At 44.7% G+C, this 133,150-nt stretch overlaps 9 protein-coding genes and 1 non-coding gene across 11 annotated transcripts in view; 8 read left to right on the forward strand and 2 right to left on the reverse strand.

Moving 5' to 3' along the window:
- The window catches only part of tsc1b (TSC complex subunit 1b), a 14,046-nt gene extending 10,065 nt beyond the window's left edge, over positions 1-3,981 (reverse strand). The window contains exons 1-8 of the mRNA XM_068752609.1: positions 3,873-3,981; positions 3,533-3,636; positions 2,791-2,943; positions 2,374-2,518; positions 2,015-2,169; positions 1,844-1,917; positions 1,575-1,753; positions 1,099-1,217 (exon numbers count right to left, since the gene is read on the reverse strand). Of these exons, the coding sequence (XP_068608710.1) occupies positions 1,099-1,217; positions 1,575-1,753; positions 1,844-1,917; positions 2,015-2,169; positions 2,374-2,518; positions 2,791-2,943; positions 3,533-3,636; positions 3,873-3,981 (1,038 nt within the window). The remainder of the gene's footprint in view (positions 1-1,098; positions 1,218-1,574; positions 1,754-1,843; positions 1,918-2,014; positions 2,170-2,373; positions 2,519-2,790; positions 2,944-3,532; positions 3,637-3,872) is intronic.
- Positions 3,982-12,499: 8,518 nt separating this feature from the next.
- Positions 12,500-15,083, forward strand: gfi1b (growth factor independent 1B transcription repressor). The gene is made up of 6 exons (XM_068753203.1): positions 12,500-12,593; positions 12,861-13,040; positions 13,135-13,364; positions 13,443-13,580; positions 14,345-14,510; positions 14,905-15,083. Exons 1-6 carry the CDS (start codon positions 12,500-12,502, stop codon positions 15,081-15,083), a joined length of 987 nt encoding a protein of 328 aa, XP_068609304.1.
- Positions 15,084-25,216: 10,133 nt separating this feature from the next.
- Positions 25,217-33,269, forward strand: gtf3c5 (general transcription factor IIIC, polypeptide 5). The gene is made up of 11 exons (XM_068752956.1): positions 25,217-25,420; positions 27,665-27,863; positions 27,985-28,192; positions 28,276-28,459; positions 29,791-29,895; positions 30,181-30,295; positions 30,387-30,467; positions 30,951-31,036; positions 31,125-31,207; positions 31,883-32,028; positions 32,979-33,269. The coding sequence occupies exons 1-11, from the start codon at positions 25,217-25,219 to the stop codon at positions 33,170-33,172; spliced, it is 1,605 nt and encodes a 534-aa protein (XP_068609057.1). The 3' UTR covers positions 33,173-33,269.
- A 1,640-nt stretch (positions 33,270-34,909) lies between these two features.
- LOC137908356 (bile salt-activated lipase-like) lies at positions 34,910-38,726 on the forward strand. Its single transcript, XM_068752754.1, has 11 exons — positions 34,910-34,981; positions 35,206-35,353; positions 35,548-35,667; positions 35,747-35,944; positions 36,041-36,171; positions 36,265-36,372; positions 36,454-36,568; positions 36,809-36,995; positions 37,105-37,308; positions 38,234-38,443; positions 38,558-38,726. The coding sequence occupies exons 1-11, from the start codon at positions 34,910-34,912 to the stop codon at positions 38,724-38,726; spliced, it is 1,662 nt and encodes a 553-aa protein (XP_068608855.1).
- Positions 38,727-41,603: 2,877 nt separating this feature from the next.
- Positions 41,604-41,675, reverse strand: trnae-cuc (transfer RNA glutamic acid (anticodon CUC)). Its single transcript has one exon. It is a non-coding gene; the product is annotated as a tRNA-Glu (tRNA).
- A 472-nt stretch (positions 41,676-42,147) lies between these two features.
- On the forward strand, positions 42,148-52,364 carry zgc:92275 (cholesterol 7-desaturase nvd). The gene is made up of 7 exons (XM_068753329.1): positions 42,148-42,544; positions 47,189-47,377; positions 48,375-48,553; positions 48,686-48,811; positions 49,841-49,960; positions 50,314-50,490; positions 52,203-52,364. The coding sequence occupies exons 1-7, from the start codon at positions 42,148-42,150 to the stop codon at positions 52,362-52,364; spliced, it is 1,350 nt and encodes a 449-aa protein (XP_068609430.1).
- A 7,996-nt stretch (positions 52,365-60,360) lies between these two features.
- Positions 60,361-86,468, forward strand: grin1a (glutamate receptor, ionotropic, N-methyl D-aspartate 1a). 2 transcript variants are annotated; one of them, XM_068752654.1, is made up of 21 exons: positions 60,361-60,609; positions 63,362-63,496; positions 64,100-64,276; positions 68,379-68,441; positions 69,270-69,367; positions 70,160-70,281; positions 70,995-71,169; positions 71,541-71,685; positions 72,772-72,858; positions 73,187-73,322; positions 73,443-73,570; positions 74,025-74,189; positions 75,225-75,343; positions 75,686-75,798; positions 76,327-76,475; positions 76,595-76,752; positions 77,292-77,453; positions 77,737-77,846; positions 78,192-78,337; positions 83,220-83,330; positions 86,400-86,468. In XM_068752654.1, the coding sequence occupies exons 1-21, from the start codon at positions 60,361-60,363 to the stop codon at positions 86,466-86,468; spliced, it is 2,817 nt and encodes a 938-aa protein (XP_068608755.1). The 2 variants fall into 2 exon arrangements, with proteins under 2 accessions (XP_068608755.1, XP_068608756.1); XM_068752655.1 differs by lacking the exon at positions 83,220-83,330.
- Positions 86,469-91,199: 4,731 nt separating this feature from the next.
- On the forward strand, positions 91,200-101,824 carry entpd2b (ectonucleoside triphosphate diphosphohydrolase 2b). The gene is made up of 9 exons (XM_068752785.1): positions 91,200-91,316; positions 94,917-95,034; positions 95,907-96,057; positions 97,924-98,083; positions 98,517-98,744; positions 98,831-99,100; positions 100,171-100,290; positions 100,659-100,793; positions 100,881-101,824. Exons 1-9 carry the CDS (start codon positions 91,200-91,202, stop codon positions 101,094-101,096), a joined length of 1,515 nt encoding a protein of 504 aa, XP_068608886.1. The 3' UTR covers positions 101,097-101,824.
- Positions 101,825-109,132: 7,308 nt separating this feature from the next.
- On the forward strand, positions 109,133-111,807 carry phpt1 (phosphohistidine phosphatase 1). The gene is made up of 3 exons (XM_068752953.1): positions 109,133-109,976; positions 111,222-111,349; positions 111,433-111,807. Exons 1-3 carry the CDS (start codon positions 109,811-109,813, stop codon positions 111,523-111,525), a joined length of 387 nt encoding a protein of 128 aa, XP_068609054.1. The 5' UTR covers positions 109,133-109,810; the 3' UTR covers positions 111,526-111,807.
- A 2,085-nt stretch (positions 111,808-113,892) lies between these two features.
- On the forward strand, positions 113,893-128,726 carry mamdc4 (MAM domain containing 4). Its single transcript, XM_068753247.1, has 28 exons — positions 113,893-113,944; positions 115,026-115,115; positions 115,203-115,367; positions 116,589-116,714; positions 116,975-117,208; positions 117,297-117,422; positions 118,401-118,556; positions 118,675-118,778; positions 118,930-119,085; positions 120,467-120,557; positions 120,647-120,760; positions 121,005-121,097; positions 121,184-121,321; positions 121,404-121,546; positions 121,645-121,753; positions 121,971-122,075; positions 122,227-122,361; positions 122,824-122,951; positions 123,249-123,465; positions 123,552-123,689; positions 123,769-123,896; positions 124,153-124,243; positions 124,799-124,948; positions 125,320-125,445; positions 125,569-125,690; positions 125,773-125,875; positions 126,063-126,259; positions 128,649-128,726. Exons 1-28 carry the CDS (start codon positions 113,893-113,895, stop codon positions 128,724-128,726), a joined length of 3,615 nt encoding a protein of 1,204 aa, XP_068609348.1.
- Positions 128,727-133,150: the final 4,424 nt, after the last annotated feature.

A 133,150-nucleotide genomic window follows, 5' to 3' on the forward strand; every position in this document is an offset into this window, starting at 1 on the left:
GCTGGATGGATCGATAAAAATAAAAAAATAAAAAATCACGATGGGTCTTGGCCTAATTTGGAGCCCATCTTAGATTTGACAACGATCTGGATACAAAGATATTCCCATTCACTTATACCTCTAATGAAGACATCTGGTCAAATCTGCATCCAATTCGCTCACCAAAAATCAGTCATAAAGGGGTCTGATATGAACCAAGATGAAAAATGTCTTCTGGATCGGATCCAGAATGAGGTCAGGAAAACTTATTACATTTTAACATGGGATTCAAAAATCAGTTAAAAATACACATTAGCTCTGATTCACTTCTACTTTCCATGGGTGGTGTATAAAGGTACCAAGAACAATCTAGAACCTTTTGGCGATGATCCAGATCACCATGTGGACGGCGTAGATCCAGTTATGATCTGGGTGGAGGTCTGCGCTCTCAGAGCGCTTTTCTAGTTTAGACTAAAAACAAATATTTAGGGGTGCTTCACAAACTCAACAGACCGTTTCCACATGACACGACCTTTAAGCTCAGTTCAGAGGTCAAGGCTTTAAGAATGGCCGTGGGATCAAATGGATCCGTTGCTGCAACGGCCCTAATGAGGATCGCTGGAAACCCTTTCTGCCGGACATGCAGGATTCTCATGTACCAGGAGTCAAGTGCTGAGTTTGAAATACCAACAAAACGTTTTAGAGATTCGTAATAAGTCAACAAGATCAAGATATTTCTTCAGTCTGGGTCAGAGGGAGTGTCGAGACAAATATTCAGACACGCCCCAGGGGGCAGAAAAACAGCCAGGCCCCTCCCTTGTGAGCCTAACAAAAGAAAAGAGATGGCATCTCCGTGGTGACCAACAATATGGAGGGTCATGAAGCTTGATCCAACCAGTCGCTATCCTCCCGGCTCCGGTAACTCAAAACATGTTGTCTTCTCACCCCCCCCTTTGACTTTAAACAGTATGGAGGGCTGACTGAGGGTGCTGCGGGGCTTTTAGAGGAAAGCCATCTCCTCACGGCATTAGACAGGTGATGTTTGGAGCGTAAACACGCCTGCTCTGGTGCGACCCTCCGATCGGTGACTGGCTCGACCCGTATTATGGGTGACCTTACCTGCCGTCTGGAGGTCTTCGGGCTGCGGGAGGAGGAATGTGTCCCTGAGAAGGGGGGCAAGGACAGGGGTGGGGGTAGCGGCTGCCGTGGAGTCGAGAAAGGGGTCGAAGAGGAGCTTCCTGTTGTCATAAAGACAAACAGTTTGGATCAATCTCTCCAAATGGAAACAGCCTTTGTGAGCGCCGTTTACCGTTTAAAACTACCGGCACGTAAAAAACGCGATACCAGAATGACAACAGGTTACTGGAGAAAGACTTAAGAGCTCCATATAACAATGATTATATTTAAATCACTCACAGATCAGTTACCGCTAGCTGAGGCCAGCTTGACCAAACAGAAAGTGACAGATTGACCGAGACGTGTCCATGTTTTATAACGCATGCAACGCGTACAACGGAAATAAGACGTCCCCTCAAAGGCAATCCAGCCCCTGCCTGGGTATAATTAGTTTCATATGTACTAAAGGGACTTCTGACCGCAGCTGCTGTGGGGGTCTGCGTAGGGGCTGGAAGTGCAGTCTTGTGGTCGCAGGTGGAATTGGGGGTAAAAGTTCTCAGGCATGGTGGTGCAGCCCTCCTCACAGGAGGCCTCTTTAGGGTCCAGGGCCACTTTGGCACATTCAATGACGATATCATGGATTTCATACTTTTTCCACCTGCAGCAAAGCAGAGCGACATCAGTCAGAGAGACACGGTGAAGTCAGACACCGGACCCGGACCCCCCCGAGCCCGAGACCGAGACGTACCTGGCGGGGTCCAGTTCGTGGTCCTTGGTTCCCGTCACTAGTTCTGGGTGAATACGCACATGTTCAAGCATTGGCTGGAAGAATGACAACATTTATGTCAGGAATCATTTGGCTACCTAATAAGGAACCAGGAACACCACAGACACACCCCCACAGGTTTGACATCCTCACCTTCACTACCTCTTCGAATGTTTCCATGTTCTCCTTCATGCTGTAATGGGAGCGCAGGTAGGACACAAAGTTGCACGGGTACATGCCGTAGAGGCGGTGGAAGAGGGAATAGACACTGGCGTGCAGGTGGATGATGTAAACTTCTGAAACGTGTCCTGAATGTGTGAAAATATCACACAAAGAAAAGAACAAAGCTGAACACCAACAACAAGCTGTAATTGTAATCGTCCTCTCCCTTGGCTCAACACAGAGAGTTACTGGTCACATGGCTGCCAGTGCAAACATCCTGTCAGAGGCCACAGAGCCAACTAATGTTTGCACAACATTTGGGCTTGTAAGGCCCAGCAGGAAGCTCCTACCGGGATTCTTCAGGTTCCAAGACGCCAGGCGGCCAAAGATGTCAAAGTATTGCCACAGGTGTTGTTTCCCAGCCTGAGGGATCATGGGTAGCAGAGTGATCAACACCAGCACTCCAGTGATCAGCACCACGACGTCTGTATCCGTCTGACACGAGACACAAGCGGTGGAAGCCATGACCGACGAGCGAGAGGACGAGAACAAAGTCCTCTTCTAAAAGGCTTCAAAATACCTCCATTCTGATCATTCTGTACGTTCAATTTGCAACTTGTACAAAAACGGCACAGATTGCACTGCAGGCATCACAACGTCCATCACAGGTGGCTAAACGAGCCCCCCCAACGGTCATCCATCGGAACACGCCTGTGTGGGCCAACCAGGACATTTCTCTCGTCACGGACTCCCGACCGGATCGTTACCTTTAGGCATTTGAGCAGAGACAGCAGCAGAGGGTATCGAGCGATCTTGTGGATCCAGGGTGGCTGTTTGCGGACGACGTGGCCGAGCAGGATGAGGGTGGGCAGTCGACACGCCTGTTTGGCCATGCACTCGTTCATCTTATCCAGAAGGTGCTGTGAGGGAGACAACGCATATTCCACGTAGGAATCAACTTAGCCTGTTGGCTAACAAGCCAACGCTAAGAAGCGTGCCGACTGATGATTCGCCAGCTGCTGCAGAACTCTGTCAGAACGGACCCGTCTCAATGGGAGTCCACAGTAATCTAGCACTTCGACCCAGACCTCCACGGCAGACGGCAACAGAAGAGGAAGGTAAGACAGGAAATCTAACGCGAACACAATCATCGGATTGAATAGTTCTGCTATTAAAAGCAACACAATCTACCGCTGCCATTTAAACTACAGTCCTCCAGATCACTCTCTCAATAGTCATCCGATTTCACTTGGAAAACATCTGAAGAATCCAGAAATCCCGGATAAACGACTTCAAATGTGCGAAACGGAAGCAGAAGAGATACAGAGGGAGCCGTCTCCGTCCACCTTTAGACAGAGCATGACCTAGCCTTGACTTAGTTCTGGAGGAATTTTAACAATGACAACAGCCAGGAAGATGAAAGGATCCTCTGGTCACACCGATTCCACCGTAGCATGTTGAATCCAGGCGTGAGCGGCCGCGGAGCCTCGGCGTCAGGGCGTCGCTCACCTTATCGTGTGGCTCTCTGACTGAACAGAGGATATGCGTGGCCTGGGAAGAGCTCGTCTCCAGAAAGTAGTCCACCAGCCCGTTCAGCAGCATGGACCCCCGCTCTGCAAGGAAAAGTTAAAAAAAGGACATTTCCGAAGGAGTTCTTCAAAGAAACAGTCGGCTAATCAGCTAAGTCACAATTCATGAAGCAGGAAGTGGAGCTATGTTGAAAAAATAAAAAATAACTAAAAAACATGTTTGATCAAACAGATAAGTGTTTGAAACTCATATTAAAAACAGGATTGTTGGTCTCTACTGGCTGAATGCTTCAGGACAGCACAGAGAAGAACGACCGTACCAGTGCTGAGCTGCTCGTTGATCAGGCTCCTGATCTCCTCTAGCTGGTGGAGGTCAGAGGTTTCCAGGAGTGGGAGGAGGTCCCCCACGTTGGGCTGCTCCCTGGCCATGGTGGTGGCAGTGCTGGGGGAGGGGCTGGGGTGGGGGGGGTGAGGGTGGTGGCAGCGCCTCCCTCCCTGCCTGCCTGCCAACGCAGTCTCCAGGCACCTCGACATCACCAGTTCAGAAACACAGAATTAGAGCCCTGATCCAGGATTAGCAGTCACATAACACGAAACCAGCATGCAGGGTTTGTGCTAAAAGACTCGCAAAAACACACAAAAAATATATAAACGCTTCCAGATAACTTACTGTACTCAGACATTAAGAATTGTGGCTCTACATGAAAAAGTGAAATACTTTTTGGTGACAGGCTGGATGTTATTTCAAGGATTCAGCTTTAGTTCCTATGAAATCTCCCCATTGGAAAAAACAACCGTGTAATACCAGAGACAGAAGTCCTTATTCTTCAGTCTGGTTGCGACAAACACAAGAGTAAAACTGTTGGGTGGCGATTACGAGCATCATGCTGGAATGATGCTGTATAATAATCCCAAACAGACCTTTACGTTTCTGTTAAATCACCTTTGACCTTGAGCGAAGTCAAGGTTTCTCACTGGATGAGAAGATGTTTGGCAGCAGGAACTAGAAGTAGCGTTGACAAATCCCCTTTTATCATCTAAAATAGTGCCGTCGCTCATAAACGACTCGTTTCCGCCGCCCTGCCGTTACTCTTTCGCCGCGCGGTCGGATCGTGTCTCTTCTCCGAGTGAACTTTACGTGCACTCGATGGAGCACATTCCTCCGCCAAGACCCAACAGTCTCTTCAGATCAAATTAAAACCCAACCCAAATAGGGGACAGTAAAATACCTTCCCTCAAGGTCTCATGAAGGTCAGAAACATATTTCTAAGATTCATGAAAATCCATCAGTTTTGTTTTTCTAGTTTTTTTTCTAGTCTAGCTTAAACATTCATAAAAATATTTCCGGAACATTTGGTGTTCCAGAAGAGTCGGCCTTGCCTGTTCTGGTGGTTGGAGTCTTCCAAGTTTCTAATTACCTCTCGCTCCTAGGCAGAGTTTGGCATTGAACACAGATCCGTCTTGAACTTTGAATTAAAAACCATGAACCGGCAGTGAATGGGTCTGCTTCTGAGCGTTTAGCTGTCCAATAAGGGAAGTCCTAACTGCTCTGCTAGCAGGCGTGGTGGAATCTGAACCGGTTAAAGAGCCAATTATTTTCCTCTGCCAGGCAAGCAAGGAGATTATTTTAGTTTGTGCGTCTGTCCATCAGTTAAACCATTCCTGCTGATGTTTTACTGCAATCACAAGCTTCCCGTTTGAAATGCCAAAACTACGGTACATCGTCAATCACATAAAGTTAGCGACTGGCTGGTGAACACGACGGTGCATTTATCCGCTACAGAGATAGATCTTTCTTTCACGAGCGCAAAACACCAAGAGGATAATTAATAATGGAATTACATACAACAGGTGGTAAAACAGGACTAACTGTGCACAAACAATGCTTTTCCAGACACACGATGGCGTTAATATCGGGTTTCAACCTTGCAGCGCTGCCCCGAGAAGGAAGCCTGTACACTTTAACAGTGATCTCACAGCATACGGGTTCCTACGACCCGTCTGTCTTCGTCTGGTTTTTGTCTTCCGTATTCATCGAGTCAACATGTTGTTTTTAACATCGATCTGAACGTACAACGGTCACATTGTCAGACACAGATTAGCGAAGCCAAGTCCACAGCAGCCGTGGAAAACATCAAGACCGAATTAAGATGGTGCGATTCAGCCAAACATGTGACCAGCGCCTTTATCTGACAACTTATTTCAGGCAAGTTTGTTAGAGACTGAGAAAGAAAGATTCATTAAACTGATTAAACCCCGAGCATAAATTAGCTATTCTCGGTTCATGCTATTAAGCAATGGCTCCATCAATACTGTTGCGCCAGATGCTGAGTAAGTCATTCGACTTGAAGGAAACCACAGGGTGCCTTCAAATCTCCTCCTTAATAATAATTAATTAATAATCCTCACGGGCAGGTCATCGTGGTCGGGGCGTCTGACCAGCGGCTTAGTCGCTAACCGGAGGAACGAATCAGCTCCAGATAAATCAGCTCTTAATATCTCTTTTCAACACAGGCACTCAAGTCGACGCCACAAACTTGTTTTTTTTAACATGCTGCCAACTCTTCCATGAGTCAGGAGTAATAAATCATCCAAGAGTCACACGACAAAAACAAAATAACTACGGTTAGAAAGGAGAGAAATGGATCAATGATCGCGTCAGGTAAAAACACCGATAATCTCATTCATCACAGATCAGAAGCCGTGTGCGCTGAACCGTTTGTCGATTTACAGAAGTTCTAGTTCAAAAGTCTCCCTGATCTCCATTAAATACCGAGTCATGGATGTTGAGTTGGGGAAATTGGATTAAATGCGTGTCTTTCAGAGTCCGATGGAGTCTTGGAAAGACAAGGTCAGTGAGCAGCCCTCCGTGTGCAACTTGGGAAAGCTCGCAAAGACACAAGAAACTTCCATGCAGTGTGACCGTCGTGCTCCTGTGTGTACGACAACACACACACAACACACACACACACACACACACCATTGCCAATGACCTCCTTTTCTACAGTGAATGTTTGACCGCAGTTTTAGGAAAGGAACAGCCATCTTTGTCCACTTCATGGACTGATTTTCATTCTCCCAACAGTTAAACTCAGGAAGCAGAAAAAGACGTCGTCCAGCGACATGGTCATATTAGTGTGAGAAAACAAAAAAAAGTCCAATGTGAAATCCTCATATGCAGCTCAAAATCCAAAGAATATTCACAACGGACTCGGAGGGAACAATAAAAAAACTTATTTTAACAATTATCAATGTTATCGTTTAGGCTGCATGATGCTTATATATTTTAAGCTTCAAAGTAATTGAAAGAAATGCCAGAAAACAGACGAGGACTTTCAATATCCCTGAAATCAGCTTGTATTTATCTCATTAGGATGACATAATAGGTCAAGTTGCTCTTTTCTTAAATAGTAGATATCCCTCTGCCATATTTTGGCAAAGTTCTTGCAAGACATTAAATGCCAAGACACGAAGCGCTCATATCCACAGGCCACGGGCATTATGGATTTGTGGGAGTTGGTTTGTTTGACGTGTTCTTAGTAGACGTATTAAAAAAAGTAATTAACTGATTTTGATTACTTTATTTGTAGGAGTACGGTATCGCCAACAGAGCAGTCAATTAGGTATTTAGCTTCTATCTGGATTCAGAATTTTTAAATGCATCCTTATCAAAAGAATTTAAAGAAATAGGTGCAAGTTTAATGTCATGATTTATATTGATCCCCATTAGACACCGCAAATCAAGTTTGTTTTATTGTGGATGGAAATTAAATGAATGGAGATGAGCGCTCCAAAGATATTTTAGGGTCATTAGTTAGATACATAATGGGGCATTAAACACGCAAATAAAACCTGTTACACCGGCGTGCGCTGTGGGAGCCGCACGGAGCCGGACAGGCTGCTGTCTGCGCACTGACCACCGGCTGCCGCCTGTCGTAAACAACTCGCAGAGAACAATGGGCAGGGTCGGGTTTATTTGATCCGATTACACAAACACGCACGAACGTCTTCTCGAGAAAGCAGAGAATATTCCCCCTTCCCTCGGAGTGCCGCAGAGAAACGCACGCATAAATGTTGAAACCATCAACGTCTCCAAAAATCCATCGCCGGGTCTCTCCAAAAACAAGTCAGTCCCACCGCCGAGAGCTAACGCTAGCTGGAAGCAGCGACCCACGCTCATCCGTGGACCCGCCTCGCCTGTCACGCGTGCACGAACGGCCGGGAGACGAGCCGAGACGTGCCCGCTGAGCAAAGCAAACCACACGCCGTGAAACGCGCAGTGAGGAAAGCGCATTAGATGGAAATAATGGAAGCTGTTTACCTGCTAGAGTCGCTGCACTCCACAGGGCGCCGCCATCTTGAACACCTCACAGCCCAACCCACCGCTGTAAGCCTCCGCGGTCGGGATGAGTGCGAACTAATCCCACAAGTGCCCCGCGCGCCTCAGCAGCGACTTCCAGCACGCCCATTTAACCGTAACAATTCTAAATGTTACTTTATTACACCAAATCTCTGACGTAACACTTTCACGTGCGTGAAACGTGATTGGCTACTCTTTTTCAGAGCTGAGATTGTTTTTGCTATCGCCTCATTGGCGGAACGGTGGAGTCCGGAGTGTACTGTTATGCGGTTTCACGTGACCCACGTGTCCACCCCAGAGCGCACGCGCAATTTTTATTATTTTGCTCGATCTCGTATAGTTACTTAAACCAACTTCTACCGGAAACAAACAGAAACAAAGATTACATCGGCAAAGAAAAAAAAAAAAGTATGGCAGTTTCAAATATATGGCAAGCCTAATTGGATGTACAGTACAGTACTGTGGTAATGTAGGCCTGATAATTATATTTATTTAGCTTATTCATTCAAGATCTAAAGATATGTGCGAAACAGTCAAAGTTTAATCAGTCAAGTCATGCAAACAATTACAAGTCAGTGACGCCAGCCTCTCTCGCCAGCCTCTCTCACCAGCCTCTCTCGCCCACCCTGACCCGTCTCACCTCTTCCCTGAAAGCCACACAACACTTCTTTATCCGAGACCACCGTCCTCCGCTCTGCCTTCGTCCTTTCCAAACTTGTCCATCTCTTCTTCATCTCCCATTTCCTTCACCAACACGCCCATTGAGGTCTGCTCCAATCACAACTCTCACTGCTAGGATGCTCTGAAGCACTTCATCTAGGAGTCCAGAACTTCTCCTCCTCTAACTCGCCTCCTACCTGTGGAGCGTAAGAACTTCTCCTTCTCCTCTAACTCACCTCCTACCTGTGGAGCGCACCCACTAACAATATTCAGAATGACACCCTCAATCTCCAGCTTCAAACTCATCAGTCTCTCCGACACTCGATTCTCCTCTAGAACACTCTGCACCAACTCCTCCTCCTCCTCCTCCAGTCCTCTTTCCTCTCCTCCATTAAACAACTTGAATCCTGCTCCCCAGCTTCGAGCCTTGCTTCCTGTCCTCCTGGACACACAACACGTCCACCTTCCTCCTCTTCATCACGTCCACCTCCCTCCTCCTCATCATCATGTCCACCAGCTCTCTAGCTTTTCCCGTCATGGTCCCAACATTCAAAGTCTCTACTCTCAGTCCTAAACTCTTCCATTCCTGCTTCGCTTGCTGTTGAAGCGGGCACAAAAAGGAATACACATTTCTTCTGTTTTGCATATGTAATATGCATATGCCATTTATTCTGTATACATATACGCATACTCACTCACAACTCTGCTGTTAGGAACCTGGCTGGGGCTTCCTGCTCTAGGCAGCTCCACTCTCCTGCTCAGGCCACCCTGCCCTGCCTGCCACACCTGCAATCAGCTCATCCACGTCACCTGTGCTGCTCAGGACACCTGCTGCTCGTCTCCTCGTCAGCCTCTCAGCACGCGTTACTCAGCGCCCGCCTCCGCCTCCGCCTCTGTCAGCTTATTAGTGACGTGTCCTACTTTCCAGTGTTCCAGCTTCTTGGATTCTGTTTCTTATCGGTATTGATGGCCAGGTGAAGCTTCATGAAGCACTGAAGCCTTTAATCAAGTTAGTTCACGCTTCTTGAAGCTTCTTTTGCTCTACGAGGTCCTCTTCTGGACAAATGATGCATAACAGGCAGATGTATCAGTTGATTTGAAGTGGGGTGTTTTGCTAAAAGTCTGTGAATGAGACTGTCAGCTAAATAAAGTATGTAATGCGTGTATTATTATATTGCGTCTATGTTGGTGAGCAGTATTACTGTATTTGAATGAAAAAAGTAAAATACTTTTTGACAGTGGGGAATGCATGGACAGTGAATGTGCTTGTGTAACTTTTGGGTAGGGGCAGTGAATGTAGCCGGTAGAACATCGCGACGATTGAATGATTTCACACATCTTTTAAAGCCTTTATCCTCGACAGTGATGAATGGCCTCCAATCACCATGACAACCAGGTCTTCATGTATTTGACATCTTTATCCGGAATAAAGAAAAAATTAAAACAAAACAGAAATCTAAATGATCACACACCTTAAGTTTTTACATTTGTAAAATTCCTGCAGGCTATTTGATAGCATTTTGGATGGGTCTTGGTCCACATTCATCGTATAGTCCTGCAGCATGGTTGAGGTGTTGTTGTTGTACCCCAACTCTCTGGCACACAACAGACTCTAGACTAGAGAGATAAATATAAATTGCATTGTACAATCAATATGAATTACAAAAAAATATTCTGCAATAATTATTATATGTCTACTTTCAAATGCCGAAAACCCGTTGCAACTCTGAGTCATCGCTCTATCGCAGGCCCACGCATAAACAGACAGTCATTCTAGAAATAGAATAGAAGAAAGCCTTTATCGTCATTGCATAGTGGATATACAATGAGTTTGTGCACACATTCACACTTTGAGTGATCGATGGACCTAAGTTGCATGTTTTTGGTGGCGGGAGGAAGACAGAAAACCTGGAGAGAACAGGTAGTAACATTTGAGTACCGGTAACCATTTTCCATCCTGAAGAAGGCTCTCTGATTCCAGCACAGGTTCTTGATGAATGTGAGATATCTTCCTCTTAGTCTAATGGTGATCAGACAGTCAACAAATTTTCAGGATTGACTCTATCAAGTGACTTTTGATATATTTGCTCACATCGTTATATCGTTCTATGATAGTTCTTAAATAGTTATATTATAGTTCTCTTGCGTACATTTACTTTTCTATTATGCTTTTGTTCCTGTTGAGTATTATGTGCAGTATGATCTTCCATGTGTGACTCATTAGACTCAGTGCTCGATATTCAGAGCATTCGTTGGCCTTTCGTTTCTTCGCCAGTCCTCGGCTGGAGGTGTCTGGGAAGAGGGAAGTCTGGAAATCCCTCCTCAGACTGTTGCCTCCGCCACCCGGCTCCGGATAATGTATGGAAGGATGGTTGGGTACTAATTATTAGCTTACCCTAATAAGCAGTGCATAATAATAGTAAAATAACATTCAGATTTTGGTTTTACTTTGTGTCAATGACATTTAGAATGACCAAGAGATTCATTATTACCGTCCATCTCTCAAGTAAGTTAAATTGATTTATTCATGATTATTTTTAGTTAATTGTATACAGATAAATAATGTAATAAATGTACATACGATAAGATAAGGAATCGCACTAATAGATGAATTAACACTTCTTGTCCACTAGATGTCCTCCTTGCACGTCTGCCTGCGTGGAAGCGCTCCCCTCCCCGCAGAACATCACTTCAACGAGTTGTTTCTGAAGACAAGGGGAAATGTAATGGTTCTCTGAAAACTATATCTAAACTGCTGAATGTTATCGTTTCACCTGCTTTTGTTTCGTGCCCCCCCCCCCCCCGACACTGAACCAGTGCAGAATTCTGTCGTGTCTAATTATCAAAGGGTTTTAATAAATAGTGTCACGCACGGCGCTGATCTACCGGGATGGTCCGGTGTGTGTTTTGGTGTGTTGTCCAGGTGCAACACTCCCATAAGGTCTTATAGGCTTTTAAATCAACACAGTCACACACAGAAGCTACAATGAGTAAATCCCTTTAATCAAATATTATAAGGATGAAAATATTCGGTCAGATTTTTTGTGATTTTTTAAAAGGTATTTATGTTTTTGAAACTTTTTAAATTAGACAAATGTTTGTTATAATTTAAATGGTTTCGTAAGTTCCGCGAAAATAGACTGCTGAATTGAAAATAAATCTTCGTTTGAGGCAAAAAATAAATACAATAAATAAAAATAACGTGACAAGTATATGTCTTTGACATTAACTTCATTCTCGGAGCTCTGTTTTTTTGTAACTGTTCCAGCTACAGTGAAGGCCCCGTGTTATTCTACGCAAATTTCCACCTGCAGGTCGGCCTTTCCATTGGCTGAAACCACAGTCAGATTCTCCTGCGAAATTATCTGATTGAAAATCAGGGAGGGGAGAAAAAGAACGCAACAAGTGTGATGCTTTTACGATGCTTTGCTTTCCTGACTTTTAAGAACGGATTTTGCGACGCATTTTTCCTCCTCCAAAGAAGAAGGAAATTAATATTTTTATTTTAGTGCAACGTCTATTTCGACAGGATATTTTTTTTTCTCTTAGGAAACAGTGAGTATATATTTCGGCTGTTAAATGAAACCGAGCTGACCGAACTTCTCCGACTTTTATTAGTTTTGAACCGAAAATATCTCAAATGCGCCAATTAAACTCGTATAGGCATGATAATTACCTTCTATTATATTATAATCAAATGGCGTGCGCGTTTGGAATAAGATTGTAATACAATTGTAATAAAATAGATAACCCATCCGACTATTACAGACTGACGGAGTGTAAAATAAATATGAAACTATCTTTAAAATTCACATTTACACATTTTTGCTGTCGAAATCGACCCAACGCTTATTTTATTGATGTCCATGCTTAATCTAAGAGACGGTTTGTCGTGTCGCTAACGACCTTTCTGGGCGCAGGTCCAACATGCCTCGGTCATTTCTGGTGAAAAACAAAAGGTGCACGTCCTATAATATTCACCGATCATATGAAGATGAGTCAAAGGATCCCGTGAACGCAAGTAAGTTCAAACGTTTAAATTGCTGCTGTCGATTCGACTGCCATATCTCTTTACAACAGCTGTTTGCATGTTTTCCCATTTAGGCAGAATAAAAAGGCCAATAATCATTAAATACATTTTTGACTAAGTATTTCCTGTTTAAAGAAAAAGATTATCCCAGAAACTGCAGTTTTGAATGTGATAGACTATATTTATTTGCTTCATTGTCACAGAGCGAAGAGTCATATGTTATAATGAATAGCACTTGTGTTTGTTGTGGGTTTGTAGACATCCCACCAGAGGTTCACAGCACAGACTCCTCAGACAGGCCTCCATCAGATGGACATTCTTCTGCTCTGGACCATTGCTCCTTTAAAAAGGAGGAGGAGGAGGGAGAACTTGAACGCCCCTTACCTGAGCACCCAGATCCATCCATACCGGCTCCCACACAGCCTTACTTCCTAAATGGTGAGTTTCAGTGTGTCTATCTTCACCTTTTCTGCTCGTATCATTTTACATTTAAACATGATGGTTTTGTGTGTGTGTGTGTGTGCGCCTCCAGAGTCTCACGTGGCGGGATTCCCCCCATACTTCAAGCCGCCGTATGCCTGGGAGTCAGTGCCGTCCTCCTTCAAGCTTCATCAGAATAGTTTCAGCCCCACAGTGCTGCAGCACGCCGGCAGTCTGTACAGCAGCCACATCAGCCGGAGCGCGCAGCCTCAGCAGCCTCTGGACTGCAGCACCCACTACTCCCCCACCTCCAACACCTACCACTGCATCACCTGCGAGAAGGTGGGCGCAGCGTGTTAGCCAGGGTCCCCATCACCTCCTCGTCGATGAGGCAAACGTTCACCCGGCCGTCTGTTTCAGGTGTTCTCCACGTCCCACGGACTGGAGGTCCACGTCAGGAGGTCGCACAGTGGGACGAGACCTTTCGGCTGCAACGTCTGTCGGAAAACCTTCGGTCATGCTGTCAGCCTGGAGCAACACATGAATGTCCATTCTCAGGTGAAAAATGAAGTTCCTACACTTCCCATAATGCAGCTGTTTCATGCAGACTGCTGAGAAGCCTTATGTGTTTAGATTGAAGATGTTAGGAACACGATGCGCTGTGTTCATTTGTCTTCCTTATGCCCGTGACAATGTGACATCACTATGACATCATCAGGTCATCGTCTGTCTACGGAGCTTTTTATAGCAGGTTTTCACAGTGTTAGCAACTTAGCAGTACTCCTCACGATGAGTAAACCAGTCGTGATGCATGAAGTGTATGGACCCGTCTGGGACCCAGTTCAAAGTAGTTTGTTTATCAGCTGTAAAATCTACTTTATTGATCAAGAAAGAAATTCTAAAAAAAAGTTCAAACACGGAGTTCAGTAAAGCATTTTCCAGGCTTAACAATTGATTTTTTTTTATTTCAGGTTGATTAAATGATCAGTTGAGTTATTAAATATCATTGTGTTTAACCTCATAAAAAACATTCCCCATCATTTTCTTCAATAGCAGAGTTGTAAAGCTCTTGCTTGAATGTGATCACATTGAGGCTGCTAAAGCGTCACAAATTAGATTTCATTTTTATGTGAGCAACTTCTTTTCCTTGCTATGTAAAAAATAATCATCTTTAAATGAGAACATTTGATGAAGATCACATAATATGTGGTAAAATCATTTTGCCAAACATTTTATTTTGTGCCCAGAAATAAACCTTGAGGCTCAGACTTTTGTGTGAAACTTTATTTATTTTTTGTTCGTTTTTGTTCAAAAAAATTTAGGAAAAAAGCTTTGAGTGCAAGATGTGCGGGAAAACCTTCAAGCGGTCCTCCACCCTCTCCACGCACCTGCTCATCCACTCGGACACAAGGCCTTACCCCTGCCAGTACTGCGGCAAAAGGTTTCACCAGAAGTCGGACATGAAGAAACACACCTACATTCACACAGGTAAGCCATACGGGTTGCTAAAGAGGTTTAAGTTAAAGAAAGCAATACAAGCCCTTTATGGGTCCTGTTCCTCGCGGCTTTTCAGGTGCGGCATGCTGGAATTGTTTCCAGGGGTTACTGATAAATCAGAAAAAGAAGTTTAAACAAATGTCATGTGGATTTGCATATCTGGTTTTCCTGCTTCATGCAGACATCCGTAAAGGAACTTCATGCTGTCAATGTTATGTAGTGTAACCGTATCCCTGCTGGTAAAAGCACACCATTCATATGATCCGGATGACAACTCTGATTCTCCAAAGGGAAAGAAGACCGACCTCTGTATGCAAATTATTTGAAATCATTCCAATGAGTTGTTGTGCCTTCGCACACTATTTTTTCTTTTTTTTTTTTGCAGGAGAAAAGCCCCACAAATGTCAAGTGTGCGGTAAAGCGTTCAGCCAAAGCTCCAACCTGATCACCCACAGCAGGAAACACACAGGCTTCAAACCGTTCGGGTGCAACATCTGCTCCAAGGGCTTCCAGCGTAAGGTGGACCTCCGCCGGCACCACGAGAGCCAGCACAGCATGAAATGAAGGCCAAGCGTGACGGCCTCCGCGTGTTTTTACGTGTGCATTTACCTCCTATCCAAACAAAATGCCGACACTGATGCCATCTGCATGTGTTGTGTGTTTTTAAATACAGTGTGATAATGAGGAAGCTCTGAAATCAAATTTTAATTTCCATTAAAATGAAGAAATTACGCAGCTGATTAAAATGTATTGGCTCATCCTGAAAGGAATCTTTTGAAAATGTGTTTGCATGTGAATGAATAGATATGTTTATGTCTTTAAATAAATAAAAACAAAGTGTTTGGTTTTTGTTAAATGAAAGCAGAACATTATTTTTGTGTCATGTAATTTATTTATTCTCGAGTAAGGCTGGAATTTGTGTGTGAATTTCTAAATGCTTTGGCTAAAATAAAGGAAGAATCCAGCAGGAAAATCCCTGGTTGTGTAAATGTTTTGTGTGTGTGTGTGTACCCAGAATCAGAACAATAGATATAATTGTTGTATAATAATGTGAAGAGAGCGTGGAAAAATTATGAAAAGAAAGTTATCCAAAACATCAAAAATAAAAACAACATATATAGTTTGACCATGTTCCACAAAAATATGTTATTTGAATGAAAAACACTCCTTTTAATGAACGGATCGTGTCACATTAACGCAGGCCTTTTCAGCAGAGCGCTTGTCCTGTATTGGTGACGTTATTAAAAGCAGAGCTCTAAAAACATTTTATAAGAAGTATCCAGGAAGAGTTTTTTTGATCGGACAGCGGCTCGTCTCTGGATGACCTAGTTTTTGAGGGTCGGACTCGGAGGCAAAGAGTCTGGAGACATTTAGTCATTTTCTTAGCGAGATTAAATTTGCACACCTTTGTACCTGGAAGGCAAAATACATGTGCACTGTTTGTCTAAGATGACACACAATGAGCACTGTAAACACTTCTTTTTTCTTTTTTTTTAACCCGGTTCGTCTTTTTTTGTGTGTGTTTGTGTGTGTGTGTCTTCTGACTCACTTTCCTGCCAGAGCAGGATGTAGAATTATGTGACTCCATAGCCTCGGGTGAAAATCTCTTGTGAGACTCGAGATAGTGTGTAAGGAAGTAATTCTGAATTCTAATACCTGTCCTGGAACACCATGCAAATCCAAAGCCGGAGAACTGTTCTTTCCAAGAGTCAATGAGAAAGCAGAAGGTTCAGGGACACGCTAACATGCTATCATTCAGTTTGACACGGGTCCCTTGTTTATTTCACGAAAACAAACTCAACTCGAACACAAATGAACTTTAGTTACAGAGCACTTTAAAGCAACCTCAGCTGACACAAAGTGCTGCACATACAGCATAAATAAGTGGCGCATAAGAACATGAGGTGGAAAAAGGAAAGATACATATGCAACGAATAAAGCTTGCAGCTCAGGCCACAGTGCACGCCACCTCGAACGGCAACGAATAAACCGAGAGCTGTATAATCTCAGACAAGAAATCACAATTCAACTCGATCCTGATGAAGTTTGTCCACACGTCTTTGCATAGCCTTTGCAGTTCCTTGACTTTTACAGTGCTTTGAGTGAAATGGGATACAGGGATTAAGAAGCTTGAGAAAAAGGGATTGATTGCTTAGTCAACCGTCGCCACACCCATCCAGCATGTTGGATTTACTTCAACAAACAAATGATATTTTTTAATGACGACTCACCACCTTCCTCAAACAGAAAAACCTGTTAGGACATTAAGCTGCTCGGGGCAAATCAGATCATCACCTGGGCCTCTTAAATCTGACGAGAACTGGATTGGAGACATAGACAAGTTAGTATCGCTTGACAACTCAATTTGATCTATTTTGAGGAACACGTCACACAAAAATGATCATTCATCTAACGACTTGCTTCCCCTACCGATGCCATGTTGGACTCCTCAGTGCATGAATTGTTTCCGGAGCTGTACTGTGACATGCTGTTGAAAACATTCTGCTAAACAACGGAGGAAGATGGAAACTTTTACAGAATAAAAAAAATAAAAAAATAAAGTAGAGGACTCCATACAATTGATCTGAAAAGACAATATTTGAATCCTTTGATGAGCTGGACTATTGACTGTAGCTTTTCTCAGAGTGTCATCTGATGCACACGCTCAAAGGTGTGTACATAGTGGAGATCAGTGGGGGAAAAAAATCTAAATATCTTTGTACTCGCACAGAAAACATTCAAATCCTGACTTGAGTATGAAATCGAGTTTCAGAGTCTCCACAGATTTTAGAGTTATGGGTCATCCTAGTCTTTGTGTTGCCAAGTCTCTCTTTATAGGGCGGTAATCTCACGTGACCTCTGCAGAAGCTGCTCTTCAAACAGTGAACCTGCCAACGCGATCGACCTACTTTACAGTGAGTGAATAAGAAAGCTACGCGCAAGCGCTGTCTATTCGTCACTGAGAACTGGAGGTGAGATTTAGACGTGTGTCAGCAGTAGAATGCTATCAGTCAGCCTGATAGGTCAAAATGCTCCTTGTTTCTTGGCAGCATGTGAATACCCTCGCCGAAGGGGAGGCGAGGGTATTGCAATTGTGTCCGTTTGTTTGTCTGTTTGTCTGTTTGTCTGTTTGTTTGTCTGTCCGCGCGTATAACTCAAAAACTAGTAACCCAATCAACTTGAAAATTTTACACAAGCAAGGTTCTGTCCGTGGCTCGGTCCTCCCCGAGAATGCCGTTGATCCGGACCTGGATCCAGATTCTAGAATTATTTTTACATCTGGAATTGTGCCTGTGCTGTAAACTGCCACTTTAAGAGGGAGGGACACGAATGGCATGATGGGAAAAAGAGTCCAGAAGGAGTCTTGTAGTACGTTCCGGAGCAGCAAGCTAGAGCAGGTTTGGCCCCTCTGATCCGGAAGCCCTGTTTACTGTCTCACAAGATCCAATAGTCTTTTGGAGGTGGGGTCTGCAGTCTCTGATTGTCTTTCTAGTTTCTCTTGCAATCCAAGACAGACCAACCCTGTGAAGCTTCAGAATTGAGCTAGAAAAACTTCAGCCAAGTCCTAATCAACATAGGGCCCCCCTGAAATACATCAGTGGGGCCCCTTATATCGTCTGCAGAAATCAGTGTATGTGCAACGACGCCAGGTGACATGAAAGCTTACGGTCTGACAAACAAATCAGAGGTCTTTATGCAAAATATGTGTGTGTTACCACGACAACAAGGTCCGTTGCAATCTTTCAAAACAGCCAGACCTGCTGCGGCAGCCGCGGCGTCAGGGTGTGAGGACACAGCAAATCAAATTCCCGCACAGGTAGCCAAGTGTGTGGAGAAACAGACGATCATTTTGGGTGGGACAAAAGAAACAGGACATGGGTCCTGAAAGGGGAGGGGCAGTGCTGCTGGTGTGGCCCCGGGGGGGAAACTGCATGCACCTTAAACACTCTCTCACCGGTGCACAGGTGAAGAAAATGCTTGGTGCAGTGGAGTAATTTAGATTAACACAGAGGTCAGAGGCACCAAACAGCAGAGGGCTGTCCTCGATGCTGTGAGCTTATTGGTCGTTTGGATAAACATGTGTCCGGATGTCCTGGAGTATGTTTCGTTGAACATTGAACACATTTTCTTCCCAAATGCTCGCCTCTGACTGAGTTTCATCTGGGAACAAAAGATGTGCAAGACACATGGAGCTGACAGTTGGAACATTCTTGAATACACTTTCGTATCCACCAATGAGGTTGCCTTTTCATTGGCATGTGCTTGGCTTCTTTGTTGGTCTGTCTCTCCGTTAGCGAGATTACAAATAAACTACGTGACTGATTTTTAACCGACTTGTTCGGTAAGTCATTGAAATTCAGATCAGGTTTTAATTTGGGCGAGTTTTGCCTTGGCAGAGTTTCGTGCTCTTCTTATTGCTCAGCGTGTGGAACTATCGATGGCTGAGCAGTCCAGCAACAGCAGACCGAACCTCTTTGAACAATTACAAAATCAGAACTCAAACATTTAGTACTGTCTGCAACTCAACACACCATAAAAGCCCTCTTTTTTATTTTGCACACACACACACACACACTGAGTTAAAAAAAATAAATAGAGGGCCTAGCTACATTTGCCTTGCAAATAGTTTCTATGCAAATGAACCCTGGTTCTGTAGGACGGATGGGTGAAACCTGCCTGAGGCATCAGTGACACATTCATGGAGGATTGAGTGGGAGATCCCCAAGAAGGGCCACTGAGATTAAAATCTGTTGTTAGATATCTGTTAGTAACAGAACCTTTGTCTCAGCTTGTGTCTCCAACTGGCTTTGTGGACATAAATGTCACTTTTGCGAGATGCAATTAAGTTAATTGTCTGTTCCATTTGTTTCCGCCTAATTTCGTGGCGGCGGTTTCAAATCTTTTGTCTTTAAATGATTAATCTTTCATGTTTCTCAGTGATTTGACAACCCTCTGACTGTGGAGCGCACCCACTAACAATATTCAGGTAGACACCCTCAATCTCCAGCTTCAAACTCAACAGCCTATCCGACACTCGATTCTCCTCTAGAACACTCTGCACCAACGCTTCCTCTTCCTCCTCCTCCATTCCTCTTTCCTCTCCTCCGTTATAAACAACTTGAATCCTGCTCCTCAGCTTCTAGCCTTGCTTCCTTTCCTCCTGGTCTCCTGGACACACAACACGTCCACCTTTCTCCTCTTCATCATGTCCACCAGCTCTCTAGCTTTTCCCGTCATCGTTTCAACATTCAAAGTCTCTACTCTCAGTCTCTTCCATTCCTGCTTCTCTTGCTGTTGATGCACCCGTCCTCCTCCTCTTCATCGTCTCTCTCTTCGACCCACAGTAATCCAATTTCCAGCAGTGTACTGTTGGTTGAAAGTGCTGATGGTGGTTGTTGCTAAATCAAACTGGAAGAATGTTTAAGTTTAAGGTAATTTATACTAACCATTCAAACCTTCCAAATTACCCACACTCAAAGATACCTAATTATGCTGTATTGTTTCCGTCATGATACATACAGTATTGCCTTACATATACAAATGAAAAAATATATAAATTCCCTCAGAATTTCTAAAGAAAGATTTTAAAATTCCTTCATCATCCACTTTATATGATCAAAGCAAAGCTTAATATATGCAACAGTTTTTGAACAATCCTGGGTGGGATTTTCAATATAGTGAAATTATTATCACTAACAAACAAAATCAAACATTTAAAAAAAAATTTGTTTTTAAATAACTGAGTCATGGTTGTCAAGATGCAGAATGTTAAATATGTTACATTACCGAACATTTGTTTGACGAGAGGGATACAGGATAATTTGTATTTATTAAAAAATGAAATAAAAGGGAGGCTTTTAAATCCAAATTCAAGAAAGCTATCGGGCTGTTTTTTGTAATGTCTGTACGAGATGACAAGCGATGCATCACTTAACACAGATGGAATAATCCAAACTGGAAAATAAACTGACCGCAGATTTCCTCTGTTCGACCGGACCCAGGATGATACTGCATGATCGCATCCGCCGCTGTCACACAGCGGGAGGGCTTCACGCTTCCTGGTTGCCAGTGACATTGTGCTGTGGTTCGGTGCTTCCTGCCATCCTATTGATAAGTGAGGCGATGACGTTGAGGCCACGGCTTCAAAGAGCGATACTATTTCAAAAATAGTTAAATGAATAAAATGTAGCATAAATACTGATATTGAACACAAAACCTATTATTTGGTTAATTTACTTTGTTAAATAGCATTAAATGTTACTAAATCTTTGACATTTAACATGACGTTTCTTTTAAAGATTTTAACGCATCGTAAGTGATATGACAGGTAGCTTTATTGCACCAGCTACGAACTAAAGAACGGTTTGGAACCCCTGACTTCTGTTTGTGTAGCTTTTACCAGTTTGAAAGCTGCATGGACTGTGATTATAAATGTAAAGGAGATGTTTGGGCATTAAAGTGGAAAAATCTTCCTTTCAAAAGTAAAAAATAAAATAACAAAAAGTAAAAAGCAACCCTGAAGTTATTAAAGTGTGCAATGAAAGTCATCATTGAGGATAGTTTTGCTTGCAGAACTCTTTGGAGGCATGGCCTCCATACTTTACGATGGTGGACTGCATCATATGCCTAAATATGGATGTGCATGCAGAAAGCCAGCTCTCGGTCCGGACACCAGAATCTGAGAGTTGAGATGACAGGAGAGGGGTTACTGAGAGAGGGGGGAGAAGGGTCTGCGCTGTGCACACTGATAACCTTATCACGGCCTCCCCATGCTGTAACGGCTGCAGCATGCCAGCGGAGCCTCAGGGAGGAGTGGACAGGCCGTCGACTGAGATAGTACCGAGAGCTCGATGAATAAACCATGGATGAGGAGGCTGTAGACCGAACGGAGAAAATAGAGAACGAGAAAGATTGCAATTCTTACTTCACCACAGCACAGAACAGATTGTCAGTCTTCTGTCTCCTCCTCCTCTTCCTCTGGCTCCTCCCACAGAACAGCTAGCTTCACAACATGTTGACGTGCCAGGCAACGTGCGTGTAACGTGCGCTATTAGACGAGATACTGTGAGCGCAGGATTCTCAGAAATACAGAGGAAAGAGGAGAGAGTTTGAAGTTGCCTTCAACATCCTCCACGACTGTGTCACATTCCATCAACATCAATCAATAATCCACGAGAAATTGAGGAAATAAGTTTGAAGCTACATTGACTGCAATGTTACCGGAGATTTCAAACTGATCCAGAATCCAGGATCTCTTCTGGATCATAGCCAAAATGTAATCATCTGTTCCCAACATTTCCTGACAATTTCATGAAGCTCCATCCGTAATGTTTTGAGTTATCTTGCTGGCAGACAGACAGACAGACAGGCCGATTACATAACCCCCCGCCTCGGCGGAGGTAATAACCCTTTATCACAGCAGACATATTAGCCATGATATCTAAAGGTATCCCGAATAAAAGTGCTCCCGATATCATTCACAGAAAATCTATTCTGTTCATACATGACATTCAAAGGTCCATCATTACTATCATCAATTACAAAGTGACTGCTGCAGTCAAGCCATTCGTGTGATTCCTAAGTCAGAACAAGTCTGCTCCGAGAAAGGTCTGACACGTCACCAGGAGTCTCACTACAAAATCATAACCAGTTTCATCTCCTTGCACACACTACGGAGACTGATCCAGGAACTGTTTGATGTAGTTTGGCACAAAGACTGGAAGCGGGGAATTTCTTTTTTTTAATTAGAACCACAAAGAAGCAAACACACACAAAAAACGATTTGAAGTGACCGAAAGCTCTCTTACATAATTCAAGATTTAAGCATGACGGCCGTCCCACCGTGACCATGACCTTCGACTGGTCGCACTGGTTATTGATTAAGGATGAAGTCATACCTTAAAAAATGATATGTGCTCGTAATATCTGTTTCTTGTCTTAAATGTTTTTGGCCACTTTCACTCTGTATATTTCTCACGTCGCAGCAAAATCATGAAATCATGAACAGTGTGTGACTTTTCACAAAATTCTTTCAACGCTTTCATAGTTAAATAATGCAAATCTATCACAAACATGTTTTAATTTTATTCCAAACTCCCATTGCTCCCACCCAAATGAAGGCCATTCAAGGCCTGCAAGATTGTGAGGAGCGACTGTATTGTTACAAAACCAGTGTTGCGCCTCATGATCCCTTAAAGGCAGGAGAAAAGAAGGCAAACGAGAATCTAAGTCAACAGAGTGTCAGGATCAGGCTGTAATGGCCTATACAACAGAATCTTAAATAACTCGACAAACACAGAGCCACGACTGTTTCTTCAGTCTTCTTTCTTCTCTGAGGGGATGAGAGTCTGTTGACAGTTTATGGGAGGGACAGCACACAAATCATCTTTGCCAAGGTCCTTCTGACAACACTGGATGTCTCCGACATCGACTGGAAAAACAAAAATACTTTAAGAGGGTGTTACAATAATCAGGCCCTAATATGAAAGTACAACACGCACAGACATACTCAAAGACAGCGAGCCATCGTGAAGTTTGATTAACTCTTATCTTTGCTGGAGGGAACGCCCACAGAGAACTGCTCGTCTGCTTCGGTTCTACGCTGCCACCCCGTGGCTCCATGCGCACCTTCAGCTCGCTGTGACGTAGGAAGGAAGGATCATGCTGTATTATAATCAGTTATTTGTACTTAATAAACAGTGTAACGCAAAAACAATTACATTAAATCAATTATTGAATGAGAATACAATTAAGTACAATCTACAGGAAGAGCGATGCATTCTGAATTTAGTCTCAGATTGCATCGTGTTAATATACTACAAATAAATAAAGATACTTCATGTAGCATTAGGACGTAAGTAACGCAGTACATTTACTCAAGTACAAAATTCAAGAGCAGCTTCGAAACACTTGAACTCTATTTAGTCCACGACGTCGACCATCCTTGAATTGTTACTTTACGCATTTTGACATAAGACTCGTTTTTATTATCATTCGGGATTTTAAGATCACGTCGCGAATATAGAACGAAATTGCAGTGCGCGCATAAAAACACAGAATAAAAACTCAGAATATATAAAGATATTGTGCCGTATTAATCAACAGAAAATAGGGGCTATTGCACTTGTTCAATGAAATACTACAGGGATTTCCTAATTATTTATTTACTTATTTAGTTATTTAAAAAATACAAATACAAATAGGAGCGATTGCACTTGTGGAATGATAATCTTTTACACAGTGAATGTCCACAGTAAATAACGGATGCGCCTGTATGAAGATGTTTAGCTGTCTTATGGCGGCTGGATAAAAGCTGTCCCTCAATCTGCCAGTTTTGTCCCTGAGGCTGCGGCACCGTCTACCTGATGGCAGGTGGGAAACCAGTTTGGGTGTGAGGTGTCCCTGATTATTGTCCTGGACAGGCCCCAATGATCCTATCAGTTACCATAGCGAATGTGTGCAAAGTCTGTCGGTGAGAAAGTCTTCAGAGACATGAACGAACCCCCAGGAAGTTTGACTGCTGCACAATCTCCACCGCAGTGTCCCTGATGTAGATGTGTGTGTGTGTATGTGTGTGTGTGTGTGTGTGGGGAGGGGGGGTCTGTGAAGAAACTCACCTCCTCCCTGTAGTTTTTCTTTTACATGCCCCCCCCCCCCCCACGGTTGTTTCGTCAGCATATTTGTGTTTTTCTTTCTCGAATTTGCGCTCTTATGGAGAGCCTGTACTCAAAGTGATGTTGACGCACAAACTGAGGCCTATTTGACAGGAAGCACAGTATTTACAATATTGGTAATACAATACTATAAGTAAGTATCTCATACAAGCAATGCAATAGTTAAACTAGAAAGACCGAGCCACGGACAGGACCTTGCTTGTGTAAAAATATAAAGTCGATTGGGTTACTAGTTTTTGAGTTATGCGCGTGGACACACAAACAGACAAACCCAATTGCAATACCCTCGCCTCCCCTTCGGCGAGGGTAAATACAATATTTGCAGTACATGATGTACCATAATTGAATACATAAGTTGACACAGATCAACAGCAAATGGTTCAATAGCACGATATTTATTTTGCGTGTACACGCACAGACTAAGAACAGATCTTTCCCTTTCAGGTGTTGGTCAAGCCCAGACCTTCACACGAGAGCAGAGCATTACCTCAACTGCCACTCACCCTAACAAATAAATTACGATTTAATATCTAAGATTAAATACTGATCCCTCAAGGCAAAGTTCAAGCACTACCCGGAAAATAAACAGGAAAGTCGACCTAGTTCATCAACCTTTACCAGCTGCAGTGATAAAAAGAAGCGACATTACTATATGCGTCAATTATTCAAATTAAGTAAAAATAAATATTCCAAAATGTGGTATTTTATTGTTTATTATTTTCTATTGTGTTGATATCGCATATTGTAGTTTCATTTTAACAAAATGTATTTCATTTTTCGCGTATTGTCGTTGTAGACGAGACGATTCATCTTAAAAAGATGAATGAATGAATGAATGAATGAATGAATATCCTTCACTTCACAGATATTACTTCGTTCCCACCACCTTTTGTTCTTCTCACAGGAGAGTCGGCTGCGTCTGCGGAACTATACATCTCTGCGGAACAACAAATCTGAGCCCAAGCTTTCCAGCCGGACGGTATTTGCAGCTGGACACATTGTCGGAACGGCCAACTCGAGTCAATGGCGGACACTAGGCAGCTGAAGCTGGATTTTACCCTGACGGAATTGACTGGCTCCAGCGGTTCTGAGGATGTGGGTCTGCCCGGTAGCTCGTCCACGGTGGGGCTGCGCACCGACAGACTGGTGTGCGTGGAATATCCCGCGGTGGTCGCCAGCGTGGACAAGATGCTGGAGACGCTGGGAGGAGAACGCCTGGTGTCCAAAGTAAGCGGGCTCGATGATGATGATGAATATATTTATTAGATAGAATGTTAGAGTACAAGTACAGTCAAACAGTAGCATGTATTACAGTACAAGTGCAGTCAAACAGTAGCATGTATTACAGTACAAGTACAGTCAAACAGTAGCATGTATTACAGTACAAGTGCAGTCAAACAGTAGCATGTATTACAGTACAAGTACAGTCAAACAGTAGCATGTATTACAGTACAAGTACAGTCAAACAGTAGCATGTATTACAGTAGTACAAGTACAGTCACACAGTAGCATGTATTACAGTACAAGTACAGTCAAACAGTAGCATGTATTACAGTACAAGTACAGTCAAACAGTAGCATGTATTACAGTAGTACAAGTACAGTCACACAGTAGCATGTATTACAGTAGTACAAGTACAGTCACACAGTAGCATGTATTACAGTACAAGTACAGTCAAACAGTAGCATGTATTACAGTACAAGTACAGTCAAACAGTAGCATGTATTACAGTAGTACAAGTACAGTCACACAGTAGCATGTATTACAGTACAAGTACAGTCAAACAGTAGCATGTATTACAGTACAAGTACAGTCAAACAGTAGCATGTATTACAGTAGTACAAGTACAGTCACACAGTAGCATGTATTACAGTAGTACAAGTACAGTCACACAGTAGCATGTATTACAGTACAAGTACAGTCAAACAGTAGCATGTATTACAGTACAAGTACAGTCAAACAGTAGCATGTATTACAGTAGTACAAGTACAGTCACACAGTAGCATGTATTACAGTACAAGTACAGTCAAACAGTAGCATGTATTACAGTACAAGTACAGTCAAACAGTAGCATGTATTACAGTAGTACAAGTACAGTCACACAGTAGCATGTATTATAGTAGTACAAGTACAGTCACACAGTAGCATGTATTACAGTACAAGTGCAGTCAAACAGTAGCATGTATTACAGTACAAGTACAGTCAAACAGTAGCATGTATTATAGTAGTACAAGTACAGTCAAACAGTAGCATGTATTATAGTAGTACAAGTACAGTCAAACAATAGTATGTATTACAGTACAAGTACAGTCAAACAATAGTATGTATTGCAGTACAAGTACAGTCAAACAGTAGCATGTGTTATAGTAGTACAAGTACAGTCAAACAATAGTATGTATTACAGTACAAGTACGGTCAAACAGTAGCATGTATTATAGTAGTACAAGTACAGTCAAACAATAGTATGTATTACAGTACAAGTACAGTCAAACAGTAGCATGTATTACAGTACAAGTACAGTCAAACAATAGTATGTATTACAGTACAAGCACAGTCAAACAATAGTATGTATTACAGTACAAGTACAGTCAAACAGTAGCATGTGTTATAGTAGTACAAGTACAGTCAAACAATAGTATGTATTACAGTACAAGCACAGTCAAACAATAGTATGTATTACAGTACAAGTACAGTCAAACAGTAGCATGTATTACAGTACAAGTACAGTCAAACAATAGTATGTATTACAGTACAAGCACAGTCAAACAATAGTATGTATTACAGTACAAGTACAGTCAAACAATAGTATGTATTGCAGTACAAGTACAGTCAAACAATAGTATGTATTACAGTACAAGTACAGTCAAACAATAGTATGTATTGCAGTACAAGTACAGTAACATCCTGTCTACGAGGAGCATTTCTAAAAAGCCCTTGCGGTCTTGTTTCCGTTGAAAGTTATTAGTACATAAATCATCGACATTTAACAATACAAATAAAACTAATATTAAATTACTCCATTGATGCAGAATAACAATAAATTAAAAAGACACATAATATGTACAACGTAGGTGAACAAAAAAGGGGGTGGGGGGGGGTTGATCCGGAGAGAGTCGTGATGACTATCTCCGTTTCTGCCCCCCTGAAAGGTGTATTTTTAGGGCCGTTTTGAAGGAGGCCAAAGAGGTGCATGTTTTGAGAGCAGTAGTCAAACAGTTCTACCCTTGGGGGGCAGTATTGTGTTGTTTGTCTTATAGCTCGACACACCTTCTGTACCGTAGTTCGGGTCGTTCAGTCGATAGTGCCTTTTTTACTCTATTTTAATGTGGACTCAAAAGGCGAGAAGCGAATTATGGTGCGTTTGGATTTCAGTGAGTTGTCTGACGTCTATCGTCGTGTCGCCTGCGAGGAGATTCTCGGCAGCGTCTTCGCTGTGATCACAGCTTTGTCTTGCGTTATTGATCCACATAGATCTTCGCCAACCCGAGCAGACGACTCGAGTTGCGTTACCGACCGAAGGACCCTTTCTGCCACCCTCTCTTCGGAAACCGCTTTTCCTCCAACAACCTCCTCCTCCGAGTGCGGCGAAGGGTGCGGAAGAAGAACCCGAAGGACGCTGAGATCCGCATGGATGTGCTCGGAGTCATAGCAACGACATACAAATTCCAAGGTCAGCACTTTTTGGAATATTTCAAAAAAGCAATGTGCATGAAGCACTTTTTGTCGTGTACCGGTAAAGGAAAATCTATGCTTGCTGAATTTATTTCTTTGTTTTTTTTATATATATATAGGAATGGCAGACTTTCAGTACCTCGCTGTGCATTCAGAGGATGGGAACGACACGTCTTTATATGACAAAATCATTCTTCGCAAAGTAGAGAGTCAAGAGTACTTTGAGCAGCCCCTGCCTCATTTTCTTCCTCCGGCAATTTTTTCCCGTCTCGACAATCCTGTGGATTATTTCTACCGACCTGACATCCATCAGAAAATAGCCACTGGGTGATCCTTCCGAATTCTTTTAACTCCTTGTTTGATGTAAAGAACAGTTTTGGAGACTCTGTCTGCATCTTCTTGTTTTACAGTCAGCAGCCTATTAACAAGAAGAACAGAATCGGGTTGAACCGTGCGCGGCGGCCGCACAACGCCATTTTTGTGAGCTTTGCTGATCCCACTGTCCCCACCCACTGCCTCGAGGCCGCCAGGGCCAACTGGAACCGAGTGTGCCAGAAGGAGCATGACAAAGAGGTTGAAGAGGAATTGAGAAAGGTGCGTGTTGAGCTGTAATCTGAATGGACCAACACGCCCCCTGATTCTTCGGTTCACCAGTGTGATGCAAACGGGAATCCGGACGGTCGCATTTTAGGCTTCATTAGACGAAAATAAAATCTAGCTCTTTAACTGAATCGGACATATTTGAGAAATGACAACCTGCAAAGGAAAGATAATGTCTTATTAAAAAAATCTTCATAATGGAAAACACAATTGAAGACTGAAAAGTCCCTTTTTGTATTTTTTATAGTATGTATTTATACTAGAAGTGAAACAAAATAATTAGTAAATCAAAAAAAGTCAAAATAAGTTCTCCCATTGTGAAGATTCACTTCCTTCCTCTGTTTAATCGTGTTCTAATATATATTATCTTTGGTTTTCAGCTCCTATTTGGGAGAATTATACAGCTTAATGACTTAAATCTGTTTTCTGAAATATTAATACATTCATTTTCTTAACCGCTTTGTCCTTTACCGGGGGTCACGGGTCGTGCTGGAGCCTATCCCAGCAGTCAATGGGCAAGAGGCGGGGCACACCCTGGACAAGCCGCCCGATCGTTGCATGACCACAGACAGACAATCGTTCACACCTATAGACACACTATTGGAACCAATTTGCCTAATTTGCATGTTTTTGGTGGTGGGAGGAACCCGGAGAACCCGGAGAGAACCCTCGCAGACACCCTGCCCCCCTGAAAGGAGTATTTTTAGGGCCGTTTTGAAGGAGGCCAAAGAGGTGCATGTTTTGAGGGCAGGAGTCAAACAGTTCCACCCTTGGGGGGCAGTATTATAAAAAGGTGATTTACCCATGTTAGTCCTGTAGGAGGGGGTAATCAGGGTGTTGTTTGAGCTCCCTCTAGTGTTGTGGCTGTGGGTGTCACTAAATCTGTGGAGGTGTTCCGTCAGGTATGCAGGGATTGAGGGGACTGAGGGCAGAGCTGCGTTGACTATTTTAAATGCCAATCCCATTTTGAGCTGTTTAACCCTGTCTGCTACCCTGAGCCATTTTAGGCTAGCAAAATGTCCAGGAAGAAGGTGGGTCATGGGCCCCAGATTGAGGAGTACGTTTGCTAACTCGCCCTCTTCTTTACTGTATTTTATATCGTGGCTGTCAACATGCAGCGCCTGTAAGTGAAAGCCTCTCCCTCTTTCCATCTGGCTGTTTTTGGAAGTTGCTTTATTTACCAATGGTTTTGCCAGCATCGCTTTTCACTCCAGAAGTGGCACCAGGTTGAAGTCAGATCATGATTTCATGCTCTCTGGGACTAGGTATGATTCAGATTTTTGGGGTTTTTAAATCTTATCTCCAACACGAATCTTTCTTCCTAGATGTTTGAGAACCGGCCCATCTGGTCTCGGAATGCCGTCAAAGCCAACATCAACATTCAGCCTGATAAGTTGAAGCTGCTGCTGCCCGTCTTTGCCTATTACACGGTGAGCTGAGGGGACATGGGTAAAGGATGTGAGCATGCAAGACAAAGGCCAAGTGAATGCTATTTTACCTGCTATTCCGATTTTGATGTGGTCAAAATTAAAATGGAGCATTATTGTCATTTTACAAATGTGCAGCGAGCTGACTTGGTGCATTTTTAAAACGAGTCTTACATTCATTCTGTTCTCGCTTTGACAAAATGATCAAATTCGGATGAAATCACAGCAGAAATGGGAGAAAATGAAATTCCCCCCAAACGGTAATTTGACATCAGATTTATTTCGTAGGTGACTGGACCTTGGAGAAGCCTGTGGGTGAGGCTGGGTTATGACCCCCGAAGGACCGTGGAGTCCAAAACATACCAGTTGCTGGACTTCAGGATCCGCTGTAGCAGCAAACATGGTTAGAAGCTGAGACAGGACGGGACAGCGGCTGCTGCATATTTCTAATTCTCATTCCTATTATATTCGTTCCTCTTTCTTTCCACTCTTAGGGTATTCATTATCAGACATCCCAGTGAAACCAAAACGAAGCGCTTTTAACTACAATTTGCCTATCACGTTCAACAAAGCAGGTGAGTTGGTGAGTGTAGTTTAATAGGTGGATTAATTTGACCTAGTGGATGGAGATAAATGGGAGTTAGCCATCCGTCATTGTATTATTTTCACCCGTGATTTTCTCATAGCATCAATTCAGAAAGGCTACTGTAAAAAAATAAGAAGAAGAATTGATATTTAAAGAATCTCGACTTGGTCCAGAGAACAGAGCAGCATCGAGAAAAATATTACAGACAAGCAAGTGGCGATGAGGAAAGTCAATCCATGTCATCTCGTTACCCGGTTGGGTAACTGCATAAAAGAGATTTACATCGTTTGTCTCTGAGTTTGTGTTTTTCAGATGTTTTAAATATGGTGGTGGGGGGGGGGGGGGATCTCATAAACAGTCTGTGTTCCTCAAATGAAAAGCACAATCCTAAATGCAGGCTACTGCTGCTGTCTCTCTGCTGTTGCCAAGGTAACCTGACAGCTTGTTTTGATCGATTTTTTCTTTTGTCCAGGTCCGCAGCCAGCTAGTCTGAATGAGCTTCCAGGTCAGGACGGCCCAAGCACCAGCCGAGACCCAGTCCCTAGCTCGTCCCAGCAGGTCGGTGAACTGCTCCCTTAAATATTACCGTTATCTGCCCAGTATTACGATAATATTTTAGTCACTAATAGTTGCTTTGTCTCTGCAGGAGTCGTCTTACATTTTCAGAGAAGGCATGCTCCCGCCCCACAGACAGATGTTTTACCAGCTCTGTGATTTGCATGTGGACAGGTACTTAAAAGCGCAGTACAAACATGACTTCTAGGCACGTTTTCAATATACAAAGATATATAACGCACCATTCCTGTATATAAATGTCGTGATAATAGTGCACCATATCTTTAGTTCACAACGTAGCTCCAACCAGAGAAACCAAGTGAAAGACAAAGATGGCAAATACGACTAAAGTTCACATGGATGACCTTAAACGTTTAGTCACACGTTAACACAGACGACTGTGTGCGGCTCTTTAGTGATTTGACAAAGACCTCTGTAATGATCCCATGCTATATGGAGAGATGTGTTCAATTTTACTTTGTCTCCCAGAAAATACTGCGTCTGTGTTGCTATGGTTACGGCAAACTGACCACGCTGAACAGTTTTTTTTGGACCAAACGTATTTCTCGGGGAATGATAAATTAAAGGTAGATGCTGATGCTACATCTGTATTTATTGCTGGTAGCTTCTAGTCCTGGAACATTAGCCTATACACAATGTTTATGAGTACAGTTTGTATTACCAAGTTGAATCTGCAACATCTAAAAGATATCAACTGAATGCAGCGTAGTAAAAGTGCATTACTGTACTTGCCTTTAAAATATAGTACTGTGTAACATAAAGTCATAGAAGAAAAGTACATTTCTGTATCGTCGTTTGGGTGCAGTGAAGCATCTTGTGTGTCTCTAGCATCAAACGGTTGGTTGAGGTGAACACCGGCCAGGAGCCGCAGGTTTGTGAGGAGCGGGACGGCTGGTGCGTTCTTGGTACCAAAGCCAAGCTGAGGGACATAATCTCAGCGATGATCAAGAAGGTCGTCCGAGAGCAGCAGCCCAGTAAGGAAAATATTCACATCATGAACCGTATGTCCTCTGTGCTTACACGTAAAGAGCCAAATCACGACAACAACACACAATCTGTCTGTATTGTAGCACGGCAACACGGTTAGTTGCATGCACATACAGCCACATCCATTTCCATCACGCACACAACTGGAATTAAAGTGCATATGAGTTTAGTTTATCCCAAATAAACCTAGACGGTTTGGATAAGGTATAGCGTGGACTTAAAATTAAAATCTTCTGATTGCTCTGATGGATTCTAATTTCAACACCAATGCCTGCTTTGTTCTAAATGTTGCTGTAAATGTTTGCGCCACTCTCTCTGTTTTACATACAGACTGAATAAGAGTCTGACACGCAGTCGTCTGCAGACAGCTAAAGGACACATCTGATGTTTCTGTATACGTTCAGTGGCATTAATGCTTCCCACTTTCCCGAGTCACATTCTAAGCTGCATTTTGATGGATAATTGCATCTTACAGAAAAATGGAAGTTGGTTGGCGAAGTCAGAACTCAGAGCACACATTCTTTGTGAACCGGTCTCTGTGCAGAAAGGAAGTCGCTGGATGTGACTGTAGAAATGACTTCACTGTTCCTATCCATCTCATTAAAGACAGCGTTGTGGCCCCCCCTCTGATATATCACAGTAACCTTGGCTCTGTTGCCTAAAAACAGCAGCTCTGAGGAGTAGAAATATAGAGATGAAGAAAAGTCCCTCTCCAGTTGTTTAAAGAATATTTGAAGGACCTTTTTTTTCTTTCCACAAGATACAAAACATCTTCTTGTTGCTAATTTTCAAACGTTGCATCAGCTTGTATGAAAACCGTTGTTTTTGTTTTGTTTCATCCTAATAGGATTAATAAAGTACAGAAGAATAAAATACTGTATCTTCAACAACGTAATGTGTTGAAAGCATGTCAACTGCTCTTACTCCTCTCCATCAGCATTACCAGAGACCTCAAAGAAACACAGACGCAAAGGCCTGATGTCAGAATCTCCCCAGAATGATGCGGACACAGAAGAAGAGGCTCAGGATGACGGGAACAAGGACGATGAAGAGGAAGATGAGGACGAGGATTTCCAGCTGTCGGAGGGAAGTGAAAATGAGATGGAGACTGAAATGCTGGATTACATGTAACAACCGCTTTTGGTGACCTTAAACTTAACTATCATCATTTTTCCATTATTGTAAGAAGTGATGTTTGAATTGTATTTAAAAAAATATGTATTACATTAAAATTAATTAAATAAAAATATAAATCTGTGTGACTCTGTTTTTTTTCTAGGCCCATGCACTGACAGGATCACAGGTACAAGGCAGAGATTGTTCAATTCAACGCTAGACTAACACTACTTTCTTCTCCTTTGGCATTGCCCTTTCTCTGTTGCGCTAGGTATTGCTAAAGTTAGCACGTTTTGTCTACTAGAATAGTTTGTCTGCGCCTGCTGGACAGTGAACGAGAAGACGGACACTATTTCTATCTCTCTCTCTTCATGATTACTACATAAGCTCTGTTTTCCCGCTTACATGCTTTGTATTCTCAGACACTAAGACTTCAAATAAAACACTAAAATGACCATTCTGTGATAGACTTAAATCTATTGAAAGATTTTATTCTCAGTTCTGCTGTGACTTCAAAACCACCACAACAGAAGTTAACATATCATCAGCAGAAAACAAAAAACCTTCAAGAGCCAAGTACAACATGTAAAACTTGAGTGGTCCAAAAACTAACTTTTGTGGAACTCCCATCAGCAATCTCTCAAAGACGTGATAGAACAATATCATTGTGCTGCACCATGCTGGATACAGATGAAGATGCTTCAAGTAAATATAGGCTCTATGTAGAGAGAGAGGGAGGGAGGTGGCAAAGTCAATATATGCTAATGCTGGAAGTATTTTGAGTCATTGCTACTTTAGGCGAAAGATTATCCTTGAAACAAGGACACGTTTTGGCTGCAGCAGTGTGACTTTGAGTCAAGTGGGACAGCTGTGTTAGCAAAGGTGTCGAGGACAGATAACTGCCTAAAGGCCAGTAGATTAGGGTTCACGTTACTTTTAATACAGAGGGGGAAGCCTGATTGAATAAAGTTTTACTGTGTTGAAAAGTGATGCATTTACTCGAGCATACTGAAAGTGCAATTGTGAGGCGGTGCGCCTTTATATAATTCCATTTAATGTTTCCCAGTACTTACATTTATTTGAGTGTCTTTTGTATTCTTGCTTGTACTTAATTCAGACTATTGTAAACATTTTACATTTTAGCAATACATAAAGTACTTCACTTTAACCAGCCGCAACATCTAACAATCATTATCAGTCCATTAAAAGAATACGCTTTCCTGTATTATACTCACATTTTACTTTTCATACTTATCATAAACCTTTATGCTAAATACTTCTGTAGTTCGGCAGAAATAAAGCATCAAAAGCAGATCCTTAAAACAAAAGTAAATGTCTGCTTTTCACACTTAAATAAATGAGGCAAAGTATAATCTGATTATTCGAAACCTGTTTCGGTGGCCGTCCGAGGACAAACGAAGTCTAAGGTTATCCTGCTGAGATTCGTCTTCCCCTGATGTTTCTCACTGAATATGGATCGCTATACTCACTGATTGATTTTGTGACAAACAGACACTGCATGGAAACGGAAACCAATTATTTCATTTAGCAGAAAACTAAAATAGATTCATTTTAATGTCATAATGATAAACTGTGACGGAGGCGCTGTGAACCCAAGATGGTTACATAATGTTATCAAACGGTGAGAAAAGCAGGCCTACACACTGCACGCTCGTCAGATGTTTTCATGGGGGGGGGGGGGGCTACTTTATAAAAGCCTGCCTCACCAGCAAACTGGTTCTCAAAGTCAAAATGGCGAAGCTGGGGATTTTGGCAGCCTTCGTCTCGGTTGCAGTCTGCCTGGAGACGGTTTCTGCCACGTCTGTAAGTATGACGAATCAAAAAAAAAAGACTCATGAAACCCTTTGTTCCCATTGTCTGTTCAGAATGCACAAATCATTTCCCTCCATTAAGCATAGTGATTTGATCATTTCTGAGTAATCGATCAGGATAGTTGGGCTTGCATTGGAATGATTATTAGCTGTTCTTTTTTTTGATGCCCGTTAAACGCCAGTTTCTCGTGTTTGCTTGTGCTTCCCCTCTGAAAGCTTGGGGTGGTGTACACAGAGGGAGGCATGGTGGGGGGAGAGAACGTTCGTCTTGGCTTCCGTCGTCACATGGACATTTTCAAAGGAATTCCTTTTGCTGACGTCCCAGGAAGGTTTGAGAAACCAAAGCGTCACCCTGGCTGGGATGGTGGGTAACTGGCCTTCTAAAATATTGGAACTCCAGGCTAACAACAAAACTTTTAAAGTGTCTAAGTAATTTATACGCCACCTTTCTCTATCGTCTGAAGTGATTCAAAAGGTGCTATTTGTTACCTCTAGATGTAAAATGAGCATCATCTAAAGCCCAAACTCTATGATGTGATCTGACATTGTCCTGGTCAGGTGTTCTGAAGACCACGGAGTACAGGAAGCGATGCCTTCAGCTGAACCTTATCATGACTGACACCAGAGGCAGCGAGGACTGTCTTTACCTGAACATCTGGGTTCCTCATGGTAGCTCAGGTACGTACTGACAAGCCTACAGAGTCTCCTCCATGTCGGATCTGGCCCGCAGACGAGTGTCATTCTCTGCGTCTTCCAGTGTCCACCGACCTGCCAGTCATGGTCTGGATCTATGGAGGAGGCTTCCTGCTTGGAGGCTCCATGGGAGCTAACTTCCTGGACAACTATCTGTACAGCGGGCAGGAGATTTCCGACAGAGGAGACGTCATTGTGGTGACGCTGGGATACCGTGTTGGGACGCTGGGCTTCCTGAGCACTGGAGACTCGAGCTTGCCTGGTCGGTGCACATGTTGGCCTGCCTTGCACGCTTTATAGATGCTTCCATTAAATTATTAGTCCTTGCTTGTGATTCAGGTGAATGTTTGATCATCAGGAAACTACGGTCTGTGGGACCAGCATGCTGCCATTGGCTGGGTGCACAGGAACATCCGCTCCTTTGGTGGAGACCCTGACAACATCACCATCTTCGGAGAATCCGCCGGCGGAGCCAGTGTCAGCTTCCAGGTCCGGAATATATATATATATTGTTTAATTAAAACAAAAATCACAATAGGTGAATAACCTCATTTGAAAATAAACATGTGTATCTGCCCACAGACTCTCAGCCCTCACAACAAGGGGCTGTTTCGGAGAGCCATCTCTCAGAGTGGGGTCGCCCTTTGCCCGTGGGGCATCAACAGGAACCCTCGTAGATATGCTGAAGAGGTTTTTAAACAACATATTTATTGATGTGTGTTTATTTTACGGGCTCTCCTAAAAACATCTAAAGCTGCTTTGTCTCACCAGGTTGCCATCAAGGTCAACTGCCCCACGGACCATAATATGGTTGCCTGTTTTAAGATGACTGATCCTGTACTTCTTACAAAGGCTGGCACTTTAAGTATATCCAGCTCGGCTGACAGTGAGTACTCGACTCCACACAGTGTCTTTAAAGCACTTTTTAAAAATTATTTCCAAATAAACTAGGAATAGATTCAAGTGCTGGAAATAAAACGGAGGCGGTCCCATTGGTGTCAAAAACAAACATAAATCTGGATGTCTCCACAGGCCAAGAGCAGCTCTCTATCAAACGTTAGCCCGTTCGTTGTATGCCATGTAAGACATGACAGCGTCCGTCTTGCGTCCGTCTTGCGTCCCCCAGACCCCATTGTCAACAACCTGCTCCTGTCTGCTGTGATCGATGGCGACTTCCTGCCTGATGAGCCTCATAACTTGTTCCACAATGTGGCTGACGTCGACTACATGGCTGGAATCAACGACATGGATGGACACCTCTTCACTGGCTTAGATATTCCGTCAATCAACTCCCCCCTGCTGGACACCGCTATGTGCGTTTCATTCACTCGATCTGAGGCATCATCAGAACATGAGTGTACAGATCGAAGTGGTTTTCTTTTTATATACAGTATATATATAATGTTCTGTTCCTGATTGCAGTGAGGATGTGAAGAGGCTCCTGGCTACATACACCAAAGACAAAGGCCCGGAGGGCTTGGCCAAAGGCTTCAGCACATACAGCTTTAACTGGGGATCGAATCCCAGTCAAGAGATCATCAAGAAAACCACTGTGGAGATTGGAACAGACTACATCTTCCTGGTTCCTACTCAGGCTGCCCTTTACCTTCATGCTGCCAATGCCACGTGAGAATAAGCTGTTGTCGACAGCCGAATCTCTTATTAAATAATTGAATGATAAATTGAATATCTGTTAAGTCCTTCAGTCTTGTATTCTCATGAGATAAAACATTCCCTTTTTAGGGGATCGGGATTCACTGCAAGCAACTTTTGTTTTTATTAAATCTACCCAGATCTGCTGAAGGATCCTCATTGCTTAGAGTCTAAAATGCCACCGTTGTGAATGCTAAAGGTGTTTTGTTTCATCTGACATATAATCCTGTTTTATTGGTCTCTCACACCCCGCACTCTATGCGCTCTTCAAAACCTTTATTAGATTTCACTTTCTACTCATTTTTACCTGCGTCGAGGAGGTCATGTTTTGTATGTCTGTTTTGTCGGCGTTGGTTTGTCTGTGTGTCAAGAAATGTTGGTAATGATATCGGGAACAGATGATTAAAGTTTGATGATGATCCAGAAGAGATCCTGGAATTTGGATCACTTTGACATTTTCATTAACATTGCAGTCAATGCAGCTTCAAATTTTGTTCCGCAATATCTCGGTTGATTATCGACCGATGTTTATGGAATTTGACACGGTCATGTAGGGTGGGGATCTCTATCTCACCACTGAATTTCATTCAGACCGGATACAGAATGAGGTCAGGAAAAAATGACACTTTAAACATTGAAAACTCCATTTACTCTGATTCACTTTTACTTTTCATGGTTGGTGTATAAAGATACCAAGAACAATTTAGAACCTTTTGATGATGATCCAGATCACCATGCGGACGGTGTAGATCCAATTAGGAGGGGAACGAGCTGCTTGGTGGAGGTCTGCGCTCTGAGTGCTTTTTCTGGTTTCTTTTTACTTTCTCCATTTTGCCACATCTTTGCTATAGTGACTGTCGAATCGCTTCTCGTTCGTCTCCCACCCATCTCCCCGTAGGACGGGCCGTACCTACTCCTACCTCTTCTCTGAGCCCAACCGAATGGGCGGCATCGGTAGGCCCTACCCCGGCTGGATGGGCGCTGACCACGCCGATGACCTGCAGTATGTGTTTGGGAAGCCGTTCACGACTCCACTCGCGTACTGGCCTCGCCACCGTGATGTCTCTGGATACATTATTGCCTACTGGACAAATTTCGCCAGAACTGGGTATAACATTACGGAAAAAAATTCAAGACACAGGAGCTTCACAGAAATCAAACAAACCTGAATCAGTCATCAAAACTAAAGCCGGGTCTCATTTTTCCGGTTTCTTTTCAACAGGGACCCCAACAAAGGCGAGCTGAGTGTGCCTGTCACCTGGCCTCCATTCACCAGCGCCGGGCACAAATACCTGGAGATCAACTCTAAGATGAACGTGAACTACGTGAAGCAGAATATGAGGTTGCGTCAGGTGCATTTCTGGACCAGCGTTCTACCCAACCTCCCCTAAAGCTCTCGAGCAACCACCTCTGAACGATGTGTGAACCTTTGGTTTGGTTCAGAAAGAAAAATAAATCACACGACAAATACATAATAAACAATTCTTCCTTTGTTTTTGTTTTGTAAAGCCAGTTGGCTTAGCGTAACGACGATGTTGTCCATGGCAGTTTGTTTATTGGACATATGTCAATGCTCGGGATGATGTCATACGACAGGAACGTGACGGAAATGAAAAACCAAAGACGCTCATATATGTTACCTGAAGAAGAAAATCCGCCCCCCCGACCTCCTTCCGCAGTGTTAATGTTTAAGAGCTGTTACTAAGCACTTGCCTGATCCTGTCCTTGATTGGCCATTTCCTTTTTGTTTCGATATTTACACATAATGAACAACTAAATGTCAGAACGAGACTATTTAATTAAAGATGGCCGGACACCTTTCCTGCGGGAACCCTCTGCATTTATCCGGGCTTGGGCCTGGCTCAAGGGAGACGCTACCCGTGCTACCTCTGAGGCTGCGTTAGGTAGAGAAGAATGATTCTTATGATGCATCGCAATATAAAAACGTAAACCGTACAATTATTGAACACTCAATTCAAATCCAAATCAAATCCCCCAAAATGTCTTGCATGTGTTTTTATTCATCACAAGCACTAATTATAATACATGAACAAATACCGACACTAGACTTCTTGTGCATAAATTGTCCTAGAGTGTTCATAATATCCTTCGACAGAGGTGTGTGTGTGTGTGCGTGCGTGTCTTTGATGAGATTTCTCTTCAATAATTTGAGCTGTCTAAATATCAAACATACTCTCCAGCCGCTCCTCACGACGTGTGGGATTATGTCGGAGGTTTTATCTCATCTTATCCCAGGCGCTCTTTGCCGCTCCGGGAATCAGCCCACCTGTTTCTGCGAGTCAACACCAGCATTTGCACCTCCGGCGACTTTACAAGAACAGCTTCCACATTTCTTTATTCCCTCTATTAATCGGTAAAGTTCACTGATTTAAATTTTTCCACACGTCATGGTCCAGATAAACTTTACAGTAAAACAGGCATTGAATAGAATAAAAGAGTAGAAACAAATTATAGGATATTTATGAAAAAAGAATCACGTTACATAAAAATAAGGGCATTAACAAGTGTCAGAGCACAGACAAGGGGAGGACCCAAAAGTACGACAGGAGAAGAGGAATCCAGAAACTGTTCTTTTTAATCAGTCCAAACCAGCAGACAGATCCGGAAGCAAAGGGAAGGTGTAAAAAAACGGCAGCGTTCAGAAACCAGGCAAACTAGATCAACCGGGCAGACGAATCCACAAAACAGGGTCGGTACACAGGCAGGTAGGTTCAGGCAGGAATGAGCTGATTGCTGACAGAGGATCTGGAAGACAAGTTCATGTGGGGAAAAGCATAGGGGTAGGTGTTGGGGAGGACAGGGCTAGAGGACGACCCAGGAGAAGAGACATGGACGTAGTGAGGGAGGACATGAGAGTGGCTGGTGTTGGGGAGGACAATGCAGGAGAAGAGACATGGACGTAGTGAGGGACGACATGAGAGTGGCTGGTGTTGGGGAGGACGATGCAAAGGACAGGGTGAAGTGGAGAAGGCTGATTTGCTGTGGCGTCCCCTCATGTACAAGCTGAAAGTACGTTGTAGTAGTGGTAGCAGTTTATGGAATCGGACACGCTCAGGTAGAGTGGGGATCTCTATCTTACGACCGAGTTTCAACCGGATCAGATCAGGATTGCAGATTCTTTTGGGATCCAAAATAAATCTGGATCTTCCCATTTACTTACGGAGGCTTTACAAAAAATCATATCTTGTAAAATATGCATTCAATCCACTCACCAAAAAGCACAGTCATAAAGGGGTCTGATACGAACTGTTATGCACAATGTTTCCTGGTTCTGAGCGAGAATGTGGTCAGAAAAAAATATATTACATTTTAACATTAAAACCCATTTATGGATTCAAAAATCAGTTAAAAATACAGTCCCCCCCCCCCCCGGGGCATGGGAATCCAGGGCCAGGCCCAACGGCAAATCATCAAAGCCCTGTCTAGTGCTGCTGAACGAGCAAGCCAGTGGCTCTGGATCAGGAGGAGAGACAATAGCTGGGCTCCCAAATGACAGGGACAACATCAGGGGGTGTAGAAGGGGATAAGGCAGAGGGGGGCACACCCGGGACGCCAGGTGTCGCTGCTGAACCCTCTTGAGGTGTTGTGTAAGGTCGGTACACAGGGAGGCAGGTGCAGGAAGGGTGCTGGACGGACTAGGAGCATGTCACTAGACGATCTGGCAGGGGTGTGGCGTTTGGGTCTATGTAGAATCCGGGCTGATGACTGATGGGGTGCAGGTGATGACGGGGGCACAGGTGACAGGAATGAACTGATTGCAGGAGCACCGGGAGGGGAAGACAGGGAGAGTCAGTGGGGGAAGGACACAGGCCCGCCTCAAGGTGTGACTCTATAATCCCCACCCACATTTCTCAATGTAAAAAGGATTGTAACATCCGGTCCCATTCCGGTATGCAGTCAGGCAGGACGAGTGTGGCTCAGGGATGAGGGTGCCCCTGCCGTGCAGAGTCCGGTGCACTTTGGGTAATTACATCATATCCTGTGTTTGAAAAGGAAACGCATCAGCTCTGATTCACTTTTACCAAATATGGGTGAGGGAGGGACTTCCCCTTCGACTTTGTCCAATGGACGAGCGCCCCTTTCAGCCACGACGCTGCCCAGAAAGTTTGCTTTCTGGGCAAGCAGAGCTTGCAAATTATCACAGAGGCAACAATTTGCTTCCAATCGAACCGAGTGCTCTTGGTTCAGTGTGAAACGACCGAAAACCATTAGGAAAGGTCTTTGTGCGCGGTGAATCATAAAAGTGGTTCCCTGACCGGGAATCGAACCCGGGCCGCGGCGGTGAGAGCGCCGAATCCTAACCACTAGACCACCAGGGAGATGACGTTTGAGTGTGCATCCGATGGTTGAGATAATGCAATCACTTTCTGTTTAGTCACACTTCGTTTCTAGGGTTTGCTTATTTGGTTTCTACATAAAAAGGCGGAGCCCTTCGAATGACCTCCTGTTGTTGTTGTTGTTCATTGGGTTTGGTGGGAGAGAAATCAGGAGATAAATCAGGAGATACATCAGGAGATAAATCAGGAGATAAATCAGGAGATAATCAGAAGATAAATCAGGAGATACATCAGGAGATAAATCAGGAGATACATCAGGAGATAAATCAGGAGATAAATCAGGAGGTAAATCAGGAGATAAATCAGGAGATAATCAGGAGATAAATCAGAGCACTTTGTTAAGGAACTAAACCTGGAGCGCAAGGCCCGCCCTGCAGGTGCGGCTCAGAGACAAGCTGCTCCCTTCCAGCACTCGAACCCGGAGAGCCAAGCGCGCACAGTGCGGATTCGGAACATGTGCGCCGTGAAGGTGGCTGCTATTTTCGGGTTGGGACTTGGACTTGGTACGATGTTTGTCTCGCAAGGAGACGCGCTGTTCGGCGACCCGTACCCGCCATGGAGGGCCACGGGGCCGCTCGGTGCTCCGGCTCTGGTCGGCATCATCGCCGCACTGTGCGTCGCTGCGACGCGCTGGCTCTACGGGCTGCTCTTCTGTCCGCTGGAGCTGCTCAGGGCGCCGGACGGCGTGGGATACGTCGTGGACGCCGGGCGCTCCAAAGCACAGGCGGCCAACGAAGTCCGGCGCAGGAGGAAGATTGGAGATTTGCCTCCGGTCTATCCGAACGGCTGGTACCGAGTACTGGACTCACACCTGCTGGAGACGGGCGAAGTGAAAAACGTCTCTGTTCTAGGTATGAAGTTGCACGATCACATCTTAGTACCGAGAACAGGTAAAGAACAAAGTGTAGGAGATCACAACCACAAACATACCAGCAGAAAAAGTTACCTTTATGATAAAAGAAAGTAATGATGAATAAAAGAAAATCAAAAGAGCAACAAGAACTTTGAGAGAAACAGAAAAAAGAAGAGGAGAAATAAGTACAATAACTTTCTGGCACCAATGGTGGAGATGGTGATCGGTGTGGGCTTAGAGCCATTTCAGGTTGATTCCTTATTTCATTTTCTGTCTTCATGCTGTCATTTTAACCAAACAAATTCAGCAGCAGCCACTGTGAGGTAATAAAACAGCAGACGGGATAAAAGGAATCGTGGAAATGTTTGTTCTTGCTATGGGTCTAAAGTTTAGAACCATTAACACCGCTTCTCTCCTGGCAACACGGTTTATTCTGTTGCAGGGAGCTCAAAAACACTTTAATACAATTCAATTCGCTTCATTTGTTTTATTTCTAGAGCACCAGATCATAACAGAACGTTCTCTCAAGGCACTTTACAGGTGTAGCAATGACCTGCGGGGAAAGACAGAACCCAACTTGACCCATAAGAGCAAGCACTTTGGCGCCGACAGTGAGACAGAGGCAGCTTCAAAAGTATAAGAAGAAGGATTTCATGCTCAGTTTGTGCTCTAACGGGAGGCCAAAGCAGCGACGCCAGAACGGGGGAAATGTGTTCCTGTCAGAGCACGAGCTGCTGCGTTCTGGAGCAGCTGAAGTTGTTTAATAGAGTTGCTAGGGCAACCGGACAATGATCAATTGCAGTAATCCAGTCTGAAAGTTACAAACGGCTGTTCCCCTTGGAGACAAGTCTACAGATTTGTTAACACTGAGTGGTCCCCCCCCCCCCCCCCTAAATGCCTACTTTCTGCATGTTTGCACTGTATAGCCACTGAAACAAAGCTGACGGGGCGGCAGGGTGGCGCAGTGGGTTGCGCTGTTACCTTCTCCGAGAAGGTTCTTGTGGAGTTTCTCTGTTCTCCCCGTGTCTGCGTGGGTTCTTTCCGGGTTCTCCGGCTTCTTCCCACCTCCTAAAACATTCAGCATAGGTGTGACTCCAAATTGTCTGTATGTGTGTGAGTGTGTGTGTGTGTGTGTGCGTGAGTGGTTGTCTGTCTATGTGTGGGCCCCATGATGCGCTGGCGACGCATCCGGGGTGACACACATATTTATCATCTATCCAGTCTGGCATCAACACAGCAGGAAGTTGGCGATTCGAAATGCGGCGTTTCTTTTCATCTCTGTACAAGCAAACCAATCAATTAATGGATGTGAGTGAAATGATAAACTTCTTTTGGGGGGGGGGGGTCATGCTTGTCACGCGCTTCCAGAAGGCGATGTTTCCCACTGACTGCGATCGGATACGTTGAGGTGCCTCAGCAGATACGGCCTCAGATAGAGATAATCAGACCGAAGCGTCTCCACTCAGCAGAGGGTAAATAGTGCCGACTCGCGTTCCTCCGTTTACCTGAGCCGCGTGACGCCATATTAAAATCATTTAAGGTAAGATGTGATTTAAATCCAGACGTTCTTGTCCGTGTTTATTCACTCCCACTGTAGCTTGCATCAAATAAAATGCATGGATCACCTTACAATGGTTTGAAAAAAAAAGGCACATTTTGAAAATAAACATGAACAAAAGTCATCGTAAATAAAATTATCATTGAATTGATTCAAAAAACTGCACAATACAGACTTAAACATGAAGTGATTTTGATGCATGAATGATCCAATCATGAAGATTTCAATTCAATTCATTTTAAGATGGATAATTATTTTTTACGAGCCACTGATGGGCATGGCAGAAATCTAATATTTGTCCTTTCATCCGGTCTGTTGTCGTGAGCATCGTGGACTCAGTTGCCAGGACGACGGGGGACGAGCTCCTACTACAAAACATTTAAACAAAGCCGTTTATGTGCGGATTAGGCTGCTTAGTGACGCTTTCTGTTTGACCTGAGCTTCATTGTGTATTAAATTCTTCTTTTATTTTGAAGGTGTCATGGAAATGGACGCTGTGTTTAACGGAATTACTGCATAACTGCCGTGAAGCTGCAACTGCCTATTCATTTAGTCATTTTCCGTTAACCTGCTGATTTCCTGATTAACCTGGTTTCATTTTGGCTTTAACCGTCACAAAAATTGTTACGCAAATGTCTTCAAAGTTATTCTCCGTAGCATTTTACTACAATGAATATCTAGTCCCGGTATATTGGGAGACATAATCATTTGGAAGTTCAGCAAACCAAATATTCATGTAGTTCAAGTAGATCAGACACTGCCCTCACGATGCAGACATTACGTTGATCAATTTGTTCTTGATAGCCAGTTTTATCATCGTCATCTCATTTAAGTCAAGTCAATAGCGATAAATTAACACTGCCTTTGATTTGGAAGCAGCAGCTGATTTCCTTTGGCGTTCTGACAATCAAACCTGCGTCCGCGCTGTCTGTGATATTCGATGTGTCAGCTAATTTCTGACCGCTTTGAAAGCTTTTGCTGTTTCTACGTCTCTGCGTTCCCATGCAGCATATACCTGAGTCCAGTGGCGTCGTTAGGCCTATTTCAGCCCCCCTGAAGCCCCCCTAAAATATTCTTAAGCCCCCCTAAATAATTTTGGGTTGTTTTATAAAAATAAAAAAGAATTGTTTTTTTTTTTTTTTTGTTCAGTGACCAAAAAATGCCTACATATTCTATTAAAGCCGCCAGAATATATGTTTAAAAACATGTAACCTGTCATTATTTACTTAAATCTGATCATGAATCAGTTTCCCCTCACGTCATGACGTAAGGTAGAGAACCCGTTCCACCTGTTCCTATGGAGAATGCCCGCATCACTGAAACAAGGTCCACGTTTTCCCTGTGGCCGCGCTACTTGTAGGACGTCGGTCCCTTCAGCGTGTTTGAACCACACAGAACATAAGAGAAGAGCTTTAGGAGAAGAACGTGAACGGATGGATAAAGAATGGATAAAATAAAGTTTTTCAACAAAGTACGTTTATCACTGCTGGTAGTAACATTTAGTTATTGTGTGACACACTTAAAGGAAACGCACAGACCCATTAGCCATGGAGCTATGAGAGAACCACAGCCCTGTGCCACGCCCACATTCTCCCTGAATCAGGGGCATAGACCTGTAGAACCTGCAGAACCTGGAGGCACCTGCAGGTTCACGCACTGAATAGAACTCAGGCACGATGAAAAGAGAGTTACTTTTCCCTTGCGTGGATAAGATGGCTGGCGAGCTTGAGTTTAGATTCTGCAGTAGATGCAGAGCTACTAAAAGGCATCCAGCATGCATGCCTAAATGTGAGAACTTCTTGAGTGGATCACAGAGGAGGTTCTGGTGGCCTGAAACAGAGGCTGGATGTTCTCCCAAAGATATATTGTCTGTGCACAACCTCCTTGATTCAGACATGTTTCCCTCTCTGAAGGTTCTACCCAAGTTGCCCTAACAGTGCCTGTAAGCAGCTGCTCATGTGAAAGGTCCTTTAGAGCACTGCGTCGGTTGCACTGCGTCGGTTGCACTGCGTCGGTTGCACTGCGTCGGTTGCATTCCTGGTCAAACAACGGGTCAGAAAAGACTTCACAGTCTTGCAGTCATTGAAGAAGACGAGCTTCAGAATCACAACAGAGTGATCGACTCTTAGAAATAGACGGCGTTCTTTGATGCTTCCATCCACCAAGTAACTTGTAATTTGAGCCATTTATTTTATTGTTAATGCTGTAAACATCCTCTTACTGGTTAAACCTGTTTATTGTTGTTTAAAACAGACTGAAATAATAATAATGTATAATTTCTCAGTCCTTGTTAGCCGTTTGTGAGGTTTTGTGCTCGTACGCTACATTTGCTCACATCCTGTGCATCTCCTGGGGGCTAAGCCCCCCCTGTCCTTAAAACCTAGTGACGCCCCTGCCTGAGTCATTTCTTTTTTATTACGGCCCATGATTAAGAGAACTGAAATATTTCACATGTTGGATGCGTTGCTATCTGGTGGATTGTTTGATCCCCTCTGGGCTTCTTTGAGTTTGAGTTCAGAAAGGTTTCAAAGAGCGTGTTGGGGATTCGTCTTTCTGTCACAACACCTGGCATAACTGACAGTCTGTGAAAGGTTCTAGGCCTGAGACGTTGTGCACAAGTAGAAAAAAAACAGACACCTGGTTTTTACACAATTCCTTGAGTCTTACCGCTACGACAATTTTCTCGTGGATTTTGCAATCGCTGCACACCTCAGCATTAACCTCATGTGAATGTCAAGTCATCATTGTAAGTGAGAAGTGATTCCTCCCTGATTTGGTTGCCCCCTGAATTGCAGTCCCTGCCTCCATGGAAGCTGGAGGGAGGGCAAGACACACAGTGCAAAAATGAATTGGGTAGCATTAAAAACCAAATGGAGCAAAGAAACCGTAAAGGTGTGGAAAAATAAAGGTAGGAAGTGTAAAGTAAAATACGACACATGATGATGAAGCCAGCACAAATGAAATGAGTTTAGTTAAAGCACAAAGCGTTTTACGTCTGCTGATGCCCGTTTTACGTCAGCTGAAGGGGCAGCTCCTTCATTGTGTGTGTTCTTGTCTGTGCATATTTGTAATCACTCATTCCAGGTGAGCAAGTCGCAGTGTTCCGCGGCCAGAGTGGGACGTCCTACGTGGTGGACGCTTACTGCCCTCACTTGGGTGCCAACCTGGCTGTGGGAGGACGGGTGGTGGGAAGCTGCATAGAGTGCCCCTTTCATGGATGGCAATTTCAGGGGAGTGACGGCAAATGTGTGAAGATACCCTACGCAGACAAAGGTATGGAATGAAGGTAGTGTGCATAGCTTTTTATTGAAGCCAAAGCACTCCTTATGGCAAGCCTCAATGTGCAGTTGTACAATGTACAATATTTTCAAAAGGTTAAATGTCGTACCGCATTCATTATGTAAGAAATTACACATTGTTCATTCACGTGTGTTAATTTTAGAAAGGATTATAGCTTGTTTTATGCATTGATGTTATTCTAAAAAATTCACCTGAAAGCCCAAAGAAACGAGAAAAAGAACTCAACTAACAGAAGCATTTTTAAGCGTTTCACATACGGAAACGGGTACAAAAAGCCGTAACGTCCTTATAAAAGGATTTTGGAGGGTTTATTGTGGCAATATTGATTTCAGCCACAAGGCGGAGTGTACCATACAACCATTTTCCATAGCCCTCACATGCAAAAGGAGAACATGCAAACTCCAACATCAAAAAGGGCCCTCGGCAGGGATTCAAACCCAGACCTGTGTGGCTGGAGCGCATTGCTGTGCATCCCACTCCTTTTCAAGGCAATAATCATCAGCCTCTGATTGGTTGGTTTTGGTGTTTGGCTTGTTTCAGTTTTGTCATGAAGAATGACATTAGTCTGATTTTCACCTTTCTGTCTACTTTTTTTGTTCGTCACTCTTTGTGAGTCAAATGAACTTAACAAATGTACGGGAATGTCGTCTTTGTACACAGTAAATAAAAGTGTGGTCAAAAATAGGAAATTATTTTGATCACCATGGCATCAGGTTTTTTTGTTTCATGTCACTTCCCATTCAGGATTTTGTAGATGAGAAAAAGACAATGTTTTCCATGAATTTGTTGCTGTCGGATATTGTGTGACAGTTGTCTGACTTTGTTTGACATTTTGTAGAATGTGAATATTTATAGCAGAACTGTTTTTTTAGAAATACAGATAGTAGTTTGTGTACACAGCTGGCATTATACTGTATATGCTGATGAAAGTGACTGTTTCATTCCGATTTGTGTTTCATCTCGCCTTCAGTGCCAGAGTTTGCAAAGGTACGCTGCTGGCCCAGCTGCGAGGTTAACGGCCAGATCCTGATTTGGTTTCACTGTGATGGGGAAGATCCTCAGTGGGCCGTCCCAGAGCAGCAGGAAATCGCGACGGGCGACTGGGTCTTACGGGGGAGAACTGAGCATTTCGTCAACGCTCACATACAGGTATGTGTTTCTACATGGTGTGGCAGAAGATAAAAACCAAGACGAAAAATAGTAGCTGTTGCATGGAAATAAATATTCTCCTTCCTATAATCCACTAGCCATGCTAATGCTTGCGACCTTTGATTCCTTCAGGAGATTCCTGAAAATGCAGCAGACATCGCTCACCTTGACCACCTGCATACTCCGTGCATCGCCAGCGGCGTAGATCTGCGCTACATCAACAGGAAAGTCTGGGGGTTTTTGCGCCACGGCTGGAGGGTAAGCATTTTTTTAAACTAGTATTATGGAAGTTCCTTCACAATGCTCAAAGTTTCAAGGACGCCAAATAAGTGGCAGAGTCCAGACATTCTGCCTTAACCAGGCGCTACTGTGAATTTGATGTTTATACCCAACATTAGTCGCTGTGACCTTATAGGTCCAATAAATACGTTTTCTACTGGCTTTTTTTGTTTGCATTGTTTTTTCCTATTCTGGTTCAGATTTTTGAGAAACCTCAAACTCAAATGCCATTTTTGAGTTTTCTATTGTTTCACCCTGAATTCCTTATTTAAAAGGAAACATATTTAAAAAAATAAATAATAACATATCTAGGATTTTCAATATTGCTTTAAAAAAATCATTTGTGTAGTCAAGAAGAAGGAGGTTTTGATTTTGAAGCGTGGTTGTGCGAAGGGAATGGGAATGTTAAGATCTCGGATTTCTTTTTGTGCTCAAGACAACGGCACCGAGTCGAGATTAATTTTCACTCCTTTTAACTTTGCAATATTGGACTTTTTGATCGTTGTGTTTTGAGGGAATAATTAATGATATCAGGCAGATTTAGGAGTCTAGGTTCTATAGGTTTGGCAATTCGTTTAGGATCCATATAAAAATGTGTCTTAATTAAAGGTAATGTTTTTTTGGTGGTGGGGGGGGGGGGGGCATCTCTGAGGTAAATTTTGAGGCTTGTTTAAATAACAGAGGACTGTCGGGCGTAGGAGAAATCATTCACTTCACTGAGCACCATTCGGGTTTATTGATTTTGTGAAATGAACTTGAGGTATTTGTAAAATGTTATTTGTTTTGATGCACCATCAAGGCAGTGTGACAGGAAGTAACTCAAAGGTATGATCAATATTTATCTCATCATTCAGTGTCACTATTCAAATCAGACGTCCACTGCTTGGGTCCAAGTAGCCCAGCGTTTGTTCTGTGCCAAAGTAGCACAAAGCTAATATTTGGATGATATTTTAAGCCAGCAGAAGTATTACTGAACTGTGTGTTTCTGCATGTGTGTGTTTGTTACAGGTGAAATGGGAACCGGAGCCGGAGCCCAACCAGCACTGCTCTCAGATGTTGGTGAATCATTTCTTCACTGTGTTCGGGGTCCGCTGTCCTCTGTTTGATATTCAAGTTGAAGCCAGACAGGTAAAGATCGTCATTTAAAGGTCATAATTCCCTGTAATAATCACAGGAACGCTGGGAACGGGACATCAGCGGCACCCACGATGTCCACCGAGAGGAAAGTGTCACTTTCTACTCCTCATTTACGGAATCCTGACGCCGCATAATATACTTACTGTAATTTAACACGGGCCGACGTACGACCAGGTCGGCTTACGAGAAAACCCTCGGAACCAACTACCTGTAATGTAAAATCGATTTGATTAACCTGCCTTGCCTGTTGTAGTTCCCGCAGCAGGCATATCGGCACTCTGAATATGCGCATTGCGTTCGACGTGTCGGTGTGAATATCCAGGCTTCGTGTGTCCCTGTTTCAGGCGGGCCCGGGTCTGGTGTTTCTGCTTTTTCACCACGCTCTCTTGGGCCGAGGTGTTATCATGCAATGCGTGACTCCGGTAGAGCCGCTGCTGCAGTGTGTCTCCCACACCATATTCTACCAGTCCGGCGTCCCACCGCTGGTGCCCAAGGTCATCCTCAGAGCAGAGTGCGTTCAGGTGGGTCTCGGTTACACACTCGCCTCCATGTCTGCATGTGTTGCTGTGTGTGTGTGTGTGTGTGTGTGTGTGTGTTAGGGCTAGTTTATAATTCGTGAAGAAAACATTGTGCGTATTTGCCTCCCACTCTGCCTACGGTTCAACTTGTCTCCATCATCATCATCATCACCACCAGAAGTAACACTACGCAGTCACAGAAAAGGTGCAAATAGCTAAACTTGATAATCATTGTGTGGTAAAGTGTGTGTGTGTGTGTGTGGGGGGGGCACACTGATGTGACAAAAATAAAAACTAATTTGGCTGATGAGACAGGGAGAGTAGTACGGTATTTATTGTGTGTGTATAGAAACGTTTTTTATGAATGTCAATGAGTACGTTTCCAATGACAACGGATGATCTGAGAATTGAATTCTCCAGAAATGACCAAGGACTTCTCTCTGTGATGACTCAAGGACTGAATTTAGAGTTTAGCTTCTGGTACACCTTTTCATACATAAATACGGTCTTAAAGATCTCTTAAAGTGCCGGTGTCGATCACTTTACCAATGACATCACCTAAACCAGACTCTGACCCAGTGGAGCGTACAGAACCTCCACCGAGGACGAACAGTCCTTCCCTCGTCTGCTGGGTCTGATCCTTTCCTTCAGTGCGAGGGTGCGTTCACCCCTGGCAGGTCCGGTTCTCGCTGACCTCCGGCGTGACGGTTCTGTTGGACCGGTTTAGTTCAAATAAAATGCTGCCGCCCGTGTCCTGCTGCAACACCCAACAAACGGACCGGGACCACCTGAACAGATGGACTCTGCCGTTGTCTGAATATGAAGGCTGTGAACGGCCGCCTCCTTCCAGCACCGCGTTCTGTCTGCAGCAGCAGATTCCTCTCGCAGTATGACTCCTTCATACATTCTGTAAGCTCTTTGTGAGTTCTACCATTTAGCCCGGCGCTTTGTATTCCGTTGAGCTCAGCTTGACACCGTATCCAAACGCTTTTTATTTTGCGTCGGCTGGTTAGGAAAACGACAGTTTGAATGTTGGGTGAACACAAACCTAAGATGTTGCTCTGCAGAATATCTCAGTTGTTCTTGACAAAGAGAACCGAGACAAAAGCGCTTCCGCGAGGAAAGATGAGAATAACTCCTGGTTCCACAACCGGAGCTTTTCCCCTCACCTGTGCCGCATTCTTCCCCCTGCTGTCGTCGAGTCCAAACGAACGTTCTATTCAATCAGGAACAACCATATTGTGTTCGGAATAACCTGACCTGTTTTCCATCCGGCTCCCGTGTTCAGATGCAGCTTCTCTGTGTCTCTCCTTTCCTGCGATCCGAAATAGTTTGGAAGTGAACGAGTCCAGATGATTGCCTTCAGGCATTCTGGCATTTTGTGAGTCCACATGGGCATCAACACAAGGGATTGAAGGTTGAGCGGCGCAGTCTGAGCGCTGACTGAAATGCCATTTCTCAGCAGGCGATCTGTGGAGTGACATTTCATCAAAGGAAGCCGTCGTGATAGACTGTAAATGAGTCTCAGCAGTCAGCAAGTCCAAAATCCTTCTTTTCTTTTGGCCCGTTTATTAATCCTTCATCCTATTTCAGTGAAATCCCTTCCTCCCGCCTGTTTTATAGTCTAATTCTCTGAAGAAATGCAGGATGAGAGCAGCAGCGTGCATTTTTTACTCTCCACTTTAGAAGCCTCCTGTTTTCCTGTTTGTGTCCAGTTTGAGCGGGACGTGATGATCTGGAATAATAAGCGGTACGTCTCCCATCCCCTCATCGTGAAGGAGGACTCAGCCATCCAGAAGCACCGGCGCTGGTTCAGTCAGTTCTACAGCAAGAACAGCCCCCGGCTGCAGCACCAGCGGGATGGCCTGGACTTCTGACCTCCCTGGAGTATTAGAGGACAGGTCAAGGTCGCCATTAATCAGAGGAAGGAGTTCAGGATTGATTTTTACCTGTCAGGGATAACAGATAAAAGGAGACTTGACAGGTAATTTTCCCCTGACAGTGACAGCTGTACTTCATGACTAGTTGCAACCTCGTGCTTTACTGACTGTCCCACATCCTGTTTGGATGCCATGTGTGATTTGATGTGGGTTTTTATAAGCCACAACTCTTCAGGTTAGCTCATTTGAAAAGATCCGTCTGTGTTTGGTCTCGCGTTGCTATTGGTTGGTGTTTGGGTGTGTCTTTCTCAGGCCAGATATGATTCATCTGGCCTTGGAAACTGTGAGATTTATGTGTAATCAAATTGGGCAATGCCTGAGAGTGTAGCGTTTGTTTTCCGATCGCTATCTGAAGTTACTCAACGGTCTCCTGATAGGATTTGTTTTTAGTCACGGCAATGTGCAATGACAAAGTAAAGGTAATGCTAACGCGCTACAGTTAGTACCCTGCCTTTAGCTCGTAGTGAAGGTTACAGGTGACTTTGTGTGGGCTTATTTTACAACTGCATGACGCAGCATGATTTTTCGTCGGTAGGTTAAACAACACTTGGCTGTTTTGTCCTGCTGTCAGTGTTTGTGCTCAGCCAGGTCAAATATGCCCCGACCTCAGGGAACAATATTATTATTTTTTGCATTTCCCTGTGGAAACAGCTGCTGAAGCTGAACATGACCCTGGGAGAAGGACGAGACAGAGCATAAAGCAGGGACGATGTGGCCTAGAATTGTGTCACATACAACTAGTCTTCTTCTGACATTAAACATACATTGAAGCTGATTTAATGCACATTACTTATGTACTTTCACGAAGGTTGCTTTCACACTTTCTGATTGGTTGCTATTTATTGAAAGAGACGTGACGCATCGGTAATAATGCCACATTTTGTAATACGTTGTTACATAAAGCACCATTTGCTAATAATGCAGATTTTTTACTTTTTTTTTTATGGAGAAAATGTAACAATTTGGTGAATTATGTAATAATACACCAAAATGAATGTCTTAATTTGAGACAAACACAATAATGTTAGAACAACATTGATTTTAAGCATATCATGACTCATAACTGAGAATTTGTTTTAATAACTAGTAAGATGTTTCATTGCAATATGTAATAACAACTTATTACAAAATGTGGCAAACTTTATTACATGTTGCGTTGAAGAATTTTCTGTCAAAATGCAACAAGTTGTTACAAAATGTGAAAATATATTCCATTTTCACATAATGTGACGTTATTACATAATGCGGGGCTACAAGACAAATTTTGCATTTTGGCTTTTTGAGAAGCATCAGCATCTTTTGCACATAGATCACACAGCGGCGCCACAAAGAAGTAGCATCGCTACAACTCATGGTGTTTATTCACACGCACCAAGACTGCAGCATGACGTCCGGGTGCAGCAGGACGTCTAACGTACAGGCGTGAGGCACTTCGGCCTGCACTGAACGCAGCTTTGGATCACGAAGCACAAGCAGGCAAAGTGGTCATTGGTTGAGATGCAAGACAATTTTGACTAATATTAGATAGCAATAAATAAAAGATTTCCGTCATGCTCGGAGTAAAAAATTAAATACAATTCTACACGTCAGTTTATATTCATTTGTTTGTATTCTGTTCTATGAAAACCTTTACTTAGTGGCTGCTTTTAATTATTTCACACCTGATCATCTATGTTCAATCCTGTCTATTGATCCTGTGTGTGTGTTCTGTTTGCCGCTGTGGCAGAGCTGTGTTTCCTTTTTTTCGTGTTTTATTTTGCTCCTGGTGCACGCTGGGGAATCGTTACTGACTGGCGACGTGAGGCTTTAATAAAACACTTTCTGTGCCTGCTCAAAACTGTGACAAATGTATAAAAGCAGTAATTGTGGGTTGCCTGCGGTGATGGGTTAGGGAGTGCGGGAACGCTTCTGTTTCTGTTGGGAAAATCAGAGAAGGCAGAAGATACATGAAAATAACAAAGAATGTTGAAACAAAAGCACAGAACGTTTTGTGAAAATCAGATGAACTTTTATGTACCTCCACACCGGGAAGTATACCGTATTTTTGTAAGTGTCTAATCTACAGATGTAGGAAAACGTTTTTTAAAATGTGCTCCCTCTAATGTGTTTGCTCATGCATTTCTGCGCTGACAGAAGCTTTCCATTGCGCTGAATTACATTAGTGTGTTAAGTTGAGTGGAATAGTGAAGCGTTCACTGGCATTCTTGGCCAATGGCGCTTCGCTCAGGCTCGTATTACTGCTTTGCACTCTTTAACTTTGAATGTGCTTATCTTATCTGGGCTCACGGTGCGACAAGACTGTGTTGCCTTTGTGATAAATGAGCATTACGTCAACAGTTGGCTCACTTGAGCTTTGTCCATGAAGGAAAGTATAGTCTTGCTGCAATGAGGAAGCAGATGGAGCCGGTGTTAGGGCAGCAGACAGGGGGATTAAAAAAAAGACAAGAAAAACGTTATTTGGATTTGAAAAATGGCTGCAACGGAACCCTTTGATTGGGAGGAGGGACGGCACCTGCCAGCTTCAGAGGAGATTTACGAGAGAGTTTTATGCAGACCGACGGGTGAAGGCTGTGCAGACGAGAGCGACACTGTCATGCAGCCTCTGCTCCGGCACACGCATCAGGACAGCCGTGATGAAAATGACACCGCCAGCGTGCAAGCAGCGACAACTGGCACTGACCGAGAGGCATCTGTTCCACAAGAGCTGGAATTGGCTGTCAGGGATCAGTGCAGCAGCACTGGAAGTGCCAGGAGTTCATGCAGCAGCGGCAGCAGCAGCAGCCGGCGGGAGTGCCCAATCTGCAGTGAGCGGTTCGAGGTTCACGGAGATCATGGCATCACCTTACTCAACTGTGACCACGCGTTGTGCCACAACTGTACAGCCGGCATCATGAGGCGGGCCATGGAACCGGGGCGGCTGCGGTGCCCTTTCTGTCGACAGACCACCCCATTCCCACAGTGGGAGGTCAGGAGGCTGCAGGAGGAGTCGTACTGCGGCGGCGCTTATGATGCCGGACCGGCCCTCCTCATCAGTCCTGGCCCCGAGGTCCAGGCCGTCCCAGAGAGGAGGCCGGAGAGGCAACAGGAGGCGCAGACGCACGCAAGCATCTCCACGTCCTGTCTGAGGCTGATGCGGCTGCACTCCCTCTGCGTCTCATTCACCGCCTTCCTGCTGCTCTTTCTGCTCTGCTGGGTCACTTTCTGCATATTTGTTCCTCTTCTAATTCTGTCCAAAGTCTTCAGCAATGGCTGACTCGTCTCACATTCAGCAGGCAGCCCCACGGTGCAGCGGCAAGGCCTTGGCTATTTGACATTTCTGCCACATGAAATGTGCATTTATGCATTTATTTTCGCTATACCTTCTAATGATCTCGGACTCTGTGTTGAGCCGTTCACTGTTGATTTAACGCACACGTTTGACGTGAATCCTAAATGGACTCGCACAAGTCGTCTGTCGTTTCGCAAATGCATTTGAAAAAAAAGCACAAAAGAACGCGATCGGATGCCGAGGACACCATTTCTAAAACATCTCGACGACAGCGAGCTGCCGCTCTCCTAGTTAGACGCTAGTGTGCCTTCCTTTGAGTGCGCTACAGCTTTGTTAGATTTGCCGCTGTATGCATAAACGGAGGTTAAACTCCTCGTATCTGTCGAGGTCTCATATCGACCTACTTCTCCTGCTGTTGCTGCGTATTATTAGCAACAAAGGTCCAGCTTGATCTCCATTCACGGCGCACATGATGGCCTTGCAGCTGAATCCTTTCATTCAATGTATTCATTCAAAAAGAGGAGTAGCTGCAGCACTGGAAAGCCGGAACCTTTGAGGTCGGTGCTGCGGATCTGTGCTATGGAAGCTGTTGAAGCTGCACCACAGGCTGATTTGTTTTGTTCATCTCGTTTTCTGGTTGCTGCAGACTCTTGTCTCATTCAGATTCGGCTTCGGAGGGTTTAGGTATAGATAGATGATCTCCCTCCCAACAGTTCCCATGTGCTTCTCTACAGTTTAATACCCCCCCCCATAAACCCGCTCCACCTGCTGAGCACCAAATGTTGGAGAAGCATGTGAACATAATTACAACATCTGGCTGGTAAAGAGCCAGGAGGGTGAATCCTGGGCTTGCAATAACGAGGACAAATTGATTTGACTTTTATCACAAACTTCCGCACTGAGGTGGGATGGTGACCCAATGTCCATGAAGCGTCCACAAATCCATGCTTCTATATGGTAAATGAGTGGAGCGGCAGGTAGTACGGATTTATAAAATATTTACTGCAGTGTAGTTTTTAGTAAATGATAGAAGTTATAAACCGGCGATGTGAAGTGTTGCATTTGGGTCCATTATTTCATTCAGTGCCTTTGAGAATGTTTAACAAAGAGTCTAAAAATATATAGTTTCTGATTAGTATTGGGTGCACACACACACACACACACATATTCAATGTACTTTACGTCTATTTAATGTTATAACTATTACTTCTAAAAACAACATAGTTGCAGCATCTTAAATTAAAACCTTTGTGTTAGCATAACCATCTGATTTCCTGAGATCAAATCTTAATTATTTCCTGACTCAATTACTGAAGCACAAATTTGGAGGTGCCTCCCCTCCCTCGTGTAAAACTAAACATTCATGCATATTGATCAGGCCTGCACGCGCCCCAACGAGGCGTTGCACCATGTTAGCTTCTAGCTGGAGTGTCAGGACTGGATGATTCGTTGTATTCTCTGCAGCATTAATACTTTAGCAGAGTAAGCAAGAGAGCACAGCGGGTGCTCACACATCTATAATTTATGTAAGGACTTCACACTACATGAGAAACTCATCAGACGGGCAGCCATCCATCCGCAGCTGACTGATGGAGACAATCCATTTCCAACACTTCATTAGCACGGTTCATGACGGAGCTCTGCAGTGGGTGACCTACATTGCTCCTGCTTTAATCATGGGGCAGGCAGAGACAGCTAATAAACTATGCAAATACCACATGATGCATTTACGCGACTCCCACATATCTTTTACAGTGCACGTCTTCACACTCTTCGGCCCTAACATGTTGAGGTCAGAGCATTTTGTGCAGTGAAATGTGTTTTAAGAGCAACGCGAGGAGCTAAAGGCAAGCAGCTCGCAGACAAAGGCACCCCTGACATGCTAAGCGCTAATGCATGTGGGAGTTCAAGTGTGAAAATCTGAGTACGTTCTTTTGCCTCCTTTGTTCCCACTTTGTGTTTCAAGCACGGGTGGTTCTTGTTTAATCTTATAGCTTATAAGAAGAAAACTAAAAATATTCAAACCTTGCTCAACAATTCACCACACGGAGCACACAAATGTCATTTGAAGTTTATTTATCCTGAAAATTTGCTATAGTTTGCTTCATCAATGTAGCTAGCTGAAAAGGCTAACAACAAATACAATAACAATAATAATAATAATAATAATAATACAAACGATGATCAGCAAGGCTTTGAATTTATGCTACCCAGCCATTCATCCATCCATCTTCTGGTATAGACGACATCTGCAGTCATCTCGTCTACAGCTCCTTCTTCCTTATCCCCGTATCCTCGTTGCTGGTCACGGGCTGAATTTATACATTCGCTCATATTTTATTTTATTCCCTTTGATGAACATTAGTGAGCTTAAAGCTGTAATAAATTATGTTTCTCTTCCAACAAACATTCCCTTTTAACATACATTGTGATGGTAAATATTCTTGTCAGACAATGACCTGCTGAACTACACTCAGCTTTAAAATATATATTTTTTATATATTTTTGCAGAGGACTGTGTGGGTGGTGCATGAGACTGGAATGCTTCATATAGTGGGTGAGGTGTGCGTGCGTGTGCGTGCATGTGTGTGTGAGTTTAAAAGCCTGTGCACATGACCATGGTGTTTTTTGTGCATTAGCCTCGCTGAGCTGATGAGTCTTCAGGATGCATGCGTGGTTCTGCTTCAGCAGCAAACAACACTTATTATGTAACGGCTGCAGAACATGTCGGTCCAGCCTTATTGACGTGTGAGTGGTGGGTGGGTGGACAGAAGGAGAGGAAGAGGAGGACTTCAAAACTGGCAGTGATGGGGGGGGTTGGGTGCTCTATCAAACAATCCTTACGTGTTCACGAAAGGGACCTGTGCTCGACAACAAGGCTGAATATCCATACGTTTGGCTCTAATTTTCCTCTGCTTGGCATATTAATTATGGTTATATAATAGGTATCTACCACCATTTTGAAACTTTGATATTGCTGTGATGGTTTAAGGAGTGTTTCTTCCTCTGTTTGCAATCATCTGTATTTTGTGATTTACACCAGTCCAAGATCAAAGCAACTGCTGTTTTATGTTAATTTTTATATTTTGTCATTCCTCAGTAAAAGCCTAAACTTCTCAATATTGAGGTTGGTGAGTTTCAGTCAAAATGATGGAATAAAATGGCCTTAGAAAAGGTTTCTTTATCTTTGTGACAGCACTTTTAAAACAAGACAACAAAGATGCTGAGATGTGGTGGAAAGAACGTAGATATTTTTACAAGGCAGGCTTTCTGTTTTATTGTTTAAGCAATGGTTTAAAGAATTTAAAAAAATGTAAATAAAAGCTTAGATATGTGGACATTTGCTCGCGTGGCTTTATGTGCGGTGAATTATAGATGTGAGCACCTGCATGCCGGAGCCCTGCTGTGTTCGCTCCTGGTCATTTCTGTATCTGCGCCGTATGAAATTGTTTTATTGTATAGAGAAATGTCATAACAATTTTAAAATAAGATGAATAATTATTTAACCAGAAAGACCTTACCCATCATTGTACACCTTTCCCTGTAAATTTAAGAAAAAAGAAAAGAGCAAGTAGCCAGGTGATATCTTTATGCTCCCTGAGAGACAGGGTGCTATGGGTGACACATAATTCACCCCAAAAATACCTGACTATTAATTTGAGCAAAATGTTAAATAATTAACTGTTAATAATTTTAAAAATATACAAAAGCCTGTTTCACTCATTAAGGTTCGCTGACTAAACGCGTTTGATCTTTTCATTTCGTCCTTTTCGTTCAGAGCTTTATTTCCCCCCCCCCCGACGTTCCCCGCTGTGATGAATAAACTCTCGATTTATGAGAAATGTTTCTTTGTGTGCGTGTGTGTGCGCGTGTGCGCGCGTGGGTTGTTAAAAAAGAAAATCTTGTTTCCAAGGTAACCGCAAGACTGATTCTGTTTTCAGCTGCAGGGATGCTCCCTAAAGCTCACTCGGAACGCGGGCTCCGAGGATGAAGCGCATCCTGCTCGCAACAATTTGGTTCTCAATTCAAACACCATTGATCTGGATTATGAATCATCTGCCCTGCAGCCTCACCGATCTTTCCCCTGAGGCTGTGACCAACGCGGTCGTTTTTCGAGCTAAGGATCACATTCATTTTTCATAGGAGTTGCTTCTCCTCCAGCCTCAGCAGCATCAGCAGCAGCTGCTGCAGCATCACGCCAACGCGCCAAACCCAGCGCGTGGAGCCAATACGACGGGAGCGCGCAGTTCCACAGCGGCGCGCATGCACAGCTGTCAGCACCAAGGACAGCAGCCACTCAGACCCGAGCGCGATCAGCCCGCCCAGAGCGCACGGAGCACCGGCTGGGGGGGGGGGGGGGGGGGGCAGGAAGTTTGGACGATGGTTTGAGTCGGAGGTGTGAACGGAACAATCTGGACAATGTGGTTTGGACGTCCCTGGTTGACAGCCTGTCCCTAAAAATCATGGACATCGTGGACATTCCTGCGCGTTGCACATAATCCCACCTATTTTCTTGGTGCTCTTCTTTGGCCGCCCTCCTCTCGCTCTCACCGCCCACCGGCGACCGGCTGAGCCGCGCTGCTGCTGCCCAGACGCCGGTCGAGCCGACCCGCCACCGGAGAGAAAAGCGACCGGGCTGCGCCGTTCCGTTTGTTGGTCTTCACGATGCGTCTGTTTCTGCTGGCGGTGCTCTTCTCGTGCTCGTGCGCGCGGGCCGGCTGCGAGCCGAAAATCGTGAACATCGGGGCCGTGCTGAGCCAGAAGAGGTACGAGCAGGTCTTCAAAGACGCCGTGACTCAGGCCAACCAGATATACGGCAGGGACAAATTCAAGCTGACCGCCATCTCCGTGACGCACAAGGCCAACGCCATTCAGATGGCGCTGTCCGTCTGTGAGGACCTCATCTCCAGCCAGGTAGGGATGAGCAGAGCGCTGTGGCGCACCCCCACCTGGACCCGGGCTGACGCATCTATCTCTGCTGTGCTGCGTTCAGGGAACAATTCTTGAACCAGCTGTATTTTCTCTCACCAAAGTGATTTCCCGTCATGATGGCTCCAATCGTAACTCTTGATCACGACTATAAACTGTTTCTGCGATCAGCAGCGTGAACGTATTGCTAGACGTGTGACCTGACTCGGCTCAGTCCTGTCATTTATGGGACGTGGCACTCACTGGCTTGTGCACAATGGCCACAGTTTATCCACTTTGTCCAATTCTAATGCAGCCGACTCCCCACAGACCCATCTGTGCAAAAATAGGCTTCTGGTTCGGGCCAGATGAAAGGGCAGCACATCAGCTGCAGATCAAATGAACCGGAGAGGAACCAGTGAAGAGTAACAATATGTGATATGCCATTTGCAATTCACGAGTTGGCTTTCACCTTGGGTGTGTGTGTGTGTGTGTGGGCGCTGTCACTGGACAGTTTGAAGTCCTTCGGGGGTGGGTCTCTCGCTTTGCAGCAATCTGCGACGCTGGAACGAGGTGCATTTTCAGACTTGAGAGGTTCCGGCTCTAACAGAAGCGTTTTATCCCAGCAGGCCTGAAAGCACCAACCATATGTCCTTTATCTCTAACAAACACATATCATGAGTAATGCATTAGAACGCTCACGCATGCTGAATGGCTCCGCCATCCTTTGATGTGACGCATGCTCCTGAAAGGCGTGAAGTCCTGCCCGCTCCGGCTCCTGTTCCTGTTCCTCCCACACACATAATTAGGCCTGAGAGGACAACCCACATCTTCAACGCTGCTTTCATGTCCTCTCCCTTCAGCCTGCTGTAATGACTCTAATTAATACAGGCTTGTGGAATAATACTGTCACAGGCGCTCCGCTGTCACACGGTCACACGAAGCGTGAGAGTCTGCAGCTCATGGATCAGGCCAAAGATGATCCTCTTTCTCTGTCTTGTGCATTAAGCTCACACTTGATTTCAACACGAGGTCTGCGAGGGCTTAATCAGATGAGACTGTCTGGACAGCAGTGGCAGTAGCTGAGGAGGGGAGCAGATGGAGGAGGAGGAGGAGGAGGAGATGCCTGGGAGCAGTTTTTGGAAGATAGACCTCGTTTTGTGACCCAAACATACGGACTGCTCGCTTCCCATAATCCATGCTTGCATGGCCACGCCAGCTTCATTCCTCTTCATTCACTGCTCTAAGGCATTTCCCATGCAAGATTAAGCTCACAAAAATCCTTAATTTTCTTGAGCTGAAGTCGTGGACAGCCGTGGTTTGCTCGATGCAGCAAGGCCAGCCGAAGGAAGGATTTCTTGCTCTTCTTTTTCTTTTTTTATTGATTATTTACCTGATTGTGATTTGAGATCATATTTTAGAGTGGATTAGAGTAATACCTTGACATACGAGTATAATTTGTTCCGGGACTGAGCTCATATGCCAAATCATTTGTTTCCCATATAAAATCTTTATAGTTGCCGAATGGAATTAATGGAATGTGTTTCCTGTATTGTGCACTGTGTGGCGCTGTCACCTTAAAGCATACAAGGCAGCGCCGCATGCAGGTGTTGACCCGGAAGGAAGTACAGGTTTCTGACCGCTTTGGCGGAGTGTGTAACCCTGATGCTTGATTTAGGATTTTATGGCATAAAAGAGGACTTTTATTACCCCTTTAAATGGCTTCTGGATTCCCTTTTTTGGACATGGAGAAATAATAAGGAAACATAGGGCGCCGCTGAGCGCGTCAGACCGGCAACACTACAATAGCCCAGCATTTGGTGAGCTATTATAATAATTGAAAACAATTTAATCCATTCCAGCTGTCTAAAAACACTCAAATCAAAGATTTTTTTGTTAATTGCTATACACAAACATATATATATATATATATATATATATATATAAAATGAAAATACAGTGCAACGCGGAGGGAAGGAAGAGATAGTTGGACAGTACGTAGACACTTTATTCCGTAATTGTACTTTACACGTACACTTACATAAACTTAGACATAATAGTTCTGCCTTTGGAAGGCTTTGTGTTCCTGATAGCGTCCTTCTGTTTGAGGATTGTACATATCGTCGATGTACTCCACTCCCACTGCCAAATCACGTACACGAAGAGTGCCCAAACTGTTCCACGAAGGGCCGAGACGCTGCAGGTTTCCTTCCAGCCGGTTACTAAAGGAGGTTCTAATTATCAACACCTCCTTCCATTTGAGAGGAGGCGGCTCATTAGCGAGATCAGCTGCTGGAGAGAAAACCTGGACTGTTTCGGCCCTGCATGGAACAGTTTGAACACCATCGGTAACTTAATGCTTCATCTTCACCGTCATCATGAGTTGTTTTATTCTCGCTGCCATCCTTACCGCTCCCTTTCTTTTGACCCATCCCGTGTTTTAAGGAAGTGAAGAGCGCTCGGCCATCTAGCGTCAGCATCTGGAAGCGCGTTCGCATCTCAAAGCAAAAATATTGCTCGCAGGCTGGCTGGTATCTCAGAACACTCGTTTGTCAAAGCGCTCGTATGCCGAGGTATTACTGGACTTCATTTTATTGATGATGCTTGATGTTAGAGACATGTATTCCCCTTATGTGTGGCATGCTTCTTTTAAGACTCCATGTTCGTAGTAGCCTCTCTGGGTATGACCAGTGATGGAGGCATTTTGTCTTCTGCCGGCGTCAGAATGACAAAGTGTTCTTCTCCTGTGCCTCCGCAGGTCTACGCTATCCTGGTGAGTCACCCTCCCCAGTCCAATGACCACCTCACGCCAACGCCTGTCTCCTACACCGCAGGCTTCTACCGCATCCCCGTGGTGGGACTCACCACCCGGATGTCCATCTACTCCGACAAGGTGAGTGATGGATGAGTGGGATGTAAAGAGCGATGCAGAGAGAGAGAGAGAGAGAGAGAGAGAGAGAGAGGCGCTCCCCTGGGGCGGCTTCAGAAGCTTCTTAGATTAAACGTCCCATCGCTGCCCATTAGAGCAGCTGTGATTAAATGGGTTTCCAGTTGAAAACTGAGAGCGCGTCATTAATACTGCCTCTGAAGTTAGTCGCGTTTTTATGATGCTCAAGGTGCTAAAAACTGAAACTCGCCGTCAGGAGCATAAAACAACAAAGACTTTAACAACGCAATTTGAAGACAATTTAAATCAGACCAGAGACGCTAAATCCAGACATTGACCTGGAGATCATTGCGAAGATTAGATTAGTGATTGGATGTGACATGTGTTTACATACATAAAACATAAAATGTGTTAATGCACATTGATTACACGAGGGTACACCTGTGGCCGTATCATGCACACCCCATTGGCTGGTCACCTCCTGCCCAGATTTAAAGCCTTCAACGGAGCCAGAATCTGCCCACATGCGAGATTTCTTTTTGTCATCGTATTACAACATGTTATTCAGGATGCCATTGTGAAATCGACTCGCTGCTTCCCGCTCCTCAGAGCATCCATCTGTCCTTCCTGCGGACGGTCCCTCCGTACTCCCACCAGGCCCACGTGTGGTTTGATCTGATGCGCGAGTTCAACTGGAACCACATCATCTTGATAGTGAGCGACGACCACGAGGGGCGGGCCGCCCAGAAGAGGCTGGAGACCCTGCTGGAGGAAAGAGAAACTAAGGTGAGACGCTGCAGCCCCGCCACCCCACCCCCACCCCGGCCTACGAGCGTTAGGGCCTTCTACGTATGTGACTGTTCCTTTCTGTTGTGTGACCACATCTCTCTCGCACCATTGTGTAAGCATTGGCTAACATTTCTAGAGGCATCTACGTCTAATGTGGTCTAATCTGACGAGAGTTTGTGCGTTTATTTGTTCATCTTCACTTTGCTTTTTCTCATAGTCCAAATTGTCTATCCACAATGGAAGCCAAATAGCGGACTTTAACGTGGGGCTGTGTAAACCATCGCAGGCTGAAGTGTTCGCGTTCTTTCCACGGCTTCTTTCTTACGAGCGGGGGCCGGGCCATTATTGCATCCTGCCCGGCCGTGCCCACCAGATACGGGGATTTTTATTTTGTCCACCTTTTAGATGCTGCTGATGCATCTGTTTTAAGTGCAGCTCTGAGCTGTGTATGTGGGTCAGGGAAACGCTGATCTTCTTTGAGCCAAAGCAGACTTGAGACCAGAACAACGTGTGCCCTTTAGAAACACGAGAGAGAGAAAAGGCGGGGGGGAGATGGCATCCATCTCACAAAATGAAATTACCTTTGGGTTATTTTGTCCCATGATAGTCGTTGGTGCCTCTCAGGAGCTCTTTGCTGTAACTGTGTGGCTGACATGAAATGAGTCCTGATTCAGAGATTTAATTAAACCAGAAGCTGATGAGAGGCTGAAAGCGACACGGGTGCTGAGCTCCTTCTCAGAAAGACACGGCGGCATTGGCGGAAAGCTGCTTAAAAATAAGTGATCGGGATCAGCAATGATTACAGGCAGCCAAGGAGAAAACGATCCAAGCGCTCGGATTATTGAGGTTGGATTTCAAAACCGCGTTCAGTTGAAAACGAGGACGTGGAGCTATCTGGATGTGACTCGCATCCTCATGGAGCGGTGCGTTCGGCGCCTCCAGGAAGCTCCTTTCATGTTTGCATAATCTGAGTTTGCATCTCAGAATGAACCCATCTGTGCTGAACATTGAAGCCCATAACACTGGCAGCAGAAACCCTCTCCACTATGAGGCCCTAATTATGTGTATTTTTAGTCGGCTTGAACATTTTCGAGTCTCTGGCATGATTTATTTGAAAAACCCTCCAACTGTGTGCAGCAATAATTAGCGTGAGAAAGCAGCACAGAGGATTAGCATCTTTCTTTCTGTCAGCTGAAAACACTAAAGCTGACAACACATCCTGCATGTGAAATGTTCCATTGTCCTCCTCAATAAAATGTTAACGTTGAACATGCACACACCCAAGTTCATTCTAAGAATCATAATCACAAATGTGTATCAATCCCAGGCTAAAAAGGCACTATTTTCCCCTTTGTGAGTTTTCTACAGCGCTCAGGATATTACTGAGCTACCAAAAACTCTTTATTTGTGGTCTGCTTTTAGAGCCTTTCATAAGATCCAGAGAGCCTCGAGGCTGAGTGCCGCAGATAGCAGAGAGAATAAAAAAAAGGGACACATTGAGTCTCTGCTGGTTTCGTCCTTTACATGTGATTTGTTCAGATTAAGGCTGAATGATATTTAACTGTCCTTTGAAGCTCCTACTGGGGGATTTTAAATACGCTTTGATTCTTTATTGTCATTGTGTTGCTGAAAGAATCCTGCATTTGATAAGAAAATATGGTGGAAGCTTTTTCAGGAGTTTATTAAAACCATGCTATTAGAATAGCCCTTTAATGACTAGGTCAGTGCATCGTGTGTGTGTGTGTTTGAGCAATACAGAATTGGCCTGCTGCTGCCACCAGTGATTTGTGTCCGCCAATATACGGTACAGTCCAATGTGAACTTCACAGGCTGTAAACAGTCACAACTGCCTGGTTTCAGTTGGGTTTACAAGGCTGAAAGTCTGGTGCAATGAGGAGCGAAGCGCACGAAGGAAAAGAGTCAATAAGTGTGTCAACAGCGAAAGGCTGCAGCATGTAAATGTGATTTATGGGGCCAGCAGACTTGCAGCTCGACCACCCTATTTATAATACAGGTGTGTCCTCCTTTTCTAAGCAGGAGGGTTTTATTATTTAGTTGAAAGTGCGACATTTCTGAAATCATTAAATGCATGTTTTGTTTTTCAATAAAGAACATCAGGATCACCAACGAGGCTTCAAGCTGATTAGTTGAGCGTAAGAAAACCAGAAAAGCACCCAGAGAGCACAGACCTCCACCAAGCAGCTCATTCCCCTCATCATTAGATTTACACCGTCCACATGGTAATCTGGATCGTCATCAAAAGGTTCTAAATTGTTCTTGGTGTCTTTATACACCAACCATGAAAAGTAAACGTGAATCAGAGTTGATGTGTATATTTAACAGATTTTTAATCGGTAAATGGAGTTCTCAATGTTAAAATGTAATATTTTTCCCTGACCTCATTCTGGATCCGATCCAGATGACATTTGGTAGTAAAACAGAGGCTCCATAAACGTCGGTCAGTAAACCACCGAGATGTTGAGAAACAATTTTTGAAGCTGCAATGTTATTGGAAATTTCGAAGTGATCCAGAATGCAGGATCTCTTCTGGATCATCATCATCACAATGTTCCCGGTAACATTCCCAACATTTCCTAAAAATTGAATCAAGATCCATTTGTAATATTTTCAGTGATGTTGCTAACAGGCAGACAAACAAACGTCGGTGATCACACAGTTTCCGCCTCGGCATAGGTAACAAAATCACATTAGGATCCATTAGCACTGCCTGCCTTGAGCAACATAATTCAACTATTACTTAGTTTAATTAACGGGTTATCTCTGAAACAAAAGTAAGTTTTGTAGTAGTGTAAGCTTTAGTGACAATGAAACCTGTTCCACATGTTTGCATGACAAGTATCACATGAAAGGTTTATCTGTCTGGAGTGGACGCTGCAGAGCATGAAAATGCAGGAGAACCTTAGTTGCTCCTTGGCAAGTTTTTAATGAGGCTGTGAAGTCACCAGGGGATCACAGTCACCACCAGTGGGCGGGGGGGGGGGAGGCTGGACACACTGGAATTAGTCAACATGCAAATGTCACTAACACAACATGAAATATGAATGCCTGGCTGAGGATCCTAAAATAGAGCGCTGAGGAAGTATCTTGTGATGGTGGCGGTGGTGTTTGTGTGTGTGTGGGGGTGGGGGGGGGGGGGGGGGGGGTAATTCCATAGTCATCAAGGTGATATGATGAGTAAACTGCTACATTTAAAACAAAATAATAGAAAATGATTGTGATTGTTTAGGATTTTACGATTTCCCCTGGACATTTAAAGCACCCAAGCATCAGCGTTGCAGCAGAGTGATGCGATAGGTTTTAACAGAAGAGTCCACATTGGTGCCGGAGGGCCGATGGACTCGGTGCGACTGCAGTCGGAGGCAGCTGCAGAGGAAAAACCTATGAAGCAGACAGAAGAGCCGTTTTCCTGCTAAATGGATCCGTGTCTGAGACGGAACCGTCCAGCACCTCCCCTCACAGGATGAAGATGCCGACTGGGCTCAGCCCCATCCGCAGCTAGTAGATGATGTCATGAAGGGTTCCTACGCTCCGTGTGATGCTCTAACACACTAGTCAATAACAGCAAGGATGGATGTGCAGCTTCTGAGCTTTAGAGCTGGTGGACATGCTGCATTGTCTGACATCTAACTGGCAGATAGGATGAGATATCAGCTTTATTTTTTGTCTATATTCAGAAAAGCCAAGGCGCCATAACTCTTTGGACTCTGTGGTGTATTTGGTTTAGTGTTGAAAATCTGATCAGCCATGTTTGTTTGTTAAAAAATCGGGTCATTTTGTACTGATCACTGCTGGACCCAGAGAGTTTGAGTCCACTTTCCTCTCATAGCAAACCAATACAATCAGAAACACTGATCACGTATGCTTTAAATACTAACATTCCCAAAGCCTTTGATGTTGATGGGTTGTGTTCTTATTCTTATTCCTAGTATCTGATGTTCTTTACGAGCCCCACGCTTAAAGATCCCAATTTGAAGCAGAAAAGTGGAGATTTGTTGGAATGCTTTACTGCCCTCCATTTTCAACTGTTTATAATATTTTTCTGTGTCTGCATATTTTCTCTGTGCACATTACTCATCAGAATAAAAAAAGGAACTATGAAAACCTCGACCAACTGTCCTTTGACAACAAGCGAGGACCTAAGGTATATTTGCATGGTCAATGCACGCCGCCCACCAACTTTCCAAACGTAGCAACTAGAAACCAGCCCAAACCAGTCACCAGCCGACCCAGCAATGTCCCTCTCTTGGTAGCACGTGTTTTATTTGATCTTTATTTTTTTTACTTTGAGACATGTCCCTATGATTTAAATAAAGAATGTTTTGTTGTGGAGAAATCTATAATTTTTGGTCATTCCAGGGGAAAAAAACAAAATCAGTGAGCAGCGCTGCACTTCTATCATTTTCATTTTCTCCTTCAATAAAGGAATGCATGTAATCAGAACACACAAAACACAACACACACACACACACACACACACACACGCACACACACACGCACACAGACACAGTTTGTAATTTCATTCCTTTGTGGAGAACCGGCAGTGGAACCAAACCGTTGCTGAGATGCTTCTTCCTCCCGTCTGTAGCACTTTCCCAGTTTTCAGCAGTTTTTTGTTGGTGGGGGGGACGTCCCCCATCACCCCTCTTCACCCGTTTTAGTTACTGGTTGCATTGACCTTCTTCTTCCCCCCCTACCTAACACATGCACGTCCTTCTTTGGAGCCTTGATAACCCTCAGTTTGCATGCGAACAAATGCAAAAGTTTTTTTTTTCCCCTTTCAAGCTTTTTTTTTTTTTAGTTCAGCCGGTTCCCCCCAGATCGCTTTCCTTCTTATCTCTGTCTACCGTTTTGAAGAAAAAAAGAAAACAAAAAAAATCGGCCAAGCTCAATCCAAGCAGGTAAAGAGGCAGCATGGTGTCTAAGGCAGGGAAGGGTAGCTGGCTTGACCTTTCTTATGCCCCGATCACAGGCAGAGAAAGTCCTCCAGTTCAGCCAGGAGACTAACTTAACTGCCCTGTTGCTGGAGGCAAAAGAGCTGGAGGCCCGAGTCATCATCCTGTCTGCCAGGTGAGCGTCGTCTCTGAAATCACGCGCATTGCTCACCACCAAGTCCCAGAAGGGTCAATCAGAATCATCACTCACCTGCATCTTACAGAATTACTAATAATTACCATTTTACCAATTTCCCAAGGTCCAATATGTTTAAAATACTCTATTGTATTTTATTTTAGATTTACCTGACTTTATATTTGTACTTTATTTGTGCTTACATTTTATCCAAGTTTATAAAATCTTAAATAAATATATGCTTCGCAACAGTAAGCATGCTGGTTTTTAGGTACTACTGCATTGGCTTTACATACATATACTGTGTATACAATACTACACCGCCCATTCAGTCGGTCATTGTGCAGGAAGGGACAGATTCAACTGTTGCACCTGACAGCAATCCTATCATACCCTTTGTCATGGTCATATTTTAGTGTGGAGAAGTGCTCTGTGTTCCTACAGGAATGCTTTAGAGTCGTTTCCAACTCGACATTTTGTTTTCTTCCCGCTGCTTGCAATTAAAAGAAATGTTCAAATGAAAAGCAGGTCTGACATAATTTAAGGTCGGGCGGATGATGATGTCATGACGTTCCTCTGTATTCAACAAAGATACGACTCCGATAATGTGAATGTAAAAAAAAAATCGTATTTATTATAACTCCAGTACATTCCATATGATGTAGTAACATATTGCAACTAATCGGACATGCAGCAAACTTTAACAGCCCGCTCATCACCGAAATGTAGGCACGAGCTCCTCCTCGCACAAGAAACAATCTCTTGCCTTTGTATCAACATGGCGACTTCCAGTGAGGAAGACGCCGCTGCCGTGTACAAGGCTGCCCGCTTCCTCAACATGACGGGCTCGGGCTACGTGTGGCTGGTGGGCGAGCGGGAGATGTCGGGTAAAGCGCTGGGCGAGGCGCCAGACGGTACGTTCACAGAGCAGAGGGAGGTCGACACAAGATAGCCCCCCACCCCCGGGCCTGACTCAGAGGATGATCATAATGCATGCATGATTAGAGGGAGTACTGCATGAATGCATCCCATAATTAACTGTCTAGATGTCAGCTGTGTGTTCAGTATTTAAAAGTTGAAGCATTTTGTGTTTGAAGCTTTAAATGTGGTGACTTCAGTGTCATCGGTCGCCCGGTTTCTAGCGGCTTATAAAGGGAGACTCTAACTGATATAATCCTAAACTGCTGCAGCCGCTGTCTCTCTCAGCGTTTCATCACTTTGTGATCACAGATACACCAACTGTCCATGTCTGACCGCCTCCGCGCCGCTGCAGCTTCTTCCAGGAGACTGCCGGCCTCATTGATCTGGTTGAAATCAGAAAAAATCCTGAAGCGGGATTGTTGCTGGCCTTAAATTTGGTTCTGGCTGAGCCTTTTGTGTTTTAGATCTAATGATGACTCCCAAACCTTCGGATGGGATGGCCTAAAAAAACAGATCAAGCACACTGCGGAAAGGTCATCAGTGACAGTAAAAGAAAACAATTCATTTATTTTGCCTGAGGAGGATCCTGCATGTCTGACCTTTACTCAGGAAGTCTCACCTGGAGGCTTTACACGTTTCTTTCTGCTGCAACGGGCTGCGTTCCACTCAGGACAGTGATTGTGCTCTACTGTCGACCCGGTTTCAGGTCTGATCGGCCTCCAGCTCATCAATGGGAAGAATGAGTCGGCCCATATCAATGACGCGGTGGCCGTGGTGGCTCAGTCCATTCAGGAGCTCTTTGAGAAGGAGAACATCACAGAGCCCCCGAGGGGATGCGTGGGCAACACCAACATTTGGAAAACGGGGCCTCTCTTCAAGCGGTGAGTCTGATACACGTCTTCATTTCACGATGTCCTGTGGCGATCTTTAAATTTCACGCGTTATTCAAGTTTGGGCTGGCAGTTTTCATGGCAAGCTCATAAAAAAGACAAGAATCGTGAAGATTTTTTAGAGTGTTTTTTTTCTCAACAGCCTAAAAAAAATTAACTCAAGGCTTCAAACAACAAAAAGAGCAGGACATCATCATCGCTGCTCTGCCCCATTTATCACACGACAGTCATTTTACGGCCCCCGAATAGGGGCCTCATACCAAATTATGCACAATAAAATGCATCATTACCTTCCTAATAGCTGACTCACATTACCCATGCGCTCATTCCCACGAGCAGCGACTTTCATTTGCTTGGCACAGAGTGCTGATGTCATCCAAATACCCAGAAGGCCTCACGGGACGCGTGGAGTTCAATGACGACGGCGACAGGAAGTACGCTCACTACAGCATCCTCAACTACCAGAAGAGCCGACTCGTTCAGGTCGGCACGTACAACGGAACGCAGGTAAATGGAACGCAGGTAAATGGAACGCAGGTAAACGGAACGCAGGTAAACGGAACGCAGGTAAATGGAACGCAGGTAAACGGAACGCAGGTAAACGGAACGCAGGTAAACGGAACGCAGGTAAATGGAACGCAGGTAAAAGGAACGCAGGTAAACGGAACGCAGGTAAACGGAACGCAGGTAAACGGAACGCAGGTACACGGAACGCAGGTAAACGGAACGCAGGTAAACGGAACGCAGGTAAACGGAACGCAGGTAAACGGAACGCAGGTAAACGGAACGCAGGTAAACGGAACGCAGGTAAACGGAACGCAGGTAAACGGAACGCAGGTAAAAGGAACGCAGGTAAACGGAACGCAGGTAAAAGGAACGCAGGTAAACGGAACGCAGGTAAACGGAACGCAGGTAAACGGAACGCAGGTAAACGGAACGCAGGTAAACGGAACGCAGGTAAACGGAACGCAGGTAAACGGAACGCAGGTAAACGGAACGCAGGTAAACGGAACGCAGGTAAACGGAACGCAGGTAAAAGGAACGCAGGTAAACGGAACGCAGGTAAACGGAACGCAGGTAAATGGCTTCTCTGACACGACCGCAAAGCAGAATCATGGAACTACAGGCTGCATGGTTATCTATACCAGCCATGTAGCTCCTCCCAGTGTTATTAGGATGCAGCATTCTATTCGGTATGCTGTAGCGTCACATAAGCTCTGGTTAAAAAGTCACTCTATGACGGAGAATAGAATGTAATTTGAGCTGATTTAAGAAAATTACTTGACCAGATGACATTTATTAAATGTGCAGTGGATATTAAAATGAGCCGGCCGGTTAAACGCAGCACGGACTCCTAGGTGGGAGGATCCGTTTCACAGGTGATAGCTGTGGTAATGATGCGCTGCTCAGAGCCTCCGGTATGAGACGCAAGACAGCGGCAGCAGCAGCAACTGAGAGAAGTGCTGAGCTCCACTGATATAAAGCTGACTCATTGCTGATGCCCACCCACGGTGCTGGAGCCTCGTGACCGGGAGGCCTTCTGTCAGCACTCACCCATAATCCTGTGCGTGTGTGTGTGTGGCACCGCTGCAGGTGGTGATGAACAATCAGAGGAAGATCATCTGGCCCGGAGGAGAGACGGAGAAACCGCAGGGCTTCCAGATGTCCACTCGATTAAAGGTGGGCCGCTTTCGCTCTGCAGCTCCGGCGTGACATGTATGTCGCCGCAGACAGAGGACGGCCCTGAACTGATGCACTCCTGTTGGACAGATGGGAGTGAAGTTGATCTCAGCTCATAACTCAATGTGATATATCGGCGGTGACTTTTAGCTCTAGGCCTCAAACGAACCTCTCAGCTGTATCCGTCTGTCTTGGTGTGCCTGCGTGTCTGTGCTGCGGGTTTTGTGCATCCTCTGGGTTTTTTTTTTTTTTTCTGGAAGTCCCTCGGGATCGAAACAGCTGCAGCGCCGACTCTGTGATAAACAGCTTCCTGTCCCGACTGTTGTAGATAGTGACGATACACCAGGAGCCGTTTGTGTACGTGAAACCCACTCAGGCGGACGGGACATGCAAGGAGGAAATGACGTTGAATGGAGTCTTAATTAAAAAGGTTATCTGCACTGGACCCAATGAAACCATCCCAGGTAACACCTCACTGTTATTCTAATGCACCTGCCACCCACCGTAGATGCATATATATATATATATATATATATATATATAGCATTGATCCTAAATTGTGACTGTGGCTGGTTCTGTTACAGGACGCCCAACCGTACCTCAGTGCTGCTACGGCTTCTGCGTTGACCTCCTGATCAAGTTAGCTATGACCATGAACTTCACCTATGAGGTGCACCTGGTGGCTGATGGGAAATTTGGAACCCAAGAGCGGGTCAGTTTTACATCAGCAGCCTTGCTTGTGATATTTGTTTTTTGCACAGGGCCAATGTCACTAACCATTCAGGACTGGAAGGATGTGGTGACTGTCCACATTATCCGAACAGTAATCAATATAGTGGAATGTCAATTCACAGGCATTGGGATTCTATAGCATAAAGCTAACATGAAAACATTACAGCCGTGCTTCTACATCAAGGTCTTATTTGGGTTCTTCTATTTACTGCCAGAACCAACATTAACAGAGGTCAGACAAGGGTGGATCACTCAAGAAACCACATTTTACACTTCTGATCTTCTTCTGTATGGCAGTCCCATCACCAGCGATGCGAAGCCCTTGCGTCCCGACAAGGCCTGACCCAACCCTTTAACCCTGGAGAGATGACATTTTCTTGCGGACGGCCAGTAATTAATAGACTCGTGTTGATGCCTTCCTTTTGGGACTTCAGGTGAACAACAGCAACAAGAAAGAGTGGAATGGCATGATGGGCGAGCTCCTGGGGGGTCTGGCTGACATGATTGTCGCCCCGCTGACCATTAACAACGAGCGGGCCCAGTACATTGAGTTCTCCAAACCGTTCAAATATCAAGGCCTCACCATCCTGGTTAAAAAGGTAAGGTCGCCTCCTCTCGAATGAAATGTGTTTTATTCATGGAATTTAATGAACCGTATTGGAAAGAGGGCAGCACAGTGGCGCAGTGGATAGCGCTGTTGTGTCCCAACAAGAAGGTCCTGAGTTTGCTTCGTTTCTGTACGCATGTACCCGCACAGTCACGGGCATGTTCTCCCCGTGTCTGTGCGGGTTCTCTCCGGGTTCTCTGGCTTCCTTCCACCTCCAAAAGCACGCAGCTTAGGTGAATCGGGCTGCACAAAATTGCCAGTAGGTGTGATTGTGAGCCTGAGCGGCCCCGGGATGGACTAGCGGCTTATCCGACGAGTGCCGCGCCTCACGGCCGTCGTCAGCTGGGACCGGTTCCAGCGTAACCGGCGACCCCAATCCAGATAAGCAGCTGAAGACGAGACGATTACTCATGGGACTCATCGTCAATCAAATTAATTATAAACAACAACAATGCACACACATGCCCCCCCCCCTCCCTCCTATTTACACAAACTGTGAAATAAATTTGTCAGCAATGTCTTTGTCTTGACTAAGAGTGGACGACAATAAGATAAATGTATTAAACATTAATTGTTACTAAATTCATGCACAATTCAATTTTGTTGACTCAAAACCCATATTAAAAGATCCTTCTATTTAAATATACTAATAAAACCATATCGGATGAATACCTTAAACTGGTTTTGCAAAGCTGCATCCTTTGAGACCAGACTGATGGAAGTGTGACCAATCACCAGATTGTTGCTACTTTTTATTGACTAAAACTATATTAAGGGCAAGTTAACCTAAAATCAGACCACAAGGGGCAAATTATTTTTTATTTTTCAAATCAGGACAGACTTTAAAAAAAGCCGTCTTTCTTTGATGCAAAGGGTCCGTGGAACAGACAGAAACTGCTGCAGGGAAATCCCATCAAATAGTAGAGCAAGAATTGTACCTGCAGGGTTAAAAACCGTACGGAGGCTGTCGAGCTCTTGGTAATGATCGATCTCTGACCAATAATGATGGAGATGTGTGTGTTTACAGGAAATCCCTCGCAGCACGCTGGACTCGTTCATGCAGCCGTTCCAGAGCACGCTGTGGCTGCTGGTGGGTCTGTCGGTGCATGTGGTGGCGGTGATGCTTTACCTACTAGACCGGTTCAGGTACAAGGGTTACCTGTGTTTGTGTGCGTGTGCCGATGTGTTTTTATCTTTACCCACAAAGGAATGGTTGAATGCGTGTTTGTGTATGTACGTGCACTCCTGCGCACTGCAAACCTCCCTCGGTTTGGACCTGAAGGCAGGCACAGTTGAAGATTGGCTCCGACCATCCCACAGCTCTATCCCTTTGCACTCTTTTTTTCCTTTCGGAGTTTGTAATGTGTCCCTCTTGCTTTCTTCGCCCATCTTCAGTTCCCTTCCTGGGGTCGCCAGGGTTTTCCCCTCTACAGGTTGCTGGCAAGTTCTTATTTTGTCTCCTGCAACCCTCCCAATTGTTTCCCGTAGCCCGTTTGGAAGATTTAAAGTAAACAGTGAAGAAGAAGAAGAAGATGCCCTCACCTTATCATCTGCTATGTGGTTCTCCTGGGGAGTGTTGCTGAACTCTGGAATAGGAGAAGGTATAAATAAACACTGAAAAACTCAGATTCCTTACAAAATAGATGCCCCTCTACTCACAGAATTCCGTAATGCTGCCAAGTTATTCAGGTTTTAACAGTTTGCAGTTGTAAAAAGACTGAAATCAAGGCGTTTATGCCTCAGGTGTTGCCTCATTCTCAAGCTTTTTTATTTTATGAAATAATCCCTTTTAAATCATATTTATTATTTTCTAAAGAAAGATCTTGCCTTTGCTCTTTTCATTTGTCTTCCTGCTTCCTTTTCATATCTGACATTTGAATAGTCATATTTTTCCAGGGTTGCATTGTTACCTCTGTGCAGTATTTAATGCTCGCGTATACTGCGATATATGGGCACTTCATAAAAGATGCAACAGAAGCAAAATGACGATTATAAGAGTAGTGAGCTAATCAAAGTGTATCCGTCCTTGGAGGCAGAGAAAGCACCATCCAGCTAGCTCCATGTGACTAATGAAATTAGACATTGAAAATTACAGTGCTGAAATGTGAACCCTTGAACTCACCAAACAGGCGCGCCACGCAGCTTCTCGGCGAGAATCCTGGGAATGGTATGGGCCGGCTTTGCTATGATCATTGTTGCCTCTTACACTGCCAACCTGGCTGCCTTCCTGGTGTTGGACCGGCCTGAGGAACGGATCACCGGTATCAATGACCCAAGGGTACGTACCGGATGACTCTAGAACCGTTGATACGTTTTTATGTGGATTAAAAACTACGTGCCTCTTTAAATGATGTATCGATGGAAGCTTTTAGCAGTGATCCCTGTCTCCTTCCACAGCTGAGAAACCCTTCAGACAAGTTCATCTACGCCACGGTGAAGCAGAGCTCCGTGGACATCTACTTCCGGCGGCAGGTGGAGCTTAGCACCATGTACCGCCACATGGAGAAGCACAACTATGAGAGCGCTGCCGAGGCTATCCAGGCAGTGCGTGACAAGTGAGTCTCGGCCAGGCCGGGCCGACCAGAGCGCGTGTCGGCCGGCTGCTCGACAGAGACGAGGGACAGTTCAGTGAGCTCTTTGTCGGGGTTGGTGGGTGTTGGGGACATGGACCTTTGGACCAGACAGACGTGTCAGGACTTACTGCTGCGTTCCCTCTGGTCCAGGTCCATCGCCCCACCAGGACAGACCCGCAGGGACAGGAACAAGCGTCAACAGCACTGACACCAGTGTGCGCTTAAGCTAACACTCGAGTCGAAGAGCACCCTTTTTCAGGTTGTACCCAGACGAACAGCATTGAGATGGGGGGCAATCCAATGGGGGGGACGCGCCCTCACCCGTCTGGCATTGGATTTCATTTGGCCCATAAGCAGAGTGGTAAACGCTGAATGACACACACGATGTGGTGTGCGAGAGAGCGAAAGAAAGGGATGGGAGCCCTAAATGTGTATGTAAATCATTGTAGTGTTGCACCGTAACCCCCTCCTTCCCCTCCTCCTCCTCCTCCTTCCTCCTCCCTTCCCCTCCCCGCCCACAGCAAGCTGCATGCTTTCATCTGGGACTCTGCGGTGCTGGAGTTTGAAGCCTCGCAGAAGTGCGACCTGGTGACCACGGGAGAGCTGTTTTTCCGTTCGGGCTTTGGCATTGGCATGCGCAAGGACAGCCCCTGGAAACAGAATGTGTCCCTGGCCATTCTCAGGTCTGTCCCAGCAGAAGCTGCATTACTCGTATGACTTTTATGTTTCTTATCAATATGATTTCCTGGTCACGTGTTGACCATTTACAGCCATCCAATGCATCGCCGCTCTGTAGCTCCCCTCTCCCCCCTCTGTCTGTGTGTCTGTCTGTTCAACGCCCGTCCTGTCCCGCTATCTCTGTGTCATATGTGTTGCTATGTGGAAGTGAGCGGCTCTAGCGTTCCGTCATTTGCGGCCTACATTAACTGTATCGCCTTTCTCCCCACCACCCCCAACCCCTTGCAGTTCTCATGAGAACGGCTTCATGGAGGACCTAGATAAAACCTGGGTGAGATACCAGGAGTGTGACTCAAGGAGCAATGCCCCAGCCACACTCACCTTTGAAAACATGGCAGGTATGGTCCTTCGAGCGTGGAGAAAACATTAAAGTGATTGGACAAAAACTGCAGTGGTAAGGTACTGTAGCGTTTTTTTGTCCAATGCCTTTACAGAGTCGTTGTTTTCGTGTCCCCGTGGGTGGAAGTGTGCCGTGCCAGTATCTTGTGCTGTGGCTTTGTGCGGTTGTGGTCTCCTATTAATAGTGTGTGCTTTACAGCTGCCGTCATCAGTAGGAGATGGTTGGAAAAAGGAGGAGCGACCACTGTGAGACATGCAGGCCATGCATTCGTGCTCAGTGGAAGCTGCAGAGAACTTGGATGGTTGTAGCTCACATTTGTCCACCATGTGTCCCTTCCCAACAGGGGTCTTCATGCTGGTGGCGGGAGGTATAGCGGCAGGGATATTCCTCATCTTCATTGAAATTGCCTATAAGCGGCATAAAGACGCCCGCAGGAAGCAGATGCAGCTCGCCTTTGCGGCAGTCAATGTCTGGAGGAAGAACCTGCAGGTAGGATTGATCCCCTCTGCCCGTTCACACCAAGGGTGGAGGGGCTGAGTCTGTGGTGGATGAGAGCCAACAGAGCGCCTCCTCCTGGGGAGTCCTTTATTGATAACTCAGCCTCTGTAGGAGCTTTTAATTTTTACCCTTCAGTGGTGAGCAGACTGCAAGATTGCGTTAAGAGAACCTGCTAGCTCCAATGCCTTCATGGACTGTGAGGCATCTTCAGCGATCTCCCTACCGTTCCCAGAGCCCAACAGCGCCCATGTCTCTTGTGTGTGCCTGCAGGAGAGTGAGGAGGTCTCTGGAAGTCAAGCTGTGGCTGGGACTCCCTCATTAGTATGTAACTAATTAGCAGAACCATTTCCACCCCCATGTCTTACGCTGTTAGAGTGACTACGATTATCTTTCCTACCCTCTACTCAAAGTTAGACCTCACCTTCCACATCCAGAGCATGAACTGGAATATCTGCGATGCCTCTGCAGTGCTCATGTGTTCCATGAGGTCAGATGACGTAGAAATGGAAAGAAAAGAACACAAAATGATTTCACAAACGTATTAGAAATGATAATTACAATTATTATGGTAATACCAATGCACATAGATGTCTTCACGGTTGATTTCCTTCACTCTAACAACCATGCTAACAGCAGCCAGCAGCTAGCAATGGGATTCAAATCACCGTCCGGGCTCCATCACACTGCAGCGTGTCTCCCATGATGGTCAGCCTAACTGCAAAGTGCATCATGCTAACAAATGTTCCTCTTATGCCGTGACAAACAACTACTTTCACCAGAGGCTTCGTGTATTGCGATAAGAGCAGAAGCAGGCATCATTTCGTGAAAGGGCTAGTCAACCAAAATGTAATTCCTCTCATTGCCCTGATACCATCAAGCCATGCAGGTAAATCTGCAGCCAAATCAATAAAGCGGAGGAGAATGAAATCCCATATGCGATTCATACGTTTTATCATTTGATTGAGCCAACCCTTTAAGCTGCAGTCCAGCAATAAGGCGATCCACTCAGCCGACGGAGAACGTGTTTTGCCTTCAACGCTGAAGGCCATGAGGCGTTGGATAGTTAGCCACCCCTCCTCTATCCACACACTCTCCCTTTCAGTCACACTGTGAGGCTATGCCGTGGCCATGACAGCCAGTGTGTTTACTCCGTAAGCTCGGTGCTTGGCCTTCCTGAACAGAGTCAGCAGGGCTGGTGGGAAGGTACAGTATAAAATCACAAGTGCCTGACAGCAAATTAATGTCCTTCTGAGAGTGTCGCCCATGAACCTGACTACTATGTGTGACTGTCGTGCGTGTCCTCGTATGGATGTGTGTTCTCGAGGCGCATACAGGCCAATGCATCACTGAGAAAGGAGAGTGACACACTAAACTGCTCATGGACCAGTGTGTCTTCTACCCATGTCAGCATTGATCATGCTGATTTCTCTGCACCGCTGAACAAAGATGTCTCATGCATGCTCATCATGCTCATCGACCATCAGCAGTGGCCCTGAGGGTAAAATAGCAGACACGCACAATCCCCACCACCCTAAATATAACCACCGTAATGGGGTCTCATGCAAGAGGAAGTCAAGTCGAGCTCATTGTTCTGTTCTGTTCTGTTCTTTGAGGATATTATTCTTGCACTGATGACTTCATGATGGAAAATCCAAGATCACAGTTTATGTGGCCGCCTCCTTCCTTAGTGTGGCAAGTGCCGAAACCTGGAGTGTCATTGTCAGCATAGATTTGACCGCTTGTAGGTGTGTTCGTATGTAATTTTGTGCTGTACTGCCTCGGGTCAGGGTTTGCAGTACTGTGCACCTTTAAACAGAGACGTGTTGCCTTAAAGAACATGCACTTCTGACTAAACCTGTTCATGTAAACACATCCATCATCCACTGCAAGCTTTCTACACACGTGAAAATACAAGTTACTTTTCTATCACACAACCGACTGTTGCTCCAATGATGCTTTTTAAAAAATAAATGTGCATGTATTTGTAGAATTGTATGTAAGATATCAATGTCATTAAGAAGGTAAGCCACAGAGATGTAGTGGACCAACATATTTAGTAATTTTAATGTTTTGGGGCATTGATAACTCTCTCTGGTGTCATAGCACTGCTTTTCCATCATGGCTGCCTTCTGTTTTCAGAAACAAATGGCAGACAGGAACAATTAACAGCAAGAGAGTGAACACAGCAGAATATCTAGAGCCAACAGAGCCACATATCTTTCTTATTCTCGGTAGAAACCAAAACAATATGTGAAAAGTCACAGTGCCAAAGCTAATTTGTAATTATTCTCACCACAGATTTGTTTATCAGCCATAATGTGCTATATTTTCGCGCTCTTGGCTTGTTTCTACTGCCCCCTAGTGGCAAAACGTCAGTTATTACAGAACAGTGACTTTGTTAGCATCCAAAAATCAAATCCAAAAAATGCAAAAACAACAACATAACACCGTTCAGCTCACAGAGCTCATTTAGTCATCAGTCTAGCAAAGGGGACTTTGAACTAACAGCATTTTATTTTCAGAAGCCCTAAAAGTTATTTGTGGTCGTCTTGGTGATCCGATCTTTCTAGGTTAGGTTTATTTCTGCTCTTGCTCCCTCTCATGCCACATGGTTTTAATGCTGCAAGTTACATTTTATTTGTTAAATTCACACTGTACAGTTTTATATACCTCTATATCCAACTTTCCATGCCTGACATGTCTGTGACTGCTGGGGCTGAGAGTTGGCGACCTCTCCATCGCTGACAGGCTGCACGTCCAGCTTTCAGCTTTCCCTTGTCAAACAGATGTTACTCAGAAGTGCTCTGTGTTAGCAAGACTGAAACTGTTGTCATTTTGGAATGGGGGGGGGGGGGGGGCACAACACCCCTGCTTTGTGGCAGTGATTAAGATGATGATGATGACAACGATGCCGATGGTGCATAAGGACGACGCGCCGTGGCAGCTCGCTTCTGTTTCTCGGTAAGAAACAGACAGCTGCTGTCTGCAGTGTGAATCCCATGCCACGCTTCATCCAGCGGTCCAGCATGCCTTGCATGGCACGTGCACACTGTGCACACTGTGCACACTGTGCACACGCAGGACCTCATCAGGGCTCAGAGCAGCCAGAGCGCAGGCTTGCATTTTGTGAAGTGTAAGATCCAAAGAGAACCTGAAGCAACATGCTTATAATTCTTTCTGCATTTACTAACATGAGATGTCATCTTCCAACAGGAAAAATATGTTATTCTTTATTGCCTGCACTAAAATCAACTGATGCCGTGCACCAATCAGTTCTCTGCCAGCTTTCAGCTAACATCCAGGCCAGTTACTGGGAGCTCACCACCTGACATAATGTCATTAGGGGGTTGAGAGAAAAGTGCCGGGTGAAGGATGGTACAATTGTGCCCTGAAAGCCCCTTTATCATGTGACCTGATGAATAAGGATGTGCGAGGCCAGTGCTAGCCAGGATTGATTTGTTATGCTATTTGTTTCGTGTTCAGTTAGTCTCTGTCCCCCCCCCACCCTCTCTCTCTCATCCATAAAATGTTTTGGCATGTTGAAATTCACACCACACTGCCCCTCCCGTCCCTGCAGCCCCTCACCCATCCTCCACTTACTTACATTGCTATTGCCATACTTTGCTGCACTTTCCTTTTCTTTTCTTAGAGGCTTTTCTAAATCTGCTCAAGACATCATGAAATCACAGAAATGTAAATCTTCATTTTGCACTTCAATGTAGAGAAATATTTTTTTTGTAGCTCCAGTTTGGTGACAATCATTTATTTTTTTATTTTTACACACTTCATTTCATACGATCCCATTCCCTTGGGTGTGGGGTGAATTTCCATTATACCAATTTTAGGTATAATGAATTTAAATGGGCTTTAACTCCTGGATTTTGTCGCAGTTGTTTTCCCCTTTGATATGCATTCTAGTGGCCTCTAATATTGTAGTCTTGGCTTTGGATGTGGATGTTTGCTTTGCTATTTTTCCTCTTGGCTTTTGCTTAAGGATTATCGTTAAATTAACAACAATCAAGTGGATGGAAATTTATTTTATTTTTTCTTTTCTCCCCCTATGCAGCCCTCTTCCTCTCTAGAGACTCAGGATGTAAGAATGCCTTATTATGAGTTAATTTGCACTCTAACACCCAGTTATTGCACTGAGAGTAGCTGTGGGGGCAAACCTCTCTACGAAGGAGGCAGGGGGGGGGCGCCAAACTGAAAAGTCACCTTGTCAAGATACGATTAGAATTGTTTATTTTTGAAAATTATCATTCATTCTTTTAGGAATGACTTCCTTATAAGGCTTTCCACAACTCTGACCTGGTTCGGAACCGAATTCTAACAGTATCTTTAAAATGGCGGCTAGTTTAGGATTGCCTGTGTGCTGAGATGAGGAAGTTGCAGCTGTGTGTGTTGAGGCAGTGGAGAGAATGGAGGCAGAATATCCTAGAGAGATGATGCAGTGTGCCAAAGGCATCACATCCACTGACATCTTTGCTAGTCATCACTCATTCCAATGCATTTCTAGGGGCCAGGTGAATGCATCAGCGCATTCCCAGGTGACTGCTGTGTCATCATGTGCAGCCCCACTATGATAATGTTTCATAAAATGTAGATGTATGCCCTCTAACAGACGATTTCCACTCACATCTAACAGGCTTTATCCCTTTCTTTCTTCCTCTTTGCGCATTTTCAAATGCCCTAGTCGTTTTTCACAAGGACCCTCCCTTTATTTAGACACTAAAAAATAAAGGTCATTTATCGGGGTTGTGGGGGTGGGGGTGGGGGGGGGGGGGTCTGGCAAGAGAGAACGGGTGAGACCGAAGCCACGGCTCTCACCCCAGACAGAGAACATGAATAATGCTTCTACATATATTTATTTTAGGATAGGAAAAGTGGTAGAGCAGAGCCTGACCCCAAAAAGAAAGCGTCTTTTAGGTCCATCAGTACCTCCCTGGCCTCCAGCATCAAGAGACGTAGGTCCTCCAAAGACACGGTAAGGACACGAAGAAGCAACATCTTCCCTTGTTTATTCCTCTTGTTCGCCTCTCTCCTGCCCCTCTGTCTCTCCTTTCACGTCTCTCCTTTCGAATCCTCTGTCCTCTCCTTCTGCATCTCCATAGTCGACGGCGAGACAGTGCCACCCCCCCACCCTACCATTTCCACATGGCTCAACCGGCCTCTGCCACGTGTCTGTCCGTTCGCCATCAATCAGCCATCGACATTTAGCATCTGTAGGTCCTACAGGAGGGCATCAGTGCAGGCAACTCAGGTCAGGCGAGGCCAGGTGCTCTGAATTCAAGGAAGGGTTTGATTAGCGGTGTGTTCCTCTGGAGGAGGGGGGCGACAGAAAGCAAGCAGTCTGCCAGTGGTGTTTTGTCTCGGGCTGCTCTTCCTACCTGCCTCTGGTGTGGACGTGGTTTCTATTGTACTTCCTTGGTGGCATTGTGGTGTGTGTGTGTATGTGTATGTGCTCTGTAGACAAGTGAGTGTGCTTCTATGTTTGTATTCACGTCTTGTCCCTTTTTATAACAGCTCGATCCTTTGTTCCTTTGCATCAATCTGCGCCTCCTCTTTTTGACTTTCAGCCGCTGTCTGTTTGCTTTTGGTTCGACGCGCATGCTCGCCTGTGTTTCGTCATCCCACCCAAAATCCATTTCCAAGGTAGCCACGATGGCCACTCCTTCAGGGAAAGGAAACTAATGTGGCGTTTGATTTTTCAACATTTCTATTTCAGGATTGCACTCATGGATTTTTATTATTCGGTTTGATTTCTTTGTTTGTTTTAGCTTTTTTTTTCATATGTTCTTTGTCATAATTCTTTATTTCCCAGTGTCCTCGTGGTCTGAACTGTGCATGCCTCTTGTTTTCAGGTGGCTGGAGACAGTGTCCTTTTATGGTTTAATCACTTTGTGAGGTACAAACTTACGAAGCCTCAGACGCTCACTGTGTAAAAATACGCGAGTCGTTCTTTTGTTTCTAAATTTGACTTTACACCATTTCAAAATCGTTCCTTGACTCCTTTGTTGCACAGTGAGGGTGTCGGGTTTTCTGCAACCTTTCGCTGTGCAGATATGAATTACTGCATGTTGCCGTTGGGGGATTGTACTCCACACGCTTGGAGTGCTGACAAAGCAGTGACCCATGGATATTTGTGCCAAGCTGCTCCGCCAGACGTAGCTGGTCACTGACCAGACCTGGCATGGGACCCTCTGGAGGTAGCACAGACTCCTTCACAGAGACGCTGCTTAAATAACATTGTGTTTTGAATGCATTTCTCAGGGGAGATGTAGCCTGTCCATGACGTAAAAGGTTTTATTTTGTGCGCGTGCGTGTGTGTGTGTGTGTGTGTGTTTTAATTCCCGTATTTTTCTCTTCCTCTTGTTTTAACTGATTTTTTTTTTTTATGGATGCTTCTGCCTTGAACCAATCCAGCTTTGTTCTCGCCTGGAGTTTTCTCAATAGATTTGGTGTATTTGACGAGAAGAAGTGCGGGGTCGCCATTCTAAACGTGTCTGTGTGAGGGTTCGAAGCGGGTTTCGGAGGGAAATAATCGTCTCAACAGGGAAGAATGAAACAGAATTTAGTGAAATTGGAAAAAGATGCTCCAATTGAAAGTGTTGTCATCCTCAGTCTTTGACCATTATTTTGATTTTATATAAATGTTCTTATTTTATATTAATGGATATCAATGGACTTGAGTGTCAGTGTCCCTCACCCACATGCCACACTGCTCCTCTCTCCCTCTGCAAGCATGCCAATGACCGTAACTGTCAAAGTCGCAGTAGAAGGAGTAGACGTCATCTTTGTAGCTGCGCCACATATTGAGAAGAATCCCCTTAACTTCCTCGGAATAAGCAGCAGCTGCTGTTGCAATGTCAGTGAAGTGTCTCTCTTGTGCTGGTTAGCAGGGTACACTACTAGCAAGCCCTCCAAGCACAATACATAACGAGACCCAAATAAGGGCTGCGAGCCATGATGGAATTCACAGGTTGTCAAGGAGATGCGGAGCATCCTCTCTGACACTGTTTAAAAATGTTCCCCACCTGGCAGCGTGTTAGTTGCGTCCCCAAAGCTTCCAAAGTTAGAATGCGCGAATGCTTTGGCGTGAAACAAAAAGACACTTCAACCCGAAGATGTTGCTCAATTCAGAAGAACGAAAATCATAAATGAGACAGAAACACAGAGGCAAGATTCGTCGCTCATTTGTCACATGTTTCCTTTACAAACAAACCGTGCTTTCCTTCACATTGGATTTTTTACGAAGCAGGGATTTCCTCACGTCACTCTATGAGCCGTGATTATGATTTTTGCATGCTGGAAAATCATCTGGGCAATATATAGATGATGCAAATGAGTTTATTACGCCACCCGGTCCCACTGTGATCCAAAACGGCATGTCATTATTGTTCACCTTAGACTTTGCTCATTAGCGTAAAAAGCAGCCTCCATGCCTTAGCCGAAATACGTAAATATCTCGCTGCTGTCAGTCTGCAAAGAAACTCAGTCAGAAGCAAAAATGGTTGTTGCCATAGAAACTAAGCACCTGCAGGGAATTGGGATCCCGTTTCCTTTCTGAACACAGTAGGTGGCTGCATCTCACTATGCTTTAAAGAAGCACAGCGAAGCAGGGAGTGGATGTAAGACTCCAACTCAACAGCACGTTGAAATCCATCTTCTCCTCCAGATCAGAAAAGCAGTCTGTCTGCACAAAAACAAATGACTGGCGATAAGCCAGCTGCTCATTTCACCCACAGCAGGAAATTATCACTGGTGTTGTGGTGGTGGGGGGGGGGGGGGGGGGGGGGGATGAAATCTTTCGTCTGAACTCAAGGGCCTTACATTTGCTCCCTACTAACTAACCTGTCTCAGGCACAACCAGCACTATCTTGTTGCCTCATGAAAATCCAACTCGAATTCGACTAAATCCACAGAGGCTTCAAAGGTTCTGCAGAAATGAAGCAAAGGTGTTATTGGAATAAAATTAACGTGTGATAATGAAGCCAACTCTGCAGACTAGTCAAATATTTCTGTCCCCCCCCCCCTTTCCTCTTCACTTCTGCAGCAGTACCCACCCACTGACATCACGGGCCAACTCAACTTGTCTGACCCGTCTGTCAGTACTGTGGTGTAAAAGAGGGAGGCTTGATGCTCGCTTCCCGAGGAGAGAGGAAACGAGAACAGGGTGGACGAGGAGGGGAGAGCCCGTCTCTTCATTCTCGTCGCCGTCGAATCGGAGACTGCTCGCCGAAGAAGTGGCGGAAGAAGCCGCCGACGTTCCGCTTGTTTGAAAGTCAGGATTACCTGGCGGTAGACGTTTGTAGGGTGCCTGAGCGTGCACTGAAGAGCCCATCTGACTCCTCTACAACCGTCTCCATGTGTGTGTTAGCTGACGTTTAGATCAACCGTTTGTTTTCAACCTTTTACTCGCTGAAGTTTACGTGTTGTTGTTAACTGCTCTCAAATCTCGCAAGCCAGGTTCACTTTTATTAGATAAATAGATCAACCCGTTTGGCGCAAATACCCTACTTAACATATCACTTGCATTTAGGGCTTGGTTGCCATAGCAACATTTAGTTTTTCTTTGCAACAAATACCGCAATGCAAGAACTACTGTCAGCTTCAATGGTGTTTCCTGTTTTTAGCTACACCTGTAAGGCTCGCCGCTAATATTTGTGTCATTTGGAAGCACTAATGTTGGTACCAATGATAGGGGGGGTGGGTTGTCCACCATTAAGTTAAAGGAAGCATGTGTGCACTTATGTATGAAAAAGAGCTTTATGTACATGGATGAGGGCTCGAGATTCTGTGTTTTCTCTTTTCATTTTCTACTAATCCAACAATGCATGCTTTTTTTTTCCTAGTCAGAAGAAAATCCCTTGCAAGAGTGGATAAGCAGGTGAATATATGTATAGATATGATATCATTGTGATGAAGCCTCTGTGTAAGGATGCCAGGTATCTCTGACGCACTCGGCTGTACGCCACGCTGCCCTCGGGGACTTCTTTCTCGCTTCCTCTCTCCCGCTGGCAGCAGTCTTTCTCATTTCCAGTCTGCAAGGGGTTGCATCAAAGGGCCACGTTTTTTCACCCAACCAGCACTCGCTCTTTCATATAAAAGTTCCCCCCTGCGCAGCACCGCTGAACTTTCACATGAAGGAACCCCGAGTGGATTGAAAGCGTAGCTCAGCGTGTGAGCTTGCGTGCAGTTTCTTGGTTAAGTGTGAAAAACAGGCCGTTTCCCATTTTCTGGGCATGAGAAACCACTGCTGTTAAAATACCCTCGCTGGTGTCTGACACCGCATAACACTTTATCCCAAACTCTACCCACAAAAGCTATTGATTTATTTAGAATAATAACGTCAGTCAGAGATATTTGCCAAACTCAATTTTAAGAGGTTCACAAATCTGTTTTTCTTCTTCTTCATTTTTTCGCTAAATGGAAAACAGTCAAAGATGTAAGAAGGGAAGTTATCGCTCGCACCAAACAATTTGCTTTCTAAACTTGAGCTTTTGATTCTGATCATGTTCTCTTTCCAGCCTGTGCATGCTCACACGTTCTTATCAGTGATCTGGCTTGTTCTTTGGATGCCTGCTGTTGCCGAGCACTGAACCGCCTGTAAATAAATAACTAGTTCAGTTAGGCCTGAAGAGATTGCACTGCAGCTGGGAATGTTTAAACGTATCGTCACACACACACACACACACAAACCCCTCCATGGGTGAATCACTTGGCTTTCTTACCTTTTCCAGTCAAGATATTGATTGTTTATACAACTGTAAATCAGATAAACTTAGGTAGGTCTGCACCTAACATTTGTTAATATTGTCATCGAACAGGATGTTTTGTTTTTGATCTGTTTATCGTCTAATTACTAAAAGGTGTGTGTGTGGGGGGGGGGTGTAAATTGCAATTTCCTGACTGATATGTTAAACAGTCAAAGATCAGAATGCACTCAATTTAATATCATGAAAAATAAAAACCATCAAATCCTTGGATTTGTGGCGCTCGTGTTATATTGTCTCAAGGTATTTTGAACTTAGACTCTTCACTGAGATACTGATAATGGCATCTGACCTGAGCAGATGATGCATATCTGCTTGGAGGTCAGACCCTTTAGGTGGTGGTGGTGGTGGCTGATAACTCTGTTGAGACTGAAGAGCCTGATAAAAGGAAGAAGTTGCTGAATCTGTTTGGAATGGGCAATGATGGAAGTTGAGGGGAGCAATGTGAAAGGAACAAAGAAAATCTCATTTAAACGGTATGGGGGGGGGAGGTAAACTTTGGTTAAGCAAAAGCTATGCTGATGCGGCTTTAGCTAATGCAACATTTAAACAGCTCAGTCACAAATATTTTCCTGAGAAGCTAAAACAGGGTTTAAATCCAGAAGTCGGACACGTGCACACCTCCGGAGGGATGAGGTGCGTGTGTTACGGTTGTCTCTCTGCCTCTGCGTTGTGTTGTGTAACAGAATTGCAGGTCCACACACGGCTGGTTCTGTCGTCTTTTTACTGGATTTATACAAAAGAAATACATTCGTTCATCTCGGGATCTTGTACTGCTCCGTCCAGCGTGTTCGAATGAAGTGCTGGGGGAGGGGAAGCAGGAAATGGGCCAAAACCATAGGACGGCAAGCCAGGAGGGACAAAATACTCCAAATCATAAACACCCCGAGATGTACATTATAACAAATGAAATAAAAAACGTGTGTAATTATAAAAAGGGAAACAAGACAAATACATTACTAGAAAATAAATAAATCCCCTTTTATGCAGGATTTAACTGCATCCATATTTACTCCGTTACACGTGTCTGGTGAATGTTTCTGAAAGCAAATGCTGACTAATATTAACTAAATGTAATTTTTAGCTGTGTTCATTTACATGAAGGTTTGATGCAAAGAAAAACCTTAAGGGAGAAACCCAGCACATCATATAATGAAAGCGATAGTTGAAGAACCGTGCTTGAATCCAGGAAGTTGACGTTGCTTATATACATATTTATACACATGCATTATTTGCAGTGAAGCAAGGGCTAATTTTATATCAGACATACTCTAGTCTTCTTTGTTCGACCTAATCAGTTGGTAATTCAGGTCCTAATCCCATTTAGACTCAACTAGATTATAAAGCAGGGTGAGCTGCAGAACACATGCTAGCACGGCATGTTCGCTGGCTCTGCTTCACAACAGATCAAAGATTGATTCATGTTGCAGGTCCAGTCCAAATAAAGAGGTTTATATTTCTAGTACAGTTAAAAATGTATTTTTAACAACTCTCTCGATGCTCTCAGTGCCAGTGTTTGCCCCAGTGGGACCAGTGCAGCCAATGTCACAGTCAGCGTCATCTTTCATCGTACTGGGAGTGCCATCATTAATTTTATCATTGGTAATTAACGCCATCCCAGGAGCAGAGGCGGCTTGAAGCGTGTTGTCAGGTGAGACATTTGTTCTGGGCCACCGAGCCTCTGCCCTGAGTCAGGCAGGTTAATGACACTGACTGCTGATTGGTCTTCCATGAAGATGTTAACAGCAGTTTATATTTGAATTATGCGGCGTGTCCCGGATGGCGACACCAGGAGGCAGAGCCCGAAAGAGCTTGCCCTCGCCTGGATGGATCAGCCTGAGTGTCTGTTAGGGTGCCTCCTCCTTTAGCTGCTTCATGCTTGCTGTAATTATGGTGCAGCTTATTGGCTGCAGGTCCATCAGGAGATCTAGATCCGTATTTGATCCGTATTTTTTGTGCAGTGTGAACAGTGTGTGTGTGCAGGATCCAATCAAGCAGATCAACAAATACATCTCAGGTCTTCCATAGACTGGATTCAAATGGAATGAAGTGATATTGTCAGCAACATGCTGTCATATTACAGGATACTAAAACAAATGTCATTGACATGGAAGCTCGTTATACATATCAGAATATCAGTTCTGATATCTCATATAACAAATACTTGAAAACGTGTAAAATAAAATAAAACAAAAACTGAAAAAAACGGATAAAGCATTAGAAATGTCCTTATTTTTGAAAGAAAAGCACTGTTTTTTTTTCAATGATAACTTTAAACCAATCAGAAATACTCTCTATTCATTGCTAATGTAGTAAACGACTATTCTCGCTGCAATGGATGATGAGGAAACCCTGCGATCATGTTAGCACATCTGAAAACAGCTTAGCTGCTGAGAGAAGCTGTGGAGCTGACCTTCCGTTGTCCGGGTGACCCCGAACCTTTGAACGTATTGGGCCTGTCGTGAAAGTGTCTTTCCTTGCTGAACTTAGACTTTCAAATGAGGATATATTTGCATGTCAGGTTTTAAGCTGCACCTATTCATATGCAAATAATCACATTGGACAACAACAACATGTGAAGACATCCAGTCCAACAGTACGACCTGGACCTCTGCCAGTTTCAGCCACACCTTGTTTCCTCGGTGATAATAATATTACATAAATAAATAAATCGTCCCTCTGCGGCTCTGCCGCTTGCCCTGATCTAAACAAGCCAAGAGTGTGAAAGAGCAGCAACTTCTCTGCCAAGTCTGGCCATCATTAAAACATGTTTGCCTTCCCGGCGCCGGTCGCCATGGAGCTGCTTCCATTCATCATGAACGAGGAGGAACGTTTCAGGCGCTCGGAGGAGGAAGGAACACGAATCCGGGGCAAGCTCCGCAGCTGGAGAGAAATGTAAAACAGGAGGGAGGCAGTAGGTGAAGCGTAAACCACGGGCGGGCCGAGCGATCTCCCGGTCAGCGGGAAGCCTGCGCCAGAGTCGAGACGTCGCGACGCGCGCGGAGTGGAGTGGAGCTGAGTGGAGCTGAGTGGAGCGGAGCGGAGCTGCGCTGCGCTGCGCGTCTCCCTTTGTCCTCCTCATGGCTCCGCGCTTCTCTCATTCCGTCGTCCCCATCGGGCTGCTGGTGTTCGGCCTGGTTTCCATCCTGCTCCTCACCGTCCCCACGGAGGACGTTCAGCAGGCTCCCGGGTTCATGGTAAGGGCTCCTCCGCGCAGACAGAAAGGCGTTCCGTCTCTGCGATGAGAGACGATCAGATAGAAGTTTAGTCTCCTTCTGTTTTCATTAGCTGTCTAACAATATTAGGACTGACAATATTTAAATGAGAAAGAAATATCAAATCTTTATTTTGCTTATGTTAGATTTGTCAATCTTGCAAAAGTAATGATTCCAAATGGAAAATTATAATTAAATAAAATCATAGGCTGCTCTATATTCGACACATGTTGATTTTATTTAGTTTATACACAAAACATTACAACGCTGTCAATTACCCAGCGTGCAACAACTGAAGCATCTCTGCAGTTGTAAGATTCATTTTGAACTACACAACCTGTGGAGTCGCTTGAACCCGATACAGTTTTGCTGTTAAAAAAAATATGCTAATGCTGCAGATGCTTATAACATGCAGTTTATAAAAGGATAGTGGAAATCATAAATGCCTTTATCATCTTCTTCTAACGTCAAAACCTCCCATCAAAGTGGTAAAATATCTGCGATAATAAATTGGGAGAATGATAATGTTGTTTGCACAATATACTAATTACAAGGCCATGAATGAAATTCTTCTCTCCTTGTCACCCCCCAGGGTATACCAAAAAGTATGATTTAAAACGCTATTATGAAAATGTATATTATACTGTTGGCAAAACTAATTGTCCCCAAAATTTTGTCATATTCTTATTATATCTAATCATTGCAAAAGAAAGAAAGAAGGAACTCCGAATAAAGAAAATGCTGTTTGAGCATTCAGAGCTGCTGCACAGGTCAGCTCCACTTCTGTTCCAAATGCTCCCTCGTCTTTGTGTAACCGGCTACATATCCCATGGTTCCTTCTTGCTGCAGCGCAGCTTCCCTTTCTCTCAGTGGCAAAAGGACACAAAAGGGTGTTTTTTTCTACATTTTCCAGGGAGACAAGTGCAACAGTTCACCTCGTTTTTTTGAGGGATTGAAAGCACAACGCAGATCGTTAGAGCTCCTCTCTATATTTCTGGTATCTGTTGGAGCGAGTTCTTACAAGCGACTGCACAGCAGTAATGAGAAAATGTTATGAGTCACAACACATTTCCCCACGATGTTACCGGTCACCCAAAACACCGTCTGGAGAAGTACTGTGTGCAAAATGCCTGCGGGAGGAGGGATGATCTTATGCATGTGTTTCGCTTTCTGGACATTGATGTGTGTGTGTGTGTGTGTGAGAGAGTCGGTGGCTTCGTGGATGGTTGGATTTCTACACTCTCACAGTGTCTTAGGCCACAGCCAGTCGACCGTAACAACCAAGACCCTGACGTCATCGCGGATGGATTTTAGCTCCCTCGTGTTGCAATGAACTGTAGTCATAGCGACTGTGTCTGCAAACATGATAGTCAGCTGAGTCTGCATCATGTACTTCAACCAGGAAATACTTCATTCTGAGTGAATAAAGGATATTTTTAATGCAGTGTGCAGAGTAAAGATAGAAAAGTTGCTATGCCCCCTTGTGATTATATTTTAAGAGGAGGTTGGAAGACAAGAGGGTTAGGTTCGTTGTAGAAATGAATGAGGGGGAAACTAGAGAGCTGGTGGACATGATGATGAGGAGGAAGGTGGACGTGCTGTGTGTCCAGGAGACCAGGAGGACAGGAAGCAAGGCTAGAAGCTGAGGAGCAGGATTCAAGTTGTTTGTAATAGAGGAGAGGAAAGAGGAATGGAGGAGGAGGAGGAGTTGGTGCAGAGTGTTCTAGAGGAGAATCGAGTGTCGGAGAGGCTGATGAGTTTGAAGCTGGAGATTGAGGGTGTCATTCTGAATATTGTTAGTGGGTGCGCTCCACAGGTAGGAGGTGAGTTAGAGGAGAAGGAGAAGTTCTTACGCTCCACAGGTAGGAGGTGAGTTAGAGGAGAAGGAGAAGTTCTTACGCTCCACAGGTAGGAGGTGAGTTAGAGGAGAAGGAGAAGTTCTTACGCTCCACAGGTAGGAGGTGAGTTAGAGGAGGAGGAGAAGTTCTTACGCTCCACAGGTAGGAGGTGAGTTAGAGGAGGAGGAGAAGTTCTTACGCTCCACAGGTAGGAGGTGAGTTAGAGGAGAAGGAGAAGTTCTTACGCTCCACAGGTAGGAGGTGAGTTAGAGGAGAAGGAGAAGTTCTTACGCTCCACAGGTAGGAGGTGAGTTAGAGGAGAAGGAGAAGTTCTTACGCTCCACAGGTAGGAGGTGAGTTAGAGGAGGAGGAGAAGTTCTTACGCTCCACAGGTAGGAGGTGAGTTAGAGGAGGAGGAGAAGTTCTTACGCTCCACAGGTAGGAGGTGAGTTAGAGGAGGAGGAGAAGTTCTTACGCTCCACAGGTAGGAGGCGAGTTGGAGGAGAAGGAGAAGTTCTTACGCTCCACAGGTAGGAGGTGAGTTAGAGGAGGAGAAGTTCTGGACTCTTGGATGAAGTGCTTCAGAGCATCCTAGCAGAGAGAGAGTCCTGATTGGAGCAGACCTCAATGGGCGTGTTGGTGAAGGAAATAGAGGAGATGAAGAAGAGATGGTGGACTTTGCTAAAAGGATGGAGATGGCAGTAGTTAACACTTATTTCCAGAATAGACTAGAACATAGGGTGACCTACAAGAGTGGAGGGAGGACAATATAACTTTCATTGCATTGTCTTGAGCGCACCTTTTTTACGTTCTTCTGACCACTACTCATACTTGGGCCTTCATCTGGATCAGAATGTTCTTCAAGAATATAGGGTCCAGATTGATATAAAATAATATTCATTTATCCATTGCTTTTCACTGCCGCTGTCGAGACACATTATTTGCATTGAATAAATAATTTTTGGACCAATCAGGTGAAAATGGGGATTTTTCACGGCACGCCTGATAACCTCTCACGGCAAACCAATGTGCTGCGGCACCAGTGGTTGGGAAACACTGATCTAGAGAACGCCTATGACAGGGTGCCTCGGGAGAAACTGGTACTGCATGTGGAAGTCAGAGCAGTGAAAGACACCTATGACTAAGTACGGCAGGAGTGAAGTGTGCTGTAGGAGTGACAGGCGAGGTTAATGTGGAGGTGGGATGCACCAGGGATCAGCTCTGAGCCCCTTTTTGTTGTTGATGGATAGACTAACAGAATCGTGTGCAGGCTGGAACGGGTGGAGGAAAGTATCAGGTGTGCTCTGTGATAGGACGAAGGGACAGGTCTACAAGACAGTGGTGAGGACAGCCATGATGGACAGCTGAGAGACAGTGGTGAGGACAGTGGTGAGGACAGCCATGATGGACGGCTTAGAGACAGTGGCTTTGAGGAAAAGACAGGAGGCGGAGCTAGAGGTGGAGGAGATGAAGATGCTGAGGTTCTCCTTGGGAGTGACCAGGTTGGACAGGATTAGAAATGAGACAATAAGAGGGACAGAGAAGGTTAGAGTGGCTGGTGTTGGGGAGGACGATACAAAGGACAGGGCTAGAGGACAGGGCTAGAGGACGTCCCAGGAGAAGATACATGGACGTAGTGAGGGAGGACATGAGAGTAGCTGGTGTTTTGTTTTTTTCACCAACTTTTTTTAACCTATTTTTACCTTCTTGTTTCCCGGTTCTTTCTGTCTTTCACTCACTGTAGTACGGCATTGTCTTGGACGCTGGATCCTCACACACAGCTCTATACATATACAAGTGGCTGGCAGACAAGCAAAATGGAACCGGCGTGGTCACCCAGCACAGTGAATGTCATGTTAAAGGTGAGTGTGTATGCCTTTTCCATGAAACCATGAATGGTAAATAATGGAATTTCTGAATGGAATTTTAATGTGACTTTTGCGGTGTAAAAAGTGTGAAACATAATGACAATAAGAGCACATCTTAATCTTTACTTTCTTCACGGAGGACAGATTTAGCTGATTTCTAACTGATGCATCTTAATAATAATGGCTTTCTTTCTACATCATGAGCATCAAACAGAGGACATGCAATGCTTTGAATTTTGTTGTACCATGCTGTATCAACATCAGCAACATTGGTAACTTTTATTACATTGTTACAAATAGCATAAAATAGCATAAAATCCTAAACAATTAAGGTAGTCATTCAGTGTTTGTTATCCTTTCATGAACAACAGTTACATCACAGTTGTTTGGGTTCAGATGTTAGACACGCTTCCATCCCATATTAGCTGCGTAGCTGCTGTGAATCTGATGATGACATCATCTGCAAAACAGCAGGAACTCTATATCCTGTATTCAGAATGCAGGTGAACCTTTAACCATCTGAACAGAAGGATTTCCTTATCATATTAATATCATAATTAAAATCCTGAATATTTGTATCGATTCTTGTTTGCCTCATTTTTTTTAATTAGATTTATTATGCTGGCTAAGGATGGATAAGGGATAATAAATTGTTCTTCAGGTTGATCTTTCACACATATTAAAAAAAAGCATCACATATTTATTTGTCCACTGTGTTTTTTCACATAGTGAGGGAACTCTGGTATTATGGGTGTGGTCGTTTTTGCATTAGGATGTAGCTAATGACGTTTGTTCCAATGCTGGAGCAAGACTAAACAAGTCCACAGTGTCGTAAGACATCTGATTGTTTTCATCCTGTTCCCCAGGAGGTGGGATCTCCAGCTATGCGGGCCAACAGGGAGGTGCGGGGCAGAGCTTAGAGGCATGTCTCGACCGGGCGGTGCAGAATGTCCCTAAAGAGAGACACCGGCTTACGCCGGTGTACCTGGGAGCCACGGCTGGCATGAGGCTGCTGGAGTGAGTCAACTGTTTGTGTATGTCTGTGTATCACATGCAGAGCCTCACCTCTGATAAAGTCTGGGACGGGCCTATGACTAACCCTACAGTATGCAAACAAGCATGAGAAACACAGCTGAGGAAAGATAAAATGAAGAAAACTATGTAAAGAAACTACTACTACTACTGCTATTGTACTTTCGGCTTGTCCCGTGAGGCCAATCAACCTTCTCCGCTTCACCCTGTCCTTTGCATCGTCCTCCCCAACACCAGCCACTCTCATGTCCTCCCTCACTACGTCCATGTCTCTTCTCCTGGGTCATCCTCTAGCCCTGTCCTTTGCATCGTCCTCCCCAACACCAGCCACCCTCATGTCCTCCCCCAATATGTCCATGTCTCTTTAGAGGTCGTCCCCTAGACCAGTTCCAACAATGACTCTTCACCTTGGGAACACTGATGACTCCTGACGATTCATTAGTAAAGTTTTAATGACTTCAGTGGAGTCATTTGCTTTCATAAGGCGGATGCTAATACTCCTGGGGAGTCTTATTGCCTTGGTGGTTTCGGCCCTTTCTTTGTACCAGTGTCTCAGAACTTAAGGTCTTCAATCAAACTTGAACAAGTCCAGTTGATTCTTTGTTTTTACTCTTCCTGATTGACAGTTAATAAAAAACATTTCCTACCAGATCTTTATGGGTGTTACACCAATGAAATGTTTTGCATCATATGAGTACCGTACATTCTGCATGCCTGCTGACAGTTGGAGGAAACTTTGAATATGAATATGAATATATTTATTAGATAGAATGTTAAGGTACAAGTACAGTCACACAGTAGCATGTATTACAGTACAAGTACAGTCAAACATCCTGTCTAAGAGGAGCATTTCAAAAAAGCCCTTGCGGTCTTGTTTCCGTTGAAAGTCCTTCGTACATAAATCATCCACAATTAACAATACAAATAAAAATAAAACCAAGATTCAACAACTCAATTGATGCAAAGTAACATTAGAAAAATAAAATAATTTTACACCGCCGATGCAAACTAACAATTAATCTAAAATAAATTACACCACTGATGCAAAATGACAATGAATGACAATAGATTACATAAATTACAATAAATTACGAAGGCAATTAATATGTGCAACGTACAGGCCTGTCGGTCACTTATATGAGCACTGACAGCGCATTTCCCAAATATCAAAAGACAGTTTTTAATGTGTGTCTCAGAAACCCTCATCATGTGGAGTCTATGTTCCACTTGTAAGCATGGAAATGAAAAGATACAGATAAAAAAGGGAGATCTTTTACATGGTGCGTGTTAAGATATTAGGCTGTCAGATACTCAAGCTTACTTTATTAAATGTGAGACTGCAGTCGAACCCTCCAGCCGATGGAATGAACAAACCACTGTAAAATGTTGCCTCTCTGGATTGCCCTCCTGCTTAAAGTTCTCCAGTCTATTTAGAAATGTTACATGAAAGGTAAATAGTAGCTTTAATGTAAAGTACACTAATTAGCCATGCAGGGAGCTTGTTGTTGATTCTTAAGATCTTATTCGGATAAGCAATCTGGTGAATATAGAGTCGGATAATGGGACTGTGCAGACACAGTGCAGTCTGTGGGAGGTGGAAATCATCTGGAGCATGTAGTCATGGTTACAGATTGTTGTCCTCCATCTAATTTAAGTTCCGTGTCATGTGAAGGAACCCGAGTGGTCAAACATGAAGCTATTTTCTGCAGAAAGCGAGTGTGGGGCTTATAAAATCTGCTAATATTTGACCATCACCTGATTGTTATTCACCCAGCCTCTGAATGAGTGCTACCTGCTGCAGGTGTATTCTGCAAACCATTGCTAAGAGAAGACTTTGTTTCTCCTCAACAGAATGTCCAGCCCCGAGCAGTCTCTTCAGATTTTGCAGGAAGTGGGACACAAAATCCAGTCTTACCCCTTCAACTACCAGGGTGCAGGCATACTGAGCGGTCAGGAGGAGGGGGCATATGGCTGGGTGACCGTCAACTATCTCTTAGAGAACTTCATAAAGGTGTCTTAATCCGTCGGCAGCGTGCTCGTTACTTCATCTCAAGCCACTAAAGATTTGATTCCGTGGAATGTTTCTCCGATGCACCGGAGAGAACTGAGGACAGTTGTCCTTTCATGAAGGAAGACGGTCCGCAAAGGCACCGCTGACAACATTTTGTATTGCCGCACTTTGGGTGCCGGTAATCTATTTCTTCATAAATGATGCGATTTAAGACGTTCTCCTTTTTTAAAGCTTATTTAGAGGAGCAGTGAGGACATCTAGTGGCGTCTTGAGCTTTAGCAGTCTTTCTCATGGCAGGCAGCTTGAGTTAACCCATTGAATTCTTCCTCCCCTCCCAAATCTCTGTGTAGAAGAATAAACTGCAGCTCCATCTCTTCCTCCTCTCCATTTCATACATTTTCTCCTGCTAAGTTTCCTTTAACAATCTCTGCAGTACAGTTTCGTGGGGCGCTGGTTCAGCCCCGGCAGGCCCACAGTGGGGGCGCTTGATTTCGGCGGGGCATCCACTCAGATAACCTTCGAGACGCAGGACAACATAGAGGACAAAGATGACATGATCAAGCTCCGTCTTTATGGCCATGAGTACTCCCTGTACACACACAGCTTCCTGTGCTACGGGCAGGACCAGGTCCTCAAGAGACTGCTGGCCCATTTGGTGAAGGTAGGCCAAGAAGATGCAGTATACCTGCGAGAAACTACAAAAAAAAACGTTCATTTGAATCTCTCTCTCGTCTCCCTGTCTGCCAGGCTCAGGGTTACTCTGGGTCAGTCGCTCACCCCTGCTATCCTGTGGGCCACAGTAGGACGTTAAAGCTGAACGCCATATTCAACTCTCCCTGCACGTCAAAGTACACGCCCAGTTCTTACAATTCCCAGGATTCGCTGACAGTGCAAGGCAGCGGCCAGTACGAAAGCTGTCTGGGCAACGTGTCTGAGATCTTCTCCTTCAGATCCTGCCCCTTTTCCCGGTGCTCCTTCGATAAAGTCTTCCAGCCAAACGTCACCGGCAGCTTCATGGTAGGGAGAGCTGGAGGGAAATGACGACCGAGGGAGGGCAGCACACGTAGAGGTTTAGCTTGAAAATGGTGCAAGCAGCGTTAGTGATGCTTTTCATTCATTCTTAAATTAAAGTAATAGATTTAAATAGCATTTAAAACAAACCTCCGCCAAAGAGCTAATTTCCCTTATAATTGGATTTACACCATCCGCATGGTGATCTGGATCATCATCAAAAGGTTCTAAATGGTTCTTGGTATCTTTATACACCAACCATGAAAAGTGAAAGTGAATCAGAGTTGATGTGTATTTTTAAATGCTTTTTGAATCCTTAAATGGGATTTTCAATGTTAAAATTAAAGCCAGTTTTCCTGACTTCATTCTGGATCAGATCCAGAAGACATGTTCCATGGTAGTTCATGTCAGACCCCTTCATGACTGTGATTTTTGGTGAGTGAATTGCATTCATATTTTACAAGATATGCTTTTTTTTAAAGCCTCTATTGTAAGTAAATGGGGAAAATCTGGATTTTTTTTTGTATCCAGACAGATATCCTCATTACTATCAAAATTTAATGAAATCTAAATTAGGCCAAGGCCCATCTTCAGATTTCTTTTTCCAGGAAGATCCATTCAGCAGCTTTTCTGTAATCCTGCTAACAAACAGACAGGCACCGTCAAAAACGTAACCTTCTGGGGGAAGGAAAATATTGTCTTTTGAAGGTATTTACAGTAAAATGTTAAAAACTATCAAACCAAAACTAAGGTTTTGTGATTTTCAGCTAATATTTAACTATACATAGTTATCACAATAGTGATGGATGGTTATAATCTATCAATCCCATATCAGTTCATTATACTTGTGATATTGTGTTTTAGTAATTTTCCATAATTCTTTTAGAAAAAAGGGGAAGGAGAGTAAGAAATGCCAGTTTACAGATTTTAACAGCAAGCTGTAAATTAAGAAGATGGGATCTAAAAGTCCTGTGAAAGACACAAAAACAGAGTCACTAGATATTTTCTGTCATTCTAGTGGTCTTCTAATCTTCTCATTGTGACGTTTGGGTTTTGCCCTCTTTCTGTGTCGTTAGGCGTTCTCTGCATTCTTCTACATTCACTCCTTCCTGCAGCGGATCACCGGTATCGCTGTGAGCACCCCTTCACAGTTAGAGGAAGCGGCCAAACGTGTTTGTAGGATGTCTTTCAATCAAGTGAGATTATGATTTTTTATTTTATATTCCTTTGGAAATGTATTATTTGTGTGTTCATGTGTGACACTTGGCCAATTCTCTGTTTCATTGGTTCATCGCCAGTTTATTCAACAGTGATCAAACAAATTGAACAGCAGTTTTCGAAAGGCATTTCTGAAATACATTTTTATTCTATTTGAATTTTTTTTGTCTTGTTACCCATTATATTGGCAAATGAGGTTTACACATAAATGAACATTTTCATTCAAGACATTAAACGTAATAATATTACGTGGTAACAATGAATGACATCACTATCAGAATAAAAATATAAAATAAGATTAATTATTTAAATTCATTTTAACACAATCGTCTTTTTTTTGCTGCAGATGCTGATTCTTGCTCCAGAGCAAAAGTCCCGTTTGCAGGACTACTGCGCCTCCTCTGTGTTTGTTAATGTTCTCATGTTGAAAGGGTACAGCTTTGATGAGATGTCGTTTCCACACATTTCCTTCCAGAAGAAGGTGAGAACCTCACCATTTCTTCACAAAAAAATAATAATAATAATCTAACACAGAGCTATTTGAACTAACTTGTTGCTGATCCTCCAGGCTGGGGAGGCCTCGGTGGGTTGGGCTCTGGGCTACATGCTCACTTTGAGCAACATGCTGCCAGCAGAGACAGCCGGTCTAAAGAAGGCCCTGACCCCTGGAGTGTGGGGAGCGCTTGTCTTTCTCTTTGTCCTCCTACCGGCAGCGGTCCTGGTCTTCATCGTACTGCAAGGCTGTGAAGAGAAGAAGAAAGGAGGCAGTGAAGGCACCATCTAGAGCCTGCCAATGCACACAGAAAAAAGAAGCACTGTTTTTTTACGTGTTGACCTTGTGCTCCTGCAGATTTGATGTTTATTTATGGTTTTAACATTTTGTGTAGTCCTTTTATACATCCCCTAAATTGAGGTTTAATTTATTAGGATTGCTTTGATAGAAACTGCACTGACTGATAATTATATTGTATTTTACTTATTTCTATTGAAATAAGTAAATGTGGAATTCTGTTAATTTTCAAATTGCTCACCTCTTAAAATGAGAGGAGTGACCGAGAAACGACTAAAAAGAACGCCTCCTCTCTTTGTCTGATGTGGATACAAACACCAAATTAAAACAGAGAGAGCACTTAAATTTCTCATTTCATTTTATTCCAGACACAATACAGCAGTAAATTGCGACTTTCACTACTTTTACTTTTACAAATTTTTGGTTTCATTTTTTTGTTCATTTTATTAGAATGTGTAAAAGGGGAAAAGCACCAGTTTGATATGAAAATAATCATTATTTTATTATTAATAAATAATTTTACTCTGGGAAGATTTTCTGGTGTAATATTCCTAAATTAACTTGAAATTAGCAATAATAATATGGACAATTTCCATTTTCATATTCTTAATTCCAGTCAGATTATCTACTTGAAACAATCTCTTAAAAAACATTGTTGTGATGCGTTAATTACTTTTTTTTAAGAATGTTTTAAACTGATTTTAAAATTATTGAATAACTATATCACAGTTTCTAAAATAAAAATTCCTGTTTGATTTGGGTTGACTTTTTTGTTGAACCACATTCCGTGTTACTTAAATATTCCATTACAGGTGTATTATGATTGCTTGTTTTGTACCGTAACTGTCCAACGCTGAATTTAGTGTTTTTACATCAGGCACCTTGGGCAGCTAAGGGGTCCTTGGGGAAATGAATGTTCCGTTATAAACAACGCCCGAGTTCGTTCTGCCTGCGTTTTTGAAGACGGTGGGTCGGAAACTAGCCGTTAACGATATTTTCCAAAACTGAAGAACCGGTTTATGGAATTTGGACACTTGACCGGGATCCTCTTTACAAACCGGGATATATTTTAACGTTCAAAATTTACTGAACTGCGTGTGATGCGTCTTTAATGCCGGATCGCGTCATCACAGCTTAACCGGCGACAGCTAGCTTAACTGGATAGCTGCTCCGTTAGCATTCATATTGAATTTGACGTTGAACTTAGCCGTTAGCTTCGCGCTAGCGCTATTCGCGTCTTTTTTTCCAATTATTCTTTGCAATTTCGATTATATAAACTACACCATTGTACTGCTAAATATCTGGTATATCTCCGATTGGTTTATTTGATCAGAACTAGGTGTTATTTGCCCAACACTAAAACGAAGCCGAGATTCGTTCTGTCACTGACGTCATATCCGGGTCGATGTCTTTCAGTGGGATAAATGCTAGTCCGCTAAAATGCTAGTCACAAGAACGGTTCTTTGTTCTCAGTGGGATGACGCAGTGTGTGTTTGTAACTTTTAAATATTTCATTGGGGTCGGATTTCTCTATTATCTATTATGTTTAAAAATCTCAGTTTTGTGTCATGAACACTTTAAAGAACAAATTCTACTTTTAGGCTTTAAGATTATATTTAGACAAAAGATGATTCCTTATATAATAGGTTTAAAAGACAGTGATGTCAGTAGTTTATGTGATGTCATTAGTATTTCGTATTTTCCGGTTATATTGCATACATTTATGTATATTTCTGCTTTCCATGACATTTATTTTTGCATTGGTATTCCTGTTCTTGAACTGCTATTTGAAGTTTCCAGAGGAATAAAGGGAGGCGATTGATTTTAAATTAACGGTACAATCAGCTGTAGCAGAAGATAACGGGGAATCATTTGTTTCGTCTGCAGGTATTTCAGCTGAACAGGATGCCTTTTTAAAAAGCGACCAAAGATTGCCTGTAAAGAACCGAGTGAACAAAACTGAGTGAAGATCGATCATCAGCGAAGACTGCGAGATATCACCTGGAGACCCGGAATGAAATCACACAGAATAAGTATGTATGTTTGTCCTCGCATGCTTGCTTCATCACAGCAGCGTCCAATTCCTTCAATCTGTCCTCCAGATTGTCCACAGCAACATGTCTGCAAGGAGGAGGAGGAGGAGGTTCCTGCGGATCAGCAGCCCTGGAAGGAGGAGATGAACTCCAGTATTGTCAAAGAGGAGCCAGAGCCTCCACGCGTGAAAGAGGAGCAGGAAGAAATCCCCACCAGTCAGGAGAGAGAGCGGCTTGGACTGAAGCAGGAGACTGGAACCTTCATGTTGAGTCCGACTCGTGGAGAAACAGACCACAGCAAAGATCAGACTCTGTTCCTGAAAGCTGATGAAGATGAAGATGAAGAGTCTGGAGTTCTCATGCCAGTTATTACCTCTGTGGTAGGAGCAGCAGACATTGACCAGCTGCTGGTCTCTAACAGCTGTCCTGCATCTGGAAGCCATGATAACAGAAGAGAAACAGGTCGAGAGGATGTTGAATGTGATCCCACACTTCAACCCCACAGCAGAAAGGATGGAAAAAGGAGACCATATGTTTGCTCAACATGCAGCAAAGCTTTCACAAGAAATAGTGACTGTATAGAACACATGAGAACCCACACAGGTGAGAAGCCTTATAATTGTAAAACATGTGGGAAACATTTTAGAGGAAGTGGTAACTTTGCAGTCCACATGAGAACCCACACAGGTGAGAAGCCTTATGATTGTAAAACATGTGGGAAACGTTTTAGACAGAGGAGTCACTTTGCAGTCCACATGAGAACCCACACAGATGAGAAGCCTTATGATTGTAAAACATGTGGGAAACGTTTTAGACAGAGGAGTCACTTTGCAGTCCACATGAGAACCCACACAGATGAGAAGCCTTATGATTGTAAAACATGTGGGAAACATTTTAGACAGAGGAGTCACTTTGCAGTCCACATGAGAACCCACACAGGTGAGAAGCCTTATAATTGTAAAACATGTGGGAAACATTTCAGACATAGTGGTGACTTGGCAGTCCACGTGAGAACCCACACAGGTGAGAAGCCTTATAATTGTAAAACATGTGGGAAACATTTCAGACATAGTGGTCACTTTGCAGTCCACATGAGAACCCACACAGGTGAGAAGCCTTATGGTTGTAAAACATGTGGGAAACATTTCAGACATAGTGGTCACTTTGCAGTCCACATGAGAACCCACACAGGTGAGAAGCCTTAAATTAGATCAACGTGGGAATCATTTCAGAAGATCTGCCCACGCTTTTTTCTTCTAAAAATAGCAAATTACTATTACTTTCAGATCTATTGAACATGCCAGGTTGAAATATTTCTTCAGAGCTCAGTTGAAAATGTTTATTATCAGATTAAAGGGTTAAGTCCAAAGTGCCACCTCGGAATTACTTGTTCTTTCGTTTGACAAACAGTTCATAACTCAAAAGTTCTGATTATAGTCTGTCGACTTCCTCACATCTCAGCTTTGCTTCATTATTAATGGCATTTCTTTGGGTTTTAAAGTGCTGCTCAGACACAAGAAGCAACAAAATGATCATTTAGCTGCCGCCTTAAATGACATTAAACAGATAATATATGTCACTATAACTGTAAAAAAAACCTAAACCCTCATAACGATCACATTTATTACCAAATAACTTTCTCGTGCTGGATTATTTCTGGTCGTTCCATCACAAGACTCAAGACTCCCTTATTTTGTTTGCCTGGACGTGCTTTTTAGAAGCGAAGAATAAAAAAAAAAAGAACAAATAAAGTGTTTAATTGAAGAAAAAGCACCTCTGATGTTAAGGAGAGCTAAAAATAGTCTGTGGCTGTAATTAGATTGTCCTGGATAAAATCCGTTGTGACTCCGATCTTCAGAGGATCAGAGATCAGTCGGCGTTTTGCTAATACCCCATCAGCGCACTAGTTGCCCCCTGGGGCAGCTCAGAGTGTGTGTTGTTGCTGTTCATGCTGTGTTCATGTGTTCACCCGCCGGCTCAGCCGCTCTGTTCACCTTCAACGTCTGCTCCTTCGTTCATCACAACAGAAGCCGGAGTCAGAACCCGATGTTTCCGGGCCTCTTGTTTATTTTTTCGTAAACTTGTAAATAAAAAATAAATAAAACAAACTTGTTGTGAACTGTGTATTTGGAGAGTCGTTACTCAGTGGGGAGGAATAATGGAACCTCCACAATGTCAGAAAGAAGTTAGTTGCTTTTGGCCGATTCGGCTTGTAACCCGTTTGAGGTTTGGAACGTCTCTGGCTGCTCAAATTGGATTTCAAGGTGTCCACAGTGACAGGACAAATGACTAAGAGACGGCAGTCTGTGGACGCAATGAGACGAAGCTGTGTGCTGCTGGAAACGCTGGGGTTACGTTTCTGAACGGGCGAGGCGTAGCGACCGACGCCCGTGTCGTTGCCACAGCAACCCAAGATAGGTGGTCCTCATCTGGACAATCTAATTACTCAGTGTTAATGTCAGAGCAAAGGAATTCCACCAGTCAGGAAGTAAGTTGAGTTGATGTTTGGACTGGGAGTCGATGAGAGAACGGTTCCTTCCTTTCAGAGGGGATTTTGGTAGCAGGTTGGCTTTTCGATAAACCAGAACATAAATCAAAGCTCTGAGTGTCCGACCTGGCAACATTCGCCACCAGACTTCAGAAATGATCTCAGGCAATTTTCCGTGTGGACGGCAGCATCCGAAGTCGCCATGGTTACGTGCAACACTGGGATGTTTTCATAGCAGCAGAACCGACTTTGTCCTGTTTTCATGAAACCCTGTATCCCCGGTCGCCTGGTACCGCCTTGCGGGGCTCTTCGGTGTTTCCTCCTGTGTGGTCCGTCCGTTCTTTTCTCCACGCTGTGTTTTAATAAGGAGTCACGTGAAATGTTTGATTGATTGATCCGAGTAGCTCAAATAGAAAAGGTTCCAGTCCCCAGTTCTCTACAGATCAACGAAGCCTTTTAGCACCTGCAAGACGAATGCTTTGGTTTCTGTTTATTTGGCCCATGATTCTAATGTTTACGTTGACTTCCAGTGCTCTCGACTGCACAGTTTAATGATGTAGACCCGATCAATATTGATTATCAGTAATCAATGAGGCTGTAACCATTATCTGGAATAGATGAACGCTTGAAAAGCAATTGTTTATTTATGGTTTTAACATTTTGTGTAGTCCTTTTTATACATCCCCTAAATTGAGGTTTAATTTATTAGGATTGCTTTGATAGAAACTGCACTGACTGATAATTATATTGTATTTTACTTATTTCTATTGACTGTATGTGGAATTCTGTTAATTTTCAAATTGCTCACCTCTTAAAATTGTAGGAGTGACTGAGAAATGACTAAAAAGAACGCCTCCTCTCTTTGTCTGATGTGGATACAAACACCAAATTAAAACACAGAGAGCACTTAAATTTCACATTTAATTTTATTTTCAATTAACTAGAGAACAGACACAATACAGCAGTAAATTGCGACTTTCATGACTATTTTGTGAAGTCAAATTTTTGGTTTCATGTTTTTGTTCATTTCATTAGAATGTGTAAAAGGGGAAAAGTACCAGTTTGATATGAAAATAATCATTATTTTATTATTAATAAATAATTTTACTCTGGGAAGATTTTCTGGTGTGAGATTGTATTCACTATTCCTAAATTAACTTGAAATTAGTAATGATAATAATATTGACAATTTTCATTTTAACTTAATTCCAGTTAGATTATCTGCTTGAAACAATCTCTTCAAAAAACATTGTTGTGATGCGTTAATTACTTTTTTTTTTTAGAATGTCTTGAACTGATTTTGAAATTATTCAATAACTATATCAGTTTCTAAAATAAAAATTCCTGTTTGATTTGGGTTGACTTTTTTGTTGAACCACATTCTGTGTTACTTAAATATTCCATTGCTACATTTTCAGTCTAAGTCATAAGCGAGTCCAATTTCATTTGCTTTAAGAGATGATTGTAAGTTTATTGCGCCAAAAGCAAGAAAAGGGCTAAAACAATATCCAACACGGTCCTTGACACACACACAGAATCACTGCAGAGCACCTAAAGTATGCTAGCCCGAGGGTCCCTGTCCTGCTTGCCTTATGTTTTACAGGCTTATTGTCGCGTGGGCTGCTGCCTGACTCCATGTTGCATGTTACGCTGGTGCCAGTGATTAAGGATAAGACAGGCAAGGTGGGGAGCCTGGATAACTACCGGCCGATTGCTCTTGCTAGTGTAATTTCTAAGGTTTTAGAAAAAATCTTATTGATTCGCTTAAGTCCTTTTCTTAACACCACTGACAATCAATTTGGGTTTAAAACCAAGCATGGTACTGACATGTGTATTTATGGACTGAGAGAAGTGATTGACATGTATAAGGCTAAAGACTCCTCTGTATTGGTGGGCTTCATCGATGCCTCTAAGGCATTTGACCGTGTGAACCATCGGAAGCTGTTCCTGAAGCTGAGGGAGAGAGGCGTGCCAAACTGTCTCCTTAGAATCCTGGCATGTTGGTATGCAAATCAGACCATGCAGGTTAGGGGGGGTAATGGGGTCTCTCCTCCTTTTGCTGTGGGGAACGGTGTCCGCCAGGGTGGGCTTCTTTCGCCGGTACTTTTTAACTTCTACATGCATGATCTCTCTGTGCAGCTCAACAGCTGTAACACTGGATGTGTGCTTGGTGACACCTTGATCAATCACTTCATGTGTGCTGACGACCTGCCATATTGTTACCGAGCAGTGCTGGCTTCCAGCAGCTCCTGGACATATGCACTGGCTATGGTATCAGGTTTGATGTAAAGTATAATGCCAAGAAGAGTGCCGTCATGGTCTGCAGAACCAGAGAGGATGAGGGTTTGGACTTCCCAAACTTGTATCTGTCAGGGCAAGTGCTGTCTGTCTGCAGCAGAACTAAATATCTGGGACACATCATCAATGACCAGCTGGGAGATGATGATCACATGATCAATGACCAGCTGGGAGATGATGATCACATGATCAATGACCAGCTGGGAGATGATGATAACATCATCAATGACCAGCTGGGAGATGATGATGACATGTATAGACAGCGGCGGATGCTGTGTGCGCAGGCTAACATGCTAAAGAAGAAATTTAGTTTTTGCTCTGAAGAGGTCAAAGTCACCCTCTTCAGGGCCTTTTGTACGCCACTCTATACTGCCCCCTTGTGGATCAAGTACAAACAGGCCAGCATGCAGAAGTTGAGGGTGGCGTACAATGACTGCATGCGGATACTTCTCAGGAAGCCAAGATGGTCCAGCGCCAGTGAGATGTTCTGTGGTATCGGGGTTAACGCCCTTAATGCTCAGCTGAGGCACCTGCATACAGGTGTATATGTCGGCTGCATGAATCAGGGAATGACGTCATCAGAACACTGACTCAGCCAAGCCCAAGTGCTGTGAAGTTTCACTCAGGTATTTGGTGTCATTGGTACCTGATGTTATTGTAGGATTACTGTGTTTACTGTGTAAACGTTGTAAACGTTGTAAATGTTATGTGTGCTTTTTAATTGGACCACTGTGTCTGCAATAAAGATTTGATTGATTGATTGATTGACACACACACACACACGCACACACACACACACCAGGATTAATATGTATCACATGTACAGTGTAAATAGCCTATACATATTCAAATATTTAAAAAAATGTAACCACAAAACTACTCATTTTCTTTCCTGGGCTTCTTTGGACTACAATTACCAAAATGCTTTGCTTTATGGAAGTGTGAATCTTTTCCCTCCAGAACAAAAGCACTTTATTAACCTTTTCCTAATTAGGTGTGGAAATAAATTGAACAAAACACAAGAAAATATCCGTGAAGGAATATAAAATGTTTAAGCACGATGACATACCCGATGTTGAGTCGGTCTTTCAACCGTTTATTGCCTTTATTCTGGTTTTATGTATTTTATCTTGAAGACGATACCGGAAGTATTCTCTCTGTTGACGTTTCGTTTTGGATCAGACGATAAAAGAAACTCCGCGTTGAAGGGACTTCGTGCCGCGGATTAGTATCGTTTTCTCTGCAGGCAGAAACGGAGTCTGTCGATAAAATCCCGTCCTTTCGTTTGCTAGCTTGTTTGTTTGTTGTTCATCCTTTCGTCTGCTAGCTTGTTTGTTTGTTGTTCATCCTTTTGTCTGCTAGCTTGTTTGTTTGTTGTTCATCCTTTTGTCTGCTAGCTTGTTTGTTTGTTGTTCATCCTTTCGTCTGCTAGCTTGTTTGTTTGTTGTTCATCCTTTTGTCTGCTAGCTTGTTTGTTTGTTGTGCATCCTTTCGTTTGCTAGCTTGTTTGTTTGTTGTGCATCCTTTTGTCTGCTAGCTTGTTTGTTTGTTGTGCATCCTTTCGTTTGCTAGCTTGTTTGTTTGTTGTGCATCCTTTCGTCTGCTAGCTTGTTTGTTTGTTGTTCATCCTTTCGTTTGCTAGCTTGTTTGTTTGTTGTGCATCCTTTCGTCTGCTAGCTTGTTTGTTTGTTGTGCATCCTTTTGTCTGCTAGCTTGTTTGTTTGTTGTTCATCCTTTCGTTTGCTAGCTTGTTTGTTTGTTGTGCATCCTTTTGTCTGCTAGCTTGTTTGTTTGTTGTTCATCCTTTTGTCTGCTAGCTTGTTTGTTTGTTGTGCATCCTTTCATTTGCTAGCTTGTTTGTTTGTTGCGCTTGTCTGCGGCGATCGGAGATGTGCACACAGACGAGGGCTGCGGCGCGGATGGCCAACATCCCGCAGGCAGACATCGACCCGTCCGGCGTGTTCAAGTACGTCCTGATCCGAGTCCACAGCAAAGAGGATGGAGACGACTCGGAGGTAGATATAGTGCGAGGATACGGCTGGGCTGAGTACCACGGTGAGTTAGTGCGCAGATGTCAAAGGTCAACGTGAGGCCGTGTGGGAAACAGCATACAGTTAGGTGCGTCTGGCCAAAGCCAATGCACTGAGTCTAATGAAACCGATTAATAAATACTCCCTCAATGAACGGTCATGGTTCGTGCTGAGGCAAAGGGGTTCACTGGTAACAGGTGGTGTTGTCATGGCAACATGGAAAGGCTGAGTCACCCACAAACACGGATTGAGCATCACCACCTTTGTGGAAATCTGAGTGGACAACTAGAGAAATGACGTTTCACCATCTGTGGTCCGTGATGTCATCGACAGATTCAGTATCTGTAGAGCAGCGTGACCTTCGACCCCTGGGATGAGTGGGATTAGGGTAGATTATTCTAAATATTAAAGTCATTTTAAGGAGTTTAAGGTCTGATGGAGCCTCCAAATCGAAGAGAAGAGAACAAATGGATCCATGCATGTAGATAGAATATATTAGCCTAATTAATATAAACACATTCAGCTTAAAAAGTCAGTTTCATGTATTTCTGAAACATGCACAAAATGATTTTTGTCGTCCAATCACCATCAGCTGTGGTACTTGGGTTAGTTTAGCGTTAGCACATCGCTGCCAACACTGTTGGTAGGATTTAACAGCAGCAGCTGCTGTCACATGCTCGAATGCAGGGCATTGATTGGGCCTTAGCATGATGGTTAGTTGTACTAATACTAGAATCAAGCCGTAATCAAATGAGATCAATTATAGATTTAAAAATCGATGTAAAGAAAACCAATACTTAATTCACAGCACTTCTAGCCAGTCACTTCCTGCTTGCACTGAGAATGATAAAAGGCTGAATTGGGCCATATCATCCGCTAATAAGAGGATCACCTCTCAGCGACCTCCACAAAAATCCCTATGCTGGTCTATGAACGTGTTTTTGTTCTTCCATGAGTTCATTCATTCCCAGCACATGGCCTGACACGCCATGAGCTTCAACAGAAACAGCAGGTGGAGGCAGCGCACGTGCACAAGCAGCTGTTTGCACCAAAAGCGTTGACACAGTTTTATTGTCAGATGCCAGTTCAACACGTTTACTGTATCAAAGCTGCATTTACGTTTTCTTTAGCTCTAATTTCTAAAGTTTGTGTTATCTTAATCCAAATGATCTTGCTGTGTCTTTTTATTTATAGATTATATTTACACATAGAATAATGATAGTCCGATGCCTTTCCTTTGTCACATTTTTTATATTTTTTTTTTTTACAGCCGATATCTATGACAAGGTTTCTGAGGAGCTGGAGAAGGGAGGCCTCCTGGACTGTGAGTGTGTCGGAGGAGGGAGGATCAAACACGACCCCCAGGCCAAGCAGATCCACGTTTATGGATACTCCATAGTGAGATAACTAAAGAGTACTGGTATTGATTATTTTTTTTATATTCCCCCACTAATTAGACAGGAATGTGCTTTTATTTCCAGGGATTTGGGAGAGCAAACCACGTCACAGCTACCGAGAAACTAAAGGCTCAATATCCAGGCTATGAGGTCACCTGGGACAATGAGGGATACTGAACTGGACTTGGACCCGCCTCTGCCGAGCCCCTCTTCTCCTAGACTCGTATCACAGTATATGTACTTGTGAGAACACGGCCTTAAGGACTAGTCCTGACAAGCAGCGACATGAACTGATGAGAAAACACTCCCTTCCCTTTGGCTGTTGTTTTTCAGGCTGTAAAACAAATTCTTGATTACCTTGGATCTATAAATAAACAACTGGCAAAGCGACATGGCATCGCTCGCGGGCTTGTTTTAGAGTCGCGTGGCCTCGTGCATTTGACCTAATAAAGGATTTTTTGAGGCAAAGCATCAACGAGTTTAGTTTTTGTTTCATTATTAATGTGCCCTGATGCCTACTTTACCCTTTGTTTTCCTGTCTGTGGCTGCTGAGCATCCTGTTTGTAGAAGCCAAATGCAGCAGATGGAGTGCGTTTCCGGTGTTGTGCACGGTGTGGCGCTGTGGCCAGAAAGCGGTATATAAGGCAGGGCCAATCAGGCGGTACGCAGGTGTTGACCCGGAAGGGCATGCGGGTTTTGACCGCTGTGGCGGGATTGTTTTGCCCAGATGCGCGTGTTTTATTGATGATACTTTTGTTGTGTTTTGTAATAAATGAGGATCATTTTACCTTCTTAAACCGCTTCTGGACTCTCCCTGTTTGGACACGGAGAGACGGAACACGACTTAGCCGCTGGAGCGCGTCTAACCGAGCACATAGCCCGGCATTGGGCCGGCTATTATACTGTTAATGGTCTTTATTAAATATGGGTCAGTGAGTCCAAATGAATATGATGATCGTTAATGATTAACAGTAGGCGGACTGGGCCGGCTATTATACTGTCAGAACCTGCCCGATTGGACTGAGCTTGGAGCCTCAGGAGGCCTGTCTTTGGGAGACAGCCAGGGATGATCGTGTGAGCTGTGGCGTGGGGAAGTGGTCCACGAAGATGGATCGGACAGCAGTCAGCTGTTCCGCGGAGCGCCGTGGATTACGGAGCTGGACCGGAGCTGGACCGGAGCGCTGAAGACCATCGCTCGGATTTACAGTAAAGGCGCCCAACGGAGGTACGTGCAGCGCTCCACCATCAAAGGCCTAATTGCGTGCGCACGTTAAATCCGACGCATTGGTGAACATTAAGCGCGTTTTTACGCATCGAAGCGTTGCGCTGGATCACGTGACTCATTGACCTACTTTCCTTTGCGCTCACCTGAGCTGAATCTGGCTTTGCGATACGAACCGTGGAGGCGTGCGCTTTGGACGTGGACACAAATACTGGAAATGAACAGCTTACCAATGATGAACTCTCTCCTGAAGATAGCATGTCGAATATAAGTAGCAGAAGCAGTCAAAGCGGTCGGCATGTTATTGAAGAAGAGGAAGCAAAATTGAGAAGAAGAAAGGAGATGCTTGATTTGGAGGCTGAACTGGCGGCATCTGAAGCAAGGTTGGAAATTTATGATGCCGAAGAAAAGTGTCAGTCACAAGCATACTGAAATACGAAGGGTATATGCAACAAAGGTGGAACAAACTATGAACAGGTGTTACACCCCTCTGCTCAAGAGTTCATGCCTCAAAGTGATGACAAACTGGAAATCAAACCAGTGGATGTGAGACCGAAGCAGCGGAACGCATCAAACGCAAGGAAACAGCAGCACCGATTGCAATGCAGTAGAAACAGGATGGAAACAAGTGATCGATTTACACAAAATGAAACACAACGTCAGTCACTCACCGCTATGCAGACACCTGGAGACCTTCTAACGATCGTGAGCAGACAAACTGAGATTACAGCAGCTTTAATGAACCAGCAGCGATCAATGACGCTCCCACCAAGAGACATTCCAATCTTTGACGGCGATCCCCTGCATTACAGGACCTTTATAAAAACATCTGAGCAAGGAGTGGAAAGTAAAGCAACCGCAGCAGACTGTTTGTACGATGCGGAGCAGTTCACCAGAGGCCCTGTATCGATGCCCGAGCCACCTCATCTGGCTCCTCTCAATGCGGAGGAGCAGCGGCTCTACATATATATATGAATGTGTTAATCATAGAGCAACTCTTCAGTCTGCTTTATTGCGTAATGTCTGAATATTTGACCGGCCTTAAGCTTTATGTTGTTATTTATTCTGCCAGAATGACTTCAATGCAACTGGAGACTTCCCAATGTTGAGCTGCTCTAAGTTTCTGTAAGGAAGTAGCATCTGCATGAGGTGTTGTGCAATACATTCCCATATATGCTGGAGGAGGTTGTTTTATGATGGTTTGTTGCACTTGCATGCTGGGAGATTTTAAAGTCCGGGCGTTATCTGGGGTCAGAGTCGACCAGCAGACGCTCTCGGTTGCGTTCGAACCTTCAGCTCGCTCGCGTTGAAGAGGAACAAAGATGTTGCAGCCGAGGCTCGCGCCGGTTGTCCTGCTATTGACTCTCCAGTTCGGTAAGAGGACCTCCGGCCGGCGGCAGCCATCAAGGGAGAGCTCGTAGCGACAGAACAGCTGGCCGGGTTTAACACAGCTGCTGATGTTGTTTAACAGTCAAATCATAATTCACTTGAGTAATGTAACTATTATTCTCAATGACGATAGGAAGAAATAAAAAGAAACAATCCTAGCCGATCTCATCTGGATCGGATCCAGAATGGAGTCGGTATAAAAAAATGTCATTTTATTCCATTTATGGATACAAAAATCAGTTAAAAATACACATCGTCTCCGATTCACGTTTACTCTTCATGGTTGGAGTATAAAGACACCAAGAACGATCTAGAACCTTTTGATGCTGATCCAGATCACCGTGTGGACGGTGTAGATCCAGTTAGGATGGGAACGAGCTGCTCGGCGGAGGTCTGTGCTGTCCGAGTGCTTTCCGAGTTATTATTGTAATCAGGATGAATCAGAACTTTAGGTTATCAGACGATTATTCCTCCATCCTTCGGTGCTGCTATGTCACCCCGTGTGATACGCTACGTGTTGCGTTGTGTTCATACACACATCAGTGGGGTGTAACGTCTCCATCGGGGAACTTTGGATTAACAGGTGGGGTTTTTTTTATCCTTATCCTCTGACCTTTGAACTTGTTGGCATCAGTTGTGCCGTAATTCTTTGACAGTAAATAGTTCTGATAAGACTCAAGCATAGATGGAGAACGTACGAGACCAATCACGTGCGCTGCTGTGATTCACGGGACGTTGCCATTATGGCGATATCACTGTAGATACCCCGGTAGACAACCAGCCACGTAGCGGCACCTTGTGGGGGGTCTGGTGCCCGACTCGACTGCACCCCAGAAGTGCTCCGGAGGTGAACCAACACCTCTCCAGCAACCGGTTCACACTCCAGACCGGACCGAAACATCTGAGCTAACCGGCCCCAATTTGTCCTTTCAACTGAACCGCATGTCTTCATCAGCGGATCATGTTTGAAGACCTTTTTGACAACTAGCATGAGGTGACAGAGTTTTAATAAATACATTTTATTCCACGTTGAGCTCTAACTCTGTTTGATCTGATTCCACATCAGGTGGCTCTGGGGCTTCTCCATGCCTGAGTCCTGCGACGAAATGTGACTTTGTCTGTGACTGTGCTGATTGCAGCGACGAGCAAGACTGTGGTGAGTTTAGATAAAAACAAGTTCTGGTGCTTTCATCACGCTCAAAGAACTTCCAGTAATGAGCTCATGTGTTTGACGCCTGTCAAGGCTACACAGGGGAAACCTTTGAGTGCGACTTTGAGGACACAGGCGCGTGTGGATGGGCTGACCAGTCCATCAACGCAGACGTGTACAGCTGGGAGAGACGCCAGAGAGGAGACACGCTTCCTGACAGCGGGCCGTCCTCCGACTTCACCACCGGGACGGCCGTAGGTCGGCATGGATACGCTCACGCATCCCTCAGCACCTTGAAATACTCTCTCCACAGTCTCATTCCATAACAGATCGGTAACAGAAGCAAATTATGTGAACCTATAGACTGTGTAAGATGACTGCTGTAAGGGTAGTGATGATATTTAAATGTATACGAGTTAATACAGAATATTTGTTCTTATTTCCGCCCTCCTCCCTCTCCCCAGTATAGAGTGTTTAAAACGAGAACTGGGAATGAGCCATTAGTATTAACTTGTGCGCTGATACAGTTAAAAATGTAATTAGAAAATGCATTATTATTGTTAAAAGCCTTAAGATGACAAATGAACAAAAAACTATGTGGGTCTATCCGCCTCCTTCAGCTCAGCTTTCATTTCAACGTTCACATCAAGATACTTTTCGACTGTGTGCAGGAATCAGGCTCTCAAGTTGGATTTTAAAAAAGTGCCTCACCTACGTAACCAATGACGATCTGTCTATAGTGCGATTACAACTATCGGTAATTTTCACAGTCCCAAGGAGGTCAAGGGTCAGTTCATGCAGTTTTTGTGTTTTTGTTATCTAAATCTTTTAATACTTTGTTATTATGCATGCAAAAACACACACACAATGAAATTACATTTACAACCTCTAGTGGGCCCTTGTGAACACACGCACACACACACATGCGTATATATATGTAGGGGCCCCTTAACATGCAGAGAGGACACATTTTTGTCTGGGCCGGGACTTGAACCAGTAACACTTCGTTTCCCAACCGACTGACCCCCTGCTGCCCTCCGTCCCTCTTTTATGTGTGCAAGTCTTTGATTTGAGCTCCCTCTAGTTAAACCTGGATTCATCCATTTGTTTTTGTTTTTTTGCCACATGATCATGACATAAAGCTGATAACCCGTCGCCAGCATGATGTGTAGCAAACCTCTGACCCAAAGCCGACTGTGAAGCTCTGTCGAGCTGGAGATGATTACTTACAGGCCGCGGCTAATGCTCCGTTATTGTTATACACTTATCTCTCCAATGGATGATTAGAATGGATTAACGGAGCATGAAAGGTGACACCAGTGCAGTAAAACGTTTTTTAAAAAGTACAAATATATAATCGTAAAGTACTCTGAATTAAACCGGCTCAGATTTAGACCTCGACTTACTGACTTATCTTTTCATTTAAAAATGGCCATTATGTTCGACCTGAAGTGAAGCATCCACATTTCCCTCGCACAGGTTCATTCATGGGAGTGACTTCAGTGAAGGCAAGATCTCTCAGTTCGGCGGTCTTAACGGCTCCAGAGATGAAAGACACTTCCCCAACGTGTCGCCTTCGTCTCAGATATTTCCTCTGGGACTCAGGTATCGCTGCTCTCAGACGGGTCACGCTTTCAGCATCTGCTTTGGCCCGATTCTTGAAGCACATTGTCAAAAATGGGACTTCAGCTACTATTAAAATGTATTTTGGTTTTTTCACAACTGTCCCATTTGATTTGATTTGATTTTGTACCTTTAACTGTCGTAAAGTCTATCATTAGACGTTCCTATTGTCACGTACATTAAAGGCATTTTATTCCTCCCTCAGCCACTCTATAAATGAAATAGTTTACTGTCGCCTGCAGGTCACTCGGGGCTGGACTCTGCGCCTCTGTGGGCGTCCGTCCTCCGCCAGGATTCCCGAGAGGCCGTGGTGTGGCGCCCCGAGGCCACCAGTGTCCGCAGCTGGAGGGAGGCAACCGTCTTCCTGGGTCGCATCCTCACCCCCTTCCAAATCCGTCTTCACTCACAGCGCTCTGTCGGGAGACGAGGGGACGTGGCAGTGGACCAGTTGGAGTTTCTGGACTGCGCTCTGCCCTGTGAGTCCCTTAACAATGAAACGTCCCATCCCGGTGTATCTATAGAGACGTCACAATGAGGATATGTGTTCTCTGTGTTCACCATCAGCACCACTCCCCGGTAAAGAATGTCCCGCCGGCATGATGGAGTGCAGGCGTGGCGGCTGCGTGGACCTGAGGCAGGTCTGCGACGGCAGCGACGACTGTGGCGATGACACAGATGAGGAACGCTGTGGTGAGAGAGCCGCCGCTCCCTTTGATGTCACACGGCAGGAAATACGCTGCATACGTGGATGAATCAAGCACAAATCAACAGAGCACTTCAAAAGGATTGGCTGTCAGGCATAGCACGTATCGGGAGTCGGGATTAAAGGGGCAGTTCAGCCAGTTTTTACCCTCGCCGAAGCGGAGGCGAGGGTATTGCAATTGGGTGCGTTTGTTTGTCTGTCTGTCTGTCTGTCTGTCCGAGCGCATAACTCAAAAACTAGTAACCTAATCGACTTGAAATATTTACACAAGCAAGGTTCTGTCCGAATGGCATTGATCCGGATCTGGATCCAGATTCTAGAATTATTTTTACATCTGGAATTGTGCCTGTTCTGTAAACTGCCGCTTTAAGAGGGAGGGACACGAATGGCATGATGGGAAAAAGAGTCCAGAAGGAGTCTTGTAGTACGTTTCGGAGCAGCAAGCTAGAGCAGGTTTGGCCCCTCTGATCCGGAAGCCCTGTTTACTGTCTCACAAGATCCAATAGTCTTTTGGAGGCGGGGTCTGCAGTCTCTGATTGTCTTTTTCTAGTTGATGATGCTTTTCGGCAGTCTCAACTCTTCCTTCGCGTGATGACAGCTGAGATGCAGATCTCATCCCTTCAAGAACAACAACAAAAAGCTGTCGAATTGACCATAAATATTCAGTCTGTTTGTGCAACGCCATCTTGTTTTTGCTTTGTCTTTGGGTAAGGGTCGAGCAACTCAACCTTGTTTGTGAGGTTGAGGAAAAGATGCCCAGAATGACTGAAGGAGGAGAGTAAAACTGTCCAGCTTGTTTCCTAGGCGCCTCCTGTCGACCTGTCATACAGGTTTAGAACATCGCGACATGAACAACACCTGTCGCCTCTGCGCCATTAGAGAGAACAGTCGGAGAAAAAGGTCAAGAGTTGATCGCCTGAATTGATCGCCTGTACATTCTATAAGCGAATTGAATGTGTCTCCAGAGGGGTTCAGGCGCTGTGACTTTGAGGAGGGTCTTTGCGACTGGAATCTGTCTTCTCTATCCACACTGAAATGGGTCAGGACGAATCAGGAGAGCATCTCCATCACGGATCCTCTGAAGGGCCCGGGCCGGGATCATTCCAACAACAGCAGAACAGGTAGAATGCTCAACAGCCTGCGGGAACCATATCGATATTTTTTACTAGTATTTACAGATTTACTCATTATAAAACCAATAATAATTAAAGGATTTGATTATTGTTATTATTATTTTAGGACATTTCCTCTACGTCACTGTCCCGGATGGCGGCCTCACAATGGACTGGGCTGCTTTCCAAAGTCCCCAGCTTGAACCCACCAATTCATCGCATCCCTGTAAGGTGAGTCCAGAGCTACTCCCTCCTTTGATCACAGACACTTTCCTTTCACTGCTGCAACCTTTATTATCCAGCGATTTTATTTTTGTCTCAATGACATCAAGTTCAAATAATTGGAAAAGGAAAATGAAGTACTCTAGCCGCTCTGCTGCAGATGGTGATGTACACCCACCAGTTCGGCCCGAGGTCCGGCGGCCTCACGGTGCTGGTGGCAGATCGGAGCATCTACCCCGTGTGGGAGCGGGCCGGAGCAATCGGCGACGTTTGGGTGAAGGCCGAGGTGGCGATTGTCACGGACTCTGTTTTCCAAGTGAGTGCCTCACCAGGGGAGGGGAGGGCATATTTGAATGTTGTGTTTACCAGCAAGCAAAATCAGATGAACGAACCCCAACGCAGCCTCAGAAGCAGCACGGGTAGTGTCTCCCTTGAGCCGGTCCCACGCTCGGAAAACTGCAGAGCGCGTGGCAGGAATGGTGTCCGGCTTAAGAATTTTACCAGAATTAAGCATGCAATCGACTTGCTGTGGCGACACCCTGACGTGACGAGCAACAGGTGCAGGTCTGGAGCTGAAATCACTAAATCAATGTGATGCCCCGCTTACGCTGACTGTTATCACCCGCTGTCTGAAACATTTTCCTCACCTGGCGTAGGCGTAATAAAATGCTAGTGGAGTAGTGGCATCAGATGACCAGTGCTTTCTGCTTTTCTTCAATTATGCTAAACTAGCGCTTCTTAAGGTTCGTTTTTTAGAAGTGTATTTCCATTATTGTGCCAGAATAGATCTTATCAGTGGATGAGATGTTTTTAAAATTTCAATAACCTAATTACAATGTTTCAGGTGCACAGTAGCCTCCAACAGAAGGAGTTATCATGACAGGTCTCTGTTCTGCATTGTCTGGAAATAAGCCTCAGCTCTTACTAAAAGAAATGTCTCTTCTTTTCCATAAAGCCATCATAACTTGAACAAAGGTCCAGAACTAATATTAGATGTGATCGCTACGATCAAATATCTGAAGAGTAGCATCAGATCCCACAGGCAAGGAATGGCATCTGATAACCAATCAGTAGTAGTACTAATGTGGACGCTGTGATTCTAATCTCAGAATTCTGATTTCAATCTCCGAATGCTTGCATTGTCGTTCGTGTGATTCTAAATTCAAGCCGGGGCTCAAGTCCATCAGACTCTTCCAAGCATTAATGTACTGTAGTTATTGATGGTTTGTGGCGTGGCTGAAGTACTGATACAGGTATCGCAGGTATTATTTATATTAAGGATATAGCAGTCAACACTAATGTCCTATTCAGAAATGCTAACAGACAAAAACATGTTTTTCAAAAACACAAATAAATATAGATTAATGTATTAAGCAAAAGCAGAATTTGTATATCAAGCAAAACTTCTACAGTCTTGAATCAGTAGTGAAAACAGCTGCGGAAAATCTAAAGCCAGCAATCACAATTTAAGGTGACTTGGATTAGTTAAATCCAAACACACAGATGAAATCAAGCTTTCCATCACAAAAAAAATATAATAATGAATAAAATATTAGTAAAATGACAACAAAAATTCTGGATCTTCTGATTTACTTGATCTATATTAAAATGTTATGGAATTTATTCTCTCCATAAACATTTAATAGAAATCATTCTGTTCTTTATCAACTCTTTGTGTGTTTCTTCTCTTATCACAGATTGTCATAATGGCAGCGATCAGGGACTTTGCCTTCGGGGGTGTCGCTGTTGACAGCATCGTGTTGTCCCCTGAATGCCGTGTGGCATCCGGTGATACTTATTAATCCTCATTCCACATATTGACAGGACAAGAATAAATGTGTGACAAATCATATACTTCACATTCTTGGCCTGAACAGGAAATGCAACCTGGGCAAAGTTCCCTGACCCGCCTAAAGACCCGTGCACTGAACCCGACAAGATGTGCGATTTCCATGCTGACTGCAAAGATGCAGACGATGAAGCGAAATGTGGTTAGTCTCCTCATCCTGATTCAGATCTATTATCTGCAACCCCGGAAAAGAACCAGGAAAATGAGTTAGCGTCTAAAATAGTGGATGTTTGGAAAGCAAGAATACGAGACTGTTAAATTTGAAAAGCAAATATTCCGACATCACAGGATTGCTAATGCCAGCAAAGCTTTAATTCAACGCGAACCTTGAAGAGGTGCCACATCGCATGAATATCGACTGAGGTCGTCATGAATCCTTCCTGCAGGAGACTTTTCCTACGTTAACGGCAGCAAAGGCTGGACTGACTCCAGCATCGGGACTCAGCAGTGGGCGCTGTATAAAAACGCCACATCCAACGGTAGCCGTTCCCCCCGTCAGCACAGCCCCCGGCTTCAGTTTACTGATTAAAAAGTGTTTGATATTTGCTTCTTCTATATTCCTTAGAGGAGTACCTGTATGTAAGCGGGGCCCCGGGGCAGCAGTTGACCGACGCCCAAACACGGACCCCCCTGCTGGGCCCCACTGGCCCAGCCTGCGCCCTAAAGTTTGATTTTGCATTAACTGGGAATGCAAGTCACATCGGTAACTAGGAGATGTTGTTGTTTTGCCTCTTGGCTGTTTCCAGGGACACGGGATTCAGATGCTGCTTATGTCTGTGCTGCAGGTGAGCTTTCGGTCCGGGTGATCGACAGCCTCCTGGGGCCCCTCCCCAAACTGTGGGAGTTCAGCGGGAAGACGGGGAATGAGGAGGAGGAGTCGTGGCAACATGTCGACTTGACTGTTGGACAGAGAAGAAATCGCGTCCAGGTCTGACCGATTATAGATGAAGAGATTTCAAATTAAAACAAGCATTTTCAAAGTGTGGCTTCTCTTTTTTCCGCTGTTCCTCTTTTACCTTCCACCAGCTGGTGTTTGAAGCTCGCGCTGCCAAGCTTTGTCAGTGTGCAAACATCAGAGTGAGAAGCGTCCACTTTGACGGCTGCCATGCGGACTATTTTCCGTACGCCCCGACAGGTAACTCAGAACCGCCACAATATTTCAAGCCACATCTTGGCCAAGTGAATAATGTCAATCGTGTCTCTGTGCAACGTTCCGCCGGCGTGTCGGGATCCAACGCCCGCCGGCGCCATTCGCCCGATCCGATCGTTATCTCACAACCCCAGAGGAATAACTTTGCTGCATCATACATGTTCATATATATTTATGTTCTTTTTTTGGGGGGGGGGGGCAGCGCTCTCATGCAACTTTGAAAGTGACCTCTGCGGATGGTACCAGGACAACAGTGACAACTTTGACTGGACGGTGCTCGAGGGGATGGACCACACCATCGGAGTCGGTGAGCTCGCCTAAACATGAAGTGTGAGATCACACTCGGGTTCGGGCAGAGACATCGCAGCATCATCATCATCATCATCATCAGCGTCATGGCCGTACTTGTGGTGTCCTGAAAGTCTCGTTCGGTGCTGCTGCTGTCTGTTGATGTCCAGGCCGAAGCCTCGCTGTGGACATGTGGAGCCCGTCTCTCCGTGGTGCGTTTGGCCGCTTCCTTTCCTTCACACAGTCACCGGGTCCCACAGATTACTGCCTGTCCTTCTTCTACAAGCTGTACGGGCCGGACGCAGGTGAGGGCAGCTTGGAGTGAGATCACAGCCAAATGTCAGTGTCGATTTAGGGAGAGGAGTAATATTCTGCCTGTTTGATGGCATTTGTGTTTCTGAATATTCCTGAATATCTTTTGGGATCAACCGGATCAAAAATAAACAAAGGCAACTTGAGAAAACACAAAATGCAAGGCTAAAATCTAAATGGGAATCATGACATGTGTTCAGGTCCTTGAAGGCAGCTGCTAGTTCTGTCACCTTTAGCAGCAGCAACTGGAATCAATCCCTGTTATGTCTCTGACATCACTGCGATTGTTCACTGCTTTAGTTATTTGTTGTTGTTGTTGTTTTATTTAATTTATTTATTTAACAAATGTTGAAAATGTGCCCTTCATCGACCTCGGGCCTAAATATACATGATGTATAATTTCTTTTGACATTTGAACTCCTCCTGGTCGATCCTTGTCCGCTGATCCCGTCCAGGTGTTCTGAATGTGAAGCTGCTGGACACCAAAGGTTTCGAGATGCTCCTCTGGACGCGGCGCGGCGCTCACGGCAACACGTGGCACGAGGCCCACTGCTCGGTGCCGCACCAGCTCACTAACTTTCAGGTACCAAGGTGTCGGCCTGAGAGTAGCACCGGAGGAAACTCCCGTTTTGTGCCGCATGCACCTGTCAGCGCCACAGAACATTTCTGATGTCTCACAGCAAAGCAGCGTTGCAGTCTTTGACAGCAGAAGGTGCTAGTGGTCATTTGTGACGCTCCGGAAACGTTTAAGAGACTCATAGAATTAGTTTTGTCTCTGCCGTTTTAGTCGAGTCCTTTGTCTCTCAGCAGTCAGAAGCGCATCTGAAGAAATGAAGCGATAATCTCCCCACCCGCTTTCTGACCTTTGACCTGCTTCCAGCTGATGTTTGAGGCAGTGCGCTCCGGCTTTGATGGGCGCGTGGCCATTGATGACGTTACGTTTGTGGGCCGGCCGTGCAGCGTGCCCAGGATATGCTCCTTTGAAGGCCAGCGGTGTGGCTACAGCAGCTCCGGCAAAGTTCACTGGCTGCACCGCAGCGGACTCACCGCCATGACAACTGAACCCAAAACTGACCACACTCTGGAAACCGATAAGGGTGAGAGAGGGTAATGTCTAAGAACACATGACAGATAACCGGAAACGGCGAGCTGTGATCTTTCCTACGCCTGTTTGGCTTCTCAGGCTTCTACATGATGGTTAACACCGGAGCGAACATCCTTCCTCCCGGTCAAAAGGGAGTCCTCACCTCCCTTGTTCGCCAAGGAGTTGCCAAGACGGAGTGCATCCATTTCTGGTATCACATGGGAGGAGAGAATCCTGGTGAGACAACCTTCACAAGATCAATCACGCACAACGACGGCCGATAGATGTACAACTGCGTGTGCGTGTGCGTGTGCAGGTTCCCTTACGTTGTACATGAAGCCAGCGGCCGGAGAGCCGGTGGAAATCTTTACGGACAGTCTGAACCAGGGGGGTGTCTGGCGCCGCGGCAGCGGCAACATCTCCAGTGCCTTGGTGGACTGGCAGGTACCGTGCAGAGGCTTGAGGCTGAAACGCAGCACACCTTTACTCTCTGTTGCATTTAACATTGTTTATATTATGAAGTCATTCATCTAATTATAGTCTTTAAATGGTTAAATTTAAATATTTCTTTTTTTACGAGAAAATAACTTTTTCATCTCCCAAGCTGGATTTGACCCAGAAATTTAGAAGGCCTTTTTTTTTTATAAATATTAATTAAAAAAAATGTAAAAAGCAAGACAACGTCTCGTCCACTCTGCAGTTGGAGTTTGAAGCAGTCGGCGCTGGAGGCGAAAACACTCACATTGCATTGGATGACATCGTCCTTTCAGCTCACCCATGTGAAGATCCAGGTTTGTATCAGCTTCATGTAACGTAAGCAGGAACTCGTTCATTCATCTTCTGACCCGCTTTGTCCGTTACCGGGTTGCGGGTCGTGCTGGGTGAGAGGTGGGGTACACCCTGGACAAGCCGCCAGGTCATCGCAGGGCAACACAGAGACAGACAATCAGCCACACACACCTACGGTTAATTTAGCGTCACCAATCAGCCTTCTTGCTGTGTGGCAACAGCGCTAACCACTGTGCCACCATGCTGGAACTCAGGCTTCTAGTCACAAAACTTCAATGAAAAGATATGGCGAAATCTCCATCCAATTATGAGAAATGCATGATCCGATCTCCATCCAGTAACGCCTACACACTTAATATCAGAACAGGTTGGCCGTCCAGCTGCACCACTCTACTCATTTAACTGTCCCCTAGAGGACAAACCTCAGTGCAACTCAGATCACTTGCTAGATTTGTGTTGCTGCTGTCTCAAACTTGACTGGATTGCTGTTCTTTATTCCCCATCACACAGTTTACTTGCAAGAACTTGTTTCTGATTTATTCTATTAAATATCTCAGGCTCTTCGTGCAGTCTGGAGAGAGGGATGTGTAGCTGGAGCAACACTGGGAACGTTAAAGTGGACAAACAGGACTGGGAGCTGACGAGCCAGGAGGCGGAGACACACTACTCCACCCCGGCGGCGGACCACACTCTGGGCACGGAGCGAGGTAAACTCCAGAGGCGGCGCTGTGAGCACTGACATGCAAGCCACGGGTGCTTTTCGGAGAGATCATCACACTGAGAGTGGTGGGGGGGTGGGGGGTACTTTCATGTCTTTCAAGCACAACATTCCTTCTAGAGTAGGAAGCAGAATAATTCATCTCTCATTGTAAGATGAAGTTGTTGATGTTTTTCATTTATCAGCTGTTTACACTAAACAAAGCAGTTTAACTAAACTACGCACAAAAGGTAAGTATATATTTTGCCCCCCCCCCAAAAAAAAGGGAAAAAAATAATACGCCGGATCAATCATTTTGCAATAAGAAAGTGAGACATTTCATTTTTTTAATCGTCTCTGCCCAAATTTCCTTTCTTCCAGGTCACTTTCTGTTCTTTCCAAGCACCAGCCGGACAGCAGCCAATCAGAACGCTCAGCTGCTGAGCCCTCACCTGCCTCCCACCAAAGGCACCTGCCTGAAGTTCTGGGCTTACTTGGCATATTCATGTAAGGATCTCTTTTTTGATATGCTTGAATCGATATGGAAGCGCTTCATGTGTGCTTTGGATGTTTGGTGTAATTCCCGTTTTCTATTCTGGAATAAGAACCACGTTCTTTCCACGCATGCAGTGAACAGCGAGCTGAGAGTTTGGAGGCTGGCTGAAGATCAGCTCCATCAGCTGCTGGTAGTCCGAGAACTGGGACCATGGAGACGCTTTGATGTCAACATCTCATCTACTGAGGAATACCAGGTCAGTATGTAGTAATATTTATACTGAAGCATGTTCTGAGCCCGTCAAGGCATCCCATTCTGCATCATCTTATTGTCATCAGATTGTGTTTGAGGGAGTCAAAGGGACGTCGGGCTTTGTCGCCGTGGATGACATCTTGTACACGGTCGGAATCAACTGCGCAGATGAAATCACAGACGTGAACAGTAAGATGTGCTTCTGAATGTTTCTCCTCCTCGCTTAACTAACTGCGTGCGAGACGAAAGGAAAACGTAGAGAATCTATCGATGAATAAATGATTACAAAGAAAAACAACCCTGCTTTTCATGGTTGAGCGTGGAAAAGACGAACTGACGACAAAGCGGCTGTAGAAACTAAACTTGTGTCCCGTAGGACTAACGAAGACAGACAACAAGGGAGGGATTGCAGCGTCCGTCGTTGTGGTCCTGCTGCTGATCGGCACATTGATCGCCTTGCTGGTTTACTACCTGCGAACCCGACAGGGATTCACTGCTTCCAGTGCCGGTCCTTCCTCGTCTTCCTCGGCTGGTGCTGGTTTCTGGAATGAAGCATATGAATCAGGACTCACAGTAAGACAATGGCATCAATTTAACACAATGTGGTTTATGATCTCTGAAAAAGACCGACGATTGTGTTTTCATCACCTTGGAAGGATTCTTTTGTGGGCACTGAGGCTCGAGCCATTCCTTGTAGCTTCACTGCCCCCCCTGGGACCTTCTCATTTACACACATGTCCTCTGTTTTACTCCTGCTCACCTTCATTCCTCTCTTTTCTAGAGCAGACCTCCACTTCTCTGGATTCTCCTCTACCTGCTTCCTGCTCTCACTGCAGACGCTTGCGATAAATTGATATTTACTTTGCATATTCTTTAATCCGGGGAATCAAAGGAGTGTGGGTTTTTGTAGGTCATGATGTGTATCTGTAACTAACTGCTGTCGATGATGAGTTCTTACCAAATAGGACTCGTTTAACATGTTAAGTCTCATTAACTAAATGTAAATGTCCTCATCACATCACAATTCATCGTGTTTATTTTTAAATCAGTCACATTAGATATGCCGTTCATGTATCTACATTCTTCTCCTCAGATGAGAAAATCCCAGACTATAACCAGAAAAGAATAAAATATGTTGGCTTTTGTTTCAGCAAGCTGCAGCTTCTTAGGTTCACTCCTTTGTTTTTTGTTTTCCCCCCAGCGGGACCGTGTGCTCATTCCATCACAGAGGAACCATCCAATGGCAGCTGGCTTCAATAATGTGTCTGTGAGTATATGCACCTGAAAAGTATAGTGAAAGACATGTTTAACCACTAGGGGAGGCTGTGGCTCAGTTGGTAGAGTGGGGTGTCCAGTGATCAGTAAATCAGTGGTTAGAATCCCATCTCTGTCCGCATGTTGAAGTGTCCTTGGGCAAGACACTGAACCCCAAGTTGCTCCCAGTGGGTCTGGCAGCACCCTGCATGGCAGCAGTGAATGTGAGGCCTCATTTAAATCGCTTTGAGCACCGGAACGGTGGAAATAGTGCTTTATAAGCGCAGTCCATTTACCATTAAAGAGAAAAAGTCAATGAGCAGGAGCATTAACTACATTCCTGTGGCAAATAAAGAGGCGTCAGGCAGAGATCCAAGAGAAAAATCTTGATGCAGTGTTTGGATAAAGCCTCAATTTCACCGACTCTCTCAGAAATAAATACGTTAACTTCACAGAGCTGACGAGATGCGAGACGATTAACGTTCCAGATTGTTCTCGCTGATTGATCGACTCTTCTCCTTCTTTCTGCAGCTCTCTGGTGATCACAGGGAGATGGAGGTGGCATGAGGCGGTGGCAGCGGTGGTTATTTGTGAAATTAAGGCGATATCACTCTTACATGACGCACACACACACACACGTATAGAATCAGAATCAGAAGTGGTTTATTGCCATTGTCAGTGGGGGTTCACAGACTAGGAACGTTGCTCGGTGAAGTCGTGCTACATCTAACATTAAGGACAAAATACAAAGACCATACAGGTACAGACATCAACAGCAGCCGGAGTGGTTACACAGATGTGTACTAGCAGCAGTAAACTAGTTTACAAACTAGTTTACTGCTGCTAGTACAACTGATGTACACAAACGCCAACAAATACTGGAACACTGACGAAGGCCGAATCGGAGCAGGTCTGGGTACAGACCTCTGCCTGCAGCACTGACTTGTGTTTGCTTGCGTGATGGAGTTGTTTGGGTTCTGTAAGTCAGGATGGTCTATGTTAAAAAGGGGAAAAGAAATTAAATGTCATCTTAATTTTAGACTACGCGCATTCACAATAGCCTGAACGGTCAGACGCGGGGACTGAAGCTCTTATTAAAGACTCTGTTGAGTTGCATTGTGGGAGTAGAGCAGAGTAAACGTCGTACTATATCCACCTCTGATTGGCCTGTATCGAAAGATGTGGAATGCACCTTCATTAGAGGAAAGAGAGAGAAGCAAAACTTGGATAAGATAAAAACTAGATGGTTAAATGTCATCCAATGATTTGTAAAGCCTGAAGGATGTTTGGATGTGTCTGGTGATATAATCAGAATTGTGTACTTGAGCTCCGATGATCAGTGAATTAAACTTGAGCTTCGAAGGGCTTGAACGGTGTGCTTTTTGAGTTTGGTCCTAAATAAACCCACCGGGTAATTACATAAGTGGACAACGAAGAATCTGAGGTGATAAAAATGTTGTATTTTTGCAGTAGAGAGTATCTGGTGTTCCTAAAAAAATCACGTAATCTCAAATGTTTGGGTATTTTGCCTCCATCTTGGGAAAAGACACAGACAGTCAATCCCCCTCCTCCTCACGTTCTCTGCTGGTGGAATTAATGTCGCCTGTGGTGCTAAAGAGAACCGGATTAAGATCCCTAACGGCACATAGAGCCTCTCCTCATGGCGGGTGTTGAGGATTGTGATGAAACCCTCAACCTCTGGCCACAGCTGCTCTACGTGAGGGAGAAGGGAAGGCGGTGTAGAGAGGAGGTGGGCTCGTGGTCGTGGCTCAGACTGCACCAGTGATTCCAGAGACGGCATCTGTCTCGCATCGGGGCATTTGTAATCTCCACGCAGCTGGATTGGAATTTCTTTCATCTTTTTTCTGATGAACTGATAGCTCCTTTGTATACTCATAATACTGGGGCCTTAACATTGTTTACCTGGAGATGAAGAGGCAGGTGCATCAGACAATGGCACAATAGCATATTGGGTAATATATGGTAAACATGTACATGCACGCATGCCAGGGAGCACATCTGTACAGATGTAGGAGCACTATAGGCGCTGTTTGCGTTTTATTACCTCCTCAAAGGAGGTTATGTTTTTGCTGTTGTTTGTGTTTGTTTGTTTCTTAGGATTAGGAAAAACTGCTCGATGGATATGGATGAAAAAAAATCTGAAGATGGGCCTTAGTCTTTAAATGTTGAGAGCGATCTTATTTTATCTTATCTGTCTGTATAACACACACCACACACACGCACACGCACACGCACACGCACACGCAATCTCACACCGACATTCCCATTTACGTTTTTTTCAAAAAAAATCATCTTATAAATCTTATTTCTTCAATTCACTCACCAAAAATCACAGTCATCCGGATCTGATCCAGAATGAGGAACAAATATTACATTTTAACATTAAAACTCTATTTATGGATTTTTTTAAAATACTCTGATTCACTTTTACTTTATGGTTTCAAGATGCCAAGAACGATTGATAACCATTTGATTATGATGCGGATCACCATCTAGATCCATGCGGGAGTGTGTAGCCGGGTTGGTTATTGATTGATTGATTGATTTGCCTTGTCGGAGGTTTGCGCTCTCTGCGTGCTTTTCCAGTTTTAAATTTAAAAATGTGTCTATGTGCCTTGACTCTTTTGCGGTCAAAACTCTTAATTTATCTTTGAGAAGAGGGGAATGACGACGTCATGCCCTTCCTTAGCAACGGTCGCGTCTCTACGGCAACATCATCCGATGTCTCCTCTTTGCCGCTGTGAGTGAGACAGAAAGAAAATCCCCGAAGGATGGCGTGCTGTCACTGGTGAAGTGCGCGCGCCCGCAGCAGCCTTTTGTGTTTGGCGATTTGCGCATCTGAAGTTGGGAGACAGTGCACGGGGGTGTGCACTGTGCGCGAGGAGCCTCTCCTCGTCCCGCCATTGGTCCGCCTGCAGAGGCCAGCGCGGTCTGCAGCTCGGCTGCGTGAGGCTGCGTGAGGCTGCGTGAGGCTGCGTGAGGCTGCGTGCATGGATCCCGCCCTGCTCATCTTCCTGCTGTACGTGATGATCGCGCACGAGCTGGTCTGCGGCTGGATGCAGTACCGGAGGCAGAGCGCAAAGCCCCGCAATCCCGCCGATGGACCTCTGCTGCGTTCAACGTGAGTGTGTCCGTGCGTCCAGGCGCGCGTTAGTTCGTGCATGTGGAGATGAATAGAATGTGAATATGGTTGGTAAGGCACTGCTGAACGAGGGAAAGCTCCGCCAGTGAGGTGATGTTTTTATGAAGCCATCAGTGATGGATTAATAAAAGGTTGTTTCTCTCATTCTAATTTACAGTTAGAGTGTTGTTGCCCTCCTTTGGGAGTAATCACGTGTGTCCTGTTTTAAATTATAACATTAAGAATTTAATTTATTTAATTAGACACAACATCTGCTTAATTAAACATTGAGCATTGACAGTCTTGGATCTGAATACGTTTCTGTGATAAAAGATCCAAAACTCAAGGTTCACTTATTGATTTGTTGTTTTCTAATCAAACTGAACCAAATCCTTTGATGCTTAGTTTCTAGATACATTTTCATGTATTTTGAGATTTGACCTGGCTCCTCCTCTTCAGGCTCCAGGTGTCTCAGGGAGCCTGGAGGGTAAGCAGCCAGACTGGACAGTCGGGCAAGGCTCTGAGGAAAAGCAGACGCATCGTCAGAAAAGCCTAATGGAGACAGAAACGAGACCTTGACGGACACATGAGGAATCATTTTGCCTTTGTCTCCAAGCAGCTTCTGCACGCCTGACCCATCTCACCACCCCTCCTTTCCATTCCACATTTGGAAAGTTGCAAAATGTTTCTGTTTGAGCCTGTAGCTCGTTCAGATTTTAGAGCAGGAGACTCTTAATCTCAGGATTGTGGGTTCAACCCCTACGTGGGGTGCCGGAGTTTATCAGCAGGGTGGTGCAGCGTGTTGGGCCCATAACTCAGAAGTCGATGGGTCAAAACTATCCTCTGCTAATCTTTCTGTTCAGTGGGTTAGGAACCGGAGTCCTGGCCCAGACTGGTGGCTGGAGAGGGACCAGTCTACTTCCAGAGCACTGCCAAGGTGCCTCTGAGCAAGGGACCGCCCTCCAACTGCTCCGGGCGTGCCGGCCATGGCGATGCCCGCTGCATGTGTGAAGCGTTAGAAGGGCCCATAGTAGGGTGTAAAAGTACTAATGCGACTACATTAAAAAGGTCTTCTAATAATAAACGTTTGGCTTCCTTACCACAGAGACTGACACAAATGACGATGCAAATGAAAGGAGTAAAGGACTGGATTAGATACTGAAACACGGCATCAATGCGCTCCTCAAGACAGGAATTATTTCAGCCGAACCTCTTTTCACGTTTACATTTACATCGCAGCTGTAGCTTCCCCCAAATGATATGTTATCCGGCACCCAGTGCTTTCATGTCAGGCTCGTTGGATCATTTTCTCGCGTCTCAGTACAATCAACTATTAAATACAGCCATCAAATGGACTTGTTGCATTGCAGACATTTACAGGTGCGTGTCACATTCCACCACCTTTGCTCACACTGGGACGTCGTACCTGCAGTGGGAAGTCCAAACGCCCACTGTGCAGCCTGTCCATAAGTGCTGCAATCATTCCAGCTGGTGCCACCCTTCCTTGGCATTGATGGGAAATGTAAACCAGGCCCTTTGTCAGGAATCTGCTGACAAAAATAAAGTTAATGGGAAAAATATGGCAACTTTAATGAACTCATTTTTAATATACTCCTGATATCGATGCATCTGATTTCAACCAGGAGAGAACTTGAGTAAAGATATGTGTGTGTTATGACAAAAAGTTTTTATACTCTACATATACTCTAATATATATATATAGGTCCATGGCTCAGGGTCTGATGAAGCACGGGAATCAGCAAAGGATGTGGGCTGGCATGGAGGTTGCAAAGTCTATTTGTCACTGCAATGTTAGAGAGAAAGTTTCAGTGAGGATATAATGTAAAAATGACAACAACAAAAATCAAATCAGTGCAATCTGCTTTTAAAATAGATCGGTGATTTAAAGGGAGCAGCCTTACTTATCCTGTAAATCCAGTCGATCCAGTGCCGGTGATCCTCCAACAATGTCATGAATTCAAATCAAAGACCAGATCTACTTAGTCAGCCTGAGATTGTCTGCGCTCTGTGCTCACCCAAACACACCGTCACGAGGCCCATGTGGCGGGCCCTCTCCTTGCGGCGGGCCCTCTCCTTGCGGCGGGCCCTCTCTTTGCGGCGGGCCCTCTCCTTGCGGCGGGCCCTCTCCTTGCGGCGGGCCCTCTCTTTGCGGCGGGCCCTCTCCTTGCGGCGGGCCCTCTCTTTGCGGCGGGCCCTCTCCTTGCGGCGGGCCCTTTCCTTGCGGCGGGCCCTCTCCTTGCGGCGGGCCCTCTCTTTGCGGCGGGCCCTCTCCTTGCGGCGGGCCCTCTCCTTGCGGCGGGCCCTCTCTTTGCGGCGGGCCCTCTCCTTGCGGCGGGCCCTCTCTTTGCGGCGGGCCCTCTCTTTGCGGCGGGCCCTCTCCTTGTGGCGGCCCTCTCTTTGCGGCGGGCCCTCTCCTTGCGCGGGCCCTCTCTTTGCGGCGGGCCCTCTCCTTGCGGCGGGCCCTCTCCTTGCGGCGGGCCCTCTCTTTGCGGCGGGCCCTCTCCTTGCGGCGGGCCCTCTCCTTGCGGCGGGCCCTCTCCTTGCGGCGGGCCCTCTCCTTGCGGCGGGCCCTCTCTTTGCGGCGGGCCCTCTCCTTGCGGCGGGCCCTCTCCTTGCGGCGGGCCCTCTCTTTGCGGCGGGCCCTCTCCTTGCGGCGGGCCCTCTCCTTGCGGCGGGCCCTCTCCTTGCGGCGGGCCCTCTCCTTGCGGCGGGCCCTCTCCTTGCGGCGGGCCCTCTCCTTGCGGCGGGCCCTCTCCTTGCGGCGGGCCCTCTCCTTGCGGCGGGCCCTCTCCTTGCGGCGGGCCCTCTCTTTGCGGCGGGCCCTCTCCTTGCGGCGGGCCCTCTCCTTGCGGCGGGCCCTCTCCTTGCGGCGGGCCCTCTCTTTGCGGCGGGCCCTCTCCTTGCGGCGGGCCCTCTCCTTGCGGCGGGCCCTCTCCTTGCGGCGGGCCCTCTCCTTGCGGCGGGCCCTCTCCTTGCGGCGGGCCCTCTCTTTGCGGCGGGCCCTCTCCTTGCGGCGGGCCCTCTCTTTGCGGCGGGCCCTCTCTTTG

This window comes from Brachionichthys hirsutus, chromosome 19 (genome assembly GCF_040956055.1).
Source record: "Brachionichthys hirsutus isolate HB-005 chromosome 19, CSIRO-AGI_Bhir_v1, whole genome shotgun sequence".
Lineage (NCBI taxonomy): Eukaryota > Metazoa > Chordata > Actinopteri > Lophiiformes > Brachionichthyidae > Brachionichthys > Brachionichthys hirsutus.

What these genes read in the sequence shown, in the direction of transcription:
- gfi1b (XM_068753203.1), top strand. Translation starts at nt 12,500, where the DNA reads ATGCCTCGGTCATTTCTGGTGAAAAACAAAAGGTGCACGTCCTATAAT. An exon ending in AAAGGATCCCGTGAACGCAA is followed by an intron (nt 12,594 to 12,860) that starts GTAAGTTCAAAC and finishes GTGGGTTTGTAG; the next exon opens with ACATCCCACCAGAGGTTCAC. An exon ending in ACTGCATCACCTGCGAGAAG is followed by an intron (nt 13,365 to 13,442) that starts GTGGGCGCAGCG and finishes CGTCTGTTTCAG; the next exon opens with GTGTTCTCCACGTCCCACGG.
- gtf3c5 (XM_068752956.1), top strand. Translation starts at nt 25,217, where the DNA reads ATGGCGGACACTAGGCAGCTGAAGCTGGATTTTACCCTGACGGAATTG. An exon ending in AACGACATACAAATTCCAAG is followed by an intron (nt 27,864 to 27,984) that starts GTCAGCACTTTT and finishes ATATATATATAG; the next exon opens with GAATGGCAGACTTTCAGTAC. An exon ending in TATCACGTTCAACAAAGCAG is followed by an intron (nt 30,468 to 30,950) that starts GTGAGTTGGTGA and finishes TCTTTTGTCCAG; the next exon opens with GTCCGCAGCCAGCTAGTCTG.
- LOC137908356 (XM_068752754.1), top strand. Translation starts at nt 34,910, where the DNA reads ATGGCGAAGCTGGGGATTTTGGCAGCCTTCGTCTCGGTTGCAGTCTGC. An exon ending in TGGAGACTCGAGCTTGCCTG is followed by an intron (nt 35,945 to 36,040) that starts GTCGGTGCACAT and finishes TTTGATCATCAG; the next exon opens with GAAACTACGGTCTGTGGGAC. An exon ending in CCCCTGCTGGACACCGCTAT is followed by an intron (nt 36,996 to 37,104) that starts GTGCGTTTCATT and finishes TCCTGATTGCAG; the next exon opens with TGAGGATGTGAAGAGGCTCC.
- zgc:92275 (XM_068753329.1), top strand. Translation starts at nt 42,148, where the DNA reads ATGTGCGCCGTGAAGGTGGCTGCTATTTTCGGGTTGGGACTTGGACTT. An exon ending in TCGTCAACGCTCACATACAG is followed by an intron (nt 48,554 to 48,685) that starts GTATGTGTTTCT and finishes TGATTCCTTCAG; the next exon opens with GAGATTCCTGAAAATGCAGC. An exon ending in TTTTGCGCCACGGCTGGAGG is followed by an intron (nt 48,812 to 49,840) that starts GTAAGCATTTTT and finishes TGTTTGTTACAG; the next exon opens with GTGAAATGGGAACCGGAGCC.
- grin1a (XM_068752654.1), top strand. Translation starts at nt 60,361, where the DNA reads ATGCGTCTGTTTCTGCTGGCGGTGCTCTTCTCGTGCTCGTGCGCGCGG. An exon ending in GTCATCATCCTGTCTGCCAG is followed by an intron (nt 69,368 to 70,159) that starts GTGAGCGTCGTC and finishes GGCGACTTCCAG; the next exon opens with TGAGGAAGACGCCGCTGCCG. An exon ending in GTAGGTCCTCCAAAGACACG is followed by an intron (nt 83,331 to 86,399) that starts GTAAGGACACGA and finishes TCACTTCTGCAG; the next exon opens with CAGTACCCACCCACTGACAT.
- entpd2b (XM_068752785.1), top strand. Translation starts at nt 91,200, where the DNA reads ATGGCTCCGCGCTTCTCTCATTCCGTCGTCCCCATCGGGCTGCTGGTG. An exon ending in AGCAGGCTCCCGGGTTCATG is followed by an intron (nt 91,317 to 94,916) that starts GTAAGGGCTCCT and finishes CACTCACTGTAG; the next exon opens with TACGGCATTGTCTTGGACGC. An exon ending in TCTTAGAGAACTTCATAAAG is followed by an intron (nt 98,084 to 98,516) that starts GTGTCTTAATCC and finishes CAATCTCTGCAG; the next exon opens with TACAGTTTCGTGGGGCGCTG.
- phpt1 (XM_068752953.1), top strand. Translation starts at nt 109,811, where the DNA reads ATGTGCACACAGACGAGGGCTGCGGCGCGGATGGCCAACATCCCGCAG. An exon ending in CGGCTGGGCTGAGTACCACG is followed by an intron (nt 109,977 to 111,221) that starts GTGAGTTAGTGC and finishes TTTTTTTTACAG; the next exon opens with CCGATATCTATGACAAGGTT. An exon ending in ACGTTTATGGATACTCCATA is followed by an intron (nt 111,350 to 111,432) that starts GTGAGATAACTA and finishes TTTTATTTCCAG; the next exon opens with GGATTTGGGAGAGCAAACCA.
- mamdc4 (XM_068753247.1), top strand. Translation starts at nt 113,893, where the DNA reads ATGTTGCAGCCGAGGCTCGCGCCGGTTGTCCTGCTATTGACTCTCCAG. An exon ending in CACCACCGGGACGGCCGTAG is followed by an intron (nt 115,368 to 116,588) that starts GTCGGCATGGAT and finishes TCCCTCGCACAG; the next exon opens with GTTCATTCATGGGAGTGACT. An exon ending in ATATTTCCTCTGGGACTCAG is followed by an intron (nt 116,715 to 116,974) that starts GTATCGCTGCTC and finishes TGTCGCCTGCAG; the next exon opens with GTCACTCGGGGCTGGACTCT.